This window comes from Jaculus jaculus, chromosome 1 (genome assembly GCF_020740685.1).
Source record: "Jaculus jaculus isolate mJacJac1 chromosome 1, mJacJac1.mat.Y.cur, whole genome shotgun sequence".
Taxonomy (NCBI): domain Eukaryota; kingdom Metazoa; phylum Chordata; class Mammalia; order Rodentia; family Dipodidae; genus Jaculus; species Jaculus jaculus.
This window is the reverse complement of record NC_059102.1, coordinates 74836973-74981151: the sequence shown is the minus strand read 5'-3', so window position 1 is coordinate 74981151 and position 144179 is coordinate 74836973. Positions and strand designations below refer to the sequence as shown.

Genomic DNA, 144179 nt, shown 5'->3' with positions numbered 1-144179 from the left:
TTGGACACACAGCATCTCTGTGAGTATCCTGCATAGAACATTTTGTATGAAATATTCATAGACATCAAATGTTTAAGTCTCCAAAGAAGAGCATGGGCATTGGTATTCAACACTTTTTATCTATACAATTGTTATCATTATTAAAAAAATCAGCCAGCCTAAATCAAAAATAACATCTAGAAAAGTAAATAGAGGAGCTATGGACTTACCAAGCTTAGCAAGAAAGGAACAAATTAAACAAGGATATAAAAATACCAACTACTAATTTTGCTGGTTTCATAAGTTTTCTTAAGAATATGATATTCAGCTATATGAGTGTGTGTATGTGTGTGAGAGTGCATGTACATACATACAGGCACATACCATATGGATATATCTCAGTTAAATGTTTCTACTCTTTTTTTGAGATGGGGTATCATTGTTTAGCCCAGGCTGGCTCCTCACTGCTAGGATTATGGACATGTACTTGGACTCATAGTCTTTAATCTAAAATTTATACTCTTTAACATTTTTACAGTAATTTGTTGATATAGTTGTAGATCAGGTTTTCATGTTTTTAAATTTTTTCTATTATGCCAAATGAGAAGAAATATGTTCAACATTATTCAGTCAGTACTTTACATACCTTGTCACTCACTTTAGTGCATTTTTAGGGATTTTAGTACAATTTACTTAAAGGTAACTTTTCTAGACTTTTGAGTAACGTGAGAGAAGACCTCTGTCTCCAGAGCTGCTTAAATCGGCCCAGCAGTCCTCAGTGCAATCAGAGATATGGTGGTTCAGGCAAAGGCTCAGATACTGTCACTTAGAAAGGGAGTCTTGATGCACCTGAGTTAGAATTAAAACCAGAGAGCAGATCCACATTCACAGTGCCTGTGAAAGTGCAGGGGACTCTGTTCTGATTTCTGTTTGAGGTGTCTCTGGAAGTATCTTCAAGAGATGTTAACCCTCAGGTCGAATCTTTAGCTACACTTTTGCTCAACAGAAATCCACCCTGGTCTCCATGGGACCAAATAGACATCTCAGCCTAGACCCTCCACAGATTTAGACCAACTCAATGACTTCTGACTTTTGTTTTCTTTGTTTCCAAAGGCAAGCCCTTCTGTTCCAGCTGCAAGGATTATCAAGAAAAGCCAAGCTGTGCTGGCTGATGAGCTGCTCTGCTGAGTCCCTCATGCAGATAATGCTGGCTGGGTGAGAAGAGCTGCTGGGGACGCCCCCGTGCTAAAGTGGAAGCCAGATGGAATGTTTCTGTATTAAGAACATTCACTGAATTCTTTTTTATAGACACAACTTTCAGAGATTGAATTCTTATTGATGAACGCATTCTACTATCTTGCAAAGTATTCCCTGTACTTTCTGTAAATTTGGTTTCAGTTCTAGAAATCAGAGCAGGAGGTTTTGCAGCAGGCAGGCCACATGAGAGCTGTTTTAAGCACCATTTTTTTTTTTTTCCTACAGAGGCATACCGTATGTGGGAGCTTGAAAGAAGACAAATTCTCTAACTAAGGAAAATTATTCAAACTCAAACTCATCCCTAAAAATAAAATAACTTTCTAAACAAATCATCTAAATGGATCAATCATTATTTCAGTATTTCTAACTTTTAATTGTCTGTTCAAAGAAGACAGGGTCATCTGTGATTATGTCTGGGTACTAGAATTATGACAGATGGTCATTTTCATGGCTTTCTGTATTTTCATCAAAGCAGTGCATGCATTTTTGAGGGAATTGTTATAAAATTTTGGATTTGGGTTGAATTTAATTTATTTTTAATTTTGTGTAACTATCTTTCTCAAAACTTACTGCCTCTCACTGTCAGTCTGGAAAAGGATCTCCGAAGTCACCTGGACCAGCCAGATTTTCACTGTCACCATTTGTGAAATGCAATCTAGCTTTATTGCCTCTTCGGGCAGTAATTTAAGAGAACACTCAAATCTGTTGCATCAGATACCCACGGGGCAACTCAGAAAGGAAGAGCCTTCTCAGGTTTATTGCACTTTCTGGAAAGAGGGCTGCAAGACTGAACATAGACAGGGCACACCAAGGGTGACACTTTTATATAGAGGTCAGCAATTTAATTTGTCTTTGCATTTTATGAATTGCAGGTAGAAATGTATTTGCAAGGAAATACATGGGCATTTTTTGAAACTGATTAATTAAGCATGCAATTTATATGAAAACAATTTACTGCAGGGCATTATCAGGGCACCCAAAATGCACATGCAATTTCCTTGTCTTCTAATTTGTGGACATAATTTATTTTGATTGTGCAATTAGGAAAGAAGAGTTTTATTAATTTCAGTGCAATTCTAAAGAACCAAGACCAATTCAGCAACAAAATAGTCTGGCTTCATATAAAAGAGGTGTATGTATGGCCTTGGATTCTTGCCTAGTGGATAAATTCTGAGTCCTAAACCATGAGATTATACCAATTTCTGTTCCTGACTTTCTCTGATAGGTCATGATAACTCTGAACTTCACTGATTTTTTTCTTCATTTAGAAAATGGCTGAAAAAATGCTCTCCTTCTGGATTGGCATCTCAGGGCAGACGGGAGGGCTCTTAGCAGTGGTAGGTTGCCTCATGACTGGCCTCCAAATTCAGCATTGCCCCTCTGAGGCCTCCTCTACAAGGTAAATACAATTTCACTGCCTGAAGCAGGGTCACCAAAGTGTCTGCTCCTGCTGACCCTCCTACCCTAGGCTCACAGTTGCCAAATGTGAAAGACAGACAATGGCCTGAAATAGATTTTTGTGGGAAGGAGATTGGAAGCAAAATGATAGTGTGGAAATGAAGCCTATAACATCATTGTCCCAGTCTTACAACAAACAAACAAAAAAAAAAAAAAATGAGACCAAGTCATCAAAATTCCACTGGTTATTTTCAAGCCACAAAGCCTTAAAAGAGGTAAGTGTTTTGTGTGTGTGCTGACTGGGTGGAGGACTATCAAATCAGCAACAGAAAAGTCCTTTGGAAGCTTGCCATTCACACGAAGTAAGAGTTCATGGCTGTGGGTCCCATCCACCCTTTCCTTTCATACCCACTGAACCCCCCAAAATTGGGAAAGAATAAAGTAAATCAATAAGAAATGATCAGGCCAGGATCACTTCCTATGTTATACCCCACCTGGACCCTAGCATTTCCATACCTAAATATGCTTATAGACATTTTTCAGATAAGAAACTGGGCTTCATACAGGCTAGGTGGAATCCAATCTCAAGAGTCTATACATTGGTCACGAGACTACTTGAGCTATGACTCTTCTAGAATGGAGAGATTGGGCCGTGTCACCCCTGTCTTCTTCAGCCTTTCTTTTTGTTCAGCAGAGCTTTCAGCACTTTTTGGCTGCTTACTAAATTCTAAAAAATCACACAGAATGTGTTGTATGTGCTGAAAATCACTATTTTTACTATCCAGTGTGACATGTTAATCTGTGACTTTTCCTTAATTTTGGAAAAATCACCACTTTCAATAGAACTCTATTGTTTCCATGTGGATACTCAATAGTAATATATATATATTATGCCAAGCCCCTTACTCATGCCGGGGTGATTTCCTGCCCAGAGCCATCAACATGAGGTTTTTCAGCCCAGGGCACTGAATGCTCCAAATGGGTGCTTGTGGGGGGTAGGGGGAGGCAGGTTGGTTCTATCTGGAATGCTAAATTTGCATTTCCCCAGTGTGACCAGGCAATGGCTGACTAGATTGCTAGATGGGGAATCAAAGTCTCTAGAGATCACGTGAACCAAAACCCTAATGGGGTGGGTCCAGTGGAAAGCCCCAACAAGACAGGTATACACTGCATAGCGTCAGAGGGCCCTCACCTCTTACAAAGCCTTGTTGCTGGCCACCTCTCAACTGGGGGAGGGGGACACTCATCAGAGGACTCTGCTTGACTTCCCAATTAAACTTCACTTGTACTTTGCCACCTCTTGTCTTCTCGTTCTTTCATTCTTTGACCAACAAAGACAGACCAAAGCCTAGACAGTAGCAGCATGCACATCTGGGATCCTTACCCTATCCCAAGTTCACCAGCCTCTCTAAGTGTAAATGAGAGGAGATCGGGAGACCATTACTCTCTTAGTGCTCCAAGTGGATGACATGATAAAAGTCAGGATTAGCATGGCTGTACTCCTGGGCAGACGCCTCACTATGTCCCTTTGTCCTCAATCCAGTTGGAAATTTTTCTTTTAAGACCTTTTCTCTAGTCTGGTCACAACATCTGAATTAGCTTCCTTATCACCTATCTGCCCCTGCCTGTTCTCTGACAAAGATTTTAATTGGACCATGCAGGACCAACATATAAAGGCCTCCTTCTCTCACATCCCTCTCCACTCCAGTCCTATCTCTGTGCCCTTTCTATGGAAGCACTGGTGTCACCTCCCAGGAATACCCCAGGGTTGAAGAGGAGAATTAATAACAGGCAACTATTCACCCTGCCTACTATATGAGATAACTTGGGGACAGGTCTCCTTTGAGGTTATCCTGGTACTACCTACTAATTTTTCTTTCTTAATAAAAACAACCATCTTTCTAATGTGCAACTGGACCCACCACTTCTCAGACAATTCTTCCCTTTAACATTAGCAATGCTGACTTTCCTCCAACTGGCTCTACACTGCATGGATTTTGAGTTCCAATGCTTCTTCAACTGCCGCTTCAAGAGGAGACGTGCTGTGGTCCTAGATAAAGTCCCTCAGCCATTGTTTACAGGTAAGTGTGGATTGTCCTATGCCCATTTAAGGAGATCCTGGAGTTTAAACAGGCCATACTAAAGATATTCTCCTTCCTGGGCCAGGGATGTTTGGATAGGGGCAGAAAAATTTAGGGAAGGGGATACCCTCTTCCTGCTTTTTTTCTGTGCTATTTGTAGATAGAATCCAGTGCATCCAAGATTGCTACAAAATTTCCTCTGTCATCTCTCCTAGAACTGGGCTCAACTTGCCCTGCAGATCTTGGCCAGAATATCCTCTGAGGAATGGAGACCAATGGCCACCTGATGGCACTCTAAACCATAACATCATGCTAGAGTTAGCCCTCTTTTTCAGACAAGACTGTCAATGACAAGAAATCTCTTGTATCTAACTTCTCTTCAATCTCTAGGATAACCATAACCTCATTATGCCAATTAGACTCTCAGACTCTGGGCATGGTCTGCTATGACCTTAACCTTTCAATCTCAGATTCCTTCCCAGCTGCCAATCAGATGTCTCATAGGCCAAAAGTGGATGCTTACCTGGTTTCCCTAAACTCACTATCCGAAAATCTCAAGGGTCCCAATAACCCCACAACTCTGTCTTCTTTATTCAGGGTCTTGAGCATGAACAGAATACTCTCCCTCCTGGCAGTCTCCTAATGCACAGGGGCTACTCTTTAGGTCCAAGTCCCCTTTTCTCTGCCCAAACTTAATGAGATAATAGAAGATTTAGGCAACTTTATAAACAAACCAGATCAGTAAGCTCAGGCCTTTGAAAAGTCTTCAGTCTACATGGCCTTACCTGGATGGATATATAATGCTTTTCCTAGGTCAGACCCTAACTCTTCTCAAATACCAGAGGGTAATGAAACTACTTCATCTATCAGGCCCAGGGTGATCAGGGGTCCTAATCTCCACTGGACACCAGGTGGTTGTCTGGATGTTTGAACCGGGATGGGAAGACAACATTTCAGAGAAGTCATGGTTGAGAAGCTGTTTTCTATGCTGCATAGTAGAAAGTTTCAAATGACCCCAAGTAAAAACCATTTGCTATGCTTGATGGCAATATATCAAGAAACCCCATTCCACTTGCTCTAAAGGTTACAAGACACTATGGTTAAACATACTAATATAAATCCAGAAACACCTTAGGTGGTGATCCTCCTCAATGGTAAATTTTTGACTCGGTGAGCCCCATCATACAGAAAAAGCATCATGGGGAGCAACTAATACAGGCAAGATATGGAATGACTTGAATACTCCAGTCTACTATAATAGAGATCTAGAGGTCCAATAGGAAAAAGACAAGTGGCATGGAGAGCTCCTTGCTGCACAATGAAAGCAGAACCTGTGTGGGCCAACTCCCCATCTGGAACCTGTTTTCAACATAGACAGACAGAAAGGCCATTTTTAAATAGGCCTGTCCATGATGGAAGAAGTTGCCTATTGGGCCCAGCCATATTTGCAAAGGAAATCAATGGAAGGCCATATACCCAGGCCAAGCAACATCAGGGATCACCTCCTCCCTGAGAGCAATGAAGGAACTCCCTCTATAGGATCTCATCATATTAGTACACGTGGAGAAGCCTCTGGCTGATTTGACTGTGGAGACATACCATGTCAGCTTCCTCCTAGATACAAGAGCTGATTTTTGGTCCTTCTATTATCTCTAGGAATTTTATTCCTTTTTTAACTTCCCTTTTTTATTATTGTTATTATTAAGTAGAAATTGTGTATGGTCACATCATGTACTGGTACTATCATTTCCCTCCTTCCTGTCCCCATTCCACTAAGGGCCCACCTCAGTGGGATTGCTGGTATTCCCAATGGGGTAAGGAGCTGTGATAGCAGCAGTCAATCATTGCAGGGGGTGGGCAATAATGCCTCTGGATATTCCCTCCTAACTCTACTGCCTCCAGACACTGATATTATTGTCATTGATTTAAAAGACATTTTCAGCTGCACTCTCTTATACCTTGATAGTCAAGCTTTATTTATCTTTGAGGACTCAATTAGAAAGGCCAGACAAGGGACTTTGACATTTTTATCAGGGTTTTAGGGGCAGTCTCCATCTGTTTGGTCTGGCCCTAGCCAAGGATCTAGCTGATTGGAAATTTCTTAGATCCACTATTTTCCATTATGTAGGTGACATCCTGCTGTGTGTCTCATTATCTCTCAAGTCACCTAGACCTCCTCTTCTTTCTGGTAGAGACAGGAGAAAAGATATCTAGAGTAAAGGCCCAGTTATATCAGACCTAAGTCATCTGTTTTGGGTTACTCATAGTCGGGGAGAGAGGGGCTAGGACCTTAGATCAAGAAAGAGTCCAACGTTTCCCACAACCCCAAACCATAAAGCAATTGAAAGTCTTTCTAAGGGTTGCTGACTACTGCCAGATTCGGATCACAGTATATGCAAAGATGGCCCAACCACGTCCCAACATGCTCCTTTCCAGGCTTTGACCCTGGAACATCCCAGTGAACCCTGATATAGTGTTTTTGTAAGAGATAGAATGTCTTGGGCATAGTAGTCCAATATCAGAGTCTGGCAGCTGAGCCTATTTGTTTCCTGAGTAATTAGAGAACATAGCTATGAGATGATGAAGTTGCTTCAGGGTCATAATAGAAGTGGGAGTTTTGATACCTGAAGCCCAGAAGCTGACTCTAGGATGACATCTTAGGGTCCATAAAGGTGATGACATAAAATCCTGATACTTCAGATGAATTTACCCACTCTTATGAAGAAGTTTTAATAAGCTCAGTCATGCTGCCTATCCTGATTGAACAGATGTTGCTCTTAAGAACCCCAATATTGTTCTATACACTAAGGGGAGGTTTTTCATCAAAGGTGGGTTCAGAGTTGCAAACTGTGCTATAGTCAATGACTCTGGATAATTGAAGCCAACTATCTTCCCCAGAAGACCCGTGTCTGCAGTGCATTGGGGGTACAGTGGGTAAAGTGGTGAACATAGCTGCCTTTCAAAATACCAGTGACCAACTGGCAGAATTGATAGCTCTGACTTCAGCTCTGGAAGGGTCATGTGGTTTGAGAGCCAATATTTTCACAGACTATAAATATGCTTTCCTAATTTTCCATGTACACACCTCTATCTGGAAACAATGAGGTCTCCTTACTATTGCAGATCTCATATCAAATACAGACAGGACATCATAAAGTTGCTGAAGGTTCTTCTGCTGCTTTCTCAAAAGGTGCTCATTCACAGTAGCAGAAGACAACAAGAAAATGTGATTTCTAAAGATCAACAATCTGACATAGCTGGCAAAGCTGTAACTTTGAATAATATGACTTGACCTGTGTTCTGAGGAGAAACTCATACTTCCTCACGGATACTCAGATCAAGAATAAAAATGGGATGGACTGAAGAGATTGGTCAGTGGTTAAAGTATCTGCATAAAAGCCCTGATGGCCTGGGGTTCATATGCACAATACCCACATAAAGCCAGATGCACAAATTGGTACATATGTCTGGAGTTCGTTAGCATTGGCAAGATGTTCTGGTATGCCCATTTCTTCTTTCTCTCCCCACTCTATCTCTCTCTATGCTTGAAAATAAATAAGTAGAATTTTTTTTTTATAAAAAAGAACAAAAGATATGGCAGCTCAGGTGATTTTCCATCTCATCCACCAAGGATGATTGATCACCCTCTGATGAGAGATGGTTGCTTCTATCTAGGTGTTTCCAATGGAAGACTCTCAAGTCCCTCCAGCAGCTTCATCATCTGGGGATAGACAACACTGTAATAATGGCCAATAAAATGTTTAAAGGGGTTCTTCCAAATGAAACATTCAACATATAAGTAGTCCAGTGTGAAATCTACCAGAAGAATGCAGCTGCAAGGACAGCGTCCTCTGATATCCAGGCCCACAGAGGAAGAGTCAATAGCCAGGGGAAGATTTGAAAATAGATTTCTTCTACTTTCCCAATGGTCCTTATTTCGGGCTTTTATTAGTCTTGTTAGTTACTTTCACAGGATGAATAGAGAACCTTTCCTGGAAAATTGCAAAAGCACCTCAAGTACTTAAGGCATTGGTTACTGGCATAATATGTCATTTCAGACTCCCTAAGAGTTTGCAAAATGACAACAAACACACTTTTAATGTAGAATTAACACAAAAGAGAGCTCGAGGTTTCTGGGTTCATATTTTACCTTTGGCATTTATATGCCTTTGTAAAACTCTCAATTGATAGGGCCTAACTCCTTTCAAGTCTTATATGGGAAAATATTTTTAACCCCTGGCTTAGGAGCCTATCAGAAATTCAAAAGGGACTCCCAGGAGGATAAACATCTAGGAACCCCTACATTCACTCTAAGCGATCATGTCTCAAGTCCCTAAATCTCTCAGGAAATCTTTCTCATTCTCTCTCTAAGGGACTCTACTCCACTATCCTTTTCACCCCACAGCAGTCCAAATAACAAGAAAATAACTCATGCATCCATCACATTCTGCATCAAGAGGTCAACACCCACCTCAGATTCCCCCAGATCTCCTATACTAGAACCTCTACCCAGATACTCTTATGAGCCCATGGAAGATCTCTAACTCTTATTTGGAAAAAACCTGACCCAGATAAGTGATCTCTTCCATGTGTCTTACACAGGCCATGGATGTGACATTTGCCTGTGCCTTCTGATCTTTGGCTCCTTACTTCTCTCCTGTGTCCCTTCTTTAACTCTCTAGTGCCAGTTTAAGGTCGAACCCCAATGGACATCTTTATTCTTCTCCTTTTTGGAACAGGATACTTGACTCAGTGTTACACACATCCTGTTTGGGGCCAATACAATCTATTTTACAGTTACTACAAAATTTCTCTCATGCATCTATTCAAGACTATTGGCTATGTGTAGGATATACTCCCCAAGATAAATGGGAGGCTTACACTTCAAGTCTAACAAATTGAACTCAAATTCAAGTGAACATTTCACTGCAAACTGAAGGATTATTCCCACTCATCCCTGATTTCCAAGATTGCCTGTCATTTTTTTAGACAAAGTTGGAATTCTACAACAGGAAAAAAAAGAAAAAGTCCTTGGATGGCTATACACTTTAGTCATTCTCAATCATTCTGATGCCCTCTGCATGCAAGACAATGTTGGAATATGGGCGAGATTTTTTACTGTGAACTGTTGTAAACAAACCATTGTTGTGGACAGGTGGAGTGCTCAATGGTATATCTTAGTTTTGGATCACACTAGGCACATTTCTCTTTTCCCCATAAACTTAACTCCAAAGACTTAAACGTGACCAAACTACATCATACATCATGATGTGATGGTTTTGGATTCATGTGTCCCCCATATACTTATGTGTTCTGAATGCTTGATCCACAACTGCTGGAAATTTGGGAATTGGAAACATGTTGGAGGTGTGTTTTGGGGGGCAGGCTTATGGGTATTATAGCCAGCTTCCCTTTGCCAGTGTTTGGCACACTCTCCTGCTGCTGTTGTAGACCTCATGTTGGCCAGGAGGTAATATCCACCCTCTGCTCTTGCCACATTTTCTCCCACCCCACCATCATGGGCCTTCTCCTCAAGTTTGTAAGCCAAAATAAACCCTCCTATCAGCTACTTGTTGTTGGGTGTTTTGTGCCAGCAATGAGAAGGTAACTACATCAACATCCAATAAACATGCAATACAATACTATCCAGGGCCCCGTGGTATCATCTATTGACACCAGTCCATGTTTAGGACCTTTGGATGCCGAAAAACTTCCCCCAGAGTATGTCACTCATGCAGATGGGGGAGAATGCTACCTTGCCCTGCCTCCCAGGAAGTTTTTACTGGAATATATCAGCTTCATTTTTCCTCTATTCTTATTTAACCACATCAGGACTTTCCCTCTTGTGTGGAAAACTAATATATACTTCCCTCCCTACAAACTGGACTATGCTCTGTAGCCTTGTGTACATTTCATCTCCCATCTATGTAATCCAGGAAGCAGACTAGGTGCCTCTTCTTTACCATAGCTACTTGTGATCAAATAGGAAGGAAAGAGCTGGCCACATGCCAGCTGTCCTTATGGCAACAGGCATAAAGAGGGGACCAGCCACCAAAATAGCCAGGTTACCTACCTACCTTACTTTGCAACCAGATACCTCAAGATCTAAAAGACTTGATGAAACTTTACATAGACATCGCAGCCTTGAGAGACAAGCGGACTCCACAAGTGTCAGGGTTGTGCTACAGGAACACTGGCACTAGACATGCTCACAACAGCACAAGAAGGATCCTGTGTTCTGTGGGAGAAGAATGCTGTTTTTCAAAAAACATTTTTATTTATGTGAAAGCAGAGAGAGAGAGAGAGAGAGATACCACACCAGAGCCTCCAACCATTGCATACAAGCTCCAAGTGCATGCACTACTGTGCAGCTGGCTTTACATGAGTATTAAGGAATTGAACCTAGGGCATTAGGCTTTGCAGGCAAGTGCCTTCACCATTTAGCTATCTCTCAAGCCTCAAGAATGATGTTTTTTTTAAATTTTTATTTATTTATTTATTTGAGAGTGACAGACACAGAGAAAGACAGATAGAGGGAGAGAGAGAATGGGCACGCCAGGGCTTCCAGCCTCTGCAAATAAACTCCAGACGCGTGCGCCCCCTTGTGCATCTGGCTAATGTGGGACCTGGGGAACCGAGCTTCGAACCGGGGTCCTTAGGCTTCACAGGCAAGCGCTTAACCGCTAAGCCATCTCTCCAGCCCTGATGTTTTAATATCAATAAATTGGGCAAAGCCCAAGAAAATTTATGGAAATTATCACAGAAAACCTCAACGATGTGAGAACATGCTTCCTAAGGTTGGCTGTCATCGGCATTGGCATGACTGTCCTGATTACTTCCTTTTCTGGGTTACCTGATGGGTATTATAATCCCATCATTACTGGTACCCTTTTTATACTGGTTTTTAATGAAATTTGTCTCTCCTCACAGAGAAAAAATCAAGCTGCAGATGGCTTCTCACATAAAACCCTCAATGGATGTCCCACACATCTTTAATCAAGGACCTTGATATTGTTCGTCCACCGACCCAACCTCCAGATAGAGATTCCTTTTCATCACCCCACTCTGCTAGAAGTAGCCAAAGAAAGATCATCACCACCACCTCGCTAGCAGCTTGATGAACTGCTCAGAGGGAGTGACATCACAGCTTTTAGGTTGAATGTTTCCTGTCCAAGGTGTTGAGTCCTCTGAATTAGGGAAGGTCTGTAATGCTGTTTGCAGTTCCCAGGATGACCAAACAAGGACAGCCAGGCAGTAGGTAATTGGACTTCTAGTGAAACAGTCTATCTATAGTTTTGAACTTTTGCTTCTAGATGGAAGACTTAATCAATGTCCCTAGAGTGGCATATGAACCAAAGCAAAGGGACCAATAGAAAAGCCCCATGTAGAGCTGGAAAGACTGATTAGTGGTTAAGGTGCTTGCCTGTAAATCATAAGGACTCACGTTCAACTTTCCAGGTCCACATAAGCTTGATGCATAAAGTGATGTAAGCCCACAAGGTTACACATGTGCACAAAGTGGCCCAAGCACCTGGAGTTCAATTGCAGTGGCTGGAGGCCCAAGAGTGCCAATTCTCTCTATCTCTCTCACATAAAAAAAGACCAGTCTGTTGAGCTTACCTCAAAACAAAAAAAGAAAGAAAAGAAAGCCCCACGTAGGGCATCAATCACAGTGTGCTCCTTTTTCTCAGCCAGTACACACAAGAACTGGGAACACCTTGTCAGATGGCACTGGCTTCTTAAAATCCCCTACCTTAGCCAACAGTGAATGGACTACCAGCTCTGGAGCACCTCCTCATCATAGGAGCCTACTTCACTTGCCATATAAACTTTAAGTTCACTAGGCTATGTCTTGGCTTCTTATCTTTTCTTTTTTTTTTTTTTTTTTTTTTTTTTGAAATCTGACTGAAGAGGAAGAGAACAGACCAATCCCTAGTGAAATTATATATTATTCTTCCCCACTGTGGGCTTACATTATAGGGAAAAATTTTCTTTCATATACAAATTACAATGCAAACAAATTCCCACTTGCCCAGATGTGCACTAAGATCTCCAAAGCTGACATATCCAGTGCAATTCACAACAGTGGTTCCCTACATTTCACTACCAGGTTCACTAATGGTAGCTGCATTCTTAGCTCTTTCTACTCACACGTTCTCCAGATCCACTGGAGGCATCCACATTCCAAATCAGAGTTTCTAGCATAGTGGAGAAATGTACCCTGAAACAGTTTACATACAGCAGCTCTGGTCTTGTGTAGTGTTGAGATAACACATTCACAGTTTTCCTTCCCTTGGGGTGACATCAGGCCTTCAGCTGACCTCCCCTGCCCTGTTACCTGGGTGGGTTTTACTCTAGCCACAAAAACTTCAGAAGGCGCCTCAGATACTGTTGATCTGTAGAAAGAAAGAAAAATGGAGAAGAGGTTTGTCAAGTACCTAAGTCCCTTAAAGGACTTACTTGCTGGTCGTTCCCAGAACATGGCAAGTGTGCTCACATGTGAATCAATTTTCTCCTCTAGAGAAATAAAATTGAATACAATTTTAAAATAGTAGTTGACCTAGTTATTAGAGGGTCAGAAAATAGAGTCAAGTTCCTGTCTGCCTGGGCCCTCTATAAATAAGTCTTCTCCTATGTAAGGCTTTTTTAGAGCACATATTAATAAGGATATGAGATATTTGTGTCCCCAGTTCTCTTGAGGTAGTATGGTATAATACAGATGATGATTCAGATAACAGTAATGACAGCACACATGATTCATGACTGCCTATTGTTACAGAGTACTAGATTATGTGCTTGTTATCTCATTCAATCAACACAATGACCTTACAAGGTTGGTAGTTCCATCACTCTCACATTACAGATAAGAATACTTGAGTGCAAGAAGGTTAAGTAGTAAACTAATAAATGTCAGAGCTGGTTCTGAACCCATATCTGTCTGACTCAGAAGTCTGTTTTGTTAATCATTTGTGTTGTTTAAGCCAGAAATAATCAAGTTGGATAAAACCTATGCTGTACCCATATATCTAGCAATTATCAGCCTAGATTTCTTTTAGTAAAATATATTTTCTTTGATTGTTAATTTCCTTTGTGTAAATGAACTAATAATGACCATCATCCAAGGTTTTGTGAGAAAAATGTATATGTGAACAGATCTGTGTAAATCATAAGATGAGCAAAAACTGAATTATAAGTTCATCTTTTTTTATTTTTGGGGGTTTTTCAAGGTGGTAATGTCTCATTATAGCCCAGACTGATCTGGAATTTACTATACAGTCTCAGGATGGCCTTGAACTCTTAGCAAGCCTCCTAGCTCTGCCTCCTGAGTGCTGGAATTAAAGGTGTGCACTACCATATGTGGTTCATCTTTTTTTTTTTTTTAACCAGGGAAACAATATGATGAAAATAGATCCTGCAAATCTTGATGATTTGAGGCCATCACTTTTATTATAAGGAATACCTTCATGCCCTCACAGCTTGGTGAGCTAGGACTGCCACTCCTAACACCACTGAGATATTAGAGTGGATGTCTCTCACTTATGGTTGCCAAAATCTTTTGGTAATTCTTTACATTGTGAATGCCATCTTTTCAATACAGGATCAGAAACAAAACAACAAGAAAATATCTTTTGACTTACCCTCTTTGCTGTGACTTAGGTGCCCCACTTTCAGATACAGGCCCATGAACCTGGTTCTGAAGTGTACAAGACAGCAGGGGAATCTGGGTTTTCTGTTGCTAGTGGTAGGAATAAAGTTAAGTTCTGGAGTTTGGAGTGATGCTGGCAGCTTCTTGATCATGGCAGAAATACCATGGTTTATGGGTGAGACAGTGACAACAGCACCCTAATGTCAGAAGATAAGCCTGATTTAAAGGAAGATGGCAGCAGCCCTGCCCAGACTAAATCTGCGGGGTGTTTATGAATTTTGTGACTTTTCCTGGGGAAACGTGAATAATGTTCTATTCAGCCCAAAGAAATGATTCTACTCAAGTCTAACTGAGTAAATGAATAAGTTTATTGGAATTACTTACAGGAGTATGGGTGGATAATTCAAAGGCAGATGCATCACCAAAAAACACACCATAGCACATGTGACAACTCAAAAAACTGCGTCTTGAAAGTTCTCTGCACAACTTGTCGGGTTGCAAACAGCTTGTCGGGTTAATTGGAGAATTTCCTTTCATCGAGTGTTACATTTTATATCAACCTGAGCAGGGAAAGGGATCTATTCTAAATCTATTAGTGAATTTCAGGAGCTTCCTGAGCCCTATAAGTTTCTTGGACTTTCTGGGCCAAATTGAGGCTCCCACATCCTTCCAGGGAGAATGCTGCAAGTAGGAGGAAATACCTACTTAGCATTCTGACACGAAAACTCAGCCAAGACGTTATTCCTTCAAGCTCCCAGTGAGCTTATATGGTCTCCAATATTCCCAAATTCATTTCTATTTAAATTTGCAAAGAAGGATTATGTAGCCTGTAACTAAGAACAAAAACATCACTCAATACTTTTAACTCCTTTTCCATTGATAATTCAAGAGACATACGCTGCTCCAAGAAACTTGCCACCAAAGAGAACTCTTTTAAGTGATATATTTGCTAATGATGACTACAAATATGACAGAAATTTCCTGCTAAGTGTCAAATACCACACAGGTCATAGTCCTAGAATAGTTATTTTACATGTTTCCTCTAAACTAACATGATCATACTGAAGTAGGTTATGTATAAAAAAAATTAGTAGCATTACTAACAATACAAAATCAAAAACTCTGTAGTTGTGAATTATAAAAGAATATTCAATCAGTCAATGATGAACTCAATCATTATAGAAAGCCCTCTCATGTCCCAAGATTTTCCCTGTAATAGTCTAAAATGCAGTATGGATTTAGACCCAAGATTTTCTGTAAGATCAGCTTTTCCACCAATTCCAATAGAAAGATAGAAATCACCTGCTTTCAAAAGTTTACCTGAAATTGTCTAATGACTCTCAGAATGCAAGCTCTGGATACATTTTGCTATTTATGAAAAATATTTTTTTAATTTTTTTGCTTATTTATTTTTATTTATTTATTTGAGATTCAGACAGAGAGAGAAAGGCAGGTAGAGAGAGAGAATGGGCACACCAGGGCCTCCAGCCACTGCAAACAAACTCCAGACATGTGCACCCCCTTGTGCATCTGGCTAACGTGGGTCCTGGGGAATCAAACCTTTAACTGGGGTCCTTAGGTTTCACAGGCAAGCATTAAACAGTTAAGCCATCTCTTCAGCCCATATGAAAAATATTTTTGTGAGAACATTTGTTGATTCTGAAAGAATAAAAAATTATGTCTTATGCTAGTGGTTTTATGCATTGAAATTGCAAACTAACCTAAGTGGCAATTCTACATAATGAGAGATAAGTGGCATTTATTTAAGGGCTAGATCATTTAGACATAAAAGAATTATTTTTATTGTTGTTAAGCAAAATCATATTTGAAGATTTCTTTGTTTATTTTTTAAATTCTGAGGAAAAAGACACAGCAAATATGTCAAAAATTGGCGGGGGGGGGGGTTGTTGTGGGTGGTTGTTTTTTGATTCACTTTCCAAGTGATATGCACAAATGAACTCCAGTCTCCTTTTTGAAAGGGGAATCATTAGCTGGGGACCCAGAAGAGGTCCAGGAAGTCAACCAGGGCTCTCTGGGAGGGAGCACCTCCATGATGGGTTGCAGGTCTTTAAGCCATGTGTCTCCACTTTCATTGCTTTCACTTTGTAAGAAGAAAATAACACAAGAAAACGTTGCCCAGGTCAAATATGATATCTTGGGGAAATAAAACCAACCATTCCATAAGGACAATCATTTTGACAGGAGTTCTCAAAGTAGGTCATTCATTTCTTACAGTTGAAGACTAGAGAAATCTAGGTATAGAGCTTTAAACAGTGTGTCATAGTGATATGCAGTGTTTTCTTGATTTTGAGTTATTTGCATGTCACCCTTGCACAGGGGCCATGCTAATCTTCTCTGTATCATTCCAATTTTAGTATATGTGCTGCCGAAGCAAGCACAATTCTAAGATATTATTAATTGCTAGATTTCCTGTTGTATTAACAGCTTACTAGAAAAAAATTATTTCAGATTACTATTAAGATGTACCCTAATTTCTTTTTCTACATATATATGTAAGTGTGCATGTAGTTGTACGTGTGTGTGTGTGCGTGCGTGAAGGCAAGAGGACGGCTTTGAGTGTCATCCTTCAGGAATGCTGTTTATGGTGTGTTTTTTTTTTTAATTTTATTTATTTATTTGAGAGTGACAGACACAGAGAGAAGGACAGATAGAGGGAGAGAGAGAGAATGGGCGAGCCAGGGCTTCCAGCCTCTGCAAACGAACTCCAGATGTGTGAGCCCCCTTGTGCATCTGGCTAACGTGGGACCTGGGGAACCGAGCCTCGAACCGGGGTCCTTAGGCTTCACAGGCAAGCGTTTAACCGCTAAGCCATCTCTCCAGCCCTATGGTGTGTTTTTGAGATAGAGTGTCTCACTGGCCTGAGACTCACCAGTTAGGCTAGATTGACCTGCCAAAAATCACTAGGAATTCTCTTGCTACTTCCCCAGCACTGAGATTGCAACTGTGTGTCACCACGCTTGGATTGCACATGTATAGTGGGGATCATGGCACTCAGGTCTTCATGCTTATGAAGCAAGTACTTTATCAAATTACCAGTTCCTAGCCCCCTCCCCTAAGTTTTTGAAAAAAAATTAAAAATTTTCAGAGGTTAAAATAAATGTGGTCATTCTTACTATACCCATAACCCAATTTGAGAATTTAATTATTTGAAATTCCTATTGAGTGTTTCATTTTTTCTGAGGAGGTTTTACTAGCACTGTGAAGATTCCTGGTAGAGACAAATTATTTAAAATTTAAGTACTAGATGAATTATTAAAAACATCCACCTAGTCTAAAATGGCATGTACTAAAAGTGGCATTTTGGGATTACTCTTTTTTATTAAGATTCTTTAAATTACAAGTAGCCAGCTAAAGTATTAAACTAAAAGGCATAGTTTATTATGAGATACAAAACACTCATTAACCCCAAAGTCAAGAGCATGACTGAATTTATTAATAAGAAACAAAAGCTAGCAGCTGGAAAATTTGATAATCTAAGAAACTCAATCTTCTATGTTACTTGCCTGTGGCCATCCTGGATGGTATCTTTGTACTTGTGTTTCTTCTGTTTCATACCCATCTGGTAGAGTTTGATCAGAACTCAGGAGTTTACTACTCAAAGTTCAAATTTCCCCATTGGGAAAAATATATGGATTGTTTAACATAAGCCAAATGCATAGGAATGTCGAACTATTTGGAAAGACTAGATACCAGGGGCCCAGGCACACTGATGAAGGGAGACGGAGAACACAATTCTCAAGCATTGTGGCTTAAAAGCAGGGTATTCTATCCTTCAAACCTAATTCCTGAATTCTGAAATTTTGTGTTCAAAGCTGCCTTCTGCAACCAGAAACCCACACATCTCAGGTGAATAGCTGAGAAAACAAGCTGTGTTTGGATAATCTTCTGAAATGAGTGCTTGCAGTGCACATTTTCAAGTACATGTTAGATTTGAAATATTTTTCAGAGTTCTCTAGAAAAGTAAAAACAAATTAGCAACATTCCAAGAGACCTTGATACAACATTTATGATTTAAAAAAAAAGAAAGCAGAAATATAGGTGTGTAGAGCCAAAATGTTCTATTACATTCTGTTTGAAAAGCCTTGCCTAGGGAAGTGAAAGAAAATCTCTGTGAGAGAAGATAGCTTCCCCTTTAGTGATGTTAAGCTGATTGTGCTAATAAAGGTTACATGCAGCCTCTGCTGTTTCAGCAGCCAGATTATGCTATCTCTTGGAGATGTGATCACATCAGGAGGTGTGAGTCAAACAGGGAACCTCTTCTGGAAAGCTGATCTCCTATCCATAGTTCACTGATTAATGAGTACCTTAGCATCAGAGTCTGAAAGTTGAGGGATAAAGAGGCCAAGTCAAACTCCTAGAACCAGCATCCCCATCTATCTGTCTGAAGCTTACTTTTAAAGTTCCCAGTATGAGGAACCAAAAATCTCTAAATTATCTTATCCCCAAGGTTTTTTTTTATTATTTTTTTTAAGGAGGAGAGATTTATTTTGGCTCAGAGCTAACAGAACTAGGTGGGGAAGGAGACTATTTATCTCATAGTGAATAAGGAACACACAATGAGAAGGAACAAGATATATCCTTCAAAGTCATGCCCACAAACTTTCTTAAACTAGGTTCTACATCCTGAAGCTTCAAGAAGCCCCACAAAAAGCACTACCAGCTGGGGACCAAGAAATCATCCCATGAACTTGTGAGATATGTTTAATATTTAAACTATAACATTCTGTTCCTGGCATTCAAAGGCTCATGTCCATCTCATAATGCAAAATGCATTTTTTTTTCCAATTCCAAGAGTCACCAAAGGATCAATAATTCCAACACTGCTCAAAAGTTGAAGTACAAAGTCTCATCTGAGACTCAAGGCAAACTTATTTGTGAGCTCAAATAAAATCAAAAAGAACATTACATATTAACAAAACACAATGACACAGAATAGACATTCTTACTACAAAAGAAATGAAGAACAACAAGGAAAGATTAGATCAAAGCAAGACCAAATTGAGCAAAGAAAACATTATAATGTATCACTGTGACCAATATTCAGGACACATGGTATAATGATGTGAACGTCAATGGGCCTGAAGGGTACTATTGCCTTGATGTCTATGACCCACATGGCTTCTCTCTTGAGCTGCCTTTGGTTCATTACCTGGAGCTTTTTTAAGCCCATATTCCATGACCAAACTCCTGGGATCTTCATTGTAAGCCAGGATTCACTCTTATAGCTTCATACCTTAGTGCCTTCCTGCAGAGATCTTGATCTTACCATATATTACGTTGCCTATCAGGTCTTCCTTTGAAATCTAGGTGGAAGCCTCCATTACCCCATAAATCTTGAATTTTTCTTTCTTGTAAAACCAGTACTATGTGACCAGTGTCAGCCACCAATGAAGGCAATAGTTGGGCCACTTTGGACCATGACTTTATGAATTTGTCAATGCCTTGATGGCAGAATATGAGGGAAAAATCTTTCCTAGGTGGTGGAGTACAAACAGACCACCATGGAGCTCATGAACTCTTTCACTATTGTGAAGACTCAAAACTCACTGAAGTGCTAATAATAAGTGACTATTGAGTTCTCAGCACTAAAATAAGACATCTCTATAATACCTTCTAAGGCTCAGAGAGCATTGTAAAAAAGTAAATAGAATGTAAAAGCCAAAGGATGGGGATGTCTTCTTGATATAAAGTGTCTGTTGCATTCATGACCTTCCAGGAGCTGCCATCCCTTACATAACCCATGTACAGTAATGGGTTCATCAACATTCTATCATAGATGAAGAGGGAAATAAATTTTATGAAGAAACCAAAAATAGAAGAGGGACTACTGGAAAAGAAAAGGAAGTTCAGAGAAGGAGGAACAAAAGTAGGCAATAGGAGGGGATTATGATCAAAATACATTATGTACAAGTATGAAAAGTGTCAATAAAAAAAAGACAAAAGCCAGGCATGGTAGAACATTCCCTTTAATCCCAGTGGTAGGAGGATTGCTGTGATTTAAAGCCCCCTCCCCTCCTGCCGAGACTACATAGTGAATTCCAGGTTAGCCTGGGCTAGAGTGAGACCCTACCTTAAAAAATCAAAGAGAGGGATCTCTACTGTGAAATTTTGTGGCACCTATTACACAAAAATTACAACCTCATCCCTTAGCATTTAAAGTAAAATTATGATGCTAAAAGTTGTGGCATGATGTAAGCTCCCATATATGGCTAGTGTGGAGTATAAATAGAAATATGGGAGAAAAGTTTGTCAGTATTTATCTAATATAATATCTTTAAGTAATAAAAATGAATGGACTGGAGCTGTGTCTATCACCATGTACAGCTCTCAGATAGTCAGTGTTGTAGAGAGCCAACCATAGAACATCACACAAATTTCCCAAGTTTTAAGACATGTGAAACAGCAATATACATTTAATATACATTTTAATGGGTGCATACTTAAAAAAATAATTGAAAGGAAAAATATAAACCAACCTCAAGGTGATAGCTTCCCTGCTAGAGGAAAGGAAAGAAGAGACATTGAATGAGTAGTGATTAGAAGTTTCAACTGAAGCCGGGCATGGTGGTGCATGCCTTTAATCCCAGCACTCAGGAGGCAAAGGTAGGAGGATCATCGGGTGTTTGAGGCTGCCCTGAGACTCCATAGTGAATTCCAGGTCAGCCTGGACCAGAGTGAGACCCTACCTCGAAAAACAAAACAAAAAAAGAAAAGAAAAGAAAAAGGAAAAAAAAAAAAAGAAGTTTCAACTGAGTATGTAATTGCTTTACTTCCTAAAAATAAAAACATCTTAAGTAACTATGGGAAAATGCTAATATTTGTTTAAACTGAGTGATAGAAAATTGAAAAGACATACTTATTTTCACTACAAAACCCTACTAAGGTGAAATACTTTTCTGTGTTCATTCATGCATGTGTGCATGTGCACATGTCTGTTGAGTATGTGTGGTGTAGTTACAAATGCACAAGTACCTTGTGCCTGCATGCAGAGGCCAGAGGAGACTTTTGGATACCTCTCTCTATTGCCCATAAATGGGCTGCCTTGACACAGGGCCTCTCTCTCAACCCAGAACTGCTTCAGTATTGGTTAGCAAGCACCAGTGATTCTCTGGTGTCTGTCTCCTGCAGACTGGAGTTACAGAATACATTGCTATTGCAGTCCGGTCCTCATTGCTGGTAGAAATCACCCAACCAAGAGCAGCTTCTGGGAAAAAGAGATTTATTTTGGCTTACAGGCTCGAGGGGAAGCTCCACGATGGCAGGGGAAAACGATGGCATGAGCAGAGGGTGGACATCACCCTCTGGCAAACATAAGATGGACCACAGCAACAGGGGGGTGTGGCAACCACTGGCAGGGGAAACTGGCTATAAAGCCCATAAGCCCGCCCCCAACAATACACTCCCTCCAGGAGGCATTAATTCCCAAATCTCCATCAGCTGGGAACCTAGCATTCAGAACACCTAAGTTTATGGGGGACACCTGAATCAAACCACCACAATTGCCATGTCCAGCTTTTTATATAGGTTCTGGAGAGTTGAACTTGGACTGTCATATTTAAGCAACAAATTCTCTTAACCAATGAGCCATCTTTCCAACTCCAAGATGTGTTTTTAAAAGCATCAATCTAAAAGGAGATAGAGAATAGAAAAGGAGATAACAGAAAAAAAAAATTAGTAGCCAGAAAGCAGATGGGATTTTCTAACATCAAAGAACCAAGAAAAAGGAATCCTAGGTGGACAGTGAGGAAGCAGCAAAACAGCTGTGTTTTCTCTACAGGCTGTTAAAAATGTTCAGAAACTGGGAATACAACATAATTTAAGTGCAGGCGACAGTGACTTAAAATGGAAGGATGGATTCAAAGTTTACTTAATGAGCAATTAATTAAGTGTGGTGGTGCATGCCTATAATCCCAACACTAGGGAGCCTGAAATAAGAGGATCACAAGCTTAAGGCCAGCTTCAAATGAAAAGCAAGACCCTGTCACAAATAAATAACAGACAATTAGATCCCCTGTCTAATTAGACACCTGCTCCTTCCTGAATAGCTTGGTAGTGTTGCCTCAGTTGAGAACTATCACTTGATTTCTCAAAAATGGTAGAGCAGAGGGTATCTCAACTAGAAGACATCCAGAAAAACAAAGGTATCAGGTATATGGGCACAAAAGTAGAATGAGACCAGGAGAGAGAAAAAATATGATGAGAATAGAGGAAGAGTTACCTGACAGCTTTAATAATATAAGGGGTAGGAGGGTTTTGAAGGGGTATGGACAGGGAGGATAAAGAGGAAATTACACAAAAATTAAGACAACATAAATCAGTTCCATAGAAATCCTCATTCTGGCTAGTATTCTACAAGATAAGCCACCAATAATGCCAGAGGGGGAACAGTCTGGAGAGAAGGTGGAGGAAAAAAAAAACACAGACTCCAGCCAGTAAATTTCAGGCTCAGGATTAGGTTGCCTCTCATAATGAGTTGTTAGCTAGCAAAAACCATGAGGCTCTCAAAACAATGCAGATCATTGCCAAAACACTTGATTACCTGCCAGAGCAGAAGGTAAGACTCTATGGCCCAGGACACCACAGGCTGAGGTTACAGGACATCAGAATACCATGCCATAATTGAAAAGGTACTAGCTCCCTCCTGGTAGCCTTCATAGTGCTGGAGAGCCCCCATGAAGCAACTGGAGAACAAAGGTTACCAACACATGAATAAGCAGGGAACCCTGCAGACTCTGAAATTAATGAGCCAAACAAGAAGTACACCTGTGTGCAATAATGGCATGCAGCCTTTACAGGTAACCAACTGTTCTCTGATTGAACATGAGACCTGCTCAGTAGGTGTGATGGTTAAGTTTGTGTCAAGTTGATCTGTTTAGGAATCTATAGACATTCCTCATAAGTGGGTCTCTGAGGTTGCTTCCAGGAATGATTGATTCAAGGAGGAATCATTTCCCCCAGGGTGAGCCCTTCCCCCATTGTGGGCAGCCCCTCTCAGAGGGGGGCTTTATCTAAGGAAGCTCTGGGAAGCAAAAGTATCATCTCTCCTCCCCACCACCACCTGGCTACTGATGCTGCTTGCTGCTTTCCAGTGTGGACTGAAAATCATCATGGACTGAAGAGCAGTGTCTCTCCAGGAAGCCTCCAGGTCTTCAGTGCCAGATTGGCACTGCTGTGGTATCCAGCATCAGGGACTGAGAAGCTACCATATTCCTTGGCTCTCTGGCCTACAACCTGCTGTTGTTGGACTGCTGTAAGCTAATCCAATAAATTCCTTTTTAATACAACTCGTCCTTTCAGTTCTGTTCCTCCAGAGAACTGCAGATTGTGGTATCAGGAGTGGTTCTAGAATTGTAAGGATGGATTTTTCTAGTGGGCTTGGTGCACTCTGGAGGTGGCTCTTCAACTTCAGTGCCACTAAAGGCTCTACTGGTAATAAGGAGAGTGCTTTTACTGGTAATAAGAAGGCACTACTAATCCATGGTGTCAACTAGTTAGAGAACTCCATGAGGTAGATGTACTTGGTAATCCTGAGTCATATCATGTGAAGAGCAAGGAAAAATGTGCAGATGTGCAGTTATACACTAATTCATGGGCTGTGGTCCATGGTTTGGCTAAATGGTCTGGGACTTGGAAGGAGCTCAATTGGAAAATTGGTGAGAATATTTGGGGAAGTTGTATGTGGGTAGAACTCTCTGAATGGGCAAAGGATATAAATATATTTGTGTCCCATGTCAATGCTCAGCATAAGGTGACCTCATCAGAGGATTAATTTAATAATCAAGTAGATATTAATTTAATAATCAAGTAGACCTTCTCTGTGGATAGTTGTTAACCTCTTTCCTCAGCCATCCCTGTCATTGTCCAATGGGCCCACCCATGAACAAAGTGGCCATGGTGGCAGAGATGCAGGTTATGCATGGGCCCAACAACATGAATGTCCACTAACTAAGACTGACCTGGCTACAGATACTGCTGACTGTCCAATCTGCTAGCAGCACAGACCAACTCTGAGCCCCCAATATGATAGAATTCCTCAGGGTGACCAACCAGCAACTTGGTGGCACATTGACTACATTGGACCATTTCCATCATGGAAAGGTCAGAGTTTTGTCCTTATTGGAATAGACACTTATTCTGGGTATGCATTTGCTTTTCTTGCACATAGTACTTCTGTCAAAACTACCATCCATGGGATTACAGAATGCCTTTTCCACTGTTACAGTAATCCACATAGCATTGCTACTTATGAAGGAATTCACTTCACAGTCAAGGAAGTATGGCATTGGACTCATGATCATGGAATTCACTTGTGTTACCATGTGCCCCACCACCCTGAAGCAGCTGCCTTGAGTGAACAGTGGAATGGTTTTTCAAAGAAACAATTATAGCACCAACTAGGTGGCAATAGCTTGGAGGGCCAGGAAAGTGTCCTCCAGCGGGCTGTATATGCTCTGAATCAGTGTCCTATATATGGGACTGTTTCACCTATAGCCCTATTCACATGTCCAGGAATCAAAGGGTGGAAATGGAAATGATCCTACTTACCATCACCCCAAGTGACACAGTAGCCAAAATTTTGCTGCCTGCTCCCCCAACCTTATGCTCTGCTGGCCTAGAAGTCTTGGTGCCACAAGGTGCTTTAGCCAGGAGGCACAATGAACATTCCATTGAACTGGAAGCTAAGACTTCCCCCTGGTTACTTTGGGATCCTGATGCCCTTGAGTGAGCAGGCTGAAAAAGGAGTTACAGTGATAGCAGGGGTGATTGATCCAGACTACCAGGGAAAAATTGGACTGCTCCTTCACAATGGAGGTAAGAAAGAGTATGTCTGGAGTACAGGAACTTTAGGGCATCTCTTGGTGTTCTTGAAGGACCCAGAAACTAAATGATGCAATGACAGGCTTCAGTAGAGTGCTGCCCTGGTTAGGCCTAAGTTACAAGTTTCAGCTTAAACAAAGGAACAAAAGGGCAGCTGCCCTGTCCAGGACACCTGAGACTTACCAAAGACTTGTCCCTCCTACCTCCCTGTCTCAGCCAATCAAAATACATACAAATGTTATTGCTGCTTGTTGCTTAGTTACCTAGCTCCTGCCCACCAACCTTGCCGCCAATGTCCTAAGAAATCAACCATCATGTTCTCATTCCCTACTTCTTCATTCAAATCCCTATTAAAAAAAAAAAAACCTGCCCCCCTGCTGCTTGGGACTCTTGTACAGATCCACTGTGTTGGTGAAGTCAAGAGACTGAGCTTAAGCCTGAAGTAAAGCACCTTACCATTGCATACATGTTTGGTTCTCCTTGGTGGTCACTGGGGGTGCCGAGAACTGGGCATAACATTTTTATGGCCTGTTATCAAAGTCAATGGATGACTGCAACAACCTAATCAAGGCAGTGTGATAAATGGCCCAGATCCCTTCAGGAATGAAGGTATGGATCATCCTTCCAGGTAAAGAACCAAGACCTGCCACGGTGCTTCCACTACTCTGTGGAGAAGAGTGGGTCTATACACCAAAAAAAAAGTCTCTCAAATAATTTTGCATACCCCTTTTAACACAAGATGTTCTCACTCTTAATGGGTTAATTTGTTTTATTTTACAGAAGTCAGAGATAATGGAGGAGAGCCAAGATCCATCAATAAGACAAGAAGATAGCTGCTGCCCACCATGGGACATGCCACCTCTACCACATCTTCCATGGTCCTGGAGAAATTGCAGAAGCAGCAACATAAATACTGCTCTTACTGCTATCCTGACAATCAACTCCATGGTGATAGTGACAGACACAGTGACAAATGAAAACAGAAATGCAGAGACTACAGAGAACTCAACACTAAATCAGACTGCCAACAGGCCTACCATAGCTCAGGGAACATTGCAGAAGAGGGGCCAGGAAGATTGTAAGAGCCACAGAGCAGGTAGGAATACCCTGAAGTATGGTCCCTCAGCTACCTTATAGGGACTGACTGAGGCTTTAATGACCCCATCGTGAAATTCATAACACCATTGAGGAGGACTTCCAAGGTAACATGAGCCAGGACATAGGGATAAATTAGTATAACCTGTTATAATATATATATATTTAAAAAGTAAAAAAGAAAAATCAAGGTTAAGAGAAATTCTAAGTGTTTAATTCTGAGGTACATAATTACATAATCCTCTTTCCTCATTTGTTTCATAAAACTATAACAGTAGCAAATTGTATATTTCCTAGAAGATATTGATGGGACTTCTTTCCAAAGAATATGACAATATCCAAAGAAAATACAAGACCATCACATTGGGAGGTTCCCCACCAAAATTAGCTAAAGCCAGATACCTTTATAAAGGCCTTCAGACACACACCCCAGGTGCCTATGCAGAGGCTTATGTGCTATATGCAAAGGCTGCAGAGCCCTTTCTAAAACATGAACATAACTCAAGGACACCTGCCCTCTAAAGAAAGGCTCAGACATCAAAGCAAACAAGCAGAAAAGAAGAAAATGTGAGGAAATAGAATCAATATGAGAAAACAAAAACTTCAAAAGAAAATATGTAAGTCTTATTATGTTCAGAGAATCAGAGATGATGCATTCATTTTTATAAAGGAGTAAGATACTATAGTGTGGATCTTAAATGTACTGCAAAGTCCAATATTGAAAGTTTGGCTCCCAAAGTTATGTTATGGGGAGGTGCTGTGGCCCTGTGGTCTTAAGTCATTAGAGTCATACATTTAGAAAGGCTGTGGGACCCACCAGAGTCTTTTTCTCTTCTGACTCTTGGCTCATCAGTTCATCAGAGGCATTGCCACCATGATGTGCTACCTCACCAGACTCAAAGTAATATAATGAAAAAGTAGCATCCAGAAGCCAAAAATAAGTAAATGAAAAATCCCAGTGACTGGAATGAGATACAACCTTGTACATTGTTGGTCATGGAAGCTCTGGAGGCTTCTAAAACAATGTAGACTACTGTTAGTGTACTTGGTTCCCCTCCTAAAGTAAGTTCCTATTGCTGAAGAGGATACATTCCTTGGTTGCATGGCATAAAGAAATCAAGCTGGAACAAACTAGAAGCTTCATTTCTGCCAATTAGCATTCATGGTGCAGGAAGGTACTATATAGACTTCCAGGAGAGAAAATCAACAGTCTTACCCAGTTGTAGACACTGTGTGCTATGCAGCCAATCTGCTAAGCAAGATATGACCACTAGTATAACAATGACATGGCATTTTGGGTGGTAACCAACCACTTTCAGATTGTATTTGAAGTTAATTCCACAAGAGGGTTGCAAACTTGGTATTGTAAACCTGGTCACCCTTTTCAGTGTTGATGTTTGTTTTTGGTTTTCTGATTTTAATTTTTAGTAAACTATAACCACTAGAAAAGGCCATGGCTGAGGAGGTCATTGGCCCTGAGGAGTGGGGGTGTGGGGGGATCTACTATTGTTACTTTGCTAAATAGACATGATGTCAAATTGCCTTGTCAATATTTTTTTATAACTATAGATCAGTATTGCTATATGGGATGGCCAGAAAGGCTCCTTTTTGCAGTGGAAAGTGGCTAACATAGGGACTCATAACTGGTCAAAGTTCTGAGAATAAATAACTGTTGAGCTCTTGATATTATATGCAACATTTCTTCCAAAACTCAGGGAACATCATGATAGAGTATGTGGAAAGAATATACAGAGGGCAGAAGTGATAGCTTAGTAGTGAAGATGCTTGCCTTTGAAGCCTAAGGACCTATGTTTCACTCTTCAGGTCCTATGTAAGCCAGACACATAAAGTGCAAAAGGTGGCACATGCACACAAGGTGACCCATTCATCTGGAGTTTTATTGCAGTAGCTGGAGGCCCTGGCATGCCAATTCTCTCCCTCTCTCTTTCTCTCAGTCCTACTCTCTCACATTAAAAAAGGGGCTAGCCTATTGGGCTTTCCTCAAAATAAATAAATAAATGATGCAATGATATATGAGTCTGAAGGTGAGGACAAAATGCCATACAACACCATGTTCTGGACATTACACGGCCCTTGTACTTATAAAATTATAGTAGTATAGTGACCTTCACAAGATTTGCATAAGAATGGGCCCTTCATGACAGTCGTGGTGGTGCATGCCTTTAATCCCAGCACTCAGGGAGGCAGAGGTAGGAGGATCACCTGAGTTCGAGGCCACCCTCAGACTCACCCAGAGTGAGACCGTACTGTAGAAAACCAAAAAAGAAAAACGAAAAAGAAAAGAATGGGCCCTTCAACATTCCATCATGAATGGGAGAGGGGCTCATGAGGCTCAGTACCGCATGAAGAACTGTTGTCTTCCATGGATTAACCATAGGCATACCTCCCATGCTGCAGTAAATAACCACCCAGCCCTGCTTATTCAAGAAACTTTAACTAAATTCAGTGGGTTAAAAAATAAATAAAAGATATGAAAATAGAAAAGGAATTAATTGAGAAGAAGGGACTAGTGGTAGTGGGAGAGTGGGAGGTATAAAAGAGGGGCTGGAGAGATGGCTTAGTGGTTAAGGCACTTGCCTGCAAAGCTTAAGGACCCAGGTTCAACGCCCCAGAACCAACGTAAGCCAGATACACGTGGTGGTGCATGTGTGTGGAGTTCATTTGCAGTGGGTAGAGACACTAGGGCACTGATTCATTCTCTCTTTCTCATAAATAAATAAATATACAGTGTAGAAGACCCACCACCACACCTTGAGATCCACCCAATGGCATTGCCTCCAGCCAGGTGGCTGCAGAATGCAAACTACAAACAAACAAACAACTGAATATATTGGGGGCCATCTATTCTATTCAAACCACCACATTCTGCCCCTGGCCCCCAATACATTTATAACCATCGCACATTGTAAATTGTACTCAGTTCAATTTCAAAGGTCCCCACAGTCTTGACAATTTAAGATATTAAGACCTGTAAAATCAAACAAGTTAAACATTTCTAACATACAAAGGCACAGAGTAAACATTTTCAATGGGTATGGGTATAAGCATAGCAAGAAGAGACTAAAACTAAAAAAATGCAAACTCAACCACCATCAAACAAACATCAAACTTCTGCAGTTCAAGTCCAATACAACCAAAGACTGACAGTCTCCAGATTTTCCAATTCCACCCCTCCAGCTGGGCAGAGTATCCAGGGAACACTTCCATCTCAGGCCAACAGTGGGCTCTATGGTAGAGCTTGCATAGTCCTGGAATATCCAAAACATCTTGAGGTCTTCATGTAAACCACAGTCCATCTTCCAAAGGCTCTTTCAGCCTATCAGGGCATCATGCCCTGCCTCATTCTGCTTCCCAGCAGCAGCTCCTGGAAGCATATGCAATTCATGACCACTCCTCACATTTTTCATGCTTCTGAAACCAATACCAGGTGTGCAGGACACAGCTATATTCTTAATTCACAGACAAAATAAATCATAACCTTGAAAAGCAGGTTCCTTCTCCAGTCAACTCTTTCCAAAAGTGTTTGCATTTCTATGATAGTCTTTCGTCAGGCATCCTTTCCATGGTCCTTTAAGATTGCTAATGTGTTTGATAATAGCAGCTTTAGTAATCTAAAGCCAGTCTCTGTACCAGTAAATTTAACTTGCTTAAAGTTTTCCAGCTTAAAATTTTAAGTCTCTCAGTCCAATATCTCTAGCCAGGCACATCAGTCTATTAAAAATTTAACCTTGATCAAACTCTCTGGGCCTGGGTAGCAGGATACAGCCAGCCCTTATGCCAGTAGCCCAGTTCCAACAAAGTCCTCTGCAGTCTTTCCTTTCCCTTAGAAAGTTCATAAGCCAAGTCTAGAAGTTCAATGCTGTCTGCACTTCGCATTCTCAGACTCTCATCAGAATAGTCCATAAAACTTGGCTTACCACTCCAGAAGACATCTTCAGTTGCAAGCACCAAGTCCATGCCTATTCCTCCAAAACAAAGGTTCCAAAAGATCAACATCCACATGGTCAGGTTCATCTCAGTCCATTCTTCGGTACCAAGTTCTGTAGCAGACAGCTTCAGGTTTGCTGAGATGAACTTCCAGACCAGACACAGATATGGAGGAAGGGATATTTATTGAAGTTTACAGATCCAGAGGAAGTCCCATTACAGCAGAAGAAACTGGCCTGCCTTCACAGGACCAAGCAGAGAGAGAGAGAGAAGCACAAGCCACAAGCCAAAAGCCACACAACACACATCAGGAACTCTAGCTAGGCACCGTTTGCATATCTTTGGATTGAAATCTGAAACCCACCCACACCTTAAGATCCACCCAGTGACATTGCCTCCAGCCAGGTGGCTGCAGAATGCAAACTGCAAACAAATAAACAACTGAATATATTGGGGGCTATCTATTCTATTCAAACCACCACATATGGTAAAAGTACAATAAAATAAATAAAAAGAGGCTAATAGGAGTGAATGTGAATAAAATACATTATTTATATTCATAAAATTGTCTATAAATATTTTTTTTAATAAAATGGGTTTGGAAACATGGGTCAGTGATTAAAGATACTTGCTTGCCAAGTCTGCCAGTCCAGGCTCAATTCCCTAGTACCTACATAGAGCCAGAAGAATTAAATGGCAAATGCATTTAACCTTCATTTTCCATGGCAAGAGATCTCATTATATACAACCACACACAACACACATGCAAGCACAATGCATGAATAAATAAAATAAGTTTAAAATAAATTCAATTCTTCATATTTTTGCTACTTGATTTTTTTTATTTTTTTTTTCTGAGAGAGAGCAAATGATAATTGGCTCACCATGGCCTGTGGCCACTGCAAACAAACTCCAGATGCATGTACCACCATGTGGTGCATCTGGCTTACATGGGTACTAGAGAATTGAGCCTGGATCCTTTGGTTCTTCAGGTAAGCACCTTAACTTCAAAATCATCTCTTTATCCCTAAAGTTTAATTTTGAGTAATACTATTTTATTAAATATAGATTTACGATATCATACTGAATACCTAAACAAAATCATTTAAGTTTTCTTTACATTCATAGAGATAGCATGATATGGATCATATTATTAATCAATTTCTGATAATATTAAAAGCCTCAGGAGCTTCTTTCATATTTCACCCTATTTTCTAATATGCTCAACTCCTCAGTAATATATGCAGTCGAGTTGGTCCAGGTCCTTAGAGTACCAAGGAAGAAACACACATAGACTCTTTACAACAGGAAGTCAATACAAGAACAAATAACACAAGAAAAAGATGGAAAGTGCCTTGTTTGCACAGTCACCTTATATATCAGATATCTGTCATATTTTTGGCCACCAAATATCTGAAACACATCCTGTATTTGGAATACTTTTCTGCCTATGAAACTCAGTAAAACATAGAGCCTCCTTCCACCACAGTCTATATTCACTTGTGCAGATACTGTCCCTGGTGTCTAACCACCACCACTGTCTCACAATTATTAGATAGAGCTGCCCAATATCCTTCAGAAACATTATTTTAATTATAAATAAGCCAAAATTGATTTTCCTTACTTGGGCTTTAGAACCCTGATTTTTACCTTTCTAGAATGTGGGAGTTGAATCCAGCCTGCACTTAAATGTAGAATGTACTGGTTTAAAATGAAGGATGGAGAAACAGGATATAGGGAACAAAAGACACATTTTTCTCTAAATCAGTTGACAACACTTGTTAGATAAATGAAAATGTATGATTAAATATTAACCTGATAATATGTCTCAGGACACTTAAAATGTATCACCAAAGTTATGGAATTTTAAATAAGAGGGGCCACAGGTATAGCTCAGTGTAAAGCACATGCTTAGGCATGCACAAAAGGGAGTCCTTCAGGAATATGACATGTTGGGGTAATTTCTTGTAGCTTTCTGTAATGTCCTATAAAAATAGTTAAGGAGGGCTGGAGAGATGGCTTAGCGGTTAAGCGCTTGCCTGTGAAGCCTAAGGACCCCGGTTCGAGGCTCGCTTCCCTAGGTCCCACGTTAGCCAGATGCACAAGGGGGCGCACGCGTCTGGAGTTCGTTTGCAGAGGCTGGAGGCCCTGGCGCGCCCATTCTCTCTCTCCCCCTCTATCTGTCTTTCTCTCTGTGTCTGTCGCTCTCAAATAAATAAATAAAAAATTTAAAAAAAATAGTTAAGGAGCTGGGCATGGGTACACACGCCTTTAGTCCCAGCACTCGGGAGGCAGAGGTAGGAGGATCACTGTGAGTTTAAGGCCACCCTGAGACTAAATGAAGTTCAGGTCAGCCTGAGCCAGAGTGAGACCCTACTTTGAAAAAAAAAATAAAAAGAAGTCAATAGTTAAATATAGTATACTGCTTAAAACCATAGGAAAAAGTGGAATGAAGGAAGGGATGGAAGGAGGGAAGAAGGAAGGTGTGGTGGTTTGATTCAGGTGTCCCCCATAAACTTAGGTGTTCTGAATGCTAGGTTCCCAGCTGATGGATATTTGGGAATTAATGCCTCCTGGAGGGAGTGTATTGTTGGGGGCGGGCTTATGGGCTTTATAGCCAGTTTCCCCATGCCAGTGTTTGGCACACCCTTCTGTTGCTGTGGTCCATCTTATGTTTGCCAGAGGGTGATGTCCACCCTCTGCTCATGCCATTGTTTTCCCCTGCCATCATGAAGCTTCCCCTCAAGCCTGTGAGCCAAAATAAACCTCTTTTTCCCAGAAGCTACTCTTGGTTGGGTGATTTCTACCAGCAATGCGAACCGGACTGCAACAGTAAAGTGGTACCGAGGAGTGGGATTGCTGATAGACACCTGACTATGTGGCTTCGGCCTTTTGGAGCTGATTTTCAAGAGGAATGTGGAAGGAGTTGAAACCTTGGCCTAAGAGATGCCTTGCAGTGCTGTAAGTACAGCTTAAAGGACTATTCTGGTCTGAGCTCCAAGACCTGAATGCAGTAAGAACTATGGACTGTGAGGTTTGGCTTATGAGGGTGAGAAAGAGCTGTGCGTGGACTGGGCTAGCAGTTTGTGTGAGAAGCTTGCTCTTGTGCCCATGTCCTGAGAAGTTGTGCAGGGTTGCTTTGCGTAGAAATGAACTGGTGTGAGCAGAGGGATATGGCACAGAAAGAAAAATCTTTGGGTGAACTCTTGCCTGTTCAGCTGCAACTGAGCGATTACAACCTTTGAGATTGGGCTAGCTGACCTGCGCTCGGGCAACAAGAAGAATGTAGACTCTTTTGAAGGCGCCTGAGTGCTCAAGGAGTCCTGTTCTTCAAAGTCTGCTTTATTCCCCCCTGGATTAACAAATTGGCACCCTACCTGGTATTGTGGAGTATAAGAAATGCTGGAAAGAGGGTCATTGAGTTTGCAACATGGTCTTGTGTTTTGGAAATGGCCATGGGCAGTGTGAAGCGGGTTTGCTGGTTGCCTGCATAGAGACCCCATGGGGCCATGAGGATGAACCGTGGCTTGCAGTGGAGACCTAGTGGAGATGCCGGGACCATGAGATGGCTGCCGAGGTGCAGCCGGCCCCAATGAAGTTTCCAAGGTCTGTGAGTAGCCTAGCTGGAGGGGCGGAATTGGAATGCCAGAGACTTGTTGCTGGTTAGAATTATCAGACTTGAAGATTTGTTACTGGCTAGAGTTGCTGGACTTGAAGCTACAGAGTTTGATATTTGCCCTGGTTGTTTAAATCTTGTGTTGGTTGAATGTTTCTTTGCTATGCCCAATGCCATCTTTTGCAGTGTGAATATTTATTCTGTGTCATTATGGGTTTTTTGAGGTTATATTTTGGTATTATGGCTCAGTTTAAAGATCTTGGACTATGGGGATGTATGAACATCATTGGAATTGATAAAAACTATGGGGATTTTTAAAGTCAGACTGAAAGCATTGTATTTTACATCATGTATGGATATCAGTTTATGGGGGCCAGGGGCAGAATGTGGTGGTTTGATTCAGGTGTCCCCATAAACTTAGGTGTTCTGAATGCTAGGTTCCCAGCTGATGGATATTTGGGAATTAATGCCTCCTGGAGGGAGTGTATTGTTGGGGGCGGGCTTATGGGCTTTATATCCAGTTTCCCCATGCCAGTGTTTGGCACACCCTTCTGTTGCTGTGGTCCATCTTATGTTTGCCAGAGGGTGATGTCCACCCTCTGCTCATGCCATCGTTTTCCCCTGCCATCATGAAGCTTCCCCTCAAGCCTGTGAGCCAAAATAAACCTCTTTTTCCCAGAAGCAACTCTTGGTTGGGTGATTTCTACCTTCAATGCGAACCAGACTGCAACAGAAGGGGAGAAAGAAAAAAGGAAGGCAACTAAAATTCCAAGAACTTTGAACATTTTAAATTTGAAGAAACTGAATTCTCTACCCCAATCCAAAAGTAACCCCACCTTCCTTTGCAGGGAGGCTAATAGTAACAGCAACAATTGAAGCTCTAGAGATATACGACTTCTCAGGTCTCACATCACTGAACATCCTTCTTTCTCCATACAAAATAATGACTGAAATGGCATCCCTTCATCTTAGGCCATTGCTTTGGAACACTTTAGCTGGAGCTCCTTAACTTGAGAATCTTCCAAGTGAGCAAACCAAAGTTCTATAGCACTCAAGACCTCACAGACTGGAAAAGAAAGATCTGGGTCTTTCACTTTCTGCTTGACTCTCCCTTGGCTTCTTTTCCTGTGTTGGATATACTCCCCGTCACCACAACTAGGCATCCTCTATATGCTCGTAAAAATAGCCCAAATCTCCCTCTGTTTTCTTGTCATCACTTCAATCACTCTTTCCATTAATATTCAAACAACATCCCGAGGAAGTGTTCCTAGGGAAGAAATACAAGGGTCCTAGTTACGATCAAAGCAGGCACCTCCACTGAAAAGCCTCTGGCACAAACTGTCAACTGTGCGGCTATCTGTGTGGTCCTTCTCACAGCTGAGGGTGTCCTTCTGATCATGTGCTACCACTCCACACCACTATCATTTTGAAAGTTTGCACAGCTATTTGCAAGTCACCATGGTAACAAGACAGGGAGTGCTCTGTGGGAACTTTTGAACTCTTGGCAGGCTGACAGGCTCCTCGATTGGTTCCCATGATTTTCACCTAATTTACATGACTAATCACAACCTGCTTGTGATTATATAATCTCCTGTATGGCTTCTCAGGCTTGTTGGACCACAAAGTATTCATATTACAAAGAGAGAAGCTACTTACCAACTCAAGATGGAAGACTTGCCTCCAAGAATCCCAAGGCCTGCCAAGTACTTACAGTTGTAACTTAGCAAGACCCCTCTTGGCAGGTATCCTGAAGCTGTCAAGATCATATCTGTAGCCACCACCCTTAAGCCCTCTTAGTCATAAACCCACTGTCAACAAGAGTCCAGTTTTATTTTGAGTAATTTTATTCCTATGCAAATAACACCTCATTAGTTCACCCCTCACTGTCTGTCCATTTCATTCTTCAGGTGGAGAGACAAGGACCTAGAAGAATAGACCATTTCACTATGATTAGCCTAGGTTAGTCTACCCACAGTTCCCACTTGAACTGATTAATTTTGCTCAGAGCTTCTGGCACCTATCATTGGTTCATATGGTGACTTGGTGGGAAGATACTGATAACAGTTTTAAATAGTCTCATTCTGTTTTGAAAACAGCGTTCTGATGTAGGTACTACTTCTTGGAGAGAACGGCTGTTTTTTATCTGTATATTATAAGAACATTGCACAGGTAATAGTCATGAGCATAGGGTTAGATGAAAAGCTTGGTGTCAAATATGAATCCATCTAGTACTACAGCTTGTACTCTTAAAATTAAATACCATGCATCATTATGTGATTCTCAAAAGGAAATTCCAGAAAATAGTGATGGAAGTCAAATCCAACTAATGATGAGATTTTTTTTTTTTTTATGGTTTTCCCTTTTTTTTTGAAAGAGGAATACTTAATGAAAGGAAACATTTATTTGAAGCCAGCCTGGGCTGTAGTCAGAGACTTTGTCTTAAAACAACAACCACAAACAAACACAAAGAAAAAAAAAGAGAAAAGTTCATGATTGAAGTCCAGGACTAGGGACAATGCAGATGCTGAGGACAGTACAGATGGGTACTTTAAGGTTTTGTTTTAAACACAACTGCACTTCCCCATCTCACACTCCTGAAATTTTGAGTCCATATAATACCCTGCAGTTTCACTCTTTAGAATGAAATTAATTTGACTGAAAGGCATGGTACAGTTAGTCTAGGCTCATATATCTTTTTTTTTTCCCCATCTGGATGCATACAGGATACAAAGAAAAAGAGAAGGAATAAGGACTCCTCCTTTTCAGCTTCAAGATTTTAGAAAATGACTGATTGTCTAGGGTGACCCAGACAGATGCCATCTATCAGGAAAGGTCAACAGAGCATGTGGAGGGGCAAGTTCCTTCTGAAGGAGACAGAGTTCTCTCCCTTTATACTGCCTGTATAGGGGAAGACTGCTTCTCATGTGTGCCTGGGTTTCCATGGTTTTTTTTTCTTTTTTTTTTTTTTTTTAACAGTAAATGGCCTTAATCAAAAGTTAGGACACTGAACAGAGACAGAAGAAAATAAGAAAGAAGAAAGAGAGGAAGGAAGGAAGGAAGGAAGGAAGGAAGGAAGGAAGGAAGGAAGGAGAGAAGACAAGACGAAAGGTAAATGAGGGTTTAGCATAGCCTGCCATATTTTCTGGTTTTCTTGAACACCACTTGACTGACAAAACCACTTAAAGTTTCTTAGACTTAGCAGAAAAAGAACAAGACAAAAGTGAATGTCTCACAAACAAGAGCGTAAGTTAACTGATGGTCTACTTTGATGATTATTACTATTATTGTTATTATCTTTTTGACTGTCCTGCCTTAGCTTCTCATGTGCTTGAATTGCAGTTGCATGTCCAGCTCTACTTTGACTACTGTTAGGGACTTTATTTTTTAGAACCTGGGTAACTGAAGCAGAAACACATACTTACAAGAACTGAGTATTTCCTTTCCCACCTTAGGCTATTTATGATGCTAATTTGAGTCATTCATCCCTCAGAGCCCTGCAGAACCATTCTAATTCACTTTACAGAAGAGTTGCCTAGGGTTTCACATATCTGAATTCACATCATATACATACAAATATATATATATATACATGATGTGCCTTTATTCCCTGCACTGAACAAAACCCTAAGATATGCATAAAGAAAAGGCACTTAGTAGAATAACATCATTTGTCCATCTCCTGAGTCCTCTTCTATGTTTCTTAGAAAGAATGCTATTTAGGCACTATACTTACTAGAGCATTTACTAAATCACATTTTGACCAGAGGGGACTCTTCTGTCATAGGATGTCTAGGTTCTTTGTTTTCAAAGAATTGACCAAGATCTACCAAAGTATTGGGAAAGTATAGATTTATTGAAATAAAAAGTGTGGGTATGGGCTCATTGCAAGCACATGGCTCAAGTCCCTATTTTTTTATCCAGGAGCTTTAAATCACAAAATCAAGGAAAGGAGTCCTCTGAAAGGGTAGACATTTTAAAATAACTGACATAGATGATTATATCTCTATATCTGTATGACATTTTATTTACTGCATATGTGCCATCCATGAACCTCTATGCCATATGCATGAAATACCATCTGTGACAAGACTATGCATCAAATAGTATCATCCTACCTCATTTCCCCTTGACAGATATGATCCCCATAAATCTTTATGGGAAGTAAAGGAAAAGGAGATCTCATCTCTCATAACTGCTTCTGACTAGTGAAGAGTCTATCTACTGGGAACAACAGAACACTCCCTCTATCTGAGCAAGTCACGATAGTGGGTCTTTTCAATCTTGTTCCAGGATTGGTCTGAAACTCTGGTAAAATACCAGATAGAGTTTGGTGGATCCTAGTTGAGAAGAAACAGATTTTTTTAAGATATTAAATAGCAAGGTTCAGTCACAAGAGTCAGGAGGAACACCATAAAAAGCCCTGCTGAGGAAAGTAGACAAGACATCCAGTACCACATTGTAGACCATGAGCCCCATGACTCAGTTACCTATTGGTGAAGTTTTGAGGCATGGAATGTTAATTTTTATACAGTGTCATCTCTGGGTAATTCAGATTGGTTAACAACCCCATTCTTCCTCAAGGAAGAGGCATAATTCCCCTTCCTAGCAGTCAAAATATCCAATCACTTCAATTCTGGAGAACCATTGATGCCAAGAAATCTACTTGAAGGGTGGTAATAATCTGTGCAATGTGTTCTAACTTATCATTGATGTCTTTAAATAAGCTTTTGTAATATGCAAGTGTATGTGTATCACAAGTAAATGTCCATCTAAAGATAACCTCTGCAGAGGAAAGCTTTAGTAACCAAGTAGAAATGATGGGTGATTTTGTAGATAGTAGTCCACCACTTTCTCTGACCATCCTTGTCATTACCCAACAGACCCATGAGCAGGGGTAAAGGTTTTGCATGGAATGAATAATATGTATTTCTACTCACCAAGCTTGCCTTGACTACTACTGCTGATGAGTGCCAAATCCACTAGCAGTAGCCAATACAAATTCCTATATAGCACCATCCTTTGGGTGACAAACCATTGACATACTGTAAGGTGGAATACACTGGACCACTTCCATCATATAAAAGATAGCACTTTGGCTTTACTTGAATAGATACTTATTCTGGGTATGGATTTGCCTTTCCCATACATAATGCTTCTGGCAAAACTGCCATCCACAAACTTACAGAATGTCCCATTCACCATCATGGTATTTCATACAACACTGCTTCTGACAAGGTAATTCACTTCACAGACAAAGAAGTATGGCAGTGGGTTCATGATCATGGAATTCACTGGCTTTATCATGTTCCTCACCACCCTGAAGCAGCTGGATTCATAGAATGGTGGAATGACCTTTTGAAAAAACAATTATAGAGCCAACTAGGTGTCAATTGCCTGGAAGATTGAGGCAGGTTTCTCCATATTTTCCAAATCAGTGTCTAATATATAATACTATTTCTTCTATAGCTAGGATCCATGTGTCCTGAAATCAAGGGGTAGAAATATAAATGATACTATTCAAAATCACCCATGACTCACTAATGAAATTTTACTTCCTGTTTCTACAACTATATGGTATGCTGGCCTAGAAGTCTCGGTTTCAGAGCAAAGAGGGAGGGTTTCTTCCAGGAAGCAATTAAAAGATATGCCACTAAAATTTCCCCCTAGCCATTTAAGGCTCATTATTTGTTTAAATTAATGCGCTAAGAAAGAATTATAGCATTATCAGGGATGATTATTAGGACAACCAAGGTGAAATTGAACTGGTCCTATACAGTGGAGGTAAGGAAGACAGTGGTGTGTGGGAGAATCTTTAGCATGTCTTTTTGAGTTACCATTTCCTGTGATTAAGGTCAATAAGAAAGTTCAACAATAATAAAGTCAGGTTAATAAATGGCTCAGAGCTTCCAGGAATAAAGCAAAGGTGTAAGTCACTCCTCTGGTGTATCTGATATTACCAGTCTGAGTGTCTTAGGATAACCAGGACCTTCTGAGGTGCTTGTTTAGGGTAAAGGATATACTGAATGAGCAGTAGAACAAGATAGTTATACATACCAGTAAAGGTCATCTGAGTAGTTACAGGAATGAGCATTGTAACTGTCATTAGTATTTCTTCCCAATTTTCTTAGTAATGTTTATGCATACATACATGTATATTAATAAGGTACTTATATTTTCTTTTCTGTTTTTCTTTGCCATATAATATTATTAAGACAATATCAGTAGTTAATTAAATATACATTGTCGTATTTAGGATATGGGATACTAAATACCAAGCAGTCCTCAAATGACTATGCCATCTATTTGGGGGTAAATAATAGTGCATTTCTGGCTGTCATTGGGAGAGGTACATCATGTTATGTGGGATTATGACAGTTACTAACTTGAATTGAAAATTAAATATGTCATAAAAAATTGTTGGGTGCCAAGATGACAAGAGGTGGACTTGTGACAGTTAATCTCTGTTTAATAAACTTTTATTGACAACACATGTACAATTTACCATGATCATATTCCCTTCCCACAACTCTCCCTTCTCCCCCTCTTGTATGCCTTCATGACTTCTTTCCAGCTAGTCCCTCACCTACGTTTTATTGACAATTCTTTTTGCTTGCTTTTTCGAAGTAAGGTTGCATTCTAGCCCAGGCTGACCTGGAATTCACTCTGTATTCTCAGGGTGGTCTCAAAGGCATGCACCACCATACCCAGCTTTTATTGACAATTTTTATATATGTATAAAGTATGGAGTTAAAGTCATAGTCAGTCCCACTTTTCTGAGATGAGCATCCAAACACAGTTTATGGAAGTAAGGGAGTTATTTTATAGACTCAGGAGAAGACCCATCAATAGTAAGGGATCTGGCCCCCTTTCATAGATCTAACCAGAGAGAAACCACCACCAGCCAGCAAACATTAAAAAGTAGCAAAAACGGGCTGGAGAGATGGCTTAGCGGTTGAGCGCTTGCCTGTGAAGGCTAAGGACCCCGGTTCGAGGCTCAGTTCCCCAGGTCCCACGTTAGCCAGATGCACAAGGGGGCGCACGCGTCTGGAGTTCGTTTGCAGAGGCTGGAAGCCCTGGCGCGCCCATTCTCTCTCCCTCCCTCTATCTGTCTTTCTCTCTGTGTCTGTCGCTCTCAAATAAATAAATAAATAAATAATTTTAAAAAAAAGTAGCAAAAACAAGCTACAGCAAGCAGAACCCCTAAATTCAGACTGCTTTATACACCTTTGGGGAATCAGATTATCCCTCAAACAAACCTTTGGGCTGGACCCCAAGATACACCCCCCACATCCTCCAGCCAGGCATCTAGAGACCCAAGTTATAAACTTAATGAAACACCTGAGTCTGTGGGGGACATACATTCGCATTCAAATCACCACAGTTAATCAGTATTGATTGGACCAGCCATCAACTAAAACACATGCCTTTTGAGCAGGTCTGTGTGTGCATTTTCAGGAAGGATTAACTGAGAGAGGAAGATTTTTATCCATAATGGGCAGATCTTCTGGTTGTAGCCTATATAGAGAGACCGTTTATCTGGCTTTCCTGGTTCCTCACTGGTTAAGTGTATTTACCCTGTGGCTGACATCCTTCAATGACATTGGCACCTGGATTCTTCTGCCTTCCAATGTGGACTGGCCTTCAGTGCTAAATTGAGACCACTGAGACTACAGTCTGGTATACTGAGCCATTATCTGGTTCTTAGGCTCTGAAGGCAAACAGCAGTCATAGCTGCTCTACCACCCATATCATGTAAGCCAACCTAATAAATCTTTGTAATATATATTCACCATATCAGTTTTTTTTTTATCTAAAGACCCAGAATAACATGATAGCTACATTCTTATAACTCTTATTTTTGTTTAGTAATTAGATCTGTTCTATTATCTTGCTATTTTACCAGATCTCAATTTGGAGAAATAAATAGAAAGTCATGTTACATATAAAATCAAATAATAATATGTTACCACTTTGAACTTTCTTCTACCAAAATTATCTTTTTCTATATAACAAATATTAGTGAACGGGATAAAAATAAGAGGTCATACCTGGTACAAAGCAGAACTATTAGTCTTGTGAATATAACCAAATCTGATTTTATAATAAGAAAAGGAGATGGGATTCCAGGAAGAGCCACTTTGTAGTACTGTCCATAGATTTCTCTTTGGTAAAACATAAATATTAGCCATGTGTAGTGATGCATGTCTTTGATCCCAGCATTTGGGAGGAAGAGGTAGGAGGATTCCATGACTAAATAGTAAATTCCAGGTCAGCCTGGGAAAGAGAAAAACCCTACCTCAAAAAAAGCATAAATATAATTTTTATCCCTATACTATACTATAGCATGCCATATATATTTAATGAAAATCATGGGTTTAAGTTATAAAACTCTACAAAAGTTATTTTCCTTGAAGATCAATGCCTTGTGTATAATTTGGTTAGTAAGAGTAATCCAACTCTTCAACTATCCCTGGTAAGAGTCTGTGGTAGTTCAAATATGATAGTTTAAATGTATGGTCCAATAGAATTAAAATTGAGCTTGCAGCTCCAGCCACTAACAGACAGATCCCTGCTAGAGGAGGCAGGTCACTAGTGTCAGAGTCTTGGAATCCAGCCATAACTTGTATTTGGGGGCACATCTGAGTCCAGCCTTAGTAGGTGTGTTCAGAGCAGTTTGAGCTCTGGCTGTTCTTGCTCTCTGATGTTGGTGTTTTCTTGCTGCAGCTATTTTGCTCTTCTGGGATCTATGGAAGCCAGCAGCTTCTTCTGCCATTGATGGAGTTTTGCCTGGATTTTCTAAGCCTGATATAAATCCCTTTATTCCATTAGCTGTGTCTGATTGGATATTTGTCCCAGCAAATAGGAGCTGACTGTAACAGAGTCTATTGTGTTTAAGTTACTTAAAAGTAACCAGAAACCTAAATATGTTTTAGGGATATTTTTAAACCTTATAATTTGTTCTATCTCAACATTTTAATATTAGTGAGAGCATAATAACCCAGTTGGTTGTACCTAAGTAGTACATTTTTTTTGCTTCTAAAAATTTGAACTTGGGCTGGAGAGATGGCTTAGTGGTTAAGCGCTTGCCTGTGAAGCCTAAGGACCCCGGTTCGAGGCTCGGTTCCCCAGGTCCCACGTTAGCCAGATGCACAAGGGGGCGCATGCGTCTGGAGTTCGTTTGCAGAGGCTGGAAGCCCTGGCGCACCCATTCTCTCTGTCTCCCTCTATCTGTCTTTCTCTCTGTATCTGTCGCTCTCAAAATAAAAATAAATAAAAAATTAAAAAAAAAAGATTTAAAAATTTGAACTTAAAATAGAGAGGGCTCCAAAGTAAGACTTTGCCAATTTAAAATCTAGAATTTTTTTATCCAAGTAATACTGAATGATGACTTTTAGTAAACAAAGTGAAACTGCTGGAAACATTTTGAACATTAAAATTTGGTTCAAGTAAGTTAGAAAGTCCAAATAAACAAGAAGTCAAAACAAAACCAAGATTAGCATTATTTTCATCACTTAGGAAGATACCAAGTAATTTTAGAGATATAGAAACTAAAGCACAGAGACACTAAACAACTTTTCTTAGCTTGGAAAATTAAAAAGTTGCCAGGTTCAGGATTGAAACCTAATTCTGAAGTCTATGAACTTGCACATACTGGGGCCATGGCCTCTTTATAGCAGTATCATGTTGCTAATACTCATGATTATTTTGGCTTAAGGTGTGTATAAATATAAAATCAAAAATAGCCATATTAATAGAGAATGAAGAGAACAGTTGAGGAAATAAGGCAAAATAATGGTTAGTATGGTTTCTTTGGAAAATTCAAAACATGGTTAGGAGATACATGTTGTGTTCCCGTGAAAAAATAATTTATAATTATAACACTCCACCAAATAACTGTATTTCTAGAAAAATGGAAGTAAGTCAATGTTGGCATTAAAGCATGGACATATTTAGAGCTTTTTAAGTGAAAAATATCCAATTTCTAAAATGAGGATCCCTCACTTTTGAAAAAAAAAAAACAAAAAACTTGAAGACATCTCTTTAATAATGGCAAAGGAAGGAGCAAATCTAAGCAAATAAACTCCAGCACAGCAGAGGTGCTAACAGCAAGGCCAAGAGACACTGAGGAGAGAAGCAGAAGAGTGCCCCATGGCTCTGGGTGAGGCAGAATTGCACAGTCTTGTATCAGAGAGTCAGTCAGTCTGATAGAGTAGAGTCAGATAAGGAAAAATGAAGGACTTTGCAATAAACACAGACAGGTGAGGAGCCAGAGGCAGGAGGAGAAGATCTGCAGAGGGAGAGGAGGTCATGAGCACCTGTGAAGTCAGTATTATACTCAGATGCCAAGGAAGTGCCGTCTCCAGGGGAGTTCACTCTCTATGAAAAGCTGTCATAAGTTTACCAATTATAATATTAAGGTACAGTTATTTCCATACAACTTCTAATTTTTAAGGAATACATACACTAGCTTATAAAGAATGGTGGATTTAGAATCAGGAAACTGAGAGAAAATAAGTCTTAAGTAATTTAGTAAGCAACAAAGCACTATGTGATAGTGTTCTCATCACCATTGCTATCTTCTTCGTGTAGAAATAAGGCTTAAATAGATTTAATAAGTTATACTCTCCATCACATGATGAGAAATAAAATAGTTTCTTGTAGAAAGAATCTGATGTCCACTTGTACTATATTTTGCTACATATTTTCTTTGTAGACTAATTTATGAGTGCAATGGAAAGAAAATTTGATGATAGGCTGGAAGGATGGCTCCAGAGTTAAGAGCACTTCCTGTGCTGGCCTGAGGGCCTGAAGAGGACTGAAAGACACCTTAAGTTTGATACCCAGGACCCTCATAAATACAGCTGGGCATGGCCACCTGCATCTATAAACCCTGCCCTATAGGGAGGCAAAGATCCAACAATCATTTAAACTCATGAAAAAAATGGCAAAGTCCAGGATCAGTGAAAAATTCCAGCTTAACTAAGAATGGGTGGAAGAGTGATGAAGTGAATATCTGGCATTTACACTCTGACCCTCATAAACAAGCACAGCCTGCCACAGGCAAGTGTTAGCAGAAGTTAAGGCACTTGCCTCTGAAGTCTAAGAACCCAGGTTCATTTCCCAGGTACCCATGTAAACCAGATGCACAAGGTGACACATGTGTCTGGATTTCATTTACAGTGGCTGGATGCTCTGGTGTGCCTATTCTCTCTTTCCCTCTATTTGGCTTTTTCTCTCTCTTTTTCTCTCTCTTTCACACACGCACACATAAATAAAATGTTTTAAAAGGGGGTCTAGAGAGATGGTTTAGCAGTTATGGCACTTGCCCAAGAAGCCTAAGGACCCAGGATCAACTCCCCAGAACCCACCTAACTCAGATGCACAAGGTGGAGTGCACACAAGGTGATGCATGCATTTTGTTTGCATTTGGCTAAGGCCCTGGAGCACCAATGATCTCTTTCTCTCTCTCTCTCTCTCTCTCTCTCTCTCTCTCTCTCTCTCTCTCTCTTTCTCTCCCTCTTTTTCTTAAATAAAATATAGAAAAATTAGAAAGGAAAAAAATGCAAAAAATTTTTCAGGTTTGAGAAACTAAGACTAGCATTGTTTTTAAAGGGGAATCAAACAAAATAATCAAATATTCTCTTTAAGCCTTTAAACCTAATGTTAGAAGGATTAAACTACTTTGCTGAGAAAATATTTTCTTTCCCTCAAATTACTTTTTATTACTTGAATACTCTAAATAAAGATAATAATTTTAATGATCAATAGAAAGAACAAAGTTGCTTTGCTTAGAGCTGATAATAGTGCTTATAGATTTTTCTATACATAAATGAAGAAGCCTTGGAAGGAGGTTTATACTCTCCTGTCTTGCCTCTCTTTCTCTCCATTTATTACAAAGCCATTTCCTAAGTCTCCTTATGAAGAAAAAATCAATCTCTTCCAAATCAACTATCTTAACATCCACAAAACCTTACTGACTGCCTATGGAGAGAGCCATAGCAAGTGTTGGGGTTGTAAGAGCTCAGGAAGGCCAAAAATTCAGAGCTTATGAAGTAATCTAAAAGCTGAGGATGACAGCCTAGTATCTATTCCTTAGCCAATACCCAGAACCCAAGAAATAAATGGGTAAAGGCAGACAATTTTTTATAGCAAATTATAGACTCCATCATCTTCAAGCCTGCCATTCTTCAAATAGCATCAGACAGCTCTTTCTGACTGAACTTTAGTACACTCATAGTTTAGAGACTTCTCACACTCCCATTCTACCAACAGTGAACCTAGAGAAAACTAAAGTACCCAAGACTCTAGCAGGAAATGTTTGTAAGAACTTAATGCTGCTGGGATACAAAATCTATACATCAAATTCAATAGATTTCCATATACCAATAGAGAATTTACCAAGAAAGAAATCAACAGGAAAATCCCATTGTCAATAACAAAAATAAACTATTAACAAACATAAGGAAGTGAAAGAATTCTAAAATGAAAACTTCTAGACACTAAAGATATCAAAAAAAAATATCCAAGGACATGCCAGAAGCATGGATTGGCAGAATAAATATTGTGAAAACTGGCAATAGTAACTCTGACCAGTGTGAGCTAAGCAAGATAGGCCTTGTCAGCTGGCCCACCCACCTGACCTACAAGTGAGATCTTCAACTAACACCACCAGATGAAGGCAGGCTGCACCAGAGAACTACCACCAGTGTGACCAGTGTGAGGCAGGATCTGGCATTTGGACTGCCCATTAATCCTGCATGGGAAATCCAACCAGCACGACCAGTGAAAGGCAGGACCTGGTATCTGGTTTTCTTACCTGGGGCTAACAAGACACATTTATCCCACACTATTGGTGGAAGGCAGACCCTGGCATCTGAATCACTAATTCTGCCTGCGTGGGAGACACCTGGCCAGAGCATGGGGAAAGTAGTAGGCCCTGGCATCTGGCCAGCCCACCCTGCCCAATCTGGAGACATCCAGCAATTGTGACCATAAGTTGGGTCACGTCATAAAGTGCAAACCATCATAAGTCTTTCACAGGGAGATTCACCTAGGGTCACAGTATAATACAAAACAATAATCTACAGCTAAGCATAGCCAGATTTGCTAATAAATAACTGAGCACTACAGCAGCATCAAAAATAGCTGCAAGGAATGTAGTCATCTGTGCAGTGGCTGACAGGAGGTCCCACTGAGGTAAAACAAATCACCAACCATACTGGAAAGAAGAGGACGTTCAATCTGGATAAGAAGTGAAAAACTCAACGAAGGAACATGAAGAATGTGAGAGATCAACCCACCACAGCCCACTCCCAGCCTCACCACTCCCTACAGAAGGTAAAACCACCAGATAGGGGAAATGTCAGAGAAAGAATTCAAAATCCTACTTCTAAAAAAGGTCAGCAACCACATAGAAGCTCAAACAAGTACGTGGAAATCCATTCAACATCTTGATAAAATAGCCTCAAAAGTGAATGACAATGTAAACAACTTGTAAGAGAATGTCTAAAATACAGAGGATGAATACAGCAAGGTAAATGAAACACTGAAGAAAAACCAAACAGGAATTCTAGAAATGAAAGAAACAATCACTCAAATAAAAATTTTAAAAAGTCAAAACAGACCCTGCAGAACATCAAGTTTCATAGATGTAGAGAAAGTTGAGAAAATAATTCACATAGACACATAGAAAGAAAAAAAATCAGTAACACAAACAATATTTCTAAGAAGTCTGGGCTATATTCAAGAGACCAAACCATATAATGCATGGAGTAGAAGGATCTTAGAAAACATCTAGAGGAAAATTTTTTGTTTGTTTTTTGGCTTTTTAAAAATAAAATCAGAGCAGAAAACTTCCCAAACCTAAAAAGAGATGTCAACATTCAAACATAAGAGGCATTTGGAACCCCAAACACACACACCCCCACCCCACAGACACACACAAACTTTCCTTGACACATAATAGAATGTCAAAAAGACAAAGTCAAAAAAAAAATAAGAGTAAAACCTTTAAGAGGAAAAATGCCAACTAGATGTAGGAGCATGGAGAGACCTTCCATGCTCCTCGATGGCAAAACCAATATTTTGAAATGGTCACACTACCAAAAGCAATCTATTAAATGCAATTTCCATCAAAGTTCAAATGGCATTCTTTTTTTGTTTGTTTTTTGTTGTTTATTTTGTTTGTTTGTTTGTTTATGAGACAGGGTCTCCCTCTAGCCCAGGCTGACCTAGAATTCACTCAGTAGTCTCAGGGTAGCCTTGAACTCATGGTGATCCTCCTACCTCTGCCTCCAAAGTACTGGGATATAAACCATGCCTAGCTCCCAGTGGAATTCTTATCAGAACTGGAAAAACACTCCACTAATTCATATGGATACACAAGACTGCCACAGCAAACCTAGGCAGAAAGAACCCTGCTAGGGAGCTCTTAAGCAGAAGAGTCATGCAGGGTGGAGAATGCTGCTTCCAGAAGCCATGGATTGTTACAGGAAAATCCAAGTGTCAGGCAAAAGCGTTATGTTTTCCAGTGGATTGTTGGCTGGGGAGATCCCCAAGATCTCCAAAACAATACATGCTATTGCTAACACACTTGGTTACCCACTAAAACAAGATGGTAAGACCCTGTTGCTGAAGACAACGCATGCTTCAGTTACAAGATACTGAGAATCAAACTACAAATGAGCTGGAAGCCTCCTCCTGGTGACTAGCTGTCATAGTGCTGGAAAGTGCTATTCAGGCTGCCAGGGGAGAAAACTCATTAACAGACTTACTTAATAGCAGACCTCGTGAGATCCACAACCAACCAACCATGCATGATGTGCCCACTGGTGCAAGTGGTATATTTGTCAACTTTTCATTGCATGAAAACACACACACACAACTTGACCTCCCCCCACTCCCATTAAAATGTCACTATAAGGAAAGGATTAATCTCAGCATATAGTCCCAAGTTACAGTCCATCATGGCAAGAAAGGCACAGCTGCAGGAGATTGAGGCAACATGTCAGATTCAGCACAGTGAGGAAGCAGAGGGATGAATGCTGTTCCTCAGTCACTCTCTCCTGTTTGTGTAGTCCAAGATTCCAGGCCATGCAAGAGTATTACCCACCATTAAACTGGGTCTTCCCCTCTCAATTCCCTAATCATACACAAGAAGAGGGATAACACAATCTACATAAACCCTCACAGGTAGATTCTAGGTCAATTTGATAGTCAATATAAACCATAGCAAGTGACACAACTGTTATGAGTATAACCAACTGCTTTCTGATTAGATTTCAGGCCAATTCCATGGGACAGAATTTGTGCCTGAGAATTAACCTAATCACAGGGCTATGGCTGGGAAGTCCTAAGTTCTAGGGAGGAAGATACTATTGTTCTCCAAAAAATTTAATAAACAAGCATATATATTTAAGCCAAACATTCACCCAGGATACTTTTCCCAGAGATTTAACTACCAACCACCAAATATGACCTGTAAACTAATGATAGTGTTTGTTTATTGACAATTTTTATGTATGAATTTATGGTGCTGGAGAACAAATTTCATGCATGACATGAAGGAGCTATACCATTGAGCTACAAAACTGTTTTAACATTTAAAATGTTAGCTGTGGTCATTTGAATATGAAGTGTCCCCTGTAGCTACATGACTTTGTGTTTAAGCCTCATACTCAATCCCCAGCTGGCAGAACTTTGCTAGAGGTGGTATGCCACTGGGGGTAGACATGGATGTTTATTAGTCCAGCCCCATTGGTGTTCACCAGCAAGGTCACCCTTGCTGCTTCCACCCTACTACTGATATATGAAGATGTGAGCTTGTTGCCTGCTCTGCCATGCTTTCTCCACCATGAGGAAACTTCCCCTTGAAACTATAAGCCTGAAAATAAACCCTTTTATTCCCTAAGCTCCTTCTGGTCATGTGTTTTGTTCCAGACATGAGAAGGTAATCACTATATTTTCTCCTTACAAAGAAGAGTTGTTTGAGTTGCAAATCCTAAAATAGTTACTCTATGGTCCTCTTCCAAAAAAAGATTTGCCAATCTTTAAATGACTTCCTCTAGGATATCATCATATTAGACTGCAAAATATTCCCATGGCCTCCTCAGATCTATCCACCCAAGAACATTCCTTCAGTAATGCTCCAGTGAGATAAAACCAGATTTGTTTTGTATCTGAGCCTAACAGTGTGGTTACAGAAAAGGAGGGACTTCAACACTAAAGTTTGGATTAGACAGAACAATGAAGAAGGATTACCAAGGGCAGTAAATGTGGAAATGCTAGAAGCAAAGACCTCCGAAGCCTAGCAGGCTAGGTATCAGAGGCTTAAAGCTGAATGGAGGAAAAGAGGTTGAATGATCTTCCAAGTTCAACAAAGAGAGCAAAGGGCTGAGTGAGAGAGAGGGTTAACGGTCTCAGAGAGACTAAAAAACATTTGGGTCTGTTAAAGATACTTGGAGAACATAGATAAGAGCAATAAATATGTAGAAAGGCAAAGGCCTAGAGATCAACAGCCTTGGAAACAAGTGCCTCCAGTCATGAACTACGCATGTATACGAATATATGGATATATATGTATGAATATGTACGATATATATATGTATGAATATGCATGAATATATGCACATAGATGATAGATAGATAGATAGACAGATGGATAGATGGATAAATGAAAGAGAAAGATTTATCTTTTTCTAAAGGATTCATGCAGCCCATTATTATACGTATGAAAAATTCCTAACTCAATAACATTATCAATAGATAATGCAAATTCAACTTCCTCCAACTGATCCCAAAATGTCTTTGAGTTGTTTCCTTCTCTAGCCATGATTTAGTTAAAATTTACATGTAACGTTTGGCAGTTATTTCTTCTACAATCTACATGAGACTTATTTTCTTTTTTGCACTGATTTTGTTTGCTCGTTTTAAATATCAGATTTAAAGTGTAATTTATATAATTATAAAAATCTTCAACATATAGTTTAGCAAATTTTGATGCACATACATATATTAAGTATTTTCATTGTGGTGACAAAATATGCAACAAAGGCAACTAAAATGAAAAAGGGATTTATTTTAGCTCACAGTTTGAGGGTATCATCCATCATGAAAGGAAGATGTGTAATGGGAATATTAGACAGCTGCTCACATTGTGTCCCATCACGAAGCAGAAAGAGATGAATGATGATGCTCATACTTTCTCCTTTATTGATTTTTTTATTTAATCTAGTAATCTCAGACCATTGGATGGTGCTTGCCACATTCAGGGAGGGTCTTCCCTTCTCAGTTAAACCTTCTGTAATAACAGAAACACCCAGAAGTTTGTCTCCTAGTCAAGTCAATTAAGTTGATAATGAAGATGCATTTCACGACATACAGTTGTGCTATGATCAATACAATCAGTATGTTGAAAAGTTTTATCTCTCCCCCAAACTCCTTATGTCTCTTTGCTATAAACCCCTCTTCTTATCTCAATCCCTAATAATCATTCATTTATGTTCTGTCTTTATAAATTTTATCATTTCCAAAATATCCTATAAGTGGATTCATACAGTATGTTGCTTTTTGATGTGTGAACTCTTTTCTGGGGAAATGAGTGCTTGCTTTTCCAGGCAATTTGGTCACCCCCAAACCAGGCCAATACCACCAGTTTACCTTCACAAACCAATGAGTTTATAGGAATTTTTCTTTATTTATTTGAGAGAGAAAGAGAAATAGAGAGTGAGAGAGAAAATGGGCACACCAGGGTCTCCAGCTACTGCAAACAAACTCCAGACACATGCACCCCTTGTGCCTCTGTCTTATGTGGGTACTGGGGAATCAAGCCTGGGTCCTTAGGTTCACAAGCAAATGCCCTAACTGCTAAGCAGTCTTTCCAAATATTGGACTCTTTGACAGAGCACAGGTGTGGGGTTACTTACAGGAGTGTGAGTTCCCCAGAACACCGATGCTCAAAGGTCTCATCTCAACAAGGATAACCACATTCTAATGGTTGGATAGGTGGCACTCACCATCCTTTGATCTTTCATACTCTATATACTCTCCCCCTGAAGTCCTGCAAACTCACACCTCACTGCACACAGCTGGCGCCAGGCTTACCTGAGATCTCAGTGCAGATCATTCTTTGCCTACCACTCTCCTTGTATGGAGCAACATCAACAGACCCACTCTGGGAGTCTGACCTATGCAGTTGTAGTTACTTCTGATAAGCAAGACAGTAGTCATTTGTCTCAAAGGACCATGTCACACTCTACCTCTTCCTCCAGCCCTTACATTTTTCCTCACCCCTCTTCTTCAATGTTCTCTTGTACAAGGTGATATAGAGGCTAGCTCGTCTTCCTATAGCTATGGATAAGTATTGGGCCATTATGTTAGAATGATACTCAATAAGCCTTAGGAGCTTGGTTAGCCATGAGTCTTATAGCACACCACTTATTGCCACTTATTGAACACACAAAAAAGGAATATTTCTCTTCTCAAGCTGACAACAATGATAACCTAAGTGCATAAACGCAAATGTTTAGAATGCAGCCTAACATATACATAGTATCTATCTAATGAAACAATAACGGTTGCTTCTTCCTCAGGCCTATGACCTTCCCAGCCACAGGTTTTTGGGGTTTTGTCCTGGCTTGCAATATCAGACATGTGTTTACTCTCATGGAGCAGGCTTTAACAGACAGCTGTTAGCTGCACCCACAACTGCTATCACAACAGTGGGCACATTCTGTCTGGCATTCTGATGGTTCATCATGCAGGGTCCATTGCTGAGTTGGACTTTTGGCAACAATTCTCTTCTGCTGGCCTGTACAGCAAGAACACTCTGGAACCATACTCAGTCTGCAGGAAGGGAGTTTCAAGCTAGTCCTGGTCTGATTTCTCTTTATCTTGTGATCAAATCATTCATACAATGTCTTCATTGATAGGGTCTTACCACCTAGTTCTGACAAGCAACCAACAGCAGTGGCAATAGTTTTTATCACTGGGGGAGAGGGGTGCTTTGGGGCATCCTGCACCAAAACCTCATAGAGAGGGAACCCACTGGGATCTTCACTGTACCAAGATGCTGCTTGGGCACCCTCCATGCACCACACATCTACAGGGATTGGTAGTGTCCTTTCCTTTTGCACATTCAGCTGCCTCAATATTACTATGTATTACTCCTCTATTCCTCCAATCCCTGATATTCATGGGGACTTCTGCTTGTAATAACCAAGTATTGCTAATGGTTCATTTTTGCCAGTCCATGAGGGTTAGCTTTCCACCATGTTTGTCTCAAGTTATGCATTCTTTGTTTAAAAGAGAGATAGGTCATTATGTTACTATGTTTCTGTGCTTCCATAGCCTGCAGGCTGATCCCATGAACTCTTAATGTCCCAGTCTGACAAAGCTCTGAGAGGCTCTTTCATCGATTATTTAAGGATTTTTCTCAATTCAAACAGTTCAGGTGCTAAATATTCCCTGATCACCATAGTCCTTACACTGGACCATTATTAAGACCCCCATCTACATGTTGCAGTATAGATGTTCTCTTCCTTTGTACTAGAGGTTGTGAAATGAAGTTCCCAGAAAGTGCCATATCTACCTGAGATAAGGCTGAGTGGACTGGTAGATTGCCTGTGGAGGTGGAATGTTTCAGGATCAGAGCTAAATTATCACTGGCTGCATTTAACCCCTTAATATTCATTTATTGTCTGCCTCTATGTCTGACCTAACATCCTGGTTATATCAATTGATCATGTGCTATCTTTTTTTGAATGTATGGACAGATCCCCAACCAAAGGACTAAGAATGTTATCAGACAGCCTATGGTGGAGTCCCCCCGCCCCCTGCCCTTCAGCTTTACTTAACCTGCCTACTGATGCTTCAGCCAATATATTTTGAAAAGTGCCTTAGTTTATGACTTTCTTTTGTTCTATAACTACAAAAAAAACTTCATGAAACTGTTACCAGAACACAGATATTGGGGTAACCTAAATCTGTGTTCCCAGGCAATTGTCATGCATATTTGGCTCCAGAATAAACAACCTCTTATTTCTCTTTGAAGTGAGAGCTGTGTCTTTTGCATCCACAGGCCTGAGTCTGGAGTGTATCTTCAATTATTTCTCTCTCTCATTCCTCACTGTCCAACTCTTCCCACGGGTTTCAAGTTTTTGAATCCTGAGGAGTTGTCTATAATATCTATCTAATTCATCTTCTTTCCCTTTTGGCCCCAAATCATAAGAAGAAGCAAGCCAACATCTCTACCTTATCCCTCCTTTTATCTAATTTTCAAGCCAAATAAAAGACTAACACAGATGATGCTCACCACATGTCTAACTCTTCTTTTATGCAAACATAGTCCTGCTGGACAGCCATCTTAGCTTCAGATGCATACCTTATAACCACTAAAAAAGTCCATACCACCTCTACAGAAGATTATGATTCTCTCACCCCTTGTCTGCCACTCTCAGGAACTTCATTATTTACTCTAAATTTTCATCCATTTTTAGGACAACATCATGTAGTGGACTCGATTTAGTAAGTAGACATGCCTCCCTTATACTAAAAGGAAGATGGAAATCCTGGGATTTCCCCCACGGACACTTTGCTTCCAGACTACCCAGCCTTAGGTGTATATCTTTTTTTTTTTAATTTAATTTATTAGTTTTCTTTTCAGCGAATACAGGCAGTTTGGTACCATTGTTTAGGCTCATCCATGATCTACCCCTCCCATTGGACCCTCCTTGTTGATGTAAATGGGTCGTGCATTGTGGGGTTGGCCCACAGTTATTGGTTCGATAAGTGTCTCTTCATATCATGACCCAACATGTGACTCTGACAATCTTTCCGCCCCCTCTTCCACAAAATTTCCATGAGCCATGTTGGGTTCATTTTTGGTCTGCTTCAGCGATGAGGTGTTGGGGGCCTCTGAGACTCTGGCTCTCTGGTTTGGTAGGAGTTGATTTTTCTCTGTGTTGGTCTCCTTCCCCTTTGTGCTGGTATCCAGTTCATCAGGAAAACAGCACCCTTGCTTGTTTCGCCAACTTTCCTTAGTTTCAGTCAGGCCCCTTTTGAGGTATGTTGGGGCAGCTCTCTCCTTAGGATCTGCATCTATCTGAAAAAGAGAAGCAGATTCTTCAATGGAGAGTAAGTTAGCACCCGGAATATTGAGATAACAATTACTTTTTTGATAGAGAGTTTGATAGGTGTAGGCCCTCTTGTACCCCATGATTGATGGTAGCTTGATATTGGAGAGTGGGCTTATGTTTGGGTATGGTTCTGACTTGTTTCCCAGTTCCAGCTATGGGTCTCGTACCACTGAGGGGATCAGTTAGCCAAATCAAGAGCAGTTGGCTCCCCACCATGGCTGTGTGCCACTATTGCACTTATGTGGGCATCACATCAGATTATTTTTTGCTAATTAGGTTAGACAATGAGTTGCTTGGACAGATATTGGTCATTTCCCCCAGTCGCCCATGTAGCACCTTCTGGCACTAGACACGCTGACTGTCTGTGGACTGACTCTCTCCTGGCTTTCAGCCATGCCATTCCATTTTACTTGTCAGCTGCGTATGGAGTCCTCAGCAATAGGGTCTTACCACTGGCCTTTGGTGGGTCATCAAGTACCCTGACAGAAGTCTGTCATTGTTTTGGGGAACCTTGTAGGTTTCTCTGATCAAAAGCTCATTGTGGATGGTAGCTCCAAGCTTGAAGTGGGGGTTACAGGTCAGTGCCCACTAAGAAATTGAGGAAAAACATAACTAATATACAAGAGTTAGAGAGGAGAGAGAGAGAGGAGAAAGGGGGAGAGGGAGGGAGGGAAGATGTAGAAGACTTAGGTTAGTCTTGATCCTACCCTCTCCAGTGTCTTGTGGTTCAGGTGTCTCCTGTAAGGGTCTAGTGAAGGTTCAGCCACTTGGTCTTTCTTTTAAGAAGTAGAATTTTATGGTACCATTGCCGTTTGGGTCTAGATTACTGTTTTCCACCCTTCAATGCTCTCCCCGCCCTCCCCATCCATCCTAGTGTCTAGTCCATGAGGTGCTTGCAGGGTATGTAAGGTATCTTGGGTAGATTCAGGTTAGGTGTTGTAGATGAGTGAGACTATGTGTCAATTTTTTTTCTGTGATTGTGTAAGTTCACTGAGAATGCTTTGTTCCAGGTTCAACCATTTTTCCTCAAATTTCTTTGCGTCATTTTTTCTTACTGCTGTATAGAATTCCATTGTGTAGATATACCACATCTTCAATCATTAGTTGTATATCTTATTACCCATAGCAGGACCCACATAACTATGGCCACAGCACAGCAGCATATCACACATGTAGAGGGTTATCCATAGTAGGACTTCCTCATGGATGCTCCATCCTCAAACAGTTCGTTAGTTGGAAACCCAGCCATCCAAAGCAAGGTCCATGCAAGTGTCTCTCCCAAACATATCTTTAGTTTAGTAAGTGTCTCTGCTCAGGCACTGATGTGTGAACTCTTTTGGGGTGATGAGCTAATGAGCCTTTGCTCCCCAAACAGGGCACCTCATGAAACCAAAGTCTAGTCCCATCAGAGTTTGCCTTGGCAAACCAATGAGTTTATTGTGATTTCTAACAGAGGATGTGGGTGAGGGGTGACTTACATGAATGTGGAATCCCCCAAGTAACACACTGAAAGGTCTTGTTCCAACACAAATAACACTCCCTATGGTTGGATAGGTAGTGCTCACCATTTGTTGCAGGTTTTTTCATTGTTGGGACAAATATCCAACCCAAAGTAATTTGTGGGAAGAAAGGGTTTATTTCAGGCTTACAGAATCCAGTGGAAATTCTATCACAGCAGAAGAAGTTGGCTCACTCCAGCATACACAGGGTAGAGAGAGAAACCAACATCATGGGAGACAATAGCCAGAGCTCAAACCTGGCTTTAAAAACATACCTAAGGGCTTAACTACAAGATCTGCCCTCCCTCGGTGACACCTCCTCCAACAGACTGCTGGAGACTTAATCAGAAAGTTTAACCTTAATCATAAATCCCTGGAGAAATAGAGGACATACATTAACATTCAAACTACCACACCATTCCTTGATCTTTTACTCTCTATAAACTCTGTCCCTCTTTCTCCAACTATCTGAGGCCATGATACCTCATGTGTCACTGCATACACCTGGCACAGGGCTTTTCTGAGCTTTTAGGCAGCTGCATCACTACAAAGTCCCATCTATGCTGGACGGTGACCTCATGGAAGCTGTATCATGCAATCTCCTACTTAGTTAACCTTCTATATCCTATATTCTATACTCCTCCCATGAACACTTGTGGTGGTGAAGGAGGGGGAGGCAGAAACCTTTCCTCTGCTTCTTGGCCCACTGGACTGTGTGGGACTGATTACTCACTTGTGGAGACTGCAGAGTTCTGGCCATGGCAGCTCTCTGGTCAACATCTGGAATCCCATGCTGACAGCGGGCCATTCTTCCCTCTAACTCTCACACACTTCCTTCTCCTTTTCACATTGGATCCCATCAAGAGCTCAAGCATGCTCTGTGCTTACTAAGGAACTAAGCAGCTGTCACCACTTGAAGTCTCTGGCTTTGCAGCCTTTGTCTTCATAAGAGGTATAAACTCCATGCTGTGGCTTTATTGACGACTCGGGTAAACTCAGTTCCCAGTCTTTTAAACTTTCTTCCTCCTTGTGCCCCTATTCCCACTGACCTGCAGCATAGACTTCCCTTGCCATTTGACACTTCAGCTCATCAGGCACTTCACCAGACACCATTATGGAAAGGCTGGGACACAGCCTAGAGGAACGCTATATGTCATCCTCCTAGACCTCAGGGGTCCCCTGGCTTTCTTGCCTCCAGATTTTTGCCTCCCAGAGAGCAGAGATTGGTGACAACTTTTCCCCAGGCCTGGGATTTCCCGTCTGGCTCTATTTTGGTACTAAGTGATGACTTACTACCAGAATCTAGCCTATGCTTTAGCAATGCACAAAATGGACTCCAAGCTCTCTAGAGCCAAGGACATTCCTTTGGGATGTCCAAAACCAAATCAAAACTAAAACCACTAGGCCTGACAGACCTCAAGGCCAAAGTTGTGTTGTTTTTTTGTTTTTTTTTTTTAATGACAACTTCTGTACTTACAGACAATAAACCATGATATTTCCCTCCCCCTCCCCTCTCCTACTTTCCCCTTCACAACTCTGCTCTCCATCATATCCCCCCCCCATTAGTCTCTCTTTTAATTTGATTTCAACATCTTTTTCTTCTAGTATGAGGGTCTTATGTAGGTATTGCTAGGCACTGCAAGGTCATGGATATTGAAGCCAATTTCTATCTAAACAGTTGCATTGTAAGGAATGGTACCCTTCTTTGTCTCTTACATTCTTTTTGCCACCTCTTCCACAATGGGCCCTGAGCCTTGGAGGGTGTGATAGAGGTGTTTCAGTGCTGGACACTCCTCCGTCCCTTCTTCTCAGCACTGTGTTCCTTTTGTGTCATCCCAGTGGTCATCGCTGTCTGAAAAGAGCAGCTTCTCTAACCAGAAGTGAGAGCAGCATTAATATATGAATATGAACATTGAGTATAGTGCTTTCAGAGCACTTTAATGAGAAGAATATATACATTTACCCAGACAAGACCAAGCTTTATACCCCTAAGGCTCCAGACCTCTCCTGCCATAGGTTTTTGATTAGGTTTCCAGTACCAGGTATGTATTCCTTCCCATAGACCAGGCCTTCAGTCCAATTAGGGAGCAATTGGTTTCCTACAGAGCAGATATGCCACTATTGCACTCGTTTGGTCATTTGACCTGTCTGAAGGTCAAACTTTTAATCCAGCTTTTTACTCAGGTATGGCCCCAAGATAAATTTGACAATAATCACATTTGGTCTGAATTTTAAACTTTTGATTATGAATCCTCAGTGACGTGGAAATTTTTATCACATGAAATAGCAAGGGATCTGGAGTTCCCTACATCCAACCTTTCTTCCATTTGAGCATGCACCCTTCCCTCTGTCAAGATTGTTCTGCTAACTAAACCTATTGTTATGACCCCCTCTCCTCCCTGTACACTGGCCTTCTCCCATCTGCCTTTTCTGATTTTGACCCTGCAGAAAAAGTCCCCTCCTTCTTCTTATCAGGACCTATCCTCTTCAGAACCCACATCTCTGTCCCCAAAATGGACATTTTTTCTTATTCCTTTTTTTAAAAAAAAACTTTCCTCAGGTCTCCCCTGTCTGCCCTAGTCTCCCCTTCTCTGCCCCAGGTCTCCCCCTATTTGTCTCTGCCACTCTTTGCATCTGCCAGTACCACCACATGGTGGCCTCTGGACCCCTGGCCACATCACTTTTTGTGTGCAGTTGAGCCGACAGAACAGAAGTCTTCCCATGCTTGCTGTGCTGCAGCCATCCCTGACTCTTCCTTCTCTGTGTCATTTCTTGTGGACATCTCCCACTCTAATTTCAGTCACAACTTTTCCCTATCATTTGCTGCCACATGGTAATACCGTGACTATACCCTCCCCTGTGTGGGCCTTCATTTACCAATCATATAATCAGTGGCCACACCAATTGTACCCTTCTTTATGCCAACAGATAAAGTTAACAGGTCATGCCCATCAACTCCATGCCTTTCCAGTGGACATAAAAGCTATTTCCACATGTTAGAGACTTCCCAAGGAAAAGAAATGTCACTTTTAACTTCAAACTACAACAAACTGTTTCTCTATCTTTACTATTACTTAATGCTTTAAAGAAAATAATCAGGATAATAATATGACTTAAAAGTATGTTGTCTAGCCAGGAGTGGTGGTACACGTCTTTAATCCTAGCACCTGGGAGCAGAGGTAGGAGGATCACAGTGAGTTTGAGGACCCTTTGAGACTACATAGTGAATTCCAGTTCAGCCTGGACTAGAGTGAGACCCTGCTTCAATCCGTTCCCCAAAAAAGTATTTTGTCTGCATTGCTGATATGGGAACACTGGCTCATAATTGAGTACTCATATAAAATTAAAAATATCAAATTAATTTACGTCCTCATGAATTTGAAGTATAACTAAAATCTTAAGAAAAAGGTGTCTCTATTTTATCATGTTTCATGTTATTTGCCATGTCTAATGCTATCAAGCCATGTCATGTCATGTGTGCTATGTTTCCTGTAGCCTGTCTTTATGTATAAGTAAATTCTGATCAGTAATTGTTGTAGTGCTTATGGTCTTCAAGTGTTCTGATGTTCACAAATATATATACATACATTTATATTAAATATTTTATTCATTTATTTGTTTGAGAGAGAGGGGCAGAGAAAGAGAGAGGAAGACAGAGAGAAAGAGGCAGATAGAGAGAAAGAGGCAGATAGAGAGAAAGAGAGAATGGGCACACCAGTGCCTCTAGCCACTGCAAACAACCTCCAGATACATGGCCCCCTTGTGTATCTGGCTTACATGGGTCTTAGGGAAATCAAACTGGGGCCCTTAGGCTCCACAGGCAAATGCCTTAACTGCTAAGCCATTTCCCCAGCCCTCACAAATATATTTTAAAATGAAAAATTTCTAAAAACAGGTTTGCAATATATTTAAAATAATTTACTTCTTGCCTTTGGCTTTATGCTTATTCATGCATGCTATTACCATTGGCATGTTTACACACCAAAGCTTAACCCTGCTTCTAACAATGCCTTCTGAATATTTATTATCACTTAAATCTTTAAAAGAATGATTAATTTGAGTTTACTGACAAAATACAGAAATTTTTGTTATGTTTTGCCTATATTTGTAACTGTTAAGATACAATATACATGCTTTCTGTCAAGCCACAGCTTCATGGATTTTAAGCTTAATTTCTAAATTTTATAATAACAATGATATAAAATGGTTGTTTCTCTGTTCTTCTCTCACTTTAATTGCTTATATATATAATTTTTTATAATAATTTTGTGAATTTACTTATAGTACCATGTCTCATATCAAGGTGAAAATTCAAGTATACATGAGGTTTTTACTATGCTAAGCTATGACAACTTTAAAAACCTGAGTCATTAACAAAATCAAGTTATACTCTCACTAGTTTTGCCAGGATTTTTCTTTTCTTTTTCACTTTTATGCCACACTTAGATAGAGCTTAAACAGCTCTCTAAGTGCAACATAAAAGTGGAAAAAGAAATAGGACTTTACAGTCACACCTCAGAGGGTCCTATAACAGACTAGATCCACCCATCTGTCAGCTACCCCTGAGCATGGGAATCAGTGGATTCCCTACTTAGATCCTTTGCACCCTCCTACTGGAGGTCTATCAGAGTCTACTCACCTCTAAAAGACCCAATGAACCTAAACGTCTTGCTTTCCTTGCCTGGGAGGTGTGGCATGGTTAGGGGGGTGTCATTTTGACCAGAAATCAAAATTAGTTAATTTCTGTCATGTTTACCCTATTCCAAATACTACTTAAACTAGTTCTTTATACTTCTCACCTCTAATCTTACCTAAATAAAATCTTGCTATTTCTACAAATTTCAATTCACTCATCTTCCTTTCTTCTACAGACAACATTTCTTGTCTCCTTACTTCCTGTCTAAGTTATTATTTTTTACATTCAATATGATACTCATGTGTTGCTTATAAACATCATGCCACATACAAAATTTCATAAATAAATGTATAATGACCAAATCATAATAGCTAATAGATTTTACATGATCTAGGAGTTTCTTTCATAATGTCTCTGATAAGCACTACTTTAAAGACCTACTTATCTCTTTGCCTATTCAAATAATCTATAACAGAGTCTAAGAGAAAGTCTCTTAACCACATGGGATGAAAGTTTGCTATTTACACAAAGTACAAAGTGATATTTGGCAAATAAAGAACCAAAGCCTGAGGCCCCAGAAGCTACACCTGTGTACTAGAACTTTAATGATGACTACAATAATTGTGGAGACATAACTGTTACAGGTCAAGAGCCAATAATATTTTGGACTATATTAGCCTTTCTAGAGTGGTTCTGTATGTGGCCTGACATCTCTGTGTGACCAGCTAAGATAACTGTTGTTCAAAGTTAAAAAAAATAAAAAATCTCACAGCTCTGTTCCCATCAAGCTAAAACCTATACCTGTCTCTGAGGTATATTGTCTTATATTATAGAGTTCCTCCACACCCACAGTTCGGCCTCTTTTTGCCTCTAGTCCAACAGTTTCTGTAATTATCTCCTTGATAGTCACTCTGTATTCAGAGGCCCCTCTTAAGCCTCCTGTGTTTCCATATGCAAATTTCTTTATCCTGTCAACACACAGGCCTTAAAGCTCTCCCAGCTCAGCTCTATCTGAGGGGACAACTGTGCCTTGAGGCTTCTGGGTAGCTGTTTGCACATTACAGATTATGATGAGGGCTCCTTATTTACTGTCCAAAGTAAACACCTTAGTGGCTATTTTTGAAAGCCAAAATCCATTAGTCCAATAGCACCATCAGGGGAACATTTAATGCTACCTCAACTTCAGGTCACATAATAAAAGGGCAGCTCCTTTACTGGTGCTCATCTTGGTGGACTTAGTGTAGCATTATCAGCAGCCTTGGGTGCAACAGCTCCATTAAAAGGTGAAATTAGAATGTCACTCAACAAATCAACACAGATCTGGGATACTTACAAGACTGCATTAACATGCTCCCCTATCAGGTCCTCTCCATAGTAGAAATGGTATTACAAAACCAACTGTGGTGGTTTGATTCAGGTGTCTGCCATAAACCTAGGTGTTCTGAATGTTCTATAGCTGATGGCAATTTGAGAATTAAAGCCTTCTGAAGGCCTTGTATTATTGAGGATGGTCTTATTGGTATTATAATCAGTTTCTGCTTGCCAATATTTGACACACTCTCCTGCTAATGTTCTCTGCTCATGCCATTGTTTTCCCCTGCCATAATGGAGCTTCCCCTTGAGTCTGTAAGCGAAAATAAACTTTTCTCCCCCCACAAGTGCTCTTGGTTGGGTGTTTTCTGCCAGCAATCCAAACCTGACTGCAATAGAAAAGTTGGTACCAAGAAGTGGTGTCATTGCTGCTAGAAACCTGACTGTGGCTTTGTCCTTTTTGAACTGGTTTTCAGGAGATGTGGATGAATTTGAAATAGTGGCCCAAGAGACACCTTGCAGTGCTGCAAATACAGCTTGATGGACCATTCTGGTCAGAGTTAGAAGACCTGAATGCAGTAAGAACTATGTACTGTGAGGTTTGGCTTATGAGGGTGAAAAAGACCTTTGCCTGGACTGGGCTAGAAGCAGTTTATGTGAGGCTTGCTGTTATGCCCATGTCCTGGGAACTTGGGCAGAGTTACTTTACACAGAAACAGACTGGTGTGTGCAAAGGGATATGGCACAGAAAGAAATCATTGGGTCAAAACTGCTGCCCATTAAGTTGCAATTGTATGAGAGAATATAAGCTTTGAGATTGGGTCTGCTGACCTGCACTAGAACAACAGAAAGAATGTAGTCATTTGAAGGTGCCTGAATGCTGAAGGATTGCTCTGTTCTTCAAAGTTTGCTTTATTTCCCCCTGGGTTAACAAATTGGCACCCCACCTGGTATTAGGAAGTATACAAATTGCAGGAAAGAGAGGGTCATTGAATTTTCAACATGGTCTTTTGTTTTGGAAATGGCCATGGGCAGTGTGAAGCAGATTTCTGAATTGCTTGCATGGAAACCCAATGGAGCCATGAGGATAAAGTATGGGTTGCAGTGGAGACCCAGGGGAGATGCTGGGACCACGAGATGGATAACTGCCAGCCCCAGATGAAGTTTTCCATGACTATAAGTAACCTAGCTGGATTGGAATTTTAAAGACTTGTCAATGGTTAGAATTATTTGACTTGGAGACTTATCATTGGCTAGAATTGTTGGATTTTTTTACCATGCAAATGAAACAACGCAGTTATGCTTTTGGTACAATGATCAATGACTATCTTTTCACACAGAGCAATATGACAAATAAATTAATATTCTAATTCCAAAAAAACTCATATAAGAAAAATGAATTGGCAAAATAGAGTTGAAACCTAATAATCAAAGACACATAGGAACCATTTTCAGCCATTGAATCTCAGAGGTGATGTGGAACACATTCTGAGTAACATAACTTCAGAATCTGAGTGCTTGCATTATCCAATCCTCAAAATAAGGTATACCATGATTAAAAGATGGGTTATTAAGTACAATTTATGCTCTCAAAGAATAATAAATAATATGTGGCAATGTTTATATTTATTAAAGCAATTAGGATAAAAACTGAGAATACAGTCTATTTTAAAGCACAAATATAGAAACATAGGAATATTTGTTTATGTTGAATTACATGCCAAGTAAAGAGTCTTTGTATTTACATGTTGAATTAATTGAATTTAAACCATCTACCTCATGCTTTATGAACATCAGTGATTTCTAAAATTTCCTTGAGGATGATAGATTCATGGTCATCTCAAGCCCAGAATTCTTTCTTTTCTGTCCTGCATTAGCCTGTATTTTAGTTCTTTAATTTCTACTCAAAAAAAGTACACAAGCATTCAACAGTATAATAGAATCAAGCATTTGGAAGAAAAATGGATAAAACTGTATAGCAATGTACAAACAATGAAAACTGAACATTATTACTATTTTTAAGAAATTAGCCAGGCATGGTGGTACAAACCTTTAATTGTAGCTCTTGGGAGGCAGATGTAGGAGGATTACTGTGAGTTTGAGGCCATCTTGAGACTACACAGTGAATTGCAGGTCAGCCTGGGCTACAGGGAGATCCTACCTTGTGAAACCAAAAAATGGAGCTAGAGAGATGGCTCAGCAGTTAAGACTTTTGCCTGAAAACTTGTGTGTTTATATATGTACGTACATACATACATACATACATACATACATACATACATACATATACACATATATACATATACAACATACACAGGGTGGAGATATGGCTCAGCACTAGGTGCACTTGCTTTGCAAGCATGAAGGTCTGAAGGAGCTTGAGACTGCCCAAATTCAAGTCTCCAGATCCTGTGTAAAACATCTTAGCATGGCCAGGCACACGTGTAGCCCCTGTCCTACAGGGGAGCCAAGGCCTGAGAATCAACAGAGCCCCCTCCCGCCCAAAAAAATCTCCTGAACTAGTAAAAAGAGACTCCAGCTCAGAAAACAAAAACATGCCAAAAAGCAGCAGAGTCAGAAACCTGACATTTTCACTAGGGCCACCACAGGCAAGCTACCCCACTGCAGGTGAGCCTGTGGAGCACGCCATCAGCCACAAGCACATTCATACAACACACACACACACACACACACACACACACACACACACACACACACACAAACTATTTCCAAAATCCACCACAGGAAACATCTCATTGGCTCATTTTCTCATTGGCCATCCTTCCTCATATTTCATGGGCACATCTTTCATCATCTTTGCTTTTTATGTGCCTTTGCTCCCTAGAGAAATAAAATAAATTCTCTCATTTTCCCATTAAAGCCACTCGACTTTCTTATTATAGCTGAAGTTCTTAGATAATATTTCCCTGTAGATTCTGTCTTCTATCCTAGGCTGCTTGTCAAGGTACTTCCCAAAGTCAATTCCCACCCTAAGAGTAATCCTAGCATATTAATCTTAATTATTAAACTAGTCATCTTCAAACCTGTCTACTCACTGAAATATGAAAAGTTTGTTTTATATAAAAACATCAGTTTGTGGGCTGGAGAGATGGCTTAGCAGTTAAGCGCTTGCCTGTGAAGCCTAAGGACCCCGGTTCGAGGTTCGATCCCCCAGGACCCACGTCAGCCAGATGCACAAGGAGGCGCACATGTCTGGAGTTCTTTGTAGTGGTTGGAAGCCCTGGTGTGCCCATTCTCTCTCTTTCTCTCTCTCCGTCTTTCTCTCTCATCTGTCACTCTCAAATAAATAAATAAAAATAAACAAAAAAATTTTTTAAAAATAAAAACATCAGTTTGTGGGTATGAATTTATTCTCAGTGATTCCAACCCATGTGATTCTAACATGCTGGAGAGGAGAAAACTGCCATGTTGGAATAAAAGCATCCACATTGTCATACACTTACCACATATCATAGGCTATATTCTATTTTTACCACTTTTTTAAAAAATCAGGATGTATTTAACAATTTATATCAAAAAAAATTTATAAGCTGCCAAATAGATTAAGCTGTGACATACTTGTCATTTCTTACAATGCATATGGGAACAGTGCCCAGTCTCTCCAAATATATCATGCAATCTTTAAAGCTGACACAGTTTGGTGTGACTGATTCATCAATTATGAAGGACAATTATTTGGGTACTGGATAGCCATGAATAAAAAGCTTCTGGCTGAATTTCAGGAGAAACCTGTGATGTACAACTCAATAAAAGAAGGAATTATGAATTTAACCAACTAGGAAATGAAGATAAAATTTCATTATTTTTAATACACTTTGACATTAGACTATAGAAAAAGATGTTTAAGGGGTCAATATTTGAAACACACATTATGGGAAGGAACACAGCAGGAAGTTCTCAATAGCTATAGTAGCTTATTTGTTGCTCTTGAAATGAAAAAAATAAACCAGTATTGTGTTTTATAACACATAACACCTTAGAGAACTATACTACATGTTGATATTCATAATCATCACAGGAAAACAACTAAAATGAGACATGAAAATATTAGCAATTATTTTCATTAAAAGTAGGCTTCTAGGACTGAAGAGATGTCTTAATGATCAAGGCACTTGCCTACCAAGCCTAAGGTTTGATTCCCCAGAATCCACAAAAGCCAGATGTAGAGGGTGGTACATGCATCTGGAGTTCATTTGCAGTGACTGGAGGCCTTGCTGTCCCTGTTTTCTTTCTTTCTTTCTTTCTTTCTTTCTTTCTTTCTTTCTTTCTTTCTTTCTTTCTTCCTTCCTTCCTTCCTTCCTTCCTTCCTTCCTTCCTTCCTTTCTCTCTCTCTCTCTCTCTCTCTCTCTCTCTCTCTCTCTCTTCCTCCCTCTCTCTCTTCCTCTCTCTCTCTTATAAATAAATAAAATATTTTAAAACTAGGCTTCTAGGGTATTCTATTATCCTTTTACATTTTTCTTTAATTTCCAAGTTTTCTAAAGAATGCAGATAGTTTTTATATCTAGGCAAAGCAAGAAATAGTATTAAAATAAATATATAAGTACATCTCTATGTTCAACTTCTCCTTAACAGAACTCACTGAACAAAATATCAGGGCTAGAGAGATAGCTCAATCAGTAGAGTGCTTTCCTCAGAAGTATGAGGACCTGAGCTCAATGCCCTGAGTTCTAGGCATGGTGGCATGCTTCTAAAATCCCAGTCTAGGGTTTCAGAGAGAAGAGCATTCCTAGGACTGCTAAACAGATAGTTAAGCCTAATTAGTGAGTTCTAGCCTGATGAGACACCCTGTTTACAAAAGAGGTAGATGACATACCTGAGGAACAACACTCAGGTTTGTTCTCTGACCTCCCCTGGCATGTTCACACATGTGCTCATGACTTTGCACATGTATGTGTACCTGCACACATAGAAACACATGAATATACCACATATACATAAGTAAGAAAAAAATCCAAAAGTGTGGTCATTTGAATCTGATGTCTCTCATAAACACATGTGCTTTGAATGCTTCATCCTTAGCTGGTGGCAATTTGGGAGGTAGAGCCTTGCTAGGAAAGGTGTGTTTCTGGGGTGGAGTTGGGGATGTTATAGCCTGCTCCCCTTTGCCAGAGCTTAATTGACTCTCTTGCTATTGTTTTCCACCTACTGTGGCAGAGGTGATATCTAGCCTTTCCCATGCCATGTTTTCATGTACCATCATGAAGCTTCTCCTCCAGACTCTATGCCAAAATCTACCCTTTCCTCTCATCAGCTTCTTGGGGTCAGGTGTTTTGTCCTAGCAACATAAAGGTAAATAAAACAAAGCATTAAAACAAATACAATCAAAACCAGAAAAACCTATATTTCAAAGGACTTAAACTGCTGGCCTTTTAGCTATAACATCTTTATTTCTGTTTGCTTTTTTAAGCCAAGTCAAAAATGTAAATGATGGATAAGATTTTCTTCATACCACTTCTCTACACAATCTTTAATTAAACCCAGATCCCAGCGTACTGAAATGATGTTAAATGTGCCAGAAAAAATGAAGCTAAGAAGCTGTCCACCTTCTCCCTTTCTAGCATTTCTCATCCGAATGGCATGCTGTGAAACACACACTTAAATTGATTGGTATTAATGCATGCACACAGGATCCAAAATGTCAGCAAGATGCATGTGCTTTCAAGTTATATTAATTCTGCTCATTACAAATAGTTGGGTAAATAAAACTTAGTTATACATAAAATATGTTTTAAGACCTTATCTGGTGTATGCCTTAAACATTTCTTCTCTACTGCCTCATTTTCATTTATTTTTACATTTGACAAGTTATATGCCTGGCACTTTTGTAGCCCTGCACAGCCAATACTGAGTAAAACAAGCAATGGTCTTGGTCTTTCTCAGCTTAAATGCTGCTGGGATACGCCAAAAGCAAATACGTGTGTGTGTGTGTGTGTGTGTGTGTGTGTGTGTGTGTGTGTGTTAAACATAATAAACAAGAAAAATTTTAAAGGGAATGCATGCACCAAAGTGGTTTTCCTCTGTAGAAGTCATTTTGCACCAAAACTGGAATGATGACAAGAAGGTAGCCCTACTCAAACCAGAAGAGGTGTAGTCCTGGTAGAGAAAACAGTAAGGATCAAGACTATGAGGTGAGAAAAGCATGGGGCAAGCATAGAATATAGATGCAGTTACTTTGGCTAAAACAGAGTGTTGGAGTAGATACATTGTACAAGGTGAGATCAGAGACGCATCTGGAATCAGATCATGTAGGACCATGAGGCCACATGATGGAGTTTTAATATAGCACAACAAAGAGATGGACATTATTTCTTCCCTCTTCATCAGACGTAAACAGATAATAAGAATATTTAGAACAAAGCTTGAAATTCCAGAGTCAAGTCCCCTTTTTTCTCATAGATTGTCTATTATCTCAATCAAGATATTTAATCATCTAGTCTCAGCTTCCTCCTCTGGAAATTGGAAGTATCTATTGTAGTCCTGAACTAAGAAAGAAATTATTGAGGAATTTCAAATGATCCACATAATGGATCATCAGAGCAAGAAACCTCTTTTTCCCTTTCAGTCCTTCCAATGAAGAACAAGATGGATATAGGAAAGAAGGAATATAAGGGGCACTATAACTATAGAAGGGGAAAAAAAAAAACAAAAAACAAGACAATGTGAGTACAACCTGTTTTAGATTGGGTTCCTCCAAATCACTTTAAAGTAGCGTTATGTGTTGGAGTAGTTTGTTTTGGAGACCCCCCAGGAAGAACTGTTAGAGGAAAAGAGAGACTGTAAAGATAAGCCAGTAAAGAGGTTATTAATCAAACATGAAACTCTTGTGAGTGAGTAGTGGACCAATCACACTAGAAGACAGTATAGAAGTCTTCTTGGGGTTTTCCCCCCTGAAGATCAAGAGAGTTTGGCATTTACCAATTATGCTTTTCATTTCTAAGGCCAAGCCTTGTCTTTGAGAAGTCTCCCATGGCTAGAGAAAACGCTAAGCCAAAATTCACAGGTCTTATCAACTTGAAGTCATAGGGTACGCATGTTCAGGAATGTCAGGCACCAGGGATGTGCCTGGGGCTGTGACAGTACCTGTCAAAACTCAACATGTTGTGAAGTCCTTTGGTTATGAAAGGCCTTCTGCCTAAGTTGAAAGATAATTTTTCACCCTTAGCAATACTGCATGTGTTGATCCCTGCTGGCTACTCCACAAGAAGTCCTATGAACAACCCACCTAAGGGCAAAGAGTCTGGACACTGCATTTCTAGTCACACCTGCAGAACTCTATCATGATCTCCTCTTGGACTATGTTTGTGGGTGTTAGGTGCAAAATAGTCAAATTTGTAGGAATTTCAACTTCTAGAGAAGCCTGCAATAGACATCCTATTTAAGAAAAAGTTAAAATCAGCATGTTTTGAGAACAGACAAGTTGTGCTAAATTTGTTCATTAGGTAAAAGTTTGCTTCTTTGTTTTATAAAATGAGATCAAGAAATAACATTTATTGGGAAATATATGACACATCATATAAGTGAGTTCTGTACAAACAAGAAATACAAATTGGCTAATAGTGCATCCAATAGAACATGATGAAGACAAATGTCATCTAATAGAGCTCTACTGCATTTGAAATGAAAAATTCTAAGAGGAGGAGGCCTCATATCTTTGAGATTAACAATGTAAACCACAATATATTGACCATGTATTATAAGTCAAAACCTTTATCTGTGTTAGCATATTTAAATCTTTTAACAACCATAAGTATCATTATCCTTACTTAAGACATGAAGAAACAGAGAGAAAGCTTTTCTTAAAGATTTTATATTTAAGGCATCCTTACCCTTTGGAATTTTCACTTTTTATTGAGAACTTTATGAACAAATTGCAAATTGGTCCCCCAAATAACAATCACAGTTGTAACTTGCCCTGGGTGTCTTAACACAAACCTCAATAACAGCTTTAAAATTACATATGGGAAAACTAATCATGCATCTCTGAGCCCTGTCTGATTGGTGAATTCTAGACAAGGTAGAGCCTAGAGTATGTTATCCCCTAAGCAGCTTACATGCTATTTTTCTTATGGTTCAATTAAAAAATCTCATTCAGTTTTTATTTTATTTTTTAATTCTTAATCATATTCATTCTAAAACTGACTAGAAGGGAAGGTTATTTAATATTTCCAAAGGTGAATGAAACACTAAGACAAAAATATCATTTCAAATTAAAGTCTCAGTTGATTTCATGAAGAGAATTGAAGATGCTTCATAGTAGCATAAAACCCAAGACATGTCTTCTTTGATCGCCATTTTTTACAAAACAAAGTAAAGAAATAGGAGAAACTTTCAAGTGCTTTTATGTGCCTTTCACAGGGAATTCTCTAAGTTTGGGTCTTTATGGACTGGCTCACAATTAAGCACATTTAATTTTTTAGACTAAAGGGATATGAAAAGTAATCACTAGAATACCCCCACACTACACAAAGGCAAAAGGAGACTTGTATTTATCTTTCTTTCTTTCTTTCTCCTTTCTTTTCTTTCATTTCCTTTCCTTTCTTTTCCTTTCTTTCTTTGTGTGTGTGTGTGTGTGTGTGTGTGTGTGTGTGTGTGTGTATTGTGGTGCATTTGTGATACTGTACATGTATGTACCTATGCAGTGCTCCATGCACTCACCTGCAGTGGGGTGTGTTCACCTGTGGTGGCTCAATCTGATCAATTCCATCACTCTTCTGTTTAGTTTTACTTGAGTTAAAGTCTCTTATTGGGTCTCTGCTTCCCTACAGGACTGGGGTGATAGGTGTGGGGTCGTACCCACCTGTTTATTTGGATTCTGGGGTTCAAACCTAAGAAGTCTGAGGCCCTCATGCCTGCACAGGAAGTTCTCCTAACCATCAAATTCTCTCTATCTCAAGAAGAGATTTTTAAAATTTTATTGTCTTTGATGTAAAACCTTTGCTTCCACTGGAAGTGAAATACGTCAAGTCCAGTCAGTTCCACATTTTGGTCTCTTTCCTATATCTTTTTTTCATTTTCGTTCTACCATCTTCCTCTTCCAAAACTGTAGGACATACTTTTCCCCAAAAGGCTCTTGTTCTTATTGTCTGTCAACAAACTCAGCTGTGCTACACATGCCCAGAGTACAGTAACTTTGACAGACTTTAACTAAACCTTGAGCACAAGCATCCTTGTTGAATTGGCTGTTTATTACAAGGAGAGTAAGATCTCTGCAAGATCTACTTTCAGGAAGGCTTAATAACATGGCTCTCCCATGGAGGCTTCATTTCCAATGAGCTTTTCCACAGAGCTGTCGGAGGGTCATCCTACACAGAAACTGGCTTCCTCCAGCATGGCTATAACCAACAAGGAAGCGCGGCATCTCCAGTAATCTAGTATCAGGAGCACATTTCATCACTTCTTCCACGCTCTGCTGACTACACAGAGTAACCAGGGCATATTGTGAGAGAGAACTGCTCAAGGACGTAATACCATGAGACGAGGGATCTTTGAAGATGGTGTGTTGTCATCTGTGGTGTCAAGTGCACAGCAGACTCACAGGGAATCCTCCTGTCCCTGCTAGATACTTTTAACCAACAAAAGTGTAGAATGGCAAATATAAAAAAGAGAACAAAAACAAACAAACAAAAAAAGAGAACAAACTCAGGAATTTCAAAAGTGGCCCAGAAAGATGATTTCAGTGGGATAAAAATCTTCCAAGGACACTGCCAAAAGTGGGACAATCCGGTACTTTTTCCCTATGACGTGCAGCCCATTCACATTGGCTTTGACTTTCTGAAACAGCCCACTGATATTCAATTCACTGTTAGGAAAAAAGAAACCTCATCTACTGGTTCCTATTCTCTCTTCTTTCTTCCTTAAGAAAGTGAAAAAATTTTTGGTCACTTCTTTTACAGTATCTCTGCCACTTTCTCTAACCAAACCATGAAGATAGAAACACTCTTCTCAGTTTTTTATATTTGACAATATCACCCAACACCTGTATTACTATGCCATTTCAAAGCAGGCATTTTAATTTTTTGTTGTTGTTGTTTTTTTGCTGTTTTGATTTTCAAGGTAGGATCTCTGTCTGGATCAGGCTGATCTGGAATTAACTATGTAGTCTCAGGATGGCCTCAAACTCACAGCAATCCTCTTACCTCTGCCTCCCAAGTGCTGGGATTAAAGGCGTGTACCACCACACCCAGCTATATTTTTGATTCCAGCAGAAGTACATTTGACATGAAAAAGTGTGGACAACTGATATATGAAAACTAAAGGGAGAGGACACAAAATGTAAAGTGTGTGTGTGCAAGAGAGAAAGAAATCAAGGAATAGTTAAGCAATATAAAACTAATTCTAGGGCTGGAGAGATTGCTTTGTGGTTAAGGCTATTGCCTGTAAAGCCTAAGGACACAGGTTTGATTCCCTATTACCCACATAAGCCACATGCACAAGATTGCGCATGTGTCTGGAATTTGCTTACAGTGGCTGGAGGTACTGGTGTGCCCACTTTCTCTCTCTTGATACATATGCCTCTCTCTCTTTCCAATAAATAAAGTAATGAATTAGTTAATTAATTTAAAACCAACTCTAATTCATATTTCTCTGTTTTATTCTGTGGAGGAAGTCAGAGGAAGAGAAATAATAAAAAATTAACTTATTAATATTGACTGTAACAAGTAAGCACTAAAACATAGGACTGATTTTTTTTTTTTTTTTTTGCCTAGGAAACACAGAAATACTTTGGGGGGACATGCAGGGGATTTTAAATAGAGGTATCTAGAGATTTTCAGAAATAAAAAGCAATCTTCATTTTAGTAGGAAAAATAAACCTTTTTGAGTATCCTGTATAGGTCAGAACCTGTGTTAATTTTCATTCAGAACAACTCTGAGAATGAGACGTGATCATCCCATTTGATAAGCAAGAAAGAAAAATGTGGCTTAGTGAGATAGTGACTTGCCTGATTCTCACTGGCTCTTTGACAAAATAGCAACATCTGTTGCTTGAAATGATCAAGAAGAGAAATGTCAAGTCAGAAATCTTTACTGAGAGAGCCAGCAGTTCTACTGTTGGGGGAGGACGAAATAAGCAAACATCTAAGAGTAGATTTGATCATAAACCATTTTATGGAAAGGCAAAGTGCACATCCATTCAAATAATTGCTGCAACAAAATGTTCTACCAGATTTCCTTCTTTGTCAGGAGTTCTAATGCCTTTGGGTCTTGAAAGAGGGTTGATAACTTCCCAATGCGTATGAATTAAAAAACACTCAACTCCCCCCCACCCCCAAAAAAACAAGGCTGAATTCTTCCCTGGAGTAGAACCATCTCTAGAGTTGATGTTGACCAAATATTTTTATCCTGTATGGCACTTACCATCAAGAGAAACACCAGAGCACGCTCAGCACCTCAGAAGTCCTGTTGTGCTTTAACAGCGTTCTGACATCTGTGGGCACCTAAGTCCCTGTCCAGAGAAACACTAGCATTCAGCATCCCACTGGTGAGCTGGCATTTCAGTTTTCAGAGTCATGTAAAAGTCTTTGAAAATCATTTCATAGTCCCGGTGATGGGAATAAACATCTGGAAAGTTGATCTACACATGGATCTAAGGTGCCCAGGGCCATCTTCGCAAGCCCTCTGATCAAGCTGACTCCTTGGTTTTTCTAGAGCCCTGCTTAGATGTTCAGAGAACACTTGTTTTCAGATGCACATCAAACATAATCTGCATGGCAAACTCATGGCCATGGATGAAAATGTGTTTCTCATCTAAGCCACAATATTTTCAGTTGTCACCATAGGACAAGTACTTGGCTCAGGATTATCAAAGAAAGCATGAAGTCACAAGTGAGAATAAGCAGCATATGATGTTCCAGTGAAAACCTCTAAAGCTTTTTTTTTTCCTCTGGGATTTTTCTCCATTGGAGAAGTTGAAAATCTTTTTTTATTTATTATTTGTTATTAGCAACTTCCATGATTATAAACAATATCCCATGGTAATTCCCTCTCTCCCCCCACATTCCCCTTTGAAACTCCATTCTCCATCATATGTGCACATGTGTGTTTGTAGAGGCCAGAAGTTGACATATAGTGGTGCCTTCCTCTTGCTTTGATTTGACTGAGGCAAGTTCTCTCCATTGAGCCCAGAGCTCAAAATTTAATTTTAGTCTGACTAGCCATCTAGATCTGGAGATCTCTTGTCTCTACATAAGGCTACAAGAAGCCTCCATGCCTACCCACATTTGTGTAGGTGGGGGTATCCAACCTCTGGTCCTCACACTTCTACAGCAAGTGCTTTACCAACTAAGCCATCTTCTTAGTCCCAAAAAATATTAATCAAAAGAACGATATTTTTAGTTATTTATTTGAGAGAGAAAAAAAAAGAGGCAGATAGAAAGAAAAAGAGAAACTGGGCATTCCAGAGCTTCTAGCCACTGCAAACGAACTCCAGACGCATACGCTACTTTGTGCATCTGGCTTCTGTGGGGCCTGGTGAATGAAACCTGGGTCCTTAAGATTCACAGGCAAGCACCTTAACCACTAATCCATCTCTCAACCCAAGAATTCTTAATTCTTAAAGTGTGGTGCAAAGCCTACAATATACAGTGCTTAGGTGTGTGCTTGATGGAAGTTCACATGCCCACTCCTTAGGAAGAATGTGGTACTTTGGAAAGAGTATGAACTATGAAATTGAACAGACCTCAATTTGCTTCCTATTTCCAATTGTTTGGCCTGTAAAATTTGCATGAAGTCTCTTTAGTAGCCTATTTGTTCCTTTGTATAATTACAGTGATAGTATCTCCCTTTAAGCTTTGGTAATACCTACCCATGAGATAAAATTTGTAAACTAGTAAAAATTCTGATATCTCCTGGTCTTTTGTAAATCCTTTGAATTCTATCTATCCATTTTCAAAATCCCTATAGGTAAAATTTTGGACTATATACTCAGTGGTCACAAAAAACTTAAGAAGATAAACTAAAAGGGGAAAAGGAAAGGATTAGCTAGATAGGAATTGGATGCACATTATTGTAAGTGGGGGGGGACAAGAGAGAGTAATAAGGAGTAAATATGATCAAAATAAATTTGTGTGCATATATTAAAGTGTTATAATGAAGCCAATTATTATTTATAATTAATATAAATGCTAATAAAAAGAAAAACAGAAAAAAATCCTTAAATTTTTAAGACAAAAAGGAAACTAAGTTTCTAAAAAGATTATTTATTTTAAATTGATTTAGCTAAGTTATGGGGTATTTAACAGGATACTGTTCTTAAAGAGAATAGAACATTTAATTTGGTTTATTTCCTTTGGCATTTGCAGGTGAAAATCACTACAAAATAATTACCATGTCTTCATTTGCTTGAAGATGATTAATAATGCTCACAAAGCAGGTGTTACATAATTCATCAGTCTGACACAACCCAACACCTCTGGAATTCTGACAACTTTCAAATTCAGCTGATCTATGGCACTTTAAAACTAACTATAAAGTAGTGTTGTTATTGTAAACCCTGTGCTAACTTTGTTAGGCAGTGAGAAGAGGAACTGTTAGACTACTTTCTTTCAAGTTTGGAAGTAAATGGTTTAAACTAACCCTTTCTGCATGGAATGGTTTTGACTTGGTCACCAGTTATAACACTAAGTTCACCAAACCAATGTTTCAACTGTTAGGTGCAGGCACCATCATAGCTTCTCCCTGTCTTCCTCCAACTAGATAGTCTATGCTATCTTGCAAAAGAGAAAGTTTATTTCTTTTGATTGAAGCAGGATGTTTCCCATATTGTCAAAAATGTATGTATCTGGAGGTAAATAAATGGTGAAATGCTTGACTAGTATTCATAAGACCATGGATTCAATTCCCAGTTATGAAAGGCCAAAAAAAAGGGAAAAATACATGTATGTGCATAGACATATATAAATTTATGTATATACATGTATACATATCTTTCCCCTAAACTCACATTTTTCTCTTCATAAACTATAATGCACTAGAAGACACTGAAAACAAGGGACTTTGAGAGCATAACTCATAACATACAACCAGAAAAAAAAATGTAAACTTCCTGTGTTTCTAAATCCAAATTAGAGTATCTCAAAAATATCTATGCTATTTAATTACATGAGTTGAAAAATAATTCAAAGAGAGAATTAAGACCAAAATCTGTCTTTAAATACACTGAAGAGGGTCTGGAGGTAAAATGTGAATTCTGAAACAAATTAACATTTATTATTCTAAGTTTATACAAAGCTGAAATTGAATGAACTGACCTAAGCAGAGGTCATATGATCAATTGTCTGGATTTAAGAAAGGGCTTCAAAAGCCAGGCGTGGTGGCACAAGCCTTTAATCCCAGCACTCAGGAAGCAGAGGTAGGAGGATTGCCATGAGTTTGAGGCCACCCTGAGACTCCATAATGAATTCCAGGTCAGCCTGGGCTAGAGTGAGACCCTATCTCAAAAAAAAAAAAAAAGGAGGTCTTCAACTCTATGAAAAATAGTGGACAGAATAAACTATACATTTTGTATTAGCTAGGGTTCTCTTGAGGGACAGACCAATACAGTGAATATATACATACACACACACACACACACACACACACACACAAAGATATTTATTAAACGGGCTTTTATGATACAAGCTGAGTAGTACAACAGTGGCTGTTTGTACACTAGAGAGTCTAGGAATCTGATAGCTGCTCACAAAGCTAGATGCTTCAGCCATCCCAATTTGACACTGAAGGCCTGGAGGATTACTGGAGAGCAATGGGTCTTCAGTCCATGTTTGAAGGCCAAAGACACTGTATTCTGATATCACTGAAGGGTGGTTGTGGCGGTGGTTGTGTGGTGATGGCATAAGCAGCAACAACTGAGTAGAACAACTTACTAGCAAGAAGCAAAATCAAGTAAGTAAGCCACACTTACTTTTCCTCAGAACCCTTTATATCTGTGTTGCCCACTATAAGGAAGGGTCTTCTTCCTCATAGTTAATTCTTCCTGGAATACCCCCACAGACCTACCCAGACTTGTCTCTTCATTGAGTTCAGATCCTGACAAATTAATGGTCATGATTGATTAGCCATCACATATTTTTGCCTTTCATCCCAAATAAAAGATCTTAGAAGTCTCAGTAAAATTTGAAATAAAGAAGTAACTCTATCTCTTTTTTTTTTTTTTAATCCCTTCAAATTTACTGTACCACTCTCATTTCCAAGTGTATGTCTGACACTATAGAGCTTGGCAGTTATGTTAATAACCATTAAGAAAAATTGCAAGAAGCCTACTTAGATAGAAGGACATCCTAACTTATATCATCAAATGCTATACCAGGGTAGATGCCCAGTAAGGGAATAACTGGGTCTGTTGGTAGTAATTTTTCAAGCCCTTTTAATCTGGGAATAATTAAAAGGAAGCATATTGAAGTGTCTCAAGGTTCTCAAATATAGGGACTCGATATAGTTAATCACAGCACTTGGGAGGCCAAGATAGGAGGATTGCCAAAAGTTCAAGGCCACCCTGAGACTACAGAGACTCAATACTGGGCTAAAAATCGAGATTGGCAACATCTAGGAAAGATATTTTCTGTCAAAGAAATATGCTTTCTCAGTCTAATTTTGGTCTTTCCTCAACTCAGCCTCATATAGAAGATCTGAGCCACACTGAGTTAGTTGCTTATCTCTGATAAGATCAGTTTCAGCCAGAGAGTAGGATTAGGTTTTATAAGAATGTGAAATGTGGCTGCTGAGGCAGGCTGCATTGAAAACCACAGTCCTATATCTTCTGGTGTCTCATATTTCTAGGGGAAACAAGCTACCCTCTTATATGAACCATCTATGGCTATTTCTTCTCCTATAAAGAGAAAGTTGGCTTAATAACCCAATTTCACTAGTTAAGGCAAACTCCTCCAGAAAGAATGGAAGCAGTTTTATTTTTTATTTCAAAAAGCCATGCAAAAATGTTCTTATAGTTTTTCTAATACAGAAAATAGGAGTATATCCAACAAAATGTTGATCTCAGTGTTTTTCCAATAGCTAAAGGCTTTGAGAGTTAGGGAGGAGTTTAGCTAATAAGGCTGATATTATAGTTACCTTTGCATTGCTTGGGAAAAGAAAACACTGACCAAAAGCAGATGCTGGGAGAATTATTTCAGCTTGCAATCTCTAGGGGAAGTTTCATAGTGGCAGGGAAAGAATGGCAGAAGCTTGGCATCACATCTTGCCACAGAAGCTAGAAGAAAACAGCAAGAGTGAGCTGAGAAAGGGGGAACTGGGCTATAATACATTTAAGCCCACTAACAGCAACACACATCCTCCAGCAAGATTTCACCTTCCAAACTTCCACCAGTTGGAAACCAAGTATTCAAATCACATAAGACTAGAGGAACATCTCATTCCAACCACCCCAACTGAAAATTGAAAGTTTCCACCCAAACAAAAAGTGAAAATAAAACCAAATATTATGTTCTAGTAAATTTAAAATCTGTTTGTAAATGTATAAAAGGTATGTATATATATTTCTCATAAAACTTGGCCCTTCTACTTTCAGGAATTGATGCAAACAATATAAAGCTTATAGTCACATATAAGCCTATACATAGGTGGCCTTGTGCATAAAGTTTTAGATTTGCAAAAAAGAGCTAGAAACAATATAAACATCCCAATCAGGCAATGGATAAACAAACTCTGGTACATCCTAGAATATAATTCTTAGCAATATAAATGAACTGAAAAATTCAACTACTTGGATACATCTCAGATGTAATACTAAATGTAGGATTAAGATGGTTACAATATGATGCTATTGATACGAAATTATAGGAACAGCAAAACTACAAAGGCAGAAATATATCAGAGGTTGTCAGGTGCTAATGAATAGAATAAAAAAGAGCACATAAATTTGGAAAGGTGATGGGAATGTTGTATATTTTAGTTGGGTGTTGGTTTCAGGACTGAATGTATTTATCAAGATGGGTAGACTGTATAACAGAGAAAGTTTAACTGTACATAAATTATGCCTTAACTAAACAGGTTAAAAATTACTAAGTTTGCTATGAAATTTTAAAATATTTTCAGCACAAATCTCAATTTGAATAAGTGCAGCTCCATAGTACTTAACATACTATACATTATGTCTAATAATAATAATGTAAGTTGTTGCCCTTTTCATCTTCCTTAAATTGTAAAGTCTGGCCAGGCATGGTGGCGCATGCCTTTAATCCCAGCATTCAGGAGGCAGAGGTAGGAGGATCACCAAGAGTTCAAGGCCAGCCTGAGACTACACAGTGAATTCCAGGTCAGCCTGAGCTAGAGTAAGACCCTAACTCAAAACAAAACAAAAAAAAATTGTAGAGTCCACAGCACCAGGATGGTGTCTTTTATTATTTCCATGAATTGTGAAGTAAAACAGAGCAAATGTTTCCTTTTGCTTGACTATCTTCACATTGAGAGCCCTCTCTCTGAGATGACAGCCCTTTTGTCTTGGTATATATTTTCTGTCCTGATGGATTTATAACAGAAATAAAAAGAGGGCAAGAATATCTTATTGGGGTTGGCAAAGTTGAAAGGTCCCTTTGAAGTGTTGAACTTCTCACTTAACAAAAGGAAAAATCTGCTTCACATTCATTCCCAGATAATGTTTACCAAACCTGCACTCAAATTCACATGTCTAACATCTATACATCCAGATAGGCAATCTGTATTGCTCTTCACCATTCCAGAAGAAACCATTATCCTGCTACCATCAAGAGGAGGGACTGCCCAGCACACATGTGCTCTATGAAGGTCACTAAATGCCTCCTTCCACACCCACTTCTTATGAGTACATTTCAATCCTTATAAGGATTCAGAATTGATAATTTCAATAGATCACATAGGGTAAAATGGAACTAACAAGCACTAAGGAGATGATGTGCTTAAATGATTGACTGAATAGAAGCTTCTACAAATACTATATTGCAAGAATTCGAGGTTAGCATTAAGAGGACTGCCATTTACGTTCTAATTTATAATCTTATTAATTACTCTTACCCCTCACTTTCATTTGGATGTATTACAAACCAATTGTAGGGATTTGGTAAATGATAACTTGGGAGAAACCCACACTCCCTAGATGTGACCATTTGAATGTGAAATATTCCCCATAGTTTCATGCGTTTGAATACTTAATGCCCAGTTGGTGGCGCTGTTTGAGAACTTTGTGAAATCTTTTGAACATGGAGTCTTGGAGGAATTCTGTCATTGGGAGCTAGCCTTGAGGTTTGACAGCCTAACCTCACTTGTCATGCTCACTCTACTTTTTACTTACTGGTGTGATGATGTGATACAGGCTGTCTTTTATTGTCATGTTTTGTTTTTGTTTTTGTTTTTCCCTGTCACAGTAGACTTCCTATACTTTCTTACAATGCCTCTGGTGGAATATTTTTCCCAGCAATGAGAGAAACTGATACACTAAACTAATGGGTTTTAATTCCCTAAGGAAGGTAGACCTCTGAAATTAGATTCTGCATTATCTAGGGTCCTGCTTTAAATTGAGGTAGGGTGGAGATTAAGAGAAACAGAGGCTAAAGTTTATCATAAAAACTATCACTAAAATGAAAAATAGCTTTGAACTCTCCTTTAAGTGAGTCTCGTACTTTTCTGGGTCTCTCTGGTTGGCTAAACTAGCCACAACTTTAATCATATGCATATGCCGGCCTACTGCCAGCCACAGCATGTTAGACCTGACATCAGAATCCTTCTGTCCTTAGACCCACAGGGATCTGCTGCAAGCAGTAATTAACATCCATTAAATGGCGAGTCATCCTTACTCAGCTGCTTTTGTCAAGTTCTAAGCAGACAGCTGCATACTCCATGACCCAGGGCATCTCGTCAACCCATTTCTGCCTCCAATCATAAAAAATCACCTCAGCACCAGTTGTCCACATTGCAAAGGCCACAGCATTAGAAGGCCTCTTGCCACCATAAACAGTGTCTCCAAGATGGATCCAAGGCTTTGTTAAAGATTCCAGGGCTCAGGAGGTTGTGTAGAAATGGTTGTTGTATGGAGACAACTAGAGTTCAGCTAAACCAAGACAACAATTCTGACATAAATACTATAAGAATATTCTCTTTTTATAACTATGTGCCTGTGTGTAGTGGATGTGGGTGCTATGTGGGTATATATGTGTGATAGACAGGCAAGGGGCAAACACAAGTGTTATTCCTCAGAGATACCACCTACCTTTTACAGACAGGTTCTCTCATTGATCTGGGACACCCAAGTAGGCTAGACTGGCTACTCAAGAGCCCCAAGAATCCTCATGTCCCAGGTACTGGGATTACAATTGTATACAACCATGTTTGTCATTTTTACATGAGTTATTGGAATCCAATTTAGATCTGCATGGACAGAAAAGGAAACTCATACCTATAGTGAATCTTCAGGCTTCTCTTTCAGCAGTACCTAATCCAGTGCTGAGAAATTGTACTGGGGATTACTGGGAAAAGAGATGCCTGGGATACAGCTATTGCACATTACAGACCTGAATATTATAGACCATCCAAGTCATAGTTTTAAAGTAGATTCCTTTCCTATATAGAAGGAGGCTCTGTCACCTATACCACCTTTGTGCATGGCTATCCAAGGTGGAACAACCACCCCCAGACCTCATCAAATCATCACTACCAACTGTGCACAAGGATTAAAGTCCTCATACTAAGAACTTTCCAGAATCTCCAAGGTAGGTAATCAGGTAGTAACTGTGGCTTTATTTCCCTTTGTAGGTCCTTGTCTAAGTCCTGCCTTTAGTCCAAGAGCATAAAGGGTGCCCTCCAAGATAAGAAGCAGAGATCCTTCCAGGAAACCAACAAGATAGGCCCATAATTTGAGGAGGATCAGAAATCAGGTTGGTACACTCTTTAATAACAAAGAACAAACACCAATAACACGCTTATCTGGTGGGAATTAGGGAGTTATTACAGGGACAGACAAACAGTAGGAAATTCTGTGGAATAGCTCTTTCCAAGTAATGATCATAGTAGCAGACCTACACATGAATGCTGTAAAAAGGAGAAAGTGCTAAGAGTCTCTAAAATGAATGAACTTTCTTTGTTTTGCTCTTACCTTTCCACCTCTCATCTCATCTTTTCCCCCTTCCTGTCTTTCTTCCTTCCCCTGTCTTCCTGTTTTATTCCCTTTCTAACATCTTTTAATTTTTTTTTTTACTCATTTATTTGTTTGAGAGAGAGAAAAAAAAAGAGGCAGATACATATAGAGAAAATGGGCATGTTAAGGCCTCTACGCACTGCAAATGAACTCCAGACACATATGCTACCTTGTACACCTGGGAATCAAACCTGGTTCCCCAGGTTTCACCGACAAGCACCTTATCTGCTAAGATAGTTCTCCAGCCCCCCTTTTCAACATTTTGTTCTTTCTTATCTCTTCCTCTTTTAAGACTTGACAAGATTAACTGGTGCTTGATAAAAATCTTCCATAGCAAGCTTAAACTGTCAAAGAATATTTCTAAATGGCCACTTCTAGGCCCTAGAATCAACAAAGGAAATGTTGAGGGAAGCTTTAAGTAGGGTAGCTCTACTCAGCTCCAACTTCCTTAAGTCAAGTTTCCTAAAGTGAGGTACAGAAAACAGGATAAACTTCCTCATAAAGCTGTTCACTCATCTCTAATCCATCTACTTTGCATCAGCCTACTTACAATAAGCAATAACCAAATCTCCTTCATAAGCTCCAGACCTGGGCTCTGCCCTTTAGCTCCACAAAAAAACAGAGCTTTCCAAATTAATGCTTATTTCTTTCTATCATTAGAGTTTTGAATAAGATAGTCTTCTCTTGAGAGAGGAATAAGCCAAAGGGTTTTAGGTAGCTGAGATTTAGTGAGTTTTACTATATGCAGGGCTCAGCATTTGTTCATTAATTATCTCATTTAATTCCTATTCTGTCCCTGGAACTTGAGGTGTAGTTATTGTTCAAGCTATAAAAAGATCACAGTGAGTTTGTAGAGTCAGGATTAAAATCTAGCAATATTTTGGAGGCAAAGGGATTGAGACAAGGACTCACTTTGTAGTCCTAACCAGCTCAGAACTTGCTACATAGAGCAGACTGTCATCCAACTTAAACAATTCTCCTGTTGTTGTACTAGCTGGAGGTATAGGTATAAACTATACTGGTTATTACAAGCCATGTCTTGATAATTATTTTTTCTTCAGACAGAGGGTTACTCTGTACCACAAACTACATGGAAACCCTCTGCTTGTTTCCTGCTTCCAGAGTGCAGGGATTACAGGTATGCATCACCATGCATTCTGACTCCTGGCCTCATTGAAGCACTATAGTGAGCTAATCATTTCCTGTCCCCTATTCCAAATCCTTCCCAGGCCCAACCTTATTTAATTTGGTCAGAACAAATCAGTCAAACTCAAATGCAGAGGGCGTTAGGTCACAGAAAATACACTGGACTGTTCCTTGCATATGTTTAACCATCCTGCCCCCAAAAGACCTAGATAAGCAATAGAGCAGGGCTTGATATATAAATTTGAAAGTCATCAACAGAGAGATGACATTTGAAACCAAGTGAATAGATAAATTTATCCAAAAGCAGCAGTAAGAAGGGCAAGGGCAAAACCTTGAGGAGGTAAATTAAACAGAAAAAAATAAAACTGGAACTATTGAAAAAGGAGTAAGCACAGTAGCAGAAAAGGAAAATGAGGAAAAACTGTAGGTCATTAAAGCCATCAGAGGAGTTTGGGCCAACAGGGTCTCTTACCATAGTACAAGCTGCTCTCAAGACTGTAGATGTCTGGGTAAAATGGTGGATAAGGAGACTCACCAATGAAATCTGTGAAAGAAAACAATCAAGATAATACACAGTAATCCCTTTTCCTGCAAGCGACCTGATCAGTAAACAAATGTATTAAGCCATGTGGGATCTCTGCGGGGAAGCAGGCAGGACCCACGATGAACTGGTTAGACCTTGTGTGTGGCAAGCATGCTACGCTGCACTGGCTAACAGAGTAGAAACTGCTGGGAAGTGCTTCTTCTCACACCCATCAGCCTTGCAGGATCAGTGCCCTTTAATACATGAAAAATCACAAGGAAGGAAGGAATTAAAAACTCATATCACCAAGGAGGAAATACTAATATTTTTCTTTTATAATGTCATGTGCTTTTATTATAATTGGCTTCTTTGTTATGTATTTGTATGTTCTAGAAAATTATTGTCATTTTTAGTAATTCTTATTTTAATGCCTATTTCTTCACATAATGGCTTTATTGTATTTGCTTATTGTGCAGTAAGGTCTGAGGAGTGTTACATATGTTTCTCCCTCACCACAATCCATAACTGGACACTCAGTGCAACTCTTCTCACACACAAATCATATACATTGCCTCATTCCAAGAGACTCATTTCCTCCTATCGTCTTTATCCTCTCCTCTCTTTACCTCCTAACTATAACCTCCCATAGCTCTAACAACTACTAAAATCTGTGGGTACTAACAGTACCCCAAATTTCCCTTCCTGTGTTGACTAACCCCTATCTCATGCACCCAACTGCTGAAACACAACTAATTTTGTTGCATACATCCTAGTATAAACCATACTATTGGTATCAATTACTTTCTCATGGCTGTAACAAAGTACCTGATAAAAACAACTTAAGGAAGGAAAAGGTTTAAGTTGGCTAGCAGTCCAAGTGGGCATGCACACCGAAATAACCTCTCAAATGACTTTGCATTGCTCCCTCCCAACACAATCTACTGTTCCTCTTGGTAGGAGAATCCGTTTTATTTTACAGATGGCAAAGAAGATGGAGGAGAACCAAGATCCATCAATAAGACAAGAATACAGCAGGCTGCCCACAATAAGATATGTGGACCTCTACCACATCTGCCATGGCCTAGAAAAAATTGCAGAGGAAGCAGCTACATGAATACTTCTGTTAGTGATAGCCTGACAACCAATTCTAGGACAATGTTGACAGGCACAGTGACCAATCAAAACCTATCAAAGCCGAAATCCAGAGGCTACAGAGAGCTCAACACTAAATCAGACTGCCAATGAGACTGCCATGACTCAGGGAACACTGTGGAAGAGGGGCAGAAAGATTGTCAGAGCCACAGAGAGAGTAGAAGTACTGTGAGGCACAGCCCCCACTGAGGAGGGTCCCCAGTGGAATGGGGCAGGACAAGGGAAAAGAGGGTACCAACACACGATGTGTCCATATTAAATAATTCATTAATAATAATTATAAAAACAAAAAATAAATAAATAAATTTTTTAAATCATCTGGGTTCCAAAAGGCACTGCCCTTCCACCTATGCTGCCTGTAATACACAGACTACCTTGGGCAGTGGTATAGGATCTGGTCCTCCTAGAAAAACAATGGTTGGTGTCTTTATCAGAAGCAACTATGACAGCTCATGAAAGTCCATCCAGACTGGACCTGCTGTTCCTTCCCCCATAAATGGAGGGGTGGAGAAGGTCATAAAACCTTCATCTGAGTTCTCAGATACCCATTGTTCCAGCTATAGGCAATGTTCCATGAGGTTTCCTGGCCTTGGGGAGAGAGAGAGCATATAGAGGATAGACTCCCATGCTAAAATGAGACCTTCTGATCTTCTGATTCTATGGCCACTCTGGAGTCTATTTCTTCCTATAAGTAACTCCTCACTCAAACCCTGCAAAGAAGCTCAGTAAACTCTTTGGCTTGCCAATTGAACTATAGTGGAATCAGACTTTAGTTTGTCAAGGGTATCCTGCCTGTAGGCAGCAAGCACTTGTGGACATCTCCCAAGAAAAGACTAAAGAGGGACCAAGAGAATCAAAGATGAGCTTGGAAGAAGCCATCACACAGTTTTCCTTTACATAGCAGGGAATGCAACTAGGGTGGATCTGTTTGAGGGATGAACATCCACAGGGAAATCCTGATGTGACCAACACTCCCCATGTGGGATGTGGTGTGTGCTTTCTTGCTATAGTGACATTTGCATGGATCTGCTATAGGTAGTGAAATATGTAACTAAGGCTGAGCCCTCTGGAGGTGGAGTGTCCATAGAGGGAATCATAGGGTGGCAGTCTTCCCCTGGGCATAATTGGGTGGCATGCTTGCTTGATGACTGGGGTCTACCATGTGAGTACAGGAACATCCTGAAAGTGGTTGAAAGTCTAAAGCAATCCCTGTTGAAATCCCTGAGAGTGACACATAAGGGACCAAGGTATCAGGAAGTTGCCATGGAGGTGGCATGGCTGCTGCTACACATTCAAAAGGGAAAGAGAGGGGCTGGAGAGATTGCTCAGTGGCCAAGGCACTTGCCTGCAAAGCCTAACTACCCAGGTTTGATTTCCCAGTACCCACTTAAGGCCAGATGCACAAAGTGGCACATGCATCTGGAATTTGTTTGCACTAGTTAGAGACCATAGCATGCCCATTCTCTTTCTTGTTCTCTCTCTCCTGTCTCTTTCTGCATGGAAATAAGTAAATGAATGAAATATTAAAATTTATTTTAAAAACAAAGGGAAGGAGGCATGTAGACATCATCCTCCATAGTAGTCTCTCAATTGGAAGCAAAGGAGGGAATAAAAACAGAGGATAAGATAGAGATACTGGATTATCACATTTTATTGCTGGGGGCCCTCTAAGGTATCAATATGCCTGACTTCAAGATAAGTTACAAAGCCATAGTAACAAAAACAGCATGAGGGCTGGAGAGATGGCTTAGTGGTTAAGTGCTTGCCTATGAAGCCTAAAGACCCTGGTTCAAGGCTTGATTCCCCAGGACCCATGTTAACCAGATGTACAAGGGGGCACATGCACATGGAGTTCATTTGCAGTGGCTGGAGAACCTGGTGTGCCCATTCTCTCTGTCTCTCTCTCTCTCTCTGTCTCTCTCTCTTTCTGCCTCCTTCTCATCTGTCACTCTCAAACAAATAAATGAAAATAAACAAAAAAGATAGAAAACAGAATGGTACTAGCACAAAAGAAGACGTGTGAAATAATGGAATAGAATAGGAGACCTAGACATAGGTCCAGAGATAACAACCACCTCATTTTCTGACAAGGGTGAAAAAATAGACATTGACATTGGAAAGAAGTCAGCTTCTTCCACAAATGGTGCTAAAAGAAAGAAAGAACATTGCAGAAAAGTAAGCTTCTTCCACAAAAGGTGTCTACATTAAAGCAACGGAATCTTTATCTCTTGTCTTGAATAAAAATCAAATCTAAATGTATCAAAATAAGATAACACATGAAACTAAAAGTACTAAGGTAAAAAAAAAATAAGGAAGATACTTCCAGATATAGACATAGGTAAGGACTTTCTAACTAATGTGCAATCACTCAGAAAAGAAGGCTGATAAGTGGCAAATAACCCATATATATCACTCTGAGCTACATGCCCAAAGGACTGCATATCCACAGAAATACTTACATATCCATGTCCTCTGCAGTTTTGTTCACAATAACTAGAAAATGAAATCAGCCTAAATGTCCATCAACTGATGAATGGATAATAAAAATGTGTTTCATATACACAGTGGAATTTTATTCAGCTATAAAGAAAAGTGACATTATGAAAATGTCAGGAAATAGAAGGGATTGGAAAATATTACACTAAGTGAGGTAACCCAGGTCAGAAAGGCAAACACCACATGTTCTCCCTTATACATTGATTCTTAGCTTCACATTTTTAGGTGCGTGTGCTTAAGAGGGAGTGGGTATATATAGTAGCCAGGAAACTGGAAAGCAGCCACAAGAGAAAGGAAAAAGAAGCTTTAGGGGAGGGATAAGAGAATGCATGTGATATGAAAGTTGAGGGGAAAATAATGGGAGTTGAAAGGCTTAAGTGAAGACGGGAGGTAGGGGATCAGGAAGAAGAGGTAGTGGGATAGAGGATCAACCAAGGCTAATGAAGTAGGAAAAATCCATAAGGAAGCTGTTGTGTTTTGAATGTAAAATGTTCCCTATTGGCTCCTGTGTTTGAGTAGTTGGTCTCCAGCTGAAGGCACTCTTTAGGAAGGTTATGGAACCCGTAGGAGATGAAGCCTTGCTGGATGGGTGTAGTGGGTTATTGGGAAAGAGGGGCTTGAGGTTTTATAGCCCAGTTCCACTTCTTGTTCATCCTCTGTTCTCTGCTTCCTGTCTGCCAATGTGACAATGCGGCCTGCCATGCCATGCCTTCCTCACCATGATGACTACCCTCTGGAACTGTAAGCCAAAATAAACCCTCTTACCTTAAGTAGCTGGTGGTCAATTTTATTCATTTATTTGATTATTTATTAAATATTTTTATTTATTTGCAAACAGAGAGAGGTAGAGATAAGAAAGAGAATGAGAGAGAATGGGCACATCAAGGCCTCCAGCCATTGCAAATGAACTCCAGATGCATGTGCCACTTTGTGCATGTGGATTTACATGGATACTAGGGAATGAAACCTGAGTCCTTAGCCGTCACAGGAAAATGCCTTAACTACTGAGCCATCTGTCCAGCCCTGGTCAGGTATTTATTAACAGCCATGAGAAAGTATCTGATGCATAAATCTACTACTTTGTAAGCTAATTAAAAGTATAATTTTTAAAATGGTGTGAATAGTGACTGGAGAGGTTGCTTAGTAGTTAAGGCACTTGCCTGCAAAGCCAAAGGCCTCAGGTTTGATAACCACAGGACCTACATAAGCCAGACACAGAAAGTGGCTCATGCATCTGGAGCTCATTTGCAGCAGCTGGAAGTCCTAGCATGCCCATTCTTTCTCTCTCTTTCTCTCTCTCTAATAAATAAATTAAAATAAGATGTTAAAATAAATAATATCCTGTGTAGGTTGATAAGTTAGTCTCAGAATACATATTATACATATTAAACAAAATTCCCAGTGCCTTCCCTATAAGGTATCAGTCAGGGAATAGCCTGAGCTTCCTCCAAAAAATATTATATATTTATAAATTTCCTTAATCTTAGTTGCTGCCCAGAACTGAATGGCAGCTAATATCTTATTGCTGAAGAAGCCGCATCCAAGAATCCATACTAGGATGTTCAAAAATCACGGTGGTATTGAAATGGAGGCTTATTTTCTGTTGGCTAGCTTTCATAGTGCTAGAAGGCACTGTGCAAGTTGCTAGGGAAGAAAAATTGATGAATGGTCTTCCTAAGCAGTGGACCCTACATTTTATACAACCAACTAGTCTGGCAAGCCATAAGCACTGGTACAATAGTGGTATAACTATTATGAGGGTAATCAACCACTATTTGATTGTATTTGAGGCTATTCGATAGGAAGAAATTCATGACTGGTGCCATAAACCTGCACAAAATTACATAGGGCAACGCCCCTATTTGGAAGCTACTACTATTGTTTGAGTAAATGAACATGTTGTGTCCATCAAATTGCCTTAAAAATATTTATGCTTATGCCCATATATTAATTCTCCTCTCAGAGCACTTTGGTCAAAGAAGCATCTTTTTTCAGTCACTTTCTCATGCCTGGAACAAAACCCCCTTGCAAAAGCATTTATAGGAGGAAAGGGTTTATTACAGTCTGAAGAGGAAGCTTCATAATGGCAAGCTTGGCAACAACAGACAGAAGGACATCAGATGCTGTTACATCAGCTGGTAGAATATCTAAGTACTGGTGAAGGTACTGGCCTTGGAGCTGAGCAATATTATTCCAAAGGCCAACCCAGAGATGCACCTCTACCAGCAAGGATCCACTGCTCAAAGGCCCCACAATTTTCCCAAAATGTCAACACTAAGGATCAAGTATTCAAAATACATGAGCCTATTGGGGGGGATGCATTTCACATCCAAACCACCAGACAAGGGGAAGTATGTCAGAATGTACTGGAGTTGAATGGATCAATGATATTTCCTGTTACTTACTGAACTCAGACAACATGCACAGGGAAGTGAAGAGATGGGCGAGTACACAGATGATGACAGAGGCAAAATCCCTAAGAAGGGTGGCTAGAGAGCTAGGGCATGATGGTGGTGTGTTAGCAAGGCTGGGAGACCAGTCAGTATGGAGGGGCATCATGGCTTCAGGAAAGTCTGAAACAGAATCAAGTTCTAGAGTAGTAGGATGGTGGAATAAACATAGCTACCTCTGTCCCACATAGAATTAACAGAAGCCAATATTTTGCAGGGGATAAACTGACTTTAGCTTGAGTGAAAAGACTGTGTCTTGGGCAAAGAGGGCATGGATGGTTGATTTGTGCAAGAATTTATTGACAATAAAAGGAAATTGAATTTAAAAGACACGATGGAAAGAGTTGCAAAGTGGTTATATAGATCAGGATTCTAATTAGAAATAGGCAGAATTTTCAATGGGGTTTACTGAAGAGATTATAATGAAGAGGCCATTTACAAGGTATGGTTAAAACTCAAAGAACCAACACTAGATGATAAAGCACACGTGGGTCAGCACTGATGTGGGACCATTCCATGAAGGGCAAAAGGAACAAATGACACTGCTCAACCAAGCAGTTTGAATCCATCAGAACTAGGACCATGTAGTAGAAGCTTGTTTTAAGTATTATAGCTGCTGTGAGAGATGGAACAGGACAGAAAAGAGCAGGAACAAGAATAGTCTCCTCATTTTCATCCTATAATTACGGGGTCAATTCCCAACTAGAAGTGTCCAAGTAATGCTGTCCAGAGATTCCAATGTCCTGATACACTGATCAGAACACAGATGGATGGAGAACAGATGAACAAGGGAGGCAATATTAATTGGGGCATTTGGGGAGTAGAATTATGGAAAGAACAACATCTGGCTTAATGAAGGGAAGAGATAAGGACTGGATAGCTCTGAAGAGAGTATAAGGTAAAGTAGAAAAATCTAGACAGTTAATAGACTGTAAACACTAGGTTAAAAAATCTCTCAGGTACTTTTGGTTGACAATGAGTCATATTTCTACATATTTATATGCATATATGAATAGAAGTTTCAGAAATATTCATAGGTGGAGTTTGGTATATATGTCAATTTCTCATTGCAGGAACAAAATACTCAATCAGAAGCAGTTGTTTTGTTTGTTTATTTTGAAATAAAAGGATTTAATACAGCTTACAGTTTTAAAAGAAAGTTTCCTCATGGTGGGGAAGACATGGTGGCTGGGATGGGAAACTGGAATCACATCATAACATCAAACATAAAAGAAGCAGAGGAGAATAGCATGTAGAGCCCTGTGATCACACATTGAGATCTACCCCAGTTACACACTCTTTCAAGAAAGGCTCCACCTCCTGCAGGTTACACAAGCTTGTGACATCAGTGGGATTAAGTATTTAAACATTTGAGCTATGAGGTAGGAGAATATTTTAAATTCAAACCATCAGCCTTGGTAACATCTAAACTTGATTTCAAAGAAATCCCAGTTATGTTTGTCCATACCATTCCAGATACACAGTTTGCTTAATTCCAGAGATTTCTGTAGTAGGTAGAAAATATTATTTTCTGGAGGACTTCTGTGTAAGATGGCAGCATAGGAGCCACACCAAACCAGCCTAGAGAAGAATTTAAGCAAAATCACAGCAAAATGCACTCTTCTTTTGAAAAGTGAAGGAATATAGGTTATTCTCAGACACAGCAGAGAAGCAAAAGAGACCAAGATCAACCAGAAAGGAGAAAATGGCCAGTATTCACTTAAGGTGCCTGTGGCCTGCCAATCCATGCACTGCACGCACCCACCCAGCACCACCCTGCCAGGTGTGCTAGTGGCAGTAGCAGAGACAAAGCAGGGGATTTTCCAACCTCATCAGCCTCCTTGCAAAGTCAAGAAATCTGAAAGATAGACATAAAATCAACTAAGGAGCTCCTGAAAGGGATATAGGTGGAACTGTGTGAGCAACTCCAGGCTTTCTGCACCCTCCTATCCCCAAACCATTAGAACCACAAAACTCTGGCATTCAGCCCCTGGTGGCAGAGCATCCAGCACAGCTGATCAGAACTCCTCCAGCTCCACAGAAAAATACAGAGGGATCGAGGTAGGCACTCAGCATTAGTGAGATTGGAAGTCACACCAAAAGGCCAACTGCCAAAAAAAAAAGAAAACAGGTACATAGACCTGCAACTGGAAGAGCTAATCAATCTTTCCACATCAGGGTAGGTTATGGGTTACATATTCTTGGTTGGCTTTATCATTTTTAAATAAGCTGTCTTTGGAGGTTGAATATTGTTGCTGTTGATACTTTCAGATTTACAGGGCCTTTGTCCTTTGTTTCTGTCATTATTGGGGGCAGGGTCTGATTCAGATCCAGGCTGACCAGGAATCCAATTCAGAACAGGAATCTCTACCTCCTAGCTGACAAGATTAAGGGTGTAGAACAACAGATACCCTTAGGGATTTGGGCTTTATAAGACTATCTGTTTTAATCCCACAATTGCATAATGTGTGCCAGTTTTTATTGAATGTGTACATTGCTCAGTTGAAGTTTAGAATTTTCCAGTAAATTGTTCCACCCAGTTCACTAGAATACTTGCTTAGCAAGCAAACTCAGCACCTAGTATTACCATTTGATTGGGGTACAAGAGCTAAATATGAATGACCACATCTAAGAACACTGTAGATAAGTAGAAAACCCAAGCATCAAATCAATTCAGGATGCAAAAGTCACTGCCTTATAATACAAGAAAGACAAAGAAGCAAGACAATACAATCCCACCAAAAATTATAAATCCATCAGAAATGATCAGCAATGAGACTGATTTAGATGAAATGTCTTACAAAGTTTTCAAAGAACAAAAACAAAAGCAAAAGATAGTATCAATACTCAAAGAAATCAAAGAACAAATGAAAGGAATCAAAGAAAATAATTCCTGAAAGAGAACACAGGAAACCAGCTTAATGAAAGGAAGTCATTACAAGGCATGAGTAAGGAAATAGAAATACTGAAGAAAAACCAGGCTGAAATTCTAACTCTGAAGAACACAGTCAGTCATATAAAAAAACTCTGTGGAAAGACTTACCAGTAGAATGGATGAAGGAGAGAACAGAGTATCTAGTAGAAGCCGAGGTGGCAGGCCTAACAGGGTCCAACAAAGAGAAATAAAAACTAATATGAAGGCATGAATGGGAATTTTAAGATATCTAGGACACTATGTAAAGATCAAGTAAGAGATTAGGGTATAGTAGAAGGAGAATTTCAATCCACAGGCTAAATAGGTGTTTTCAACAAAATCATAGAAGAAAATTTCCCCCAATTTCAGAAAGAAATGCCAATGCATATACAAGAAGCTTTTAGAACACCAAACACACAAAACCTAGAAAGAACCTCTCCTCATGATGTTATAATTAAACTGCTGAACACACAAATCAAGGAAAATACATTGATAGCAGTTAGAGAAAAAAAAAAAAAAAAAGTCATCTGCAAAGGGAAGCCCATCAGAATAACAGCAGATTACTTAACACAAACGTTAATAGCCAGAAGGGCTTGGAATGATGCATTCCAAGTTCTGAAAGAGAACAACTGTCAACCAAGATTACTTTATCCTGCAAAGTTATCTATCCAAGTTGATAGAGAAATAAGGTCATTCCACAACAAAAACAGGCTAAAGGAATTTATGACAACTAAACCAGCTGTACAGAAAATACTTGAAGGAATCCTTCATGCTGAAGGGAAAACAAAATACACACAGGAGGAAATAACAAAAAATAAACCACACTCAAATAACAGTTAAAACAAGTAAGTAAAGAAATAATGGCAAGCACTACAAAATAAAGAACAATGGTGAGAATAAATACATACTTTTCAAATATAACTCTTAAGATCAATAGCATCAATACCCCAACCAAAAGCCACAGGCTTGCAGACTGGATTAAAAGGCAGGATCCTGCCATTTGTTGCCTCCAGGAAGCTCTTCTCTCAATAAAAGACAGATATTGTCTTAGGGTGAAAGGATGGAAAATATTTAAAGTAAATGGGGAGAGAGGGAGGGGATATAATGGACAGCAGAGTTGTGAAGGGGAAAGCAGGGGAGGGGAGGGAAATATCATGGTTTATTGTGGGTAAGTATAGAAGTTGTCAAGAAAAATATATGTAAATATATATATATTCTGGATGAGTTCATATATGAGGTTGAAATCAAATTCAGTAAACATTTATAAAACACTTCTTTATATTTATAAGACACTTAAATGCTAGACACTGTGCAATGTGCTAGCATCACAGGGTTGAATAAGGACTCTATTCAAATTCATAAACTCTTGGGGTAGGTAACATAGGTTAAACAAGATGCCTAATCTGGGCTTAGAAACTCTTATGAAATCATCTTTTGCTAGGATAGCATTTGATGGTTCTGAGGTGATTAGTAGTTAGGAAGCTGATATGCCACAGATAACAAGGGTATTAAATGACTGACAACACATTGCATTTCTGTTTATTTGTTTGTTTGTTTGTTGGTTTGTTTGTTTGTTTGTTTGTTTGTTTGTTTTTGTGTGTGTGTATGGTGTTGGGAGTCAAACTCAAAGACTTGTACATGCTAGGAAAGGGCTATAACATTGGGCTAAGTCCTGAGTGCCATAAATGACTATTTCACAGCTAGGCAATTATAGGTTTATAAGTGGGAGTGTATATTTGTCATGTTAAAAGTCTCATTCAACCCCCTCTTAATACCTACCTTCTTTATTCTCTTGTATTATATCAGCTAAAGTTGTGGTCAAAAAAATATAACTGGCTTCTATCATTTGGATGTGGTATCTCTGTGAAAATTTCATGTGTGGGTTCCACCACCTCTCAACATCCCCAGTGTGGGTGATGTTGAGAGGTGGTGGAACCTTTACAGGTAGGACCTCCCTCCATACTCTCTGACTTCTTATCTTGCCATAAGATCTCTTTGAATATTGAGTTATAATCTTTCATGCAGCCCTCACCAAAGCTAAGCAGTGGCCAGTACCATTCTCTTGAACCTCTAGAACAATTATTTAAATAAACTTCTTTGTTTATACATTACCAACCATCAGGTATTTTGGTGTTGTAATAGAAATGTGCCAGAAAACTGACTATTCTCTTTGTTTTCCAGAACCATTTATTCTGTCTTATCATAACATTCAAGCATGATGTATATATTATCATAGCATCATACAATGGACATTACAACCTCCCCCTCATGTGTCCTAGGGCATGATTATGATAACCTGACTTACTAACCAGCCCCTATATAATTCTACTTGAAACACTTGCATTTTATAAGAGTAATTTTTTTGTTCTTTTTAGTTTTATGTTGTGTGGATTTTTTTGGCAAAATAAAAAGGACAAAACCAAGCCCTAACAGGGTGGAGAAATAAAAGCCCCAAAGAAGGTGATTAATATCATTGCTGCTAATTTTCCACCAGCATTTGTCAGCACAGCAGTAAGCTCACTTAGATAGTGCCAGAAGTAATATTGAAATTCTCCAGCATCTCACTCCAGCAATAAAACACAGATTTATGTGAAGCAGCCCATAATAGGAGATGGAATCAAATCATCCTAGATGACTAAATTGCAATGTTTCTGGTGGGAAGCTTAATAACTGAACTCTTTATCCTCTCCTGCCCCACCCCAGGGAAAGCTCAGCAACTGGTTTTCATTTTTCTGACATTTTGGCAGAGACAAAGACTCAGATGTGCTGCTTTCCCTCAGTGTCTGGGCTGCAGAGATCAACATACTACAGAGTGGAGTCAGAAGACTCGGTCCAGGTCCTACTCTGTCATGCTATCTATGTGATCTGACAAGAACTGCCTCCTTAAGCACACTGTGACCACCTTGCGTGTCTCTTTGGAATCTCCTCCAGTCTCACTCATACCCTGCCTTCATGCTGTACCTTGTTCTCTCCTACCATCTAAGTTCTGCTATCCTATTTTGGGCTTAATAAAGGCTGCATTCAAAAGCAACACTTTCAAGTCTAAATTATTTTAAAACTGTATTTTGTCATTGTCTGCCACCTGGCTAGTTTCTTTTTCTCTTCTTTTGCTCTACATTCTTCCATTTTTTCATTTTCATCAGTTTCCTTGCCCTTCCTTGACCCTGGCAATTATTTGCACTTGTTTCTGGCAGGAGCACTGCTTCCTTGCCAGTGACAGGTAAAGATAAAAGGACTTTCATCACTCTGCACAGTATTTGTTCAAGGTTGTATTGAATAGCTGAGGAAGACTTTGAAGTCTCCTGTAGTGAGGCATACATGGAGCAATGATGTCATGGAAGCACAGATAGCTGCAGCTGCAGGGTACAAGTAGGAGCATGATATTGGACACCAGCTCACTACCAAAATTTTTTGAAAACATTTTAGTACATATTCTTGTCCTAGAAACAAAATAAGATTATAAAACCCCACTAAAAGAACAGTGAGTAAAAGCTGTAGTGATTAGAATCAGGAAATAGATAACAATAATGTGCCTGATTGTCAGAATGGTATAAAGTAAGGTACTTTCCTGCAACTCAGATTGGGTTCCCCAGTAAAGCCAGATGTATAAAATGGCATATGCTTCTGGAGTTTATTAGCAGTGTTTGGAGGCCCTGGAGTACCTATATTCTCTCTCTCTCTCTCTCTCTCTTCTTTCTCTCTCTCCTTTCTCTCTCTCTCTCTCTCTTGCTCTTGCTCTCACTCTCTTGCTCTTGCTTTCCTTGAAAATAATTACATTAAAATATTTTAAAAGTGCAGTTATAATATAAGCAGTGCAATTTATACCTGTAGACATATAAGCATGAAGACTCCTCTGATAAGCTTAAACACAATACAAATGTGTCCAAGAAGACTGAGAATTCACCAGAATCCATTATTAGTCCTGGTTCCCCAAATGTGATTTCCAATCTACCATGCATTATATCAGAAGAAAACTAGGGTAAGAGCAAGGATATTCATAAATTGGCTGTGAAAGAAAATGTACAACAAGTAAGCAATGCAAGGTAACCCCTTAGTAAGTTTGGCCAAGCATTTCTTTATGCTGATATTATACACATACATATGTTAAAAAATAAGTTGGCATTAAGTATTTTGTATATATATATATATATATATATATGTCTCCTCCTCAAGGACTCATGTGTCTGAACACTTGGTTCCAAACTGATGGTGCTATTCATGCCCAACAATGTGACAAACTAGCTTCCTGCTTCTGCCTTGCTTTTGATGTTATAAAACTTCAACTCAAAATTGTAAGCTGAACCCTTTTTCTTACATAAGTTGCTTGTTTGGGGGTATTTATTTATACCAATGAAAAAGTAACTGATTGGGAAAGTGGTAGTGGGAGTGGGGTTTTCATGTGATAAACCTGAATATGTGATCTGTAAGCTTTTGAAACTGGTTTGTTGGAGGAATACGTAAGAGTTTGGAAGTTTGGACTTAGAGAAGCCATAGAGGGAAGTAAGCAAAAACTAATAGGCCTTTCTTATGGATGTTTGGGAAGCCCAAAGAAACAAAAATATTGGAGGCACTGGTTATGAGATTTCAAAGGGGATAGATCATCAAAACAGAAATAAACAGGAAAGTAAGAGAGATCAACAAAACCATAGATCAATTAGCCTTAATGGACATCTACAAAATATTCTACCCCAAATCCACAGATTACACATTCTTAGCAGCCCATGGAACCTTCTTTAAAGTAGATCATATACTGGGTCATAAAGTCTGCCTCTATATATATATGAAGATCAACATAATCTCCTGCATGATATCAGATCACAATGCTGTATTACAGAAATTAACAACAAAAGATGTGCCAGGAATCCCACCAGCTCCTGGAAACTGAACAACACACGTTTAAACAATAAATGGGAAGTGGAAGAAATAAAAATGAAATTGCAAAATTTCTAGAAATGAATGACAATGAGAAAACATCATACAAAAACTTATGGAGGGCTGAAGAGATGGCTTAGCGGTTAAGTGCTTGCCTGTGAAGCCTAAGGACCCGGGTTCGAGGCTTGATTCCCCAGGACCCACGTTAGCCAGATGCACAAGGGGGCGCATGCATCTGGAGTTCGTTTGCAGTGGCTGGAGGCCCTGGCATGCCCATTCTCTCTCTCTCTCTTTCTCTGCCTGTTTCCCTCTGTTGCTCTCAAATAAATAAATAAAAATATTTAAAAAAAAAAAACTTATGGAACACAATGAAGGCGGTCCTGAGGGGAACGTTCATAGCACTAAATACCTTCATAATGAAGACAAAGAGATCCCAAATCAATAACCTAACCATCCACCAAAAGGCACCAGAAAAACAAGAATGCAACTCAAAAAGCCCCACATGGAAAGAAATGATTAAGATCAGAGCAGAAATTAATGAATTGGAAACTAAGAAAATTGATGAAACAAAGAGCTGGTTCTTTGAAAATATAAGCAAGTTTTATAAACCCCTGGTCAATTTGATCAAGCAAAAAAAAAAAAAGATATGCTTCAAATTAACAAAATTACAAGTGAAAAAGGAGAGATCACAAAAGACTTAAGTAAAACTGGGAGAATCAAGACTTTTTTCAAAATCCTCTACTCCACAAAACTGGATAACATGAAGAAATGGATGAATTCCTGGACACATACCACCTACCAAAGCTAAACTCAGAGGAGATTAGTCCCCCAAAAAATACTATCACACCCATCACAATTGAAAAGGTGATCAAAAACTTCCCCCAAAAGAAGAGTCCAGGACCAGATGGTTTCTCAGCTGAATTCTAGCAAACCTTCATGGAAGAACTGAAACCAATCTTTCTTAAACTGTGCTATGCAATCGGAGATCAGGGAAAGCTCCCTAACTCCTTCTATGAAATTACTATCACCCTAATACCAAAATTAGGCAGAGATGCCATAAGAAGAGGAAATGACAGGCATATTTCTCTGATGAACTTAGATGCAAAGATTCTGAACAAAATCCTCACAAAACGAATTCAACAACACAGAAAAAGTATTTTCCACCTTGATCAAGTAGGCTTGATCCCAGGAACACAGGGCTGTTTCAACATAAGGAAACCTGTCAATGTAATACACCACATAAATAAGCTTAAGCACAAAAACCACATGATCATTTTGATAGATGCAGAAGAGGCCTTTTACAAAATACAACATCACTTCATGATCAAAATACTGAAGAGAATAGGCATGGGCGGTTTATATCTCAACATGATAAAGGCTATATATAAAGTACCTAAAGCCCAAATAGTACTTAATGGAGAGAGACTGCTAAGGAATTCCCATGGAGATCAGGAACAAGACAGGGCTGTCCCCTCCCACCTCTGCTCTTCAACATAGTACTGGAAGTCCTAGCTCAAGTAATAAGACAGGAGAAAGAAAGAAAAAGGATACAATTTGGAAAGGAAGAAGTTAAGTTAGCCCTATTCACAGACAACATGATTCTATGCATAAGTGACTGGAGAACCTTCATTTCAAATTTTTTTTTTTGTATTTCTTCTTTTTTTTTTTTAAATTTAATTTATTAGTTTTCATTTCAGTGAATACAGGCAGTTTGGTACCATTATTTAGGCTCATCTGTGATCTACCCCCTCCCATTAGACCCTCCTTGTTAATGAAAATGGGTCATGCATTGTGGAGTTAGCCCCCAGTTATTAGTATGATAAATGTCTCTGCAAATCATGACCCAACATGTAACTCTGACATTCTTTCCGCCCCCTCTTCCGCAAGATTTCCCTGAGCCATGTTGGGTTCATTTTTGGTCTGCTTCAGTGCTGACGTGTTGGGGACCTCTGAGGCTTTGGCTCTCTGATTTGGTAGGAGTTGATTTTTCTCTGCGTTGATCTCCTTCCCCTTTGTGCTGGTATCCGGTTCACAGGAAAACATCACCCTTGCTTATTTCACCAGTTGTCCTTAGTTTCAGTTGGGCCCCTTTTGAGGTATGTTGGGGCAGCTCTCTTCTTAGGATCTGCATCTATCTGGAAAAGAGAAGCAGATTCTCCAACGGAGAGTAAGTTAGCACCTGGAAAATTGAGATAACACTTACTTTTTTGATAGACAGTTTGATAGGTGTAGGCCCTCTTATACCCCGTGATTGATGGTAGCTTGATATTGTAGAGTGGGCTTGTGTTTGGGTATGGTTCTGACTTGTTTCCCAGCTCCAGCTAAGGGTCTAGTACCACTGAGTGGATCAGTTAGCCAAATCAAGAGCAATTGATTCCTCACCATGGCTGTGTACCACTATTGCACTTGTGTGGGCATCACATCCAGTTATTTGTTGCTAATTAGGTTAAACAATGTGTTGCTTGGACAGATCTTGGTCATTTCCCCCAGTCGCCTATGTAGCGCCTTCTGGCACTAGACACGCTGACTGTCTGGGGACTGACTTTCTCCTGGCGTCCAGCCATGTCATTCCATTTTATGCGTCAGCTGTGTATGGAGTCTTCAGCAATAGGGTCTTATCACTGGCCTTTGGTGGGTCATCAAGTACTCTGACAGAAGTCTGTCATTGTTTTGGGAAACCTTGTAGGCTGATCAAAAGCTCATTGTGGATGGTAGGCCCAAGCTGGAAGTGGGGGTTACAGGTCAGTGTCCACTAAGAAATTGAGGAAAAAGATAACTAATATACAAGAGTTAGAGAGGAGAGAGATAGAGGGGAGAGGGGGAGAGGGAGGGAGGGAAGATGTAGGAGATTTAGGTCAGTCTTGATCCTACCCTCTCCAGTGTCTTGTGGTTCAGGTGTTTCCTGTAAGGGTCTAGTGAAGGTTCAGCCATTTGGTCTGTCTTTTAGGAAGTAGAATTTTATGGTACCATTGCCGTTTGGGTCCAGATTACTGTTTTCCACTCTTTGATTCCCTCCCTGCCCTCCCATCCATCTTATTGTCTAGTCCATGAGGTGCTTGCTGGGTATGTAAGGCATCTTGGGCAGATTCAGTTTAGGTGTGGCAGATGAGTGAGACTATGTGTCGATTTTTTTTCTGTGATTGGGTAAGTTCACTGAGAATGATCTGTTCCAGGTTCAACCATTTTTCCTCAAATTTCTTTATGTCGTTTTTTCTTACTGCTGTATAGAATTCCATTGTGTAGATATACCACATCTTTGTTATCCATTCTTCTAATGATGGACATCTGGGTTGATTCCAGCTTTTAGCTATTACGAATTGAGCTGCTACAAACATGGTTGAGCAAATCTCTCTGGCTTTTGGTTTGAAGGATTTAGGGTACATGCCCAGTAATGGTATAACTGGGTCTGTTGGTATTTCTATAGTCAGCTTTTTCAGGAGTCTCCATATTGCTTTCCAAAGTGGTTGTACCATCCTGCATTCCCACCAACAGTGAATGAGTGTCCCTGCTTCTCCACATCCTCGCCAGCATTTATTTTCATTTGACCTTTTGATGTTGGCCATCCTTATTGGGGTAAGGTGGAATCTCATAGTTGTTTTAATTTGCATTTCTCTGATGATTAGGGATGAAGAACATTTTCTTAGGTGTGTGTTTGCCATTTGTATTTCTTCCTCTGTGAATTGCCTGTTTAACTCTGTGCCCCATTTTGTGAGTGGGGTATTTGTCTTCTTATTGTTTAGACTTTTGAGTTCTTTGTAAATTCTAGAGATAAGGCCTCTATCAGTTGGATAACCTACAAATATTTTCTCCCATTCTGTGGGTATTCTATTGGCTTTGCTTATTATATGCTTGTCTGTAAAGAAACTCTTCAGCTTCATATGATCCCAATGATTGAGTGACTGTTTAAGAACTTGAGCCACTGGGGTTTTATTCAGGAAGTCTTTTTCCATTCCTATATCATGGAAGGTACTTACTAAATTTTCTTCCAGTAGTTTTCGAGTTTCTGGTCTTATGTTGAGGTCTTTGATCCATTTGGATTTGAGTGTTGTGCATGGTGAAATGTGTGGATCAAGTTTTAGTTTCCTGCATGTGGTTATCCAGTTTGTCCAGCACCATTTGCTGAAGATGCTATCTTTTTTCCAGTCTATATTGTTTGGGCCTTTGTCGAATATCAAGTAGCTATAGTTGCTTCATTTCAAAATTCTTAAAGGTGATTAGTTCCTTCAGCAAAGAAGCTGGATACAAAGTCAATGCACAAAAATCAGTAGCCTTTCTACATGTAAAAAATAAAGATACAGGGCTGGAGAGATGGCTTAGCAGTTAAGCGCTTGCCTATGAAGCCTAAGGACTCCGGTTTGAGGCTCAATTCCCCAGAACCCACGTTAGCCAGATGCACAAGGGGGCGCACACATCTGGAGTTCATTTGCTGGAGGCCCTGGCATACCCATTCTCTCTCTCTCTCTGCCTCTTCCTCTGTCTGTCACTGTCAAATAAATAAATAAAAATAAACAAAAAAATTTTTTAAAGATAAAGATATAGAGAAAGAAATAATTGACATTGTCCCATTCTTGATAGCAACAAAAAGAACAGAAAAATACCTTGTCACTGAGCGGATCTTAAGGTGTGGTGGTGGGTTTGAGCTTTCAATATAAAGATATGCAAAGTGTGCCTAGCTGGAGTTCCTGAAGTGTGTTGTGCTGCGTGGCTTTTAGGCTTGTGCTTCTCTCTTTGTCTGTGTTTAGTCCTATGAATGCAGGTCAGCTTCTTCTGCCATTATGGAACTTCCCCTGGATCTGTAAGCTTCAGTAAATCCATTCCTCCATAACTGTGCCTGATTTGGAAATTCATCTCAGCGAATCTGAAGTTGTCTTCTACAAACAGTAGTGTTGGTACCAGAAGTGACATTGCTGCTAGACGCCTGCTTGTGTGGCTTTGGCCTTTGGGAGGTGACTTTCAAGAAAAGTGTGGAAGTATTTGAAACCGTGGCCTAAGAGATACCTTGCAGTGCTGTACGTACAGTTTAATGGATTCTTCTGGTCAGAGTTGCAAGACCGGAATGAAATAAGAACTATGGTCTATGAGGTTTCACTTATGTAGGTGAAAAGGAGATTTGTCTGGACTGGGCCAGAAGCAGATTGTGTGAAAAGTTTGCTATTATGGCCATATCCTGAGAAGTTGTGCAGGGTTGCATTGGGTAGAAACAGACTGGTGTGAACAGAGAAATACGGCACAGAAATGAAATCTTTGGGCTGAAACTTTTGCCCCTTTATCTGCAATTATATGAGAAATTACAACCTTTGAGATTGGGTCAGCTGACCTGCACTGGGGCAAAGGCAAGAATGTAGACTCTTGAAGGGGCCTGAGTACTCAACAAGTGTTTTGTTCTTCTAAGTCTGCTTTATTCCCCCCCACCCCCGGATTAACAAATTGGAACCCCGGCTGGTATTATGGAGTATAAGAAATTCATGGAAAGAAAGGTCATTGAATTTGCAACACATTCTTGTGTTTTGGAAATGGCCATGGGCAGTGTGAAGCAGGTTTGCTGGATGCCTGCATGGAGACCCCATGGAGCTGTGAGGATGAACCGTGGCTTGCAGTACAGACTCAGTGGAGATGCCGGGACCACAAGATGGCTGCCAAGGAGAACTAAAGTTTTCCAGGACTGTGAGTACCCTAGCTGGAGAGGAGGAATAGGAATTCCACAGACTTGTTGCTGATTAGAGTTATCAGACTTGGAGACTTGTCACTTGCTAGAGTTGTTGGCCTTGGAGCTACAGAGTCTGATATTTGCCATGCTTGTTTTAAATCTTGTATTGGTTAAATATTTCTTTGTTATGTATGCCCAGTGCCATCTTTTGCAGTATGAATGTTTATTCTGTGTCACTTTGGGTTTTGGGGGCGATTTTATTTTTATTTATTTTTTTTTGGTATTATGGCTCAGTTAAAAGATCTTGGACTATGGGAATGTTTGAATGTCATTGGGATTGATAAAAACTATGGGGATGTTTAAAGTTGGACTTAATGCATTGCATTTTACATCACAGATGGTTATCAGATTATGGGTGCCAGGGATGGAATGTGGAGGTTCAATGCAGGTGCCCCCCCCCCCATAAACTTAGGTGTTCTGAATGTCAGGATACCAGCTAATGGAGATTTGGGAATTAACACCCATTGGAGGTAGTGTATTGTTGTTGGAGGGCCTTCGGGTACTATAGCCAGTGTCCCCTTACCAGTATTTGGCACACTCTTCTGTTCCTGTTGTCCACCTTATGTTGTTCAGGGGGTAATGTCCACCCTCTGCTTATGCCATAATTTCCCCCTGCCTTTGTGGAGCTTCCCCTCAAGCCTGTAAGCCAAAACAAACCCTTCCCCCCCACACAAGTTACTCTTGGTCAAGTGTTTTCTGGCAGCAATGAGAACCTTACTGTAACACTCTATGGTACAATAGAAAAATGTTTGGTGTCTGTCTCTAGTTCATGGCATAGAGCTTCTAAAACACATGGAATTTCTTGACGGACAAAAGTGTCTTTTGTTATTTATAGTAATCTCCCTTGGACAAACTTGAGTTTATGTTAATGAGATGATTCATGGGGAAGGACCTGGATAGCCTCAGGGTGGAAAATGATCATAAGGAAAATTACCACTTCATTCCATTGTGGGAGCTTTCAGGAGTGTTCTACCAACAAGCCTTCTGAGAAGAGACAGTGTCTGTAGATTGAGTTCAATCACATGACTAATCTAATTAACCATACATAATGTCTTAGTCTGCTTAGGGGCTACAGCAGCATGTGACTAACTGGGTGGTTTAAAAAAACAGAAACACATTCTCACATAGATTTCAGTTGGTAATTCCAAGATCAAAGTGCCATCTGTTCAATTTCTGGTAAGGGTTGTTTTACTGACTTGCAGATGGCTTCCCATTATATTGTCACATGGAAAGACTACTTGTAAAACCTCTAAACTCATCATGAGAGCCTAGCTTCATGGCCTACTCTACCATTAGGCACCTTCCAAAGGAACCTTAACCAGTCACCTTCCAAAAGAACCTTAGCCATATACTTCACAATGGGCTTTACATTTTCAGCACATGAATTTTGAGGTGGGGCTTAAACTCTGTCCAAAACCTGTGCTAAAATCTTATCTTAAAGCCTTGTAACAGGACTGGAGGGATGGCTTAGCAGTTAAGATGTTTGCCTGCAAAGCCAAAGGACCCAGGTTCAATTCCCCAGGACCCAAGTTAGCCAGTTGCACAAGGGGGTGTATGTATCTGAAGTTCATTTGCAGTGGCTGGAGACCCTGGCATACCCATTTTCTCCTTCTCTCTCCCTCTTTCTCTGTCAAATAAATAAATAAATAAACCCTGTAACAAAGTACGGAGATTTTGTGAGTTGGTGAACACAACAGTGACAGAATGGCATGCTGCTTTGGCAGCCATGCTTTCAATTTTTAAATGAGAGGGTTTTCTAGGGATATATAACAAGCCAAAGTTAATAGAAAAATACCATTTATCAGATAAAGACTAGACTATCAGGCTAGAGATGGCTTAATGATTAAGGCACTTGCCTGCAAAGCCTAAGGACCCCGGTTTGACTCCCCAGAACTCATGTAAGCCAGATGCATGGGGTGACCCATGTGCATAAGGTGGCACATGCATGTGGAGTTTGTTTGCTGTGGTTAAGGTCCTGGCATGCCAATTCTCTCTCTCTCTCATAAATAAATAAAAACATAAACAAAAAAGAATAAAACATCAAGCTCAGCAATGAACAACATCCAACCCTACTGAAAAGCGGAAGAAACAAATGGCAAGCAGCACATAAATGAGAACACCAGATCAGGTGCTTATGACATCCAGCAGCAATGACTAAAGAAGCCTCATGAACAGTCAGCTAGAGTCTCCAATCAAGAGCCCCAGTCAGAGGTCTTTGTCTTGGGTGCAGCTTCCAAACAGCAGTTTCCAACACAGATATTTTATACCATGTGATAAATAGTGTGATCTCTGTTCAAGTCGTAAGAATTTAGATGGGGAGGCTAGAAAAATGGGCCAGAGGATAAAGTGCTTATAGTATAAACATAAGTGCCTGGGTTCAGATCCTCAGACCCCACAAACAGACTTCTGTAATCCCAGCATGAAAATGGTGATTTTAGAGGTGGAGGTGGGAGAATTCCACAGAAGCTGACAGACAAGGCTAATGACATAGCAAATGACAGATATTATGGCTCAAAAATGAGGTGGAAGGTGAGGACTGATGCAAAAGTAGTCCTCTGACCTCCACACATAGGCCTACACTCAAACACATGAACATACACACACACATATACCACATCACACACATACACAAAAACACAAAAGACTCAGGAGAGGAACTAGACTGCCTGGAAAATAGTTCTAACAGTTCTCAATTGCTTGGTCTATAAACATGCTTGGGTCGTAGACAAGGGAGAGCTTGCCCCATTCCCAAGGGTTGCTTTCAGCAAGCCATCACAGCACAGAAGTTATCAATATGATTGACATTACACATACCTACAGGAGGCATGGAACACTAAACCTCTGCATCTTACCTCTACCCACAGATCTTGCCACTCTCTATATCTCACCATCTAGCTCTTCATTTGTGTCCATTATAGTAAACTAATAATAACAGAGATTTCTGACTTCTACAAAACATTCTAGTAAATTATTGAATCTTGGAAAAAGTCATAAGACTGCTTCAATCTACACTTGACACTCAGGCACATAACATCTTCAGTGAGGGCAGTCTGGTGAAATCAAACTCAGCCTGTAGGATCCTATGCTCATCACAGAGAGTTAATGTCAAAATTGAATTGAAATGCAAATTATCCTCCAACAAATAGAATAATGTATTGGCCTTCTGATTTGCCACAAAATAGCAGCAACCAAAAAACATTCCCTAGTGAGTAGGGTCCCTGTGGAGGGGGTAGGACAGGGAGGAGGCTAACGATGGTACCAATATGGCTGTATACACACTGTGTACATAACTAATAATTAAAAAAGAAATCAATAACAAAAAAATAATCAAAACAAAACCCTTTCCATTGATTTGCCAGTGTGGTTGGCACAACTCTAACATGAATTTTTACTGTGGTCAAGACAATAGCTATGAGATTTTATTCCTGTAATTACTGAGCAAAACAGAAGGGACTTTATATATGTAGTAAAGGCCCTAATCAGTTAGTTTTGATTTAAGTAAAGGTAAGTTTATTCTAACTAGGTGTTGCCTACTATGGTAAACCATTTAAAAGCTGGGTAGAAGGCAGAAACACAGGAAGTCAGAGATTTTCTTCTGCTGTCCTAGAGAACATAAGCTAACATGTCATGAAAGGGCCCATGGGAGGCATAATAAGAAGAGCATCCCTCAACTGAAAGCCTTATAGACCTTAGTTCCATAAGAAAGTAAAAGTCTGAAAATGTGAGAGAGCTTGACAAAGGACTCTGAGCTCCAGGAAGAATCCTACCCAATCAGTATGTTGGTTTCAGTTAGAATTCTAAGCAGGATACCCAGCTAAGCTCTGCCCAGAGTTCTCTGAGATATTAAATGCATAACATTTTAACCTGTTCAACTTGAGATCATTTGTTATGGTGCAATGGAAAACCAATACATGTAATAAGTAATCATCAATTTGTCATTCCCCCTTTTATGTTTATAATACTGCCCAGTTCCCCTCATGATGTCCTTTAATAGAAAGCATGACCAGAGTATTTGACAGGTTGTTCTACTCAAGTTCGCATTGCTGGCAGAAATCACCCAAATAAGAGCAGCTTTTTGGGAGGTGGGGGAAGGTTTATTTTGGCTTACAGACTTGAGGGGAAGCTCCATGATGGCAGGGAAAATGACAGCATGAACAGAGGGTGGACATCACCCCCTGGCCAACATCAGCTAGACAACAGAAACAGGAGAGTGTGCCAAACACTAGTAAGGGAAAACTGTCTGTAACACCCATAAGCCCGCCCAAACAACACACTGTCTCCAGGAGGCGTTAGTTCCCAAATCTCCATCAGCTAAGAATCTAGCATTCAAAACACCTAAGTTTATGGAGAACACTTGAATCAAACCAACACACAGGTGCTCTGCAAAATGATTTACACATGATGTATGACTGATACCACAACTGCTGAACTGATGCTACACTGTCATAGTTTATAAGACAGCATTATCAAAATACCACTATGATTTACCTGGGTCATTTAATGTATTCCAATCATAAAGTAGTACTCCTTGTTACATAATGACATTATATATCACTCCAATAAAGTAGTTTTTCAAAGCAAGAAATAAATCCCATTCATATGCCCTAAAAAACTCATGATGTAAAATTTTCTACTTTTTTGATTGTTTTTTAGACTTTACCACTAGGTAACAAAACAACATTGAGATTAATTCAAAAATGTTCATCCAAATCACAATTCCCAGCCCATTATTTACCACATTCCCCTCTCCCAAGTCCTCTTCCACCACAAACTGGCTCAAAGCCAGAATATGGAAACAATGTGTTCTGTTTAGTCGTGTCATTCTTGTACGATGTATCTACTACACATTTTTATTCTATTTCCATCATTTTCCTCACTTAGATAATAGGGGAGGTTTATATCTCTTACAATTTGCTAAACTCAAATGAATTAAAATAGAAATCATTTTCCATGAGAAAAGACTTAGTCATTTTTAATGAGCAACAATTTTATTGAATAATTGAAGTTCAGTATTAAGAATTTTGGCAATGCTAACTAAATATTTGAACCTCATTTTCAAACTGTATGAGTTACTTTATTTTCTAGCAAAAAGCTTAAGGAAGCGACTGATAGTTCCAGGGGACAAAGTCTATTGTTGTGAAGAAGGTATGGCAGCAAGAACAAGAGGTGGCTGGTCAGACTGCATCCCTGTCACAAAAGAAAAAAAGAATAGCAAGTGGCCAGGTCACCAAATCTCAAGACCCATCCACAGTGACCCACTTCTTCCAGTGAGCTTCCACCTCTTGAAAGGTTCCCAAACAACACAGTTGAGCAACAAGTACTCAAATGATTCATACACTCTAGTGAACAGAAGCTCTCAGAGTCCTAGGAACCTCATTACACTTAGGATAGTTCTCAGTGTGAGAAATCTTTCCCTTGTAGTAAGAACCTCAGGATCCTCAGCAACAGCTAGGTTTGGGGAGGTGAAAAACCAAGTGTCAAGTGACATCTGACCCCTGCCTTGAAGATTCCATTTACCCACCTGAAGTAATAGTGAACAAAGCTGCGTGATGACTTCATGGCATGGGCAGAGATTAAATATACCTGAAATAATTTAAACAATGAAGTCTTAACAGAGGAACTAGGACATTAATGAATGTCTGATGGAAAATAACACATGAGGGCACATTTACTTGAGATAGACTAATGGATTAAGGGCATAGAATGTACTCTTGGGAATGGGAGATTTGTTTGACAATTGTGGAGGTTCCTGAAAGCACCACCAGAAGTATGAAGTTGATATGGTGGGAATCAGAAAGCTTCCAAAGGTCATTGGAGCATTATTGGTTTCTTTTTCATAAGAGCTTTTTAAAAAAAATTAAACAGCATGTGGGTGTTTTCTTTCACACAGAAGAGGAAATAGAAAAAGAATAGAATAGGTTAAAACAGAATTTAGGGAAATGGTCAGTAGGATTTGAAATAAGACCAAGTCCAGTTGTGGCTAAGTCAACTGCTACTTGTTTTTGATACAGTTGTTTGAAGAAGCTGCCAAAAAACAAGGGCCCTGTTGATTACTTGTTTCTTTCTGCATTGTGGCTTCTGAGCTTCGTGCAAAATTATTTGTTCTTTGTACTTTGCCAAAAGGGATGAAGTATTTTTATTAACTACATAAAGCAGAAAATAGAATTTCTATAGTACAGATACCACAAATAAACCTTTTGATTAATATTTGTTTAGGGTTAATCTACACATTTCTTCCCAAGTATTCCATACAACTAGGCTCTTAAATAAAATGGGGTCATTTTGTGCTCTACCTAGGTGAGATGCATGCAAGTTGCAAAAAGAAAAATGACTAAGGATTATTTTCTTTCACCCCATAATAGTAGATGAACAATATTTTGTGTTATAGTAACCAAATCAGGGAGGCTTCCATATTTGGCCTAGCGCTCATTTAGACTCACTAAATTACAGTGAGATGGTGTTATACACAAAGACTCGGGAGATTGTTAATCTTCTGTTAACTGAAGAAATCAGAAACAACCCTGGGTACTAATCTGCTTCTCTTTGTTTTCACTTACAAGGGCTTGGAACCTTGACCAATGTATTTGAACTTTGAGAACAACTGAAACAGTGGCTCAACCAGTGTCAACAGCTATGTTTTTCTTGACATTGTAGAGAGAAAGACATGTACCACCCAATTTTTCTGACTGTTTCCTTTCATCAGAGGTCAAGGCTTAGTGGGTTACATGATGATAACCCTTGTTTTCCAGGGGCAAGGCTAAGGGTACCAGTTATCACCATTATCTTATCTCATTTGAGACATAACAGACTATACTTTTACATGTAATACAAACAGAAAAGAAAGTAGGCAAGCATGAGCTTGGAACAAAGAATGACATAAAGATTTTTAGATGCTATAAGTTCTTATAATTTTGAGACATTTATGACTTTATTTCTGGAGGAAATGCTTTCTGTATAATGCTCAAAAGCAGCAACGAATGGTCAATCTGATGACCCTTCCAGTTCCATGAGAAATTAAAGACATTACATGATGTTTAGATCTTAGCATATTCCTAAATATATTTCTTAGACTAGTTTCAATCTCTTTTCCCTAGATATATTTTTAGGCTGTGTGTGTGTGTGTGTGCATGTGTGTGTGTGTGTGTGTGTGTATGCTTGTGCATGACTTAAGCAATTATTTGCTGATCACCTTCGATATGTACAACACTAAACTAAACTCTTCTATATGTAGAACATAAAAATGCATTGTGTAATCCCTATCCTGCAATGTTCACTGGGCACACCTTAGTGTGTTTTGTGCTGTTTTAACAGCATCCCTCAGACTGGGAAATTTGTAGATAATGTAAGTTTATTTCTTCACAATGCTAAAAGCTGAAAAATCCTAGATCCAGGAACCAGTGATCTGAAATATATCTTGTCACAACCACTTCATACAGCACAGACAGAACAAGCAAAGCCAACTCTGTCTTAGGTGACAGAAGAGTAAGAACTCAATTCTAGCACATCATATATCCTTGCTAATCTACTAATGAGAATGGCACCCTTGAGACTCAAACACCTCACAAAGATCCAGTTTTTCAAAATTGCTAAACTGGGAATCAAGTTTTTATAAACCATTTTATTCAGGAACATATGAGGGAGAGGGAGGGTGCAAGAACAGATGAAGGAAAAATGGATACACCCACGTGGCCCAAGAACCCATGTGAGAAATCAGCATGAGTCTGGACCATAAGAAGGGATTTAAGAGAGGAAAGTGAGGTTACAGAGATGGTTTAGTACTTAGTGTGCTTGCTTGTGAAGCCTAAGGACCCATGTTTGATTCTTCAGTACCCAAATAAATCAGATGCACAAGGTGACACATGCATACGGAGTTTGTTTGCAATGGTAAATTTACACTTTGTTCAAGACTGTTGAGAACTGAGCAGGAATCCCAACATAGGGATCTAACTCCAAACTGAAGTCCTTTGATCTCCATTACCACAAATAAAAGATGTCACAAATATTTCCTAGTATAGCACTATGCAACAAAAATATAAAGTGGACCACATATTCATTTTAAGTGCTTTAAAACCATGTTAGAGAATAGGCACAAAAAGTAATGTCTGGGTAAGATGATAGCATAGTAGCAATGCCAAAGCAGAAATAAGGAGGAAAATAAACAGAAAAATAGCAAAATACATTCTTCTACTGAAAAGTAACAGTGTATAAATTACTATCAAACACAGCAGAGAAATAAGAGAGACAAAAATATTCCAGAAAGAAGGAACCAGCCAGAATTCCGCAAAGGTGCCAGCAACCCCAGTCCCTACCCATTCACCCAGATAGCACAGAGCTTCAGGAGTAGAAACCAGGTGGAGGGACTTTCCACTCACATTAGCATCCCTGCAAAGTCAAGAAACCTGAAGCGGAAGACTGCAGGGACCAGCTGAACAGCTGCTGAAGGAGAACACAAATGGGACCAGCTAAGCAGCTCCAGGACAACTCCAGGCATCTTCACAGCTTTCCAACTCCCAACTGCAAGTGCTGTGAACTTCTAGAAAACTCATTCACCCTGGTCACATGGCATCCAGCACAGCCAATCAGAACACCAGATCCATGGTACAATAGAAAGGGCACTTAGCATTGATGAGCTTGGAAGCCATCCCAAGAGGTAACAGGGCCTACTTACACAAAGGCAGATACAAAGGCTTGCTGGAAGTGCTAATCTCTCATTCCATGTTAGGGCAGGTTATATGTTACATATTGTTGGTTAGCTTTACCATTCTCAAATAAGCTATATTTTGGGGTTGACCGTGGATGCTTTTGATATTTCCTGATTCATAAGGCCTTTGTCTTTTTCTTCTGTCACTATTGGGGGCAGGGTCTGACTTGACCCCAGGCTGGGCTGGAAACCATTTCATACCAGAAAATTCAACCTCTCAGGTTAAGGTTAAGGGTGTGAGGCAATACACACCCTTAAGGACTTTGCCTTTATTAGATTACCTGTTTGTTTGTTTTTTTAATCCCTGCTACACATAATACTCTGTGCTGGTTTGAAATGAATGTGTATATTGTTCAGTTGAATTTTAGAATTTTTCAGTAAATTGTTCCACCTAGTATACTAGAATATTTTAATAGCAGGCAAATTCAACACTGAGGGTCACTCCTACTGTTTTCTTGGAGTATAAGTTATACTTAGTACCTTAAACTCCTACAGTGAATACATAAAGTCAAATTTACATAGCTAAGAACACTGCAAATAATTAGAAAACCGAACCATCAAATTAACTCAAGATGTAAAAATCTACTCATTATAATACAAGAAACACAAAAAAAAATCAAGACAATAAGATCCCAGCCAAAATTATTAAGCCATCAGAAATGACCCCCAGTGAGACTGTTCTAGATGAAATGGCTGACAAAGATATTTTAAAAAATGATTATGTCTATACTCAAAGGAATCAAAGAAGAAAATGAGCTCCTAAAGGAGAATACAGAACCAACTTAAATAAGTATGTCAATACAAGATATGAGTAAGGAGATAGAAATAATGAAAAAATATTAATCAGAAATATTAGAAATGAAAACAGAGTAAGTCAAATATAAAACTCTGTATAATGCCTTACCAGTAGAATGGATCTAGGAGAGGACAGAATGTCTAAACTAGAAGACCAGGTAGCAGATCTAATATAGCCCAACAAAGAGAAAGACAAAGTAATAGGAAGACATGAATGGGAATTTCAAGACAGTTGGGACACTATAAAGAGATCAAACATAAGAATTCAGGGCATAGTAGAAAGAGAAGAATTTCAAACCAAAGACACAGCAGGTGTTTTCAACAAAATCATAAAAGAAAACTTCCCCAAATAGGGAAAGTGATGCCAGTGTATATACAGGAAGCCTTTAGGATGCCAAACAGACAAAATCCAGAAGGAACCTCTCACCATTGTATTATAACTAAATTATAATGCACACAAACCAAAGGAAATATATTGAAAGCAGATAGAGAAATCAAGACACATACAAAGACAAACCCATCAGGATAACAGCAGGTAACTCAACACAAATGTAAAAGCCAGAGGGCTTGGAGTGATGTATTCCAAGTTCTGAAAGAGAAAAACTGTCAACCAAGATACTCTACCCTGCAAAGCTATCCATCCACATGCATGGAGAAATAAGAACATTCCACAACAAAAACAGGCTAAAGGAATATATGAACACTAAACCAGCTCTACAGAAAATACTCAAAAGGATCCTTCATGCAAAAAACAAAACAAAGAAAAGCACACACATAAGGAACAAGGAAAAAGAACCATAGTCAAATAATAGTTAATACAAGAGGGTAAAGGGCAAACCAGAGGAACTACAAAACAAGAATAATGGCAAGAATAAATACATACCTTTCAACAATAACTCTTAATATCAATGGCTTTAATGTCCCAACCAAAATACACAGGATTGCAGGCTGGGTTAAAAAACAGGATCCTTCTAATTCTTGCCTCCAAGAAACAGCAGCTTTCCATAAAGGACAGACACTATCTTTGGGTAAAGTGTTGAAAACAGTATTTCAAGCAAATGGGCCTAGAAAACAAGTAGGTGTCACTATCCTAATATCCTAATATCTAATAGGCTAGACTTCAAACCAACATTAGTTGGTTTTAACCATTATTGATTAAAGGAACACTCCAACAGGAGGACATTACAATACTAAATACATGCACCGAACATGGGGGCTCCCAATTTGATCAAACAAATACTAAGGTTACAGATAACACCAAACACAGTTGTAGTGGGTGACTTCAACACACAACTCTCATCCATTGACAGATTATCCCAGAAAAAAAAACAAAGAAGCATCTGGATTAAATGAGGCCATAGAACAAATGGTCCTAACATATATACAGAACATTTCACCCAAATGCTGCAGAATACACATTCTTTTCAGCAGCATACATTAGGACACAAACCAAACCTTAACAACTACAGGAAAATTGAAATAATGTGTTGTATTCTATCTGACCACAATGGTATTAAACTACAAATCAACAGCAAGAAAAGCTATAGACCAAAAAGAAAAACAAAAAAAAAAAAAGAAAGAAAGAAAAGCTATAAAGAATATACAAAATCATAAAAACTAAATACACTACAAAATGATCCGTGGGTCAGTGAAGGAAACTTAAAAAATCAATAGAATCAAATAATAATGAGAACACAACATACCTTTGGAACACAATGAAGGCAGTCCTAAGAGGGAAATTTACACCTTTAAGTGCTTATATTAAGAAATTAGAAAGGGGCTGGAGGGATGGCTTAGCGGTTAAAGTGTTTGCCTGCTAATCCAAAGAAGCCAGGTTTGATTCCCTAGGACCCACATTAGCCAGATGCACAATGGGGGCGCATGTGTCTGGAGTTTGTTTGCAGTGGCTGGAGGCCCTGATGTGCCCATTCTCTCTCTCTCTCTCTCTCTCTCTCTCTCTCTCTCTCTCTCTCTCTCTCTTTCTGTCAAATAAATCAATAAAAATAAAAATAAAGTATTTAAAAAAAAGAAATTGAAAAGGTTACACATAAAGAAAAGGATACTGTGAACACAGAAAAGAGGCAACCTACAGAATGGTAGAAAATCTTTGTCAGTGATGTATCCAACAAAGGATTAATATACAAAATATACAAAGAACTCAAAACAGTAAATAATAAGAAATTAAACAATCCAATTTAAAAATGGGCTATGGAACTAAATAGAGAGTTCTCAAAGGAGGAAATACAAAGGGCATACAAACATTCAAAAAATGTTCTACTTCCTTAGCCATCATGGAAATGTAAATTCAAAGTACTTTGAGATTTCATCTCACTCCTGTTAGAATGGCCAAATGACAATAAATGCTTGTGAGGATGCAGAAAGAAACCAAATGACAATAAATGCTTGTGAGGATGCAGAAAAAGAGGAACCCTTCTACACTGTTGGTGGGAATGCAATCTGTAAAGCCATATTGGAAAACAGTGTGGAGGGTCCTGAGACAGCTAAAAATAGATATGACCCAGCTATACCACTCCTAGGCATATATTCTAGGGATTCATCATACTACCTTAGAGGTACTTGTACATCCATGCTTATTACAGCTCTATTCACAATAGGTAGGAAATGGAACCAGCCTACATGTCCCTCAACTGATGAAGGGATAATGAAGATATGGTACATTTATACAATGGAGTTCTATTCACCGGTGAATGAAAATGAAATTTTCAGGAAAATTGATTGACCTGGAAAGGATTACGCTTAATGAGGTAACCCAGGCTCAGAAAGCCAAGCACCCCATGTTCTCTGGGATCCTAGCTACAAGTGTTTAGACTTGTATGTAAGGTGGAATAATACTTGGTAGCAGAGGCCAATAAACTAGAAAGGGGCTACAAGGAGAGGACAGGACTTAAGGAGAAGGTATTGTGTTTATGTAAGTAAAAAAAAAAAAGAAGAAGAAGATTACTGGGGGTGGGGTGGAAAGGCCAAAATTATGTCAGGGTTTCCAAAAGAGAATGAGTACAAGAAGGTTGGAGAGAGAGTTAATAAAAATCTGAGAGAGTATGAATAAGTCTTATAGAAATCTACCTTTTTGGACAATGGCACATCCAGAAGTCATAGATTGTTATTAGAATATTTTTATTGCCAGGGATGGGATATCTTCCAATAAGTTGTTGGTCAGGGAGGTCCCCGATTCCTTCTAAACATTATGGGCTATTACTGAGGCTCTTGTCTTCCCACCAGGAATAGATAGTATGACCCTATTGCTGAAGACTCCACATGACTGGGCTACAAGGTTACTGAGAAATCTTATTGAAACTGAGCTGAAACTTCCTCCCTGTAGGCCAACTGAGAGAAAGCTGGAAAAAGCTATGCTCCATATAGTTCCATGGGAGAAACAGAAGTCATCAGTGGAGATAAATAACAGTGGATACTGCAATCCTTAAGTTGGGTCACCCAGGCCAATTGAGCCAGCAGGTACAATAGTGGCATGTCTGTTATAGGAGAAAAAAACCACTCTCTAATTGGACTGGAAGCATGCTCCATGGGAGGGAACACATGCCTGGTAATAAAAATCTATAATGGGGGAAGTTATGAGACCTAGGGATGTAACACTTGCTGCTGTCTGGTAAATGCATATATTATGTTTACCAAATTGCCTGGTAACCACTTCTCTTAATGTTCAGGGCCATATATTAATGCTATTCTCACTTTTGTTTAGAGAAGCTTCTCTTTTCAGATGGCGGTGACCTGCGGGTTGACTCAAAAGGCCACCTTAGTGCTCTTCTGTCACATCTGGCTGAGAAAAAGTGGCAGAGGAGTGCTCAGTACTGAAACATCTTTATCACACCTTCTAACACTCCATTACAGAAGAAGTGGCAGACTTTAAGAGCCAAAGAAAGAATAAGACTGCTTACAATGCACTCTTCCAGACACAAAATGGCCTGCACAGGTATGAACTCACAGTGTCTGGTACTACCTACAACAAGACCAGTATAATAGGAGGAAAAGATGATGACATTAAAATAAAAGATTTTTGGGGGGTGGTGAGGGGATTTGATAGAGAGTAAAGTCATGAAGGGAAAGGTGGAGGGGGGAATTATCAAAGTTTATTGTCTATAATTATAGAAGTCGTCAATAATAAAAAAATTAAATAAGTAATTAAAAACACCAACAAAAGTAAAACTAATCTTTGTTACAATTTACTTAACCTAATATATCAAAATATCTTCACTTCTATAAGTAATTAAAATTTTTACAAAATTATTGATGAGATATTTTATAATTGTTCTTTTATACTTAGTCTTCCAAATCTGGTGTTTACAGGCACATATCGGGTTGGACTAGCCCCATGCCAAGTGCCCAACAGCCACATGTAACTTGAGCACAGCCTAATTCTCTGCATAGTATGAGATAGAGCAAAATCTGATTTGGAGAATATGGCTAGAAAGAGAAAGGGAGAGACACATAGAACAGAGATTAGATCCAACTAGAATGGGAGCAATCACATAAATTTGGAGTAGGTTTTTATCTTTTTCATACTTGTAGTAATAAATGACATATATTACTCACAGAACATAATTGTACACTCTAAGCTTCCTAGGGACACCAGGTTAGGAATCACAGACTTCAGGTTTCTGTTTACTATATTTTGCATCATTCCCCTTGGAAAATATCTGGCTTACAAAGACCCTAGATGCTTGGGTCAAAAGAGACCCAATAAAAATTAATGAGCTGCTAATCCTCTTCCCCTCACCACAGGGAGGTTGGAGGAAGTACCAAAATTTTCCCAACTGGACTGAGAGCAAAGTGTAGGTTCCAGCTCAGCTGCAACTGAATTGAGACTGCCTTACTGACCCCATCCAGAAACAGTACTTCTAAGACTGAATTCCAAGAACCACAAAGCAGAGCAAAGACCAGTGAACACAAACAAACAAGCATCATTCCAAATGCTCAGTTAACATAGGTTTGCCAGTGTATTAGGCTGAGTTCTCTAGAGGAACAGAACAGATAGAATGAATTGTATTATTAGGGCCTTTGGTTTGAAGGTAAAAAGGACGGAAACGTTTTTTTTCTTATCTCCTGCCTTGTTCTAAAGAACTGTTTATCTCCGGGCGTGGTGGCGCACGCCTTTAATCCCAGCACTCGGGAGGCAGAGGTAGGAGAATCGCCATGAGTTCGAGGCCACCCTGAGACTACATAGTGAATTCCAGGTCAGCCTGAGCCAGAGTGAGACCCTACCTTGAAAAACCAAAAAAATAAGATCTGTTTATCCATGAACAGTCAGGATCCCTCATAGGATCTAAACATTGTGGTTGGTCAAGTTAAACTAAACTCTTCCCAAGACAGCCCCTAGTCCTAACCAACCACCTGGCACTCTGGTTCACCTGGTCCAAACGACACCACCCTAATGTTATAAATACCTTTGCAAGGGGAGGGCAGGCTCTCAGGCTCTCTGATCATTTAGGAACTTCCAGCTGTGGGTGAGATTTTCCCTCGGCTGGGCCAGGGCTGGCTCCGCCCAGGCCCAGCCTGTAGGGGTTCAGCCTAGGCCCTAGTCCAGCCCTAGGCAGGAAGGCCCTCTAGCCCTTACTCTCTGCATGGGTTCCTTATCTCCTCCAGATCCATATCTGGTCACATGGTGTACTTGTCCCACTTTGTTTCGCCTGTTCTCTTAGGCTTCCTCTTTCTACACTCCTTTGTAAAATCTGAATAAAATACAGTAGTTTAAAATTATTCTCTTCAATCTGGAATTGCTAATTCTTTGGTTAGTTTGCAGATATGAACTCAGGGTCTTGAGGTTCCAGGAAGCACCCCAGAACCTCAATTTCCCCCTTACAGGTTTTGTTAGTTTGTCTGCTTGTTTTAATCCCCATTCATACATAAATACTCCATGTTAGTTTTGTTTGAACTGTATATTGTTCAACTGGATTTTACATTTGTTATACATCTTTCTACACCCAGCTCACTATTGGAATCTTTCTATTACTCTTCCCAAATACAACTTGCTTACTTTCCTTCTGTTTCCAACCTCTTTTCCTCATTCTCTCTACCTTATCTCCTCTACTTTATGCTCCACAATTACAACCTTCCATAGCCTTAGTGACCTCTAAAATTTGTGGAAACTAACAACATTGCAACTTTCCTCTCCCAGATACTTGTGCCACCTCCATCTTTTCAAAGTAAATATTAGTCTTCATACTAATTCACTCTATACTGCTCCCTCTTCTAAGTAACTAAAACCCTAGCATACACAAAGTGGCCTTAATATTCATAACCTCAGTGGCTGATGAAGGACCCAAATACTGAATGATGCCATGACAGGCTTCAGTAGAGCGATGCCCTGGTTAGGCCTAAATTACAAGTTTCAGCTTAAACAAAGAAACAAAGGCGTAGCTGCCAGGCGCCCTGTCCAGAACACCTGAGACTTGTTCTTCCTACCTCCCTGCCCTGGCCAATTAAGAGTTTATCCCTCCTACCTCCCTGTCTCGGCCAATCGAAATACATACAAATGTTATTGCTGCTTGTTTAGCCAATCGCAACAGAGGTTGCTTAGTTACCTAGCTCCCACCTGCCAACTTTGCCTGCCAGAATCCTAAGCCAACCAGAAGAGCACAGGTGCAGCTACTGTTTAAATCAACCAATCATGTACCCATCCCCTTCTTCTATGTTCAAATCCCTATAAAAACCCTACCCTCCCACCACTGGGGGCTCTTGCATGGATCCACTGCCTTGGTGAAGTCAAGAGACCGAGCTTAAGCCCGAATTAAAAAGCTCCTTGTCCTTGCATAGGTGTTTGGTTCTCCTTGGTGGTCACTGGGGGTGCCAAGAACTTGACATAACAGCTGACACTATCTACATAATAGGAGGGGAAAAAATGATGACATAAAAATAGAAGAGAAACTAATTGGAAAGAAGAAGGAATTCAGTGGAGAAAGGATTTGAGAGGGGGAAAATTGAGGTGGTGGGAGGGGATTATGATCATGTTATATTATCTATATTTATGGAAGTTGTCAATAAAATATTATATTGTCTATGCTTCTGGAAGTTGTTCAATAAAATGTCAAAAAAGAAGTGACAGTTAACTGCTCAATGACAAATGACACATGTTTATCACACCCACCAAAGCTCTAGAAATAATGGGGAAGAGGTGGCAGAAAAAACTGTAAGTGTCAGAGAATTGGAATGAGTGCTTTGGAACACTGTCTTCTGAACAGAAAAAGGCTAGTGCATTCATAACCTCACAGTATCTGTTGTTACCTGCACAATATTAGGTCCATCAACATGTTGTCATGGATGACATAAGCAGGCAAAATAAAGATGACATAAAATAGAGGAACCAGTTGTAGAAAAGAAAAGGTCATGTGTAAGAAGTATTGGGAGATAAAACATAATGGGAGGGGATTATAACTAATATTTTATATATCTATATTATATATGTATATACATATATTACTTACTACATATCATATATATATGAAAATTTTCAATAAATAAGTTTTAAATAAAAATAATTAATGAGGGCTGGAGAGATGGCTTAGTGGTTAAGCGCTTGCCTGTGAAGCCTAAGGACCCCGGTTCGAGGCTCGGTTCCCCAGGTCCCACGTTAGCCAGATGCACAAGGGGGCGCACGCGTCTGGAGTTTGTTTGCAGAGGCTGGAAGCCCTGGCGCGCCCATTCTCTCTCTCTCCCTCTATCTGTCTTTCTCTCTGTGTCTGTCACTCTCAAATAAATAAATAAATAATTTTAAAAAAAGAAAAATAATTAATGAGTTGATGGCCTGTTTCTGCTCTTCTCCTAACTTTACACATTAAAAAATATGAATTACTTTAATCCCAGCACTCAGGAGGCAGAGGTAGGAGGATTGCCAAGAGTTCAAGGCCACCCTGAGACTACATAGTGAATTCTAGCTCAGCCTGGGTTAGAGTGAGTCCCTACCTCAAGAAAAAACAATGTGAATTAGGGCTGGAGAGATCTTTCAGTCACTAATGACACTTGCTTGCAAAACCTGACAGTCCAGGTTCACTTTCCCAGTACCCACATAAAGCCAAATACACAAAGTGGTACATATATCTGGAGTTCATTTGCATATTGGAAAGCTGTGCATCACTCATTTTTTCCTATCTCTATCCTTATTTTTATCTCTCTTACATAAATTACATAATTACATAAGTAATTACATAAATACCTAAGTAAATTTTTGTTGTTGTTGTTTTTCTGTAGTGAGGGCCTCACTCTAACCCAAGCTCACTTGGAACTCACTCTGTATTCCCAGTCTGGCCTCAATCTCACAACAGTTCCACCTCTGCCTCCTGAGTGCTGGGATTAAAAGTGTGTGCCACCTCACCTGGCAATAAAATATTTTTTTAAATATGAATTTAATAAAATTAGAATTTTATTCAGGTTTGTTCAAGACTTCAAGGTGCACATGCAAATGTGTGTGTGTATATATATACATGTGTGTGTGTATATATATATATATATATGTATATATATGTGTCTTTATATATATTATGTATAAAAAATATATAATATATACCTATATATTATATATTTTATATATACTTATATATATTATATATTTTATATATATTTATGTATATTATATATATTTTTATATATTATATATAAACCTTTATATATATTATATATACCTTTATATATAAATATATATTATATATAAACTTTTATATAGATATTATATATACCTTTATACATAGAAATATATATATATTATATATAAACCTTTATACATATATATATAGAAATTTATATATATATGTTATATACATATAAACCTCTGCATGTGGACCTTGAAGTCTTGAACAAGCCTGAATAAAAGACAATTTTATTAAATTCACATTTTAAAAAATATTTTATTGCCAGATGAGGTGGAACACACTTTAAAATACATACATACATATATATATATTCATTCACCACATGTGTGTGTTCACATGCATGCTCACACCAGGGTGACTTGCCACTGCAAATGAATGCTGGATGTATGTGTCTCTTTTTTTCATCCGGCTTTCCATAGTTGCTGGAAAATTGAACCTAGGACAGTACACTTTGCAAACAAGTGCCTTTAGCCATACAGCCACCTTCCCAACCCCTTTTTTAAATGGTTTTAGTTAAAATACAAAGCAATTGGGTTTATTATGGTGCTTTCATACACACATATCACTTGACTTTGTTTTTATTAATCATCCTTCTTGCTGTCCTTTGCCACCCCCTGGCCTTCTACCTTTTGGTTTCCTATCATTCTGCAACCAATCCCCCATTCTCAGAAGCTTTCTTTCTTGCCAGCAATCATCTCCATTTCTAGGATCCTTTACTACTTGAACAAAAAAGGAATGAAAAAAAAACTTTGATGAATTTCTATTTTTGTATCAACTAGTCATATCCTCTAGAGTAAGAAATAAATCTCTTAGCTTATGACCTGCCAGCTTTAGTCACTAACAGCCATGAACCTTGGACATAGAGCTAAGATGAAATATTATCTCTCTTTGCTTGTGTTCTATTCACAAGAGTAATTGCCACTTAAGTCACTTTCTGTTAAAGAAACACATTTTTAAGCCAAATAAGATTTAGGCTGAAGTTTTCTACTTTTTGTTCTCACCTAGAATGAAGATACTCTGCTTCCCATAAAAACCACCCTCATAACTTCAAATAATAAATTATTTCCCCCATTCCATACTGTTATTTGCTCAACTTTGACCAAGAGCAAAGTCTTCTGAATATCAAGTACTAGAATACTCTAAAAGTTAACCTAAAAAAGGTTAAAGAATTACATAATTTATATTAAGTCAAATGCATCTTAGATTCCAGTATGAACAAACAATAGCATATACCAAAATATGAGAAAAACTGAGCAGAGAAAATTTCATAACTGACAATAGCTTGCCTTTTGATTTGATTTTTTACAAAAGTAGATGAGGGCTAGAGATATGGCTCAGTGATTAAGGTGCTTTCCTGCAGAGCCTAACAATCTGTGTTCAATTTTCCAGTGCCCATGTAAAGTCAGATGCAAAAAATAGGACATGCATCTGGAGTTCATAAATTTGCAGAGGCTAGAGGGCCTGGCATGCTCATTCCCATTCTCTTTCTCTCTCTCTTCTCACAAGTAAATAAATACAGATTTTTTTTAAAAGTAAGTAAAAATGGACACTTCCAGATCAGTGGTAGAACTCTCTGAATAATTTGTCTTAGAAACTTAATTTTTAAATTATTGTTTTAGGGCTATCTCATTGGATTTTCTTCTTAACATGATGTAAGACTTTCTGTTTGTTGATTAGATAATATGAAGTCTTAGACATTGCTATATGGGGACTTTTTTAAACTTTGTGGCCCATGGTTCTTCTCAGAATCCCATTGGAGGTAACCAGAGGCATGCCAACTAACAGCCAATACCAAAATTCCTAAGGACAAACTCTCTACAGGTGTATCAACCAGATTGTTCCATTTATTTCTGTCACCAGACTACAATCTGAAAGATATAGAAGAGGAAAAGTAAAATCTTTTAAATTGAGCTGCTCCACCTAACACAGCAAGCTAACTTTATGTATAATCAGAATGAGAGGTACTTTTGTAAAAAGCAACTGAATCTCAGCCAGTTACAAGCAGCTAACTGTTCAAATTCATGTTCAAGTAAGCTGTAAACAATCAAATGTCTCTAGACTTCACTTCCTTTTCTCTATCAACAAATATAACCTGACCATGTGTTGGAAAAGGACATTATGCACTATTTTTGATCCAGAATGCTTCTCAATTCTGGAATTACAAGTAAGGTCAATTAAGATATTCAAACCTAGATTTTCTAAACTTTAAACAGTTCAATACACCAATATAGCTGAGACCAGAAAAATCACAGTCCTACGTATTTAAAGGTGTGATAACAATGCTATTCCTCACTCCCAAGGCTTCCTGTGTACCGCCACAGCTTATGTTGGCCAAAGACTCTATCAAGGACTCGCCTACAGCCAAAGAAGCAAGGGTGGAATTGCAATAATTCAGAGGAGGGTGAACATGGTTGATTCTGTTCCTCACAAACATTTTATTATGAGAAAGAACAAACATATATCAAGACAATTCTACAGTGTGCTCCATTGTACTTCACCTATTTTCAGTAATTTCAAATATATGGCCAAGCTTATCAACCTATTCCTATTCTCTACTTCCACACATATGCTATGGGAAACAAACCTAAGATTTCATATTATTTCTAAGGTAATCATCTCATTATGTAGCTGCAAAAAATCAAAGCCATTAAAATAAACATAACATTACCATATTTTAAATTAACAATTCCTTATTATCAGATTTCATTGTTAAAATTTCTCCCTTTCTCACAAAATTCATTTTTCCATAGTAATTAGTTTGTTTAAATTAGAATCTCCACAAAAGCCCATGTATGTTTTCTTCCATGCCTCACATTTTCTGTGAATTGTAAGGCTATGTTATATTTAGGCTCAGTTTTTGTGGCAAAGAGACTTCACAGGTGGGAACTGTGTCCTTCCTATTACATCACATCAGGAGGTCCATAATGCCTGATGTTAACATTGATCAGAGAATTCAGCTGTTGCCAGCCTGATTGTCCATTGTGAAGTTCCCTATCAGCTTTTCAATTAATTGTCTTAGCAGGCATTGATATTAATTGTTTAGATCAATTATCTCATTAAGCATTGAAACGTTGATGTTCTGTATCTATCATTTTCTCTGCATTTACCAAATGGTATTTTTCTATAAGGAAACCTGTAATCAAATATTGTTATTCTGAGGTTCAGGTTATATAGGAAAAGCAAGTAAAAGGCTGGATTCTTGGGGTTAGGAGATGACTCAGTGACTAAGAGCCACATAAGCATGAGGGCCTGTGGTTGCCTGAGTCAATTCCTTAGCACCCTGGTAAAAATCTGGGGCACCGGAATGGAGAGGTGACTCAGTAGTTAAGTGTGCTTCTTGCCCAAGCATGAGTACTTGAGGGCGCCTGAGACTGCCAACTCTCCAGAAACCACATATAAACAAATGGACAGAGCCATATGTGCACATAACCCCACTCCTTCAGGGAAGCGGAAATGCAGGAGTCACTGGAGCCTTCAAACTCTTGAATTAGGAGAGAGGCAGAAGAGCAATGAAACATAACGCCCAACGTTCTTCTCCAGACACTGTAAGGGAGTGAGCCTCACAGCAGGCGAGTTTATGGAGTACCACAAGGGCGAGTACCTGTGCACAAAACACCCACACAGAAAAAGAAAAAAACAAAGCTGGGCGTGGGCACCCATGCCAGTAACCCCAGTCCTGTGGGGAGCTGAGATCAGAGAATCACTGTGGGTCACTTACAAAAACAAAACAAAACAGGACAACTCTGAGTTCAGTGACAGATTCTATCTCAGTAAAACTAACACATATGCTCACAGTGCACACACACATCTATATATGATACCCACATGTCACGCATATACCTACCCCCACATGCTTTACTATTATTTACCTATTTTCAGAATATTTGAGTAGTTCCCTAATAAACTTCAGAGGTTATCACTTATTTTTATATTACTATAAATGAATATATAATATATGTTTCATTATGTGTACAGTTGTGATCTTTTTGACAGGATCTTTCTTTGTTTTGTTTTGTTTGGTGGACACATGCATGTTCATGTGTGAGGATAGGTGTGTGCATGCCATGGTGCATGCATGGAGGTCATAGGACAACTTTCAGGTCAGAACTTCCCTCCCCTTATTTAAGTCAAGGTCTCTCACTGTTAGCTGCTACTACTTTCAGGCTTCAGGGAAATGCCCTTAACTCCTCCTGACCTCTTGATGTAGGTACACTAGGATTACAGAGGCCTGCCATAGCTTTCTGTGGAGTCTGGAGGTTGGAACTCAGGAACTAAAAGTTGCACATGAAGAGCTTTAACTGCTGTGACATCTCTCCAGCCCCATTTTGATTTTCATGTTGTTCTATCTTTGGTCAGTGGGAATTCTTCAAGTTGGCTCCTGGATCTTTTTACCAAACTCCACATTGACTTAATGACTTCCTTGCTTCCTGCAATGACAAGACTTCCTTGTCCCCTCATAAACATGGAATTCATTGTTTTGTCACAAACCTAGTTGTTTCCTGTATTAAAAACCTATGGGTTGGGCTGGAGAGATGGGTTAGTGGTTAAGCACTTGCCTGTGAAGCCTAAGGACCCCGGTTAGAGGCTGGACTCCCCAGGACCCACGTTAGCCAGATAGATGCACAAGGGAGCACACGCATCTGGAATTTATTTGCAATGGCTAGAGGCCCTGGCTTGCCCATTCTCTATCTATCTCTATCTGCCTCTTTCTCTCTCTGTCTGTCGCTCTCAAATAAATAAATAAATATTTTTTTTAAAAAAAAACTATGGGTACTCATTTCTAATGGCCTGTTCTAAGTACTTTTAGTAGAAATATCTGAGAAATATTTGTTGGTTAGAAAATATATTAAAAATTCATACCAATATTTCCAACTCAAAGTTAAGATGATTTTATATAACTTTTATTTTATTTCTTTGATTGTATCACAATATAATTTTCTCTTACAAAACTGAGGAATTCATTTAGTGTTCCCTCCAGGGGGAATTTAGTATTATTTCTATCCCCTCAAGGATCCTAATGACCTACCATGCCAATGGATCCCTACCCTATTTCTCCCTTCTCTCTTCCAGGTTTTCCTATAGCACCTCAAAGTGGATCACCTGAAACTATCGCTGTTACTTTACAATCAGAGAAGTGAACCCATTGTTGCTTAAACATTTATTCTAGCAGTGTTCACACAGCACCAACTAGGCTTATTAAGACCTAAACAAATGAAAATTCTGTCTGTGAAAGAGGAACAATGCATTTCTCTTAGTAAATCTGCTTAAGTTCATCCATCTCTTAAATAGTCATTGATATTTTACTATTAACACCTAAAATGGAAATAATTGTAGCTTTCTTAAATTGCTAGAAATATTTATCAGTGAGTGAAGTTGAAAATATAGTTAAACTCTGGTATATCTATAAATTGAAGATAAGTACTAATACCTACTTCTTAGCTTCTCCAGGTTTTTGATGGTTAAATGAACTGATATACACAAAGGGCTTTGAACAATGCCAGGTATATAGGAAGTATTCATCCAATGTTAGCTGTTGCTGCTATTATTTCACCAGACATCATTGATCTCAAAGAGTGTTTTGGACTTGCTGCCACGGGGAGATAAGAGCACCTATAGTGCATGTTATTGTAAGGACTGAATGATGTATACGACCTCAAGTTGCACCTGGCATGTAGTGACAAGCACAGGCAGGCTCTCAGGATTAGTCACCGTGTATGTAAAGTGCTGGCATATGGTAGAGGATCGATAGTGTGAGATGCTATCATTTCACTTCTCAAGGTGGTTATGTATATTGTTTAAGGACTGAAGCAGCTGGTGTTTCTAAAGCCCTGACAATAGCACTGTTTTGATTCTGATAGATGACATTGTGTGTTACCATCACCAGTCTCATTGGAATTGTTAGTAGAGGTAGCTATACTGTGGTGTATGGTCTTTGCTAGTTACCGTGTTTGTATTCTGTAGGGAACTAGACACACATAATACAAATCTTGCTTTCAAGGTACAAGCAAGGAGTTTTTACTGTCCTTTCCCATGACCCCACCTTGGAATAAGCCAGCCTCAGAGTGCTTGAGAGAGGCTGGGTTTTATTCAGGCAATTGCTACTTTGCCACAGTGACAGTCAACAGGTTTTTTGTAGCACCAGCTCAAAGTCTGCTGAACAAAACAGTCTTCCCATGATACAGAGGAGCAGGAACAAAAGAACCAACTCTTTTCTTGCTCCTTCTACAGTTTTTCCTACACTCAAGTGAGCTGACAAGCCATACAGCTTCCCCAGAAGTTCTGTGACAAAACCAGAAAATATGGCTGAGACCTGAGCCTAGACACTAGGAATTACAAAGACATGGGACAAGGTAACTAGACGTGCTCAAATCCTTCAGGGGCAGTAGCACCATAGCACAGAACCAGAATCAAAGAAAAGATGCTCTCTGCTAAGAAGATGTCTGTGGCATTTCCATGGGGATTTACAAATTCAAACACATTAAGACCAAGATGGCACAGAATCAAGTTCACATGAGTGAAAACCTAAGCAAAAAGGAAGATTGGCAACTAGCCATCAGGCAGCTCTCTCACTTGGTGAAGCCAAAGAAAGCTGGACCCCAGACCTGTAGCATGTATGGGTAGCACCTAACTTGCACGATCCACTGAGGTACACAATAGATACTGACTAGGAGAAAGCCTCTAAGCATAAAGTTGGGTTGATTCATCATTCAAAGAACAGAAAATAAGACATCAGAAACTTGGGTCAGTTAAACACTGAAAATTAGAGAAACCTCTTGACCTCTTGGTCCAGATCCCAGATGTTCCAACCTTTAGAAACAAAGGCCCTGTGAAGTTAGATTGCTGCAAGTTTCTCAACATCCTGACAAAACTAAACTGAGCAGACTGACCATTATACTTTAATAGAAGGTTCTTAAGAAAGGAACTAAATTAAATTAAACTAAATTAATTAGATGCACCTGCACTAAAATGACTGCATTGCTATTATCTTCCCACACAGACAGAGTAAGCCTCAAAGTCTGAGACACAGGAAGCAGCAGACTTAATTGTCTTCTGTAAGGAATGGCTTTTGTTTTACTCAGTGCTCCATCAAAAACACTAAGTGTTAATGTACTCCATATAATCCATCTAGCCAGCTAACTAGTTTAATCCATCACACACCATGTGAAAGAATAAACGCAGGTTGGTAGTGACAAGTTAATAGTAGAGGCAGGAAATAAAATGGAGAAACGCACTTTGATTGATGGTGCAGAACTATTAGGTGGTACTATAGATGGACTCTGTCTGGTTTTATATAGTGGCCAATCAAAGCAAAATAGAGCTAGTAATTTAAAGCTTTAAACACATTCACACAATTAAAGTTTTAAAAGGCCAGTGGATGTATGGCTGTGCTCTGATGGAACAATAAAAGTTCAATCATAGTCAGCTCTCAAATATCTACAAGTGGATTCAGCATAACAAACCTCAATTTGTGGACCTCATTGGCTTGATTATCTGTTCTGCAAAACTCAAGCCCCTTTGTTACAAAGATCTCTACTTTGCCTTTAACCACACTTTCCTATGCCAAATGTAGCTGAATTAAGGGGGTCATCTTTGGTGTAGGGATGCTTGATCTCAGATGTAAATTTGCCTTATACCTGTGAAGACTTTGGAGAAATGAGCAGCACATTTAGAGGAATCTACACAGGCTGGTGTCTTAGGTAGTCTGAAAATAATAATGCAATCCTTCCCAACACTGAAAGGAAATTTAGAATTCTCATAGAAGCCAAATATGAGAAATATGTACTGCTCTTTTTTCTCAAATCGTCTTTCTTTTATTTTGATGTCTCATTTTTTTTGCCCTCCTCTATTATCTATGTCAAAATTTTGATGAGTTCAATATGATGTAGGGCTTGTGAAAGTAGCAGCACCATGCACTGTGAGGTCATGAATGCATCAGTCAGTCCATGCCTGCAGGACAAAACCCGAAGAACTCCTACCCGTCCTGTGGCTATAATACTTTCTGCCCCTCTTCCAAGATATTCCTTGAGCCTTGGAGGACATGATAGAGATGTCTTATTTGGCACTCAATATCCTCTTATTTTTAGCACTTTGATGAGATTTGAGTTTCTCCAGCTTCCACAGATATTTCCAGTCAAGCTGCTCTGGGCAGTGATGAGAACAACACTAATATTCTTTCCGCCACCACATCCACAACCTTTCCTGAGCCATAATGTGTATAATAGAGATGTCTCATCAAGTGCTGTGCACAAAGCTTGTGCTTCTCTCTGCCGTAGCAACTCTTGGATCTCCCCAGCAGCCATAGCCATCTGCAGAAACAAACTTCTCTAACAAAAAGTGAGAATAGCATTAATATAATGGGCAGAAATGTAAACATTTGGAGAGAAATTTAGTGAGCACAACATATCATTTAGCTATATAACAGTGATAACTTCCACCACACAGCATATGATTTTCTAAGCCACAGGTTTTGACTCAGTTTTCAGTATAAGACACAAAGTGCCTCCCATTGATTAGACCTCAAATCTATGCATGGAGCAGTTGGTTATCCCCATAAATGACATGCCATGATTGTACCAGTAAGCACATCTTTCCTGGCTAACCAATTGTATAGCTTGCAAAATCCACTGATTCTTAAAACTGTTGATGACTTTTCTCTCCTAGCAGCCTACAATTTCTGGCACTATGACACCTATTCAAATTCTAGCTCAGTTCCAACTTTTTCTGCAATGTGTATTTTTAATCTCTTTGTCAAAAATCAGGTGGCTATTGTTACATGGGCTTATACCTGGATATTCTATTCTATTTCATCAACCTACACATCTGTTTTTATGCCAATACCATGATGTTTTTATTGCCATAGCTGCGTAGTACAGTTTGAAATTAAGAATGGTGATGCTTCCACATACCCAAGGTCTGTTGTGTTTCCATATGAATGCTTAGATATTTTAAATTTTTGTGAAGAATGGTGTTAGAATTTTGATTGGATGGAATCTGAATACTTCCTTTTGGTAGGTTGGCCATTTTCACAATATTAATTCTTCCAATCCATGAGCATAGAAGATTCTTTTATCTTATAGTGTCTCCTTCAATTTCTTTTTCAGTGTTTTAACATTATCATTATAGAGTATACAGTAACCCATCTAGACATGAATTTTTGGATTAGGATTATTTAAATTACTGCATCTATCTTATTGTTTGATACAAGTCTGTTTGAATTATTTATCTCATCTCAGTTTAATTTTGCTTGATCATATTTGTTAAGAGATTCATCCATGTTTTTTAGAGTTTTCCCAGTTTTTGGAATATAGTTTTTTGAAGTATGTCCTCAAAATTCTCTCCATTTCATTGCCATCTATTGTACTGTCTTCTTTTTATCTTTAATCTTATTGATTAGGGAGTTCTCTCTATCTCTCTGTTTCTTTTGGTTAATTTTGCTTAGGGTTTGTTACCTTGTTTATCTTTTCAAAGAACTAACTTTTTGCTTCATTGGTTTTCTTAATTGCTGTTGTTTTCATTTTTATTTCATTGATCTCTGCTCTGACCTTGATTGTTTCTTTCCATCTGGTACTTCTGAGTTCAGTTTTTTCTTGTTTGTCCAAAGCTTTGAAGTATGTCATTAACTTGTATATTTGAGCTCTTCCTATTTTTCAAAAAAATATTTTATTTTTTGACAAATTCCATAATTGTAAACAATATCCTATGGTAATTCTCTCCCTCCCCCCACTTTTGTAGCTTTATTGTATTGTGGCTGGGTATAATCAAGGAGTTTTGTCATTTTTTTCTACATTTTTGAAGACTTGCTTTGTATCCTAATATGTGGTCTATTTTAGAGAAAGTCTCATTACCTTCTGAGAAGAATGTGAATTACATAGAATATGAATAAAATATTCTGTGATGTTTGCTAGGTCCATTCGGTCTATGATGTTTATGAAGTTCATTGTTCCTCTGTTTATTTTCTGTCTCAATGTCCAGTCTATTGGTGATGGGGCTGTATTGAAGTTGCCCACTAATATTGTGTTAGGATTATCTCTGACTCTATATCTAGGAAATTTTGTTTTATGAATTTTAATCCTCTTGATGTATTGCTCCCTTGATCAACAGGAAGTAACCTTCTTTTATCTCTTCTTATCAACGTTGGCTTTAAGTCTATTTTGTCTGATATTGGAATAGCCATTCCTACTTGTTTCCTGGTTCTGTCTGCTTAGAAAATCTTTTTACCTCCTTTTACCCTATAGTAGTATCTGTCTTTGACAGTGAATTGAGTTACTTGAAGACAGTGAAAGGATGGCTCCTGCAGTCTGATCCATCTTGTAATTCTATGTGTTTTGCCAGAGGAGTTGAGACCAATGACATTAAGATTGATTATTGAAAAGCATGAGTTAATAAATCCTTATCATAGTGATGAGTTTGTGGATTTGGTGTTTTCTTAGCTATAATTTGTTTAACAATTGTTGTAGCATTGGTTATTTTTTCCCCCTCCTAAAACATCTGTTGTTTTATTTTGTTGTTGTTGTTGTTTTTGTTTGTTTGTTTTTTTTTGTTTTGTTTTTGTTTTTTTTTTTAGGTAGGTTCTTACTCTAGCCCAGGCTGATGAATTCACTATGTAGTGTCAGGCTGGCCTAAAACTCACAGTGATCTTCCTACCTCTGCCTCCCTAGTGCTGGGATTAAAGGTATGTGGTACCACAGCCAAACACCTGTAACATTTTTATATGCTTCTGCTTGTCTTGTATGCAAAGTGTTCCATCCATTATTCTATTTAGGGCTGGCTTGGTACTCCTAAATTCCTTTAGATTGCTTTTATAATGAAAAGTGTTTTTTCTTCTTCTATTGAAAAAGATAATTTTGCTGGGTATAGTAGTTTAGGTTGGCAGGTGTGGTCTTTCAATGACTAAAATATATCATCCCAAGCCTTTCTGGCTTTTAGAGTTTCCAGCAGAAAGTTGAAAGTTACTCTGATCATTCTAATTTCATATGTGATGAGATGTTTCTCTCATGAAACTTGCAGTATTCTTTCTTAGTTCTGTATATTTAGTATTTTTTCTGTAATATGATATGGGAAATTTCTTTTCTGGTCCTTCTATTTGTTATTCTGTGTGTCTCTTGTAACTACATGGGCATTTCTTCTCCTAGACTTGTCCATGGCCATATTGCCTTTAATGCACCTAATCCTATCTTTTCCTAGATTAGAGAAATTTTCTCCTATGGTTTTACTAAAAATAGTTTCTGCTGCATAGGCCTGAAGTTATTCTTATATGCCTATAATTTGAATGCTTGTAGTTTCAAGGAGTTCCAAATAGGGGTCATGTTATACTCATATGTTTTAAGGAACTCGTCATTGACTTTGCCTCCTTCATCTATTCCATGTGCCTGTACTCAGGTCTGACATTCTGTTCTCCACAAAGCTGTTCTATTGGTAAGGCTTTCCAGAGAGCTTTTTATTTGAGTTACTGCAATTTTCATTTCTGTTTGATTTTTCTTCAGCTTTTCTATCTCCTTATTGAGTTCTATTTTTAAATTTTTTTATTCATTTTTATATATTTATTTGAGAGTGACAGAGAGAGAAAGAGGCAGATAGAGAGAGAGAGAGAGAGAGAGAAAGAAGGGGCATTCCAGGGCTTCCAGCCACTGCAAACGAACTCCAGATGCATGAGCACCCTTGTGCATCTGGCTAACATGGCTGGGGAATCGAGCCTCAAACCGGGGTCCTTAGGCTTCACAGGCAAGCGTTTAACCGCTAAGCCATCTCTCCAGCCCGAGTTCTATTTTCATATCTGGGATTGACTTCCCAATTTCATTCAGCTGGTTGTGTTCTTTTAGAGTTCATTCAGACATTTGTTTGCATCCACTTTGAATTCATTCAAGTGTCTATTGAGTTCTTTTAGTTGTTCGGCATTCTTGGACTTTTCCAAGCACTTATTCATGTCTGGTCTAAGTTCAATATATGCATCTATTTTACTTGTCAAGAACACTGGTGCTTATACAAGGTCTTAGGAAGGACAGTAGCTAGGTTAGGGAGTGTGGCTTACATGTGTGGTGCATACATTGGTAGTAGTGGGGAGAAGCTCCTGTGGGGCACTGTGGAGTAGCATAAAGTTTTGTAATGAGTAGTGTGATGATGTAGGTGTGGGTTTACCCATTCTCAGTAAGCAGGAGAGATTTCAATTTTGGACAACTGTGTGGAGTGTAGGGGAAGGGTACTGGGGATAGGAACTTACCAAGCTGTAGGAAGTGACATATGGTTGTGGGCAGGGTTTTGGCTAGGCACTGGTTGATGGGGAGTTCACCTGTAACATCTGGTCCCCTAGGCACTTGGAGGGACACATGGGTGGGGTTTGGACATGGTACTTAGAGACTGGGAACTCACCCACTGTCATAGCTCCACCCCACCAGGATCCTGAAGGGACATGTGGGTTGGGTTGGGGGCAGGAGGGTACTGAGGGACTGGAAACTTACTGTGGAAGTGATTTGGCTAGAATCCCAGACAGACACATAGGCAAGTTTCCCAGAGCTTGATTTTTATTACAGTGGGGTTTTTTTAAGGGTTTGATTGAGCCCAGTAACTAAAGCTGATGCCTTTTTAGTCTATCTAGTTAGTCCAGTGATACACAAATAAAAATGATCAGTACTCTTATTAATAGATATATGCATATTAGAACATGTGCTTATCTCAGAATTTAGGACTCTATCTTAGACATAAACGTCTCTCTCCCTTTCTTCCTACCTACCTCTATCCCTGCCTCTCTTCCTTCCCTTCCTGTGTGTGTGTGTGTGTGTGTGTGTGTGTGTGTGTGTGTGTGTGTGTGTGTGTACACTGTGTATACATACGATTATTGCAATAATAATACTGGACAAAATTTAACCTAAGAGAAAACTAGTAAAATAAAGTATTTCACTTCCAATAGTGGAATTTTATCAGAGTTAAAAATAATAAATAACAAAGATCTCTTTGTATTAACATGAAATGAAATTTAAGTCATATGCCTAAATTTTTCAAAAAGCAAGATACCAGTTGTTTAAAAAGCATGCAACTCTACACAAAAGCAGGCACACAGAGACTGTTTTCCAGATGTATAATAGTCTTTCTCAAAATGAGTATAAGGGCCTCATAATTTTGGTTGCCTCTAAGTCAGGAAATTGAGTGAATAGGAATAGAAATGTAGGTATTTCATTATACACTTTAGAACCTTGTGAATTTTAAACATGTGAATTCATTACTTATTGAAAAGTAAATGCATTATCTAGTTAGTTACTTAACTTTTCTCAATTCTAGAATTTTTGTCAGTATAGTCACTCCAGTTTCTGTTTGAGCCTTCTATGATACCCAGGCTCCTCTGAAACCTTTGTGTCTTATCTACATACATCATACTTCTTGTTATAGTAGTATATCTGTCCATTGACATTCTTCTGCACCTCTTGGCCCTAAATTTGACAGTTGCACACCAAATCATTTGTCAGGCTTTTGATAACTCCACTTGCAAGTTCAGCAATACCAGTTCTTCAACAGATACTCAGCTCTGCAGGACTCAATGTTATTGACCTTGATGGCACAACCTACTTACTCCCTGTAAACATAGTCATTTTCTTCCCTGAACATGACTTCAAACCATAATATTAACTTCTGCTACAAATTGGCACTTTTCTCTTGACTTTCCTCTCCCTACTACAAGACACCTGAACTCAGTCCAGACAGGAGTCATTTTGAGTAAAGTTCAAGCTCAAAGAAAATGGATGGCTTTCTTTTAGGGATTTGGGCTTTGTTTGTTAGTATTTTGGAGTATTTTGTTTGTCTGTTTTGCTCAGGATGGTCTTCAACTTACTACATGACTGAGGCAGGCCTTGAAGTTCTGATCCTCCTGCCTCTAGCTCTCAAGTACTGAGGTTGCAGCCCATCACACCTGGCTTAGAAAATGGATTGAAGGGTTAGAGAGATGGCTTAGCAGTTAAGTCACTTTTCTGTGAAGCCTAAGGACTCTGGTTTGATTCCTAAGTACACATGAAAGCCAGATGCACAAGGGGTGGGGGGTCCATGCTTCTGGAGTTCCTTTGCAGTGGCTAGAGGCCATGGCATACCCATTCTCCCTCCCCCTCTCTCTCTCTACGCGCCTCTCTCTCTCTCTCTCTCTCTCTCTCTCTCTCTCTCTCTGTCTGTCTCTCAAATAAATAAATAAGTGAACTTTTTTAAAAAGGAAAATAGATTGAAGCCTATCACATCTGCTTCCCACTTCAACAGAACATGACAAAAGGGGACTGGCCCTCCAGATGCCCTGACAACTATACATGCTATGGTGATGCCCAGGCTGACATTAGTGCTAGTGCTCATGTGTTCATTCCTTGTCTTCCAGGTTAGGACACAGTAGCAGAGGGCTCATAAGTACACCACAAGCTATGTTAGCTTCACTGGCTCCCTCTTGGTAGTCTGCTTAAATAGATATCTCTTTTAAGAGAACACCTAATAACATCATAGCCTTGATGAAAATGAATTTACATGAAAGTTATTTTTTTTAAAAAAAATTTTGTACTCCCTCTCCCTCATTTCCTCCCCATTTCTGCTGAGGGTCCTCTTTGGTGGGGTTATTGGTATTCATTGTGCACACCAAGAGGCCTCAGTCTCTGCAGGGGACAGAGATACCTGGTGCTTCAGACTATTCCCACCTACCCTGAGGCTTATGGGGGCAATCTTTCCACCTGCCTCTTCTGCACTGTTTCCTGAGCCTTGGCTGGCAAGATAGGGATCTGATTTAGTGTTGCTTTCTCTATAGCCTCTGGATCTCTGTTTTGGTGAGATTTGAGTAACCATAGTGTCTGTTGCCATTTGCCTAGAACTGGTTTTCAGGTTAGCTGTGAAAGCAGTATTCATGTCACTGCTTCCTCTGTTATGACTTCTGGGCCCAGGTAGGTGAGGTGGACATAACCCATCTCATGGTAGACAGTCAGCTGTATCTTCTTGATGTATCCTGTTTCACCTCAGTATTCCACTCCATCTGTAAGATAGAACAAATTCTGCCCCACATATCCAAGATGCTGGGAAACCAGGGATCCAGGGCCTACCTGCCCCACATACCCATGATAGGTTTTAGTCAAGCAAAAAAAAAAAAAAAAATCAAGAATACATGGGTTTGCTAATATGATCCTCTTACTAGAGTGATGTGAATTATTCAGTACTCGGAGTGGGAGAGTGGACACTGTGTGAGTTTGGACATCAGATGGACCAGTATCTGAAAAAGGTCCTTTCAACTCATTAATAGCAACCTCAAACTACTTAATCCCCACAAGCTCAGGTTTGCAAATCTGTAAAATAGGGATTATCCTGAGGATTAATTTGGCTCAAAGCACATTATGGGCACTCACCATAAGTCCTTTCACTCAGAACCTTTACAAGGCCAGTGTAGGAATTTCTAAAGTGGATTATACTGGAAAAGTTTCATCTGTTTGAAATAATGATACAGGCACAATGTTAGGGCAAAAGAAAATTGAGCAAAAATTTTAAAAAGTAAGGTCTCTATGGCAAGATACTGGCTTACTGGCCACTCCTAAGCACTTTGCAGCTTGGCACCTTTCCCTGTAAAATATAGAAGAGTTAACCATTTTACTAGGCTTTGTAATAATTGGGAGTGGCCAAGCACATAGCTCGGGTCAAGGGCACAATTTGTCAAATGTGTAAATAAGGTCCTAAAGAAGAAAAGAAGAGTTGAAATGTTTACTACCCCTCTTCCTGTTCCTTTATGACCACAGTGTTGATGACTAGAGGGACAGTGACTTCTTGAAACCATCAGGCAACAAGCAAAAGGAAAAAACCAAGATAACTGCCCTGATATCACTGAACCACCAACCTGATACCAGAATCTGCCTGCCTGCCTCTCGAGTTCTTTTCCTATGAAATAATTCATATTCCGTAGTAGTTTTATGCAACTGGCAGATAAACAAAATCCAAAATGATACATTTGTTTCCTTCAAGGAATCTGTACGCTAATAGCAGAAATAAGATATGTGTTCAAATTTCAAAAATACAAAGTAAGAGTTATGGATATCTTTTGACAGAATGAAATAAATCATATAAAAGTCAGAACCACGTTTATCCAAATATGTTAAAGAATGTTGGTGGAGGTTTGGTATAGTTAAATGTAATACTTTATCCCATAGTCAGCATTCTAAAATATAAATAAATTATGCATATAGCTGAGATCTTTGGGAACTATAAATGAAAGACACATTGTTTGGAGAATATCCAATTTTACATATGTTTATCTTTTTATCATAAAGCTAAAGGATTTAGAAGAACTACAGAGAATCTAACAATGCCTAAGGTTATAAAAAGTAAAATTTTCAAATTTATACAATAACATGTTTGGTTTGCTATTTTTCTAAGTATGTTTCGTGAGAACTATGCAGATGAATGTGCACAGTTGCATCTTTCTTGTTACTCTATATGAAGCAAATACACAGATTGAATACATCTACATTTACTGACTTTTTCCACTGCTACTATGGCAGGTTGGGCTTAAGTGAAAGGCTTAGAGTATATGACATATTTTGTCCACATTGTCTCAGCAGAGCTCTATCTGTTCTTCAGGGGTATGTTTTGCAATATGTGTGCTATTAATATAATATTTGAAATGTAAGCATGTCTTTTCAGAGACTTACTGAATCATTTTTAGAACAATGGGAAACTAGCAGAAGTCTTGTGGTTTAAAGCATTTCTATTGAGCTCACATTTGAAATTGTCAATGCATTCCCATCAGAGTGGTAGCTTAGTCCAGAGGTGACAGAGTCAGTAAATAACACTCTTCAAAGCACTGAAGTTCTACTCTAGCTCAGCATATGACTGCAATTTCTGGTGTATCACTTAACATCTCTCACTGCCAGTTCTCTCACTGGGAAAATGTTAAGATTAGCAATGATCATATACATCATTATAAAGATCAAAAAATGGCCGGAGAGATTGCTTAGTGCTTACCTGCAAAGCTTAACAACCTAGGTTCAATTCCCCAGTACTCACATAAGCCAATTGTACAAAGTGGTACAGGCATATTGAGTTTATTTGCAGTAGCTGTAGGCCCTGACACACCCATACTTCCTATTTCTGTCTCTCTCTCTCTCTCTCTCTCTCTCTCTTTGTCTTTCTGCTTGCAAATAAATAAGTAAAATACTTAGAAAACCAAATAAAAGAAAAGGTAGCAGATGTGCTTTTTAAAGTTTAAGATGCAAGTACTCCACAAATATCAGGTGGGAATTCTAGCTCCATAGTGGGATAACCTTTATTTACACATTCATTCAACTCATTCATTTAATGAGTGCTAATTGTTACAGTATTGTATCCAAGGATATAAATGGGAAATAAGATCAGGAGTTCAAGATCATAGTCAGCTATGTAGTGAGTTTGAGACCAACCTTAGTCTACATGAAAATCTGTCTCAAAATATCAAAACAAGTCCCAAAGTATTTCACCTATAAGATAATATACCCATCAAAGCATGTGCTGTTAATACACTATGAAATATTCTAATAACATCTGACAGGGTGAATGGGAAACTTTGGATCTACTGGATGTAATCTGAGAAATTAAATTGGAAAATAAATCAAAGCTGGTTATGGTAGCACACACTGGTAGAGATTTGCTGAAGAGGTGAAGAGAGAAGAATCAGAAGAGAAACCAGAAAGAAGAAAACAAGCTGAGGAAAGGCATATTTCTACTATGCCCCAGTTTGTGTAGAACATACCATCCAGGCAATGCTTCTCTAGGAGGCAATGTCAAGGGCTTCTTTGGAGGTCCTTGGATAATGTGTGGCTTTGTAGGGGCTTGCCAATAACCTCTTAAAAGAGACCACAAGTACCAATTGCAACAAAATTATTTACATAGTTTGGGTGGATATATTATTTTCTTAAAAAACATATTTGTGCCAGGCATGGTGGCACTTACCTTTAATCTCTGTACTTGGAAGGTTGAGATGAGATGGTTGAAGCTGTAGGAATTCTAGCTCCATGGTGGGATAATCTTAGATGTGTGTTTTCCATTTAATCTGAAAATTACAGGAGCTTTGTATTCCGGGAAAAACTATACTCCTCAGTTAAACATAATTTCAAAAACATAGGAGAAGGTGTGAAATCTATGTACCATTTGTTTGCTTTCTGAGGTGCTGAGAATTGAATATAGATCTTTCCACACATTGATCAAGAGCTCTACAATTTAGCTACATATCCAGTCCATACAACGGAGATGTCCTAAAGCATTTTAATTTGTGTGTGTGCATGTATGTGTGTGTTCCTATGTGTGACTGTGGGCACACATGTGCCATGACACCCATTAGAGAACAACTTCAGGATTTGGTCCTTAACTTCCACCTTGTCAAGGCAGGGTCTTTCTTTGTGTTCACCATTATGTTTACCAGGTTAGCTGGCCTGCAAGCTTTGGGGTTCTCCTGCCTCCTCCACCCTTCTTGCCATAAGTGTTTTGGAATGACAGATGCTTGCACTTTTCCAGTTTTGTGAGGGCTTTTGGGATATGAACTTGTGTTTTCAAGCTTGTGCAGCAAACATTTTATCCACTAAGCCTTTTATTATGATTTTAATATTAGTTGATTGGGGCTGAGAGATGCTTAGAAGTTAAAGTGCTTGCCAGTAAAGCCTAACAACCCAGGTTCTATTCCTCAGTACCCATGTACATCCAGATATGCACAAAGTGGCACATACACCTGGAGTTCATTTACAGCACCTGCAGTTGCTGGTACACCCATTCTCCTCTTTCTGTGCCTGCCTCTCTTCCCTCTATCTCTCTCTGCTTGCAAATAAATATATTTAAAAAAAAATTATATATTAGTTGATTGTGTGGAAGGGTGGCAGACCTGTGTCTTCCACAAAAGGGATGCTGACTTCCCACTGTAGCAGGACAGGTGACCATCTCCAAGCTATGTATCACTTCCATTACATATAAAACCCAAGACCCAGAGATAGTATCAAAAAGTAAAATTGAGGGGACTTGACAAATAGCTCAGTTAGTCAAGTGCTTACCTTGCAAACATGGGAACCTGAGTTTAATCTCCAGAACACACATCAAAAAATAAATAAATAAAGTCTGACGTACCACTCCACTGTAATCCCTGTGCTGGGGAAGCAGAGACAGAACCCTGAGGCTCATTGAACAGCCAGTCTAGCCTAAATGACAAGTTTCAGACCAATGAGAGGCCTGTCTTTAATTTTGTTTATTTTTATTTATTTATTTGAGAGCGACAGACGGAGAGAGAAAGGCAGACAGAGAGACAGAATGGGCGTGCCAGGGCCTCCAGCCACTGCAAACGAACTCCAGATGCGTGTGCCCCTTGTGCTTCTGGCTAACGTGGGTCCTGGGGAATGGAGCCTCGAACCGAGGCCCTTAGGCTTTACAGGCAAGCGCTTAACTGCTAAGCCATCTCTCCTGCCCAGACCTGTCTTTAAAAAGTAAAAAATGCAGGCTAAAGAGATGGCTTAGCGGATAAGGTGCTTGCCTGAAAAGCCAAAGAATCCAGGTTCAATTCCCCAGGACCCATGTAAGCAAGATGCACAAGGGGGCGTGTGCATCTGGAGTTTATTTGCAGGGGCTGGATGCCGTGGCATGCCCATTCTCTCTACCTGCCTATTTCTCTCTCACCCCTTCTCTCTCTCAAATAAATAAATAAATATGTTTTTTAAAAAGTAGATAATGCCTAAGGAAGGATATCAGAGACAGTCCTCTGGTCTTCAGAGAAAGAGAGAGAGAGAGAGAGAGAGAGAGGGAGGGAGGGAGGGAGGGAGGGAGGGAGGGAGGGAGGGAGGGAGGGAGGGAGGGAGGGAGGGAGGAAGGGAAAGCAAAATAGATATTTGCAACCAATTAAGTCCCTTAGTATTTAGTCACCTTTTAAAGTATATCAGGCTCTGGGAACAGAAGGTAATGAGCTCAGCTATTCCCTAAACTGGGAACTCCTAGTAACAACTGATGGGAGTCCAAAGGTATGCTTCAGAGCTGTTGCTGAGAATGCTGACATGCCAAGTGAGCTTAAAGTTCTCAGCCCCTCTGTAAGAAAAGAACAACTTGGAAAGATAGTCCTTAGCAATGCAGCATTTGTTTCTCTCAGCAGAATCTTCTGCCAAGGCTCTCAAAAAGCAAATTCCGGGCTGGAGAGATGGCTTAGCGGTTAAGCGCTGGCCTGTGAAGCCTAAGGACCCCGGTTCGAGGCTCGGTTCCCCAGGTCCCACATTAGCCAGATGCACAAGGGGGCGCACGCGTCTGGAGTTTGTTTGCAGAGGCTGGAAGCCCTGGTGCGCCCATTCTCTCTCTCCCTCTATCTGTCTTTCTCTCTGTGTCTGTCGCTCTCAAATAAATAAATAAATAAAAATTTTTTAAAAAAATTAAAAAAAAAAAAAGCAAATTCCTTCCTATTTCCCACCCAAAGATCTAATGCAAGCATATCAGACCAGCACTGGTATAAGAGTCTTCTGCTAAGTGGCTGAAGCATGTTAAGGGAAAGTGGTTGCTGTGGAAAAGACTGCTTTGTGGTATGTGGTGGCCTCTAGTGGAGGCCCCACCCTTCAGCAGCTTTCAGCTTCAAAGAGGAGGACTAATAAGGATAATCAGGCTTGAGGACATTTTATTAGCAGTTGTACTAATGATGGGGTAAGCTATGCTGCCAATAAATTAGGAGACATTCTTGACATTCAAGCTAAGACATATATCATTCATATATATGCACATATATGGTATCTATGTAAAGGAAGTATGAATTCTTTAGGCTACAAACTGAGGGGAAGAAATAAGTGTTTCTTTTATTTTTTGATGTAATTTCTGCCTCAAGCACCACCCTCTTCACTTAGTAATAGAAGGTTCATCTTAGACAATTTAGGCAGCATCAGGATTTCTTCCACTGTGTCTATAATAAAAGTGTCAAGTTCCCTATGTGGTCACTGAATCTGACTCCTGTGTTCCATTTATCCTCTCTCAGATCAAGAGAAGCCTCTCTAAGGTGGTGGTGGTGATATGCTTTCCCATGCCACGCTGGAGCTGTTAGAAATTCAGTGGTGCTATCTGAGGTTCTTTACTAAGTCATGCCAAGCTACATGCTGTACAAGAATTGATGAGTGATGCCTAGAGAGATTGCTTAGTGGCTAAGGCACTTGCCTGTGAAGCCTAAGGTCCCATGTTCTACTCTCCAAATCCCACCTAAGCCAGAAACATAAAGGTGAGGCAATTGCAAGGTCGCACATGCCCACTAGGTGGTGTAAGCATCTGGAGTGCAATTGCAGTGACTGTGACCCTGCCAATTCTCTCTCTCTCTCTCTCTCAAAAAAAAAAAAAAAAAAAAAGGAAAGAAAAAGAAAACAAAACAATTGATGAGTGAACAGATGAGCTTATCTGAGTTGCCAGGTGCATCCATTCTCTCAGATGTCTCCCTGCTGAGGTGTGTGGCTTCCCTCATTGCCCAGCACCCAACTACCTAGCTTTCCCACAGCTCAGTTGCTGTCTGCCCAAGAGTCATTCTCTGGTCTGTACATATAAAGCCAGTTCATTCTTCCCAGCCTCTTTGTGACATCATACAATGCACAGGTTCTGGTAGTTCCAAAAGATTCCACCATCTACCACTCTCAAGAGTTTTATTTATGTCTTGGGTTTCAAAAGGTCAAGTATGATTTCATTGTTATTTAAAGTTCTTGTCTATTGCAGCTCTAAAGCAAGGTCAGCTTCTGACTGGATGGAAAGAGTCAAAGGTCTCAAAAATTACTCATGATAAATAGCAATTGATAAAATCAGATTTATCCTGATACATTGAAGCTAATGAAACAAAATGGTGCTTTTGTTCCCACCCTCTTACCTATTCTCTCTCCCTCCCTTTCCTCTCTCCCTTCTTCCCTGTTGTGGTGGTTTGATTCAGGTGTCCCCCATAAACTTAGGTGTTCTGGATGCTAGGTTCCCCAGCTAATGGCAATTGGAAATTAACACTTCCTGGAGGCAGTGTATTGTTGGGGCAGGCTTATGGGTGTTATAGCCAGTTTTCCTATCCCAGTGTTTGCCACAATCTCCTGTTGCTATTGTCCACCTTATGTTGGCCAGGGGGTGATGTCCACCCTTAGCTCATGCCATCGTTTTCTCCTGCCATTGTGGAGCTTCCCCTCGAGCCTGTGAGCCAAAATAAATCTCTTTTTCCCACAAGCTGCGCTTGGTCAGGTGATTTCTACCAGCAATGCAAACCAGACTGCAACACCTGTCTTAACTTTATTCCTCTC

At 39.5% G+C, this 144179-nt stretch overlaps 1 non-coding gene across 1 annotated transcript; it reads right to left on the bottom strand.

Moving 5' to 3' along the window:
* Positions 1 to 16653: 16653 nt before the first annotated feature.
* LOC123458237 lies at positions 16654 to 16760 on the bottom strand. Its single transcript, XR_006635534.1, has one exon. It is a non-coding gene; the product is annotated as a U6 spliceosomal RNA (small nuclear RNA).
* Between the last annotated feature and the right edge of the window lie 127419 nt (positions 16761 to 144179).